This window comes from Malus sylvestris, chromosome 17, assembly GCF_916048215.2.
Source record: "Malus sylvestris chromosome 17, drMalSylv7.2, whole genome shotgun sequence".
In the NCBI taxonomy this organism is placed as follows: Eukaryota; Viridiplantae; Streptophyta; class Magnoliopsida; order Rosales; family Rosaceae; genus Malus; species Malus sylvestris.
In genome coordinates this window covers 5,249,771-5,388,337 of record NC_062276.1, presented here as the reverse complement: position 1 = coordinate 5,388,337, position 138,567 = coordinate 5,249,771, and the positions used below count along the sequence as shown (strand labels likewise).

Sequence of the window (138,567 nt, the reverse complement as noted above, 5' to 3'; positions counted from 1 at the left end):
TACATGTGGTAAACAACAATGCATCCGTTTGGTGCATTGTGCAGATTAAAGCTTCGTCAACCACCAGAAACATGAGTGGAGCCCATGGAGACAAAAGTACCAGGTGGACCCCAATAATCTAATAGCAATAGGCTAAAGAGGTAAGTTTATTTTTTAGAGCAAAGTTTTACTACTTATCTGCTATGTACACAATCACACCCACCCCCCCAATCATTGCCGTCCATTTTGTCTGATAGGTCCCAGCCAAACAATGTTATCAACTAAAGCAGAAAAATAAACAACTTCTTCTCTAACGTGGCACCCTCTGATGGCCATAGGCATCAACATCATGCAGAAATATTTATAGGGATTCTTCTTTGTCCATTTTGTCAAATAGTGACAAAGTAAATCAAACACAAATGTAAAAAGAAATAGCCTTGATATTAGGACCCCCAGGGCCTTTCCCCTAATTTCTATGCCTGAATTTACTCATCTGTGCTCCTCCAACAAGCTGTTTCCTTCACCAGGCAGAAGCCATGGAAGATTTCTGAATCCTGGAGGACACTCATCTCAAATCACAAGGTGAAAAGCTTGAATTTTGTGCTGGTAATTGATCTTTGCTCAAAAAGTTTCCATTTTTCACTTGACTCATCTTACAATCTGCAAGATTATGAATTTTGGATCTGAGTAAAGATTAGGGCTTTTTCGTTTAATCTCAATTATAATGCTGGTCTAATGCTGTGATTGTTAAAGGCCATACTTTTTGAATTCTGGGTTTTGTTGTTTGGTGATGAAAGTTGATTGACATTGAAATTTTTGGTCTTTTGGGAGGAATTGGGTACTAGGGTTGAAACGCCGGAGTAAAATTTTGGTTAGTTGGGGTTTTATCACCATGGATGGTTCTGAGGAATCTTCTGAACCTAGGTCTGCTGTAACTAGTTCGAAATCTATGGGAAATGGGGTTTCAAGTGAAGATGATAGGTGCCCAAAGCAAGTGTCGCCGCTTAGAGGTGGTGGGTCGAGGAACACGAGTCCGTTGGGTTGTGTAAGATCAAGGAATACAAGCCCTTCGAGGCAAAAGGTGGTTAAGACAAAGCCGCGAGGACTGGATGAAGAAACGGCTTCTACATTTGGGAAACCAGTTCATCCTGAAGTTCAAATGGAGGATAATATATGGGCAATGTTGCCCGAGGATTTGTTGAATGAGATATTAGCTAGAATTCCGCCGTTCATGATATTTAGGCTCCGCTGTGTATGTAAACGGTGGAATACAATTCTACAAGATAGAAGCTTTCTTAAGTTTCACTCACAAGTACCGTCTCATGGGCCTTGTCTTCTCACATTTTGGAAGAACTCTCAGACCCCACAATGCTCAGTCTTCAGCTTGCCATTAAAAACATGGTATAGGATTCCGTTCACATTTTTGCCACAGTGGGCATTCTGGTTGGTTGGTTCTTCTGCTGGTTTAGTTTGCTTTTCTGGGCTTGATGACTTAAATTTTAGAGCCTTGGTTTGTAACCCTCTTACACAAACTTGGAGGACATTGCCAAGTATGCATTATAATCAGCAAAGGCAGCTGATAATGGTTGTTGACAGGAAGGACCGGTCGTTTAAAGTTATAGCTACTAGTGATATTTATGGTGACAAATCACTGCCCACTGAAGTATATGATTCGAAGCTCAATACGTGGTCAATTCACCAGATAATGCCTGCAGTTAATCTTTGCTCCTCAAAGATGGCATATTGTGACTCCAGATTATATTTGGAAACCCTTTCTCCACTTGGCCTGATGATGTATCGACTGGACACAGGGTACTGGGAACACATTCCAGCTAAGTTCCCGCGGTCTCTATTGGATGGTTATTTGGTTGCTGGCACCCAGAAGCGTCTGTTTCTAGTTGGAAGGATTGGTCTTTATAGTACTCTTCAGAGTATGAGAATTTGGGAACTGGATCATGCTAAATTTTTATGGGTAGAGATTAGCAGGATGCCTCCGAAGTATTTCAGATCTCTGTTAAGGTTATCAGCCGAGAGGTTCGAGTGCTCTGGACAGGATAACTTGATCTGCTTCACATCTTGGAACCAAGGAAAGGGTCTTCTTTACGACGTTGATAAGAAGGTGTGGTCATGGATTGCTGGCTGTGCACTGCAGTCATACAACAGCCAGGTTTGTTTCTATGAGCCGAGATTTGATGCTTCTGTATACTAAGCAGAAAATTTTGCTCTCCAGTTTTTGCAATTACGAGTCAGAGAATTATTAGCGGATACCATCTCCAGTTGGCGTTGTTCTCTTGATCTATTCTTTTGCTACTTAAAAAAAAATTGATGCTCGATGGATTCAAGGTATTTGACACTGGACTTGTTGGCTAATCTTTTGAGTTGAACAGCCTCGTGTATTGGCAATGTGAGTGCATCCCAGAAAAACTAGTTTTGTAAATGAGATGCTATCGACTGCACTTGTGATATTACCCAATACAAGGGCTTTGTGATGTCTGTTGTCTAGTGATTGAGCAAGGCTTTAGTTTTGAGACAAAGGCTGGGCTTGGTAGAGAAAGAACATGGTCGATCGGAGTAAAAACTGTAAGAAGGCAACTTTTCCAATTCTTGTAAACATTTTGAACTATTAACATACCAACCCGTATATTTTGAAGTGTTACTGTGCCTTGCTCATTTCAGTTAAATTCCTTTTCTGTCTTTTGGTTGGTGATATAGGTCTGTTTTCTCTAAGAGCAGTTCCATTTCCCAGGCAAAAATGATGATAATTTTCTTCATTTCACAATTTTGGACTTGTGACCTGAAGCTTTTGGTTATGTAATGAATGCAAGTGGTGGTAGAAGCCAACCTAGTAAAATTGACCTCTGGCTTTCAAATGGTTAAAGCGCCCATTGGGTTTTGGTTCCTCCCCCATCAACATGGGCCTCTCCATCTCTCACCTCTGCATTATCGGCCTTTGCTTCCACAAACAAGTAACAAATGATAAAAGTTGGGAGTTTTAACAAAACACTCCTGATACTGTTTACTTTTAACGAAAAATTACATTTTTACCTTTAACTGGCACTATTCACTATACCTTTAAAAATGGCTTTTCGTTAAAAGAGAAGTTTTTTTTGACTTTTTGTTAGTTTTCCTAAAAGTTAAGATTGCAATCTAAAGGGAGTCTTTGATCTTGTATTAAAAAAAAAGGGAATTTTTGTTCTTGGGTTCTCAAATGGATCCCTTTACAAGTTCGCATATTGTAAATTGATCATGTTTCTTGTTGATAGTATCCCACACCGAAGATAGTCTTGCACAAACTTCAACACGCATTGTCAAGTGTTTTTGAGTAACATCGTATTAAAGCTTCCTCGTCACACAATAAAATTTGAGTACTTCCTTAAAGTGCTTAAAATAATTTGATAGTATCTCATATTAGAGATGAAAGGTTTGCTTAAAGTGCTAAAAAGTTTATGTGCCTCTAATTGATTTCAAATTGAATGCTCACGTTCTAACATTTTTAATCACATTATCATGACATTGAGTGCTCACAATTTAACATGTATATTTCGCAACAAAAAAAAAAAACATGTATAATCACATTATTGTGAAAGTTAATGGATTTCAATGATCCAACCATTTATATTTTAGATCTTTCCTCAAAGATGAAATTCACCAAAAATAATCCAAGTTCGAAACCATATGACCGTCGGATCAAATGATAGTTATTTTAGTTATTTTTTTTTTTTTTAGCAAAACCGTATTCGTAAATTTTTTTTTTCACTATAAATGAACATCTTAATAGTTTTGGATTTGTCTAACATTTTGCAAAGATAATCTATTAATGATGAATTGAAATATAAACCGTTCAGATCATTGAAAAAAGTTACAATGTGGACCCCATAAAATATGTGTCAAAAAATAGGCCCTCCAATCCTAACCCACATATATAGATATATACACACAAGCATGCATGTGCTGTGTGTCCTTTTTGAGACCAATTAATCAGCTTCTGATTTTAGTGTTGATCAATCCCATGCCTTGATGGTAACTGTGGTAAGACATATACAACTTCCTAAATCTCAAAAGCTTAACCTGGTACAGAAATTAAGACTTGTGCATGAGATGAGATGCATGTCTCTGATCCAATTTTGTATTGATTTATGTCTATAACTTTAAGTGCAGGTAGCTCGGAACTAGCATAAAGGTTCATTCTGGTTTGTGCTCCTCAGCAATTTTCTGTGGTATAGACTGCCACTATCTGGATAACTCTATCAAAATATCTTCCTAAACAACTCTGGAGACGGACAATATTGGTAACGTACAGGAGCCGACTTTCTCCATGCCAATGTATCCATTTCCATTAGTTAGCTGCAGAATTTTTTTCCCTGTAAACTTCTGGGATGCTCTGTCCGTTTTATTAGTTATCAGTGCAGAATGCATTCAAAGCAAGCCAAGAAACTTGCATGATATTTTCTGAGCAAGATGTTTGTTTTTGTTAAAAGTCTTTGTTACACAATAAATTTTGCAGACAATGTTGATAATGTGCCGATAACATGTCAAAATGTTATACTATTGGAATGTTATCTACCAATGCTATCGACATTTTATCAATACGATCATTTAATTAATTAAAAAGGATATAAGTTCTAAATATGGTTCCATTTTAGATTTTGATTTTCAAGTAAGCCAATACTTTGTACGAGAGTTACTTATAGTTTAAGAAGGTGGTGTTAATAAAGCAATATTTGTTGTGTAGGTATGCCGGCCAATATGTCTCGAACCAACTTACTTGGAAACCACACAGTATGCAATGCACTGTTGTCAAGATGAAAGCACTATCATAGAGTTGGAGGTCACGCCCTCGTGTTCTAAAATTGCAACACACCACATATAGGAAGTAGAAACCCTAATTTGTTTAAGGGGAAGTGTTTTGAGCAATTCTATGCGAAATCACTTGTCAATGTTTCTGCAGACTCTTCGGGAACTATGACAGCTTGCCTTCCATCACGGGAAATTTTTAGTTGTGAAGGGAACACATATTTCTCTTAACTCTTAAGCACCCTATTTTTATTTTTCATTCTTATTTATTTCTGTTAAGAGGTCGCACTTGGTGCGATGGCAAGTGCCTTCGCCCATAAGCAGTAGGTCTCGGGTTCGAGACTTGGGAGCTGCCTCTCCATAAATGGGGGTAAGGCTAGCCGACATTCACCTCTCCCAGACCCTGCGTAAAGCGAGAGCCTTGTGCACTGGGTACGACCTTTTTATTCTTATTTATTTCTGTTGTGTGATTTACATTTAATTTCGTCAATTTCAAAATATAATTTTAAGCAAATGATGAGGAAGAAGTGATTCAGTTGATCTGATCACGCTGAAGCATGTGATGTGTTGTGAACAAAATGAATATTCTCCGCTGTAGAAAGACAAAGAAATTAACTTTTGGCAGAAGTCTTGATAGCTTTGTTTAAAAATCTCATGCTTCTACTTGTTTGTAATTTATATTGAAAGGTGACCGAATCTCCGACTGACCTGATCCTTGCAGCTACGATATATTGACCCGATTATAATTATCTAATCATATTTTTACTGTTGGTTGGTTTAGTAATTAATTAAATGAAAAATAAAAGCTGGTATCTGATGACTATATTTAATTAACTTGATCTTTTTTTTTTTACTTTTCAACTTGGTTTTATATAATTAAGCTTACAAAAGTAAGATTTCCATGAAGATTACACTAATACCAACATGCTTACCTTGCAAAATGCCTAATAAAGCTAGTATAATTTTAATTAGTTTACATTTAATTTTTGTAGTGCTGAATATAATGTCTGATATTTTGACCTTCCTCAAATAAGCTAATGCAATTTTCAATTTAACTTGGATGAGTACTGTCCATAGGTTTTTCTCTACCCTGATCATATCAGCATATACTACAAGGGGTTGTTAGTGACACATTTTTTAACAACTAAAATTCTGTATAATTAACTTGTGAAACCACATTTAAAGTTTTGGAAATTGAAAACGTTGTTTTCCTTTCACTGTTTTCTGGTTGCACATGAGGGTTTCGAATACTTTATAGATTTGATTAATTAGTTTCGAGTTCTTCCAAGTCATGTCTGTACCCTTGAGAATTATATTTTATGGGAAAGGGATCCTCTTCGGATCCTTTCCTCTTAATCTACCAAATCAGGGAATCCGTATCATTGAAAATTGATCAAACGGTTGAAGTTATTATAACTTTTGAAGTGAGCCCCTGTTTGTAAAGGTTGGATCAAATTTCAATAACACGGATTTCCTGATTTGGTGGATTAGGAGGAAGGGATCCAGAGAGGATCTATTTCCTATTTTATGGAGGCGAAGTACATGCCTAAACCCTAGCTTGTACTTGGGTTTGAACTTTCTCTATAAAACCCACATCAGTCTGTACAAGTTTCCTCTCTTCTTGTTGTCAATCTAAGATCACTACCCTTTTGCTAGAAAGTTAAGGCTAAGAAGAAACTATAAACACAATGATGCTACAGCTTACAAGCTTGGTAGTAGGGCTTCTTTTTGGTATGCATGCCCTAGGCCAGTTTAGCACTGCACATGCTCATCAAGGTAGATATATACTAGATATGTATAGCTTTTTCTCTTCAATATATTCGGCTGGGGATTTCTCATAAAAAATTTGGAGTATTTTTCTCTTATAACACTCTTGTTTAATTTGTAGGTAAAGAAGATATTTCAATGACTGGGAAACGTGCAGTATTGCCTGATCAAAAGGTAAAGCATACTTTGAACTTGAACTCTCCTCAGAGAGCTTCTTGCACTCTCCTTAGAGAGCTTCTTACACTCCTCAAATAGCACCACTATAATACATGGTGTTATTTGAACTGTGTTTCAGAAGTGCAAGAAGCTTTCTGGGGAATATGACTTAAACCTTTGATTTATAAGCTAATCCATAAAATATGCAGGAGCCAAATTTTGATGGAATTTCAATAGCTGGGTCAAGGATGATAGGGCTTGGAGGAAGGAAAATGGTGGCACACAGAGTGTTAAGGAAATCAGAGCCAGTAAGACCAGATGAGCAGCAAAATGAAGAGGCTAGTACCACTTCCAAGAATCCAGGTGCAAACCGTAGTACTTCTGATGGAAATTGTAACTTTGAAGGAAGGGAAGATCTAAATGTAAAATGTAAACTTGGAGATCGTGATAAAAGTAATACTAGTACTGCTAGTTCTAAGAAGTACTCCAAAGTCTCTCATCATGATTTTGTAGCTTTTGGTGCTGATTATCACGGGCCTGCACGCCATCCTCCCAAACACAATTGAGAAAATTATTTCGAACGTTCTGAGGTTATCTGTCTTCCCCGGCTCGTGTTGTCAGATGCTCTAGTGAAAACATATGTGTGATAGTTATATCACGTAGTAGCTATATTTAGCTAGCTAGCTAGTGTGGTTGTATATATGTATTAGTATTCAAAGAAGATATATGTGTTGGAGGGAATTTTCTTTGCTTAATTTGATGCTTAAGCCTCCTTGCAATGCATGTGAGTAATGGATGGAAAATTATGAGATTACAATTTTGTTTTGTAATGGTTGTGGAACCAATTTTGAGATGATGATTTTGAGGAAAGGTGGCAAATAATACATGATTTATGTTGTATACTTGTTCTCTAATTGCAGGTAAGGATAATCCTAAAGCTTCAAGCAATTTCAGTGGAAAACGTCAAAACCAAATGAACCAACAGGTCTCTCTCTCTCTCTCTCTCTCTCACACACACAAACTTTCGTAATTACTTTCAAATTTTGGCTTTTTTAATTTCTAACATTGGAGGGTTTCAAACCCTGTAACTAGCCAATTCCAATAGCTTAACTTTTGACTTTAATTTGATTCTAACTTGGTTATATGTTTACACATGAACCAGGATGATGTGAAGATACTGGAGCTAACAACATTGAAAAGTACTTCTGCCGGTAGTTTGGAAATTCCCAGGGATCTTATACCAAATCACTCCGAAGATTTCAAGACAAAGCACCCAACAACCGAAGCTCAAATGACTAAAAGTTATGATGAAAAAGACGATCATAAGTTGACAGATAATGAAGCAAGAAGCCTTCTTAAGGCGACAAGAGAGATAGCAAACCTGATGCGTAAAGATTACCACCATCAAATGGGCCGCCGCAAGCCGCCAGTACACAATCTTCAGCCACGGCCTTGAGATTGAGTAGTACTCAGTCTTTTTCAAACTGACGGGTTTAGCTAGCTAGGCTCACAATTTTGCCCACCTAGGAATAATTATTTTCTTTTTTTTTATCAGGCATAGGATACTATAACAAATAGTGCTGTGGAATTAAGTTTGTGCCTTCGTAATCCTGCTAAGTAACTCTTGTGGTCTTTTCTCCCTTTATATAATTCAATTCATGGGATTCTCTTCACGAAGGATAATGCTAGGGAAATTAAATTTGTAGATTAAATTTTGTAAACTAAATGACATGGAAGTTGATGATTTAGTAAACGTGCTCATTCCTATTGATGATAAATTATTTAATTTGCAAATTTTGTCTCCCTAGCACCACCCTCATGAAAAACTTGGTAAAAGGTAAGCGTGCCCTAGCCTTAAAACTTACAAAGAAACTTGGTAATTGTTAGTGTTTAAGTGTTTTAGCTGAAATAAATCAATTCATTTTACTTGTTTTAATTAGAGCCATTGGATTACATTCCAAAACGAATGCTCTAGATTGAATGAGAGTTAACAATGTAGAGTGACAGCTATAGCTATCTCATAGGATAGATGAAATGAATGATTGTGATGTATACTTTCTGTTATGAGAGAGAAAGTGTGATAGTGCTCTGTATTAATTTGCAATCGGTTACATTCCGATTAGAAATGAAGAAGAAATGAAATCAGTTCACTCTTCTTTGTGAATCCTCTCTGAAATTCTCATTTTCTTCCAGAAACACATAATCATCACTCTTCTCTGTAATCTAACAGTAATTGTGTGTTTGGATACTTAGTTGAGACATCTCTCAGAGTAGTCCTGATCTTAATCACTATACTACACTACACCTGTAGCCTGTCTGGGTTAATGTTAGTGACTCATCTAGCTTAGAGCGTGCATGGCAGGAGAGACACGCTAAAACATTAGAAACCCTATTTCATGCTTCATATTTCATATTACCTACTTTCATTAATTATTTAATTAATATGTATCATCATACGTTTAATAACCTGCTAGCCTCTGCAGGTTCCAACTAATTAACTCGTGAGACTGAGACTGACGGTGAAACCACATTCAAAGTTTTGAAAACCGAAAACACTGTTTTCCTTTGAATATTTTATACATTAGATTATTTAGGTTTGCGTTCTTCCCAAGTTCCTGTCTGTGCGCATGAGAACTAATATTTTATGCAGGCGACTGAAGCCCTAGCTTTGACTCGCGGGTCTCTATAATACCCACATTAGTCTCTCCAAATTAGTTTCCCTTCTTTTGTTGTTAATCAACGACTAATTAAGGAAGAAATCACAAAGATATGCAACAGTTTGCAAGCTTCGTAGTTGGGCTTCTTTTTGTTATGCATGCCCTAGGCGAGTTTACTACACATGCTCATCAAGGTATATAGGTTAATCTTCTCCTATTAGTCCATTAATTTGATTTAGAGTATTTCTCGTAGATTTGTATCTGAGAGGTTCTTATGTATACTTTTTGTAGGTAAAAAGGAGTTTTCAGTGACCGGAAATGGACCATCTGATCAACAGGTGCTTGTTATTTCATGATCCTCGTACGTAGGGCAATACTATATATTTGCACTCTTTAGAGAGCTTCTTGCACTCTTATGGTGAAGTGCGCAAAATGACATTCTCGTAATAATTGCACAATTTCAGACGAGTGCAAGAAGCTCTTTGAGGGGTGCAAGCACTTCTCTTGTTTCATGTGCCATTACCAATTATTCATTTGTAAGCTAACCATATAAGTGTATGTGCGGGAAATAATCGATCATGGAATTTCAACAGCTGGGTCAAGGATGACAGGGCTTGGAGGAAGAAAAATGGTGGCACACAAAGTGTTTAGGAAGTTAGAGCCTGTAAGTGCAGTTGGGCCAAATGGAGATACCCGTAGCTCTACTACATCAACGAATTCAGGTACAACCATAGTTTTGATGAAAATTGTGACTTCGTAGGAAATGGAGATCTAAATGTAAAATTTTAAGTTTGGATTGATTATGAGAAAAGTTATACTAGTACTACTACTCCTTATAATAATTGAGAAATTCATTGAAAAACCAAGTTCAATTTTAGATCAGTTTATGTACCCTCGCCGTCTTCTTGTTATAAGATGCGTGCTGTAGTAAAAATATGCGTATGATAGATATATCATGCGTAGCTAGGCTAGTTTGTTTGTATCATTGTATGTATTAATTAGTATTCCAAATTAAAGATATATGCATATTGGAGGGAATTTCTTGCTTTGATGCTTAAGAAGATTGCAATATATGTGTTTATTTGGATGCAAATGAAACTTACCGTACTGCTTTAAGGGTTGATATATTGAGGAAGAAGGTGAATAATACAAAGTTCATGTTAAGATTTTTTGTTATCTGATTGCAGGTAAGGACAGTACTTATCCATTGAAAGAGACTACTAAGTATGATGAAACTGATGATCATTAGTTGACAGAGGAAACAAGAAGGCTTCTTAAGGCAACAAGAGAAACATTAAGCCTGATGAATAAAGATTATAAGGGAAGAGATTGGCGCTGCAAACCGCCCATAAACAATCATGAGCCACAGCATTGAGATTGCCTCAATCTCTAAACCAGTTTAATAATACAGTGATCAGGCCCCTATAGTTAGCTAGTCTGTGTAGAATTGTGGCGTGTACTGCTTTAAGTGTGCCTTCATACAGCTAGCATCTCTGCTAATAATCTGTAGTTAGACTTGTTCTCTGATGTAACTACATCATAGTGCTGATAATTAAGTTAATTATTCTTTATGCAAACATGTAGTTACAACAGTTTATCCATGATTCCATAAAATCAAGAGTCTTGAGCTAGCTAGGTCGATAAATAATCTTAATCACTGATTCGTACAAACATGTTATTACATTTCCACGAGTTGCTTAATGTTTAATGGGATGCAAACAGTTGAACCATTGAAGCAGCTTGTTGCTATAACTGAATATGCAGATTCAGTAAGATGATAAGCATCCCAAAAGAAGTGATTATTTGGTTCGGAACACGGTGTAAGAAATGGAATGCACCCTGAAGTCCCATTTGCCCAAGTAGTGCAGCATGGACTGCTTCCATCCATTAGCCCTGTTCGATCAAAACATATAAATCATTAACAAAATCGAATAAATTAAATGGGAGAGGATAACATAGTTTTTGAATTTACCATATTTAATAGGATTTGTAATTGCATCATAACCAATCCTATTAGCTCGACCAAGAACAAAGAAAGAGCCTTGGAAAATGGTGGTTAAATTTGCAAGCGTTGCGCGAAGCTCATCATTAAAAACTGAGGCTATCATTTGTATCTTCCACACAGTTCACTGTGATTCTGTGCTTTTGAAATTGACGGGATGCATCCAAGCGGACCAATTTCAAACATGACTGTTTTCCTGACTCCTAAATTGTATAGCGTCTGAAACATTTTCACCAAGAACACTAATCATTATTTTACTTAGATACTGAATGACAAGAGAGAAAGAGATCAGATATTGGTACCTCCATATGGCGAGCAATTGCATCCATTAAGACTTGTACAAATTGTTGACGAGAGTAGCGCTTGCTTGTATCGAAGACCGCAGGTTCGAGGTAGTTGTTGATGAAATCATTGCTGCCAACAGAAAACAGAAATATAGATTTGAACAAGTGCTGCAAAAGATCGTTTTGATTTTTTATTTGTCCTGGCAAGTCTGACTTCACTGTTCGTTGAAACAAATCTATCTGGTCTTTTAGATCTAAGCATTTACCCTGCAAAAGTAGAAAAAGATGAAAGAAAACTCATACCAAGTATATATAGCAATTCCTTGCCTGCCAAGCATGTTGGCTGCGATTAATTGGATTTGAATGGTTCTAAAATTAATGATCTCATTAGCAAAACATGATGAAAAGATGGATGTTAATTAAAGAGCACCAGTTAACTAAACCAACTTCATCTAATAATTAATTAACTTGACTGACTCATGCCTAAGCTTACACAATTGGCTTCCAGTTTCTGGTAGAATGCCACAAGAGTCAAATGCATAATTTAGGCCTTTAAGCGCTGTCACCGATCCACGTATGCTCATGTATGGGGGAGGATATGGTAGGCCAAGAAACTCGAGCTAAAAAAAGAAGAGAGAGAGAGAGAGGGAGAGCGAGATTTCAACAGAAAGTTAGAAACTACAGTACAAAGAGTTAGAGCCAATAAAAGATATGAACCGAAAATAAACCAAAAAATTTAGGGAGTTTTAACGAAAAACCCACGGCATTGTTCACTTTAACGAAAAACCACATTTTTATACTAAAAAGTCAAACATGGTACTATTCATTTTACCCTTTATTTTGTCCTTATCGTTAAATCTCAAAGTTTTCAAGCCATTTTTATTAGTTTTCCTAAAAATTTACCTATAAAATCTGCTACTGTTCTGCCATTGGTAAATCTTCCAGTGGCTCCCTTGACAAAATTCACCCCATAAGGCAGATAGTCTGCCTTACAAATAGTTGGCAAAACATTATTGTTACCACTGTCAAACAGTGAATCCTCAAACACATACAGCGCTGGTGCAATTGGCAAACTATGCATCTGCAGTGAGTGAAGATGCAACAAAATAACTGTGAACAAGAATATTAGTGGCATGGGTTTCATTCTCATTTTCTGCCTTAATTTGCTGCTAGAACACCGATATAATATAGGTGTGTGTGTGTGTGTGTGTGTGTGTACATGTATATATTGATGTGATTGGTCAGTTCACGTGGAAGACCAATTGGTGTGAGCTTTTGCCTCGTTTGGCAGCTCGGACTGTACTGACTATTTCTGTCGGATAGGATAAATAGCCACCGGATAGTACTGACTAAATTAGTCGGGCGTTTGGTGCAGTATCGGATTAATGACCGTATTATTTATATTGTGTTTGGTACTGAACCGGATAGGACAAGAAAAAAAAAATTAACAAATCCTTCTTTGTTTGTTGAACTTTTCTCATATTTATACCTATTGAAAACCACACAAATTTTCAAATAACAAAGAAACATAGTAAATTCTTAACAACCGCATCCTCAAGTATGGACAGCAATGCATCTTCTTCATATTGTTTCCAAACCCTTCTACTTCCTTTTGGTTGACTACTTTGTTCACTTTCCATTCCTATAATTACATACACAATAAGATAGCATATAATCAACAGTGCATATAATTAATAGTAAGTGAAAAACCATAAGCAAGTCATCACACTTTTTAAATAAATACATAACCAGTATCATAACCGAATACATAAGAAATCACTATTTGTTCAAATAACAAACCATAACCAAATGACAACATGCATATGTAAGAAAATTTAATCAAATCACACTTGTGCACGCCACTCATTGTACATATTCATGGCCAAAGTGTTTCTCCATGCAGTCCATTCTTGTGTAGGTTGAACACTCTCAATCATATCTTCATCATCATCACTACTTTCAGATTCGTCCAATTTTCAGATTCGTCCAACAAAAATTGTAATATTTTGTTTTAAATGCACTGTATAATCATCCCCATCCCAACAACAAAAAATAAAGGAAAAGCTATGTTAAGTACAAAAATCTCAATCTTTCAACCATAAACATACATATGCAAATGTTAAATACAAAAAGCTATGATACTAAAGCATGTATAAATAAAGCGTTCATCATGCATGGAAGATATTTCCTTCATGCCCGTAGTTCCCTCCATCAGTCCAATCAATTTGGCAAAGAAAAGTATAAACTTCTTTGTATAGAGGAGTATGTAAAATGAACTTAAGCAACTTATACAAATATGTTTGTATAGAACCAATTATCCTATCAACATACACCAACCAATTATCCTATCAACATAATTGAAAAATGTACGCATTCTTCTTTCGTGGCAGTATTTATATATGTATATCCCAAACAGGTAGGTATATATAAAAAAAGGTCGTACCCAGTGCACAAGGCTCCCGCTTTACGCAGGGTCTGGGAGAGGTGAATGTCGGCTAGCCTTACCCCTATTTATGGAGAGGCTGCTCCCAAAGGTAGGTATATATATATATATATATATATATATATGTCCTTTTTTTTAGATACTCTACTTTAAACTATACTAAAGAGAAGGAGAGTTTCATCCTCAAGATGCAATGGATTGAAGAAGAATGTCCTAATCACCAAGCAATCTATCACTTGCAAGTATATGCCTTTTTAGATCAACAGGATCCCAAATATTCAATCCCTACTTAATAACCATTAATTGAATGCAGATTACTATATACTCCACAACCGAATGACCAGTTCTTCAAAATAAAACATTTTTGCTTATTGAATATATTGACTACTATGCAGTAAACCAGAACTTGGGATAGATAATAACCTTGCTTTCAGTCTGGTCTTGCTTCTCTGCAAACTCTTCCCTCTGCTTTGCTTTCTCCTTAAACACCAACAAACACAGGGAGCATCAACAAAACAAATATTTCCTGCAATCATAAAGGCCAGATGCATTAATGTCGCAAACACTATGCCCAAACAATCAATAAGAGAAATTGAACCAACAAAACCAAGACAACCCCTCTAAAAATCTGATAAATACAATGAATAAAATAACTAAAAAAGCTTAAAAGGAACAAGATTTGAAAGCCTAACAATAAAATACCTATATATATATATATAGGTATATATATATATATATGTTTATATGCAGGTGGAGCGAAGGTGAAAGCTGACGAAAATGTTCCACAGAGAGGTAAGTTCTTTATCTATTTTCAATATATTGTTCTTAATTAGCTCATCGTGTTTTCTTTCGAATATGTCCTGTAAAAGCTTTATTTTTCAATTCATAAAAAGTTGTGGGACTCAAAAGTTATAGGCAAGAAGGGAATGTGGTCCAACGCCTGCGAGTAATTCATTGAGTTTCTTGGTAGTAATGCATTTTTTATGTTTTGGCCTCCCTGAAGGGGAAAAACATGCAGAGTCTGTCCTCTTTCTCTTCCACTCGGTGGGTTGGGATCGAAATTCCAGAAAAGGGTTCGAAGGTTTTGGATCAGAGAATCGCAGGAATTCAAGAAAAAAGGAAATGGCTTTGACAGCTTCGAGTCTCAGGTATTCAACCCAACAACAAACCCTAATTCGACCCCAACAACAAACCCTAAAATTCGAACATTCTAATTAAAACACAAAATTACATAATCAATTGCAAAATTACAGAGATAACAATAACTAGATTCAAACAATTGAAAGAAAATTGCAAGAAAATTAGAAAGAGGGGGAAGAACAGAGGGAGAGGCGGAACCTGGGAAGAAGAAGAAGAAGAATGAGAAGAAAACCTGTGAGCGGTGCTTCTGGAGGGGAAGGACAGAGCGAGAGAGCGTTCTCAGGAAGGAGCCGACTAAATTGTCCCGTGGTTTTAGGGGGGACAAGGAAACGGGTGTTTACCGTATAAAATAGGTGGGCCGGATTATTTAATCCGGTGCTTATTTAATCCAAACAGACACCAAACACCGTACTCCGTATTATTAGTACTATCCGATGCCTTATACGGTGTGCCAAACAGGGCCAGTGAGGCGGGAACAGCAGTTTTGGTGACATGTAATGGTAACTGATATGTGATGGTTTGTTTAACTCTCATGGAAATTGAAGTGAAGTGAATTCAAGCAAATTCGTGATCGTTGTTTTGAGAAGTGGCCTAACTCACATCTCATGTGACCACAGCGGCTCCAAAAACTAACTGATGCTGCTAGTTTTGGGTCATGGATTGTGCTTGCTGAGTGTTTGATTATTGATTCAAAAGGGGAAACTCGAAATGTGAAATGATACACTCAACAGATAAAATGAACTAAGCAATCAAAGAAATGAACCAAACGAAGAACAAAATTAAATACACAGACATGAACATAGCAACTTCAGCTAAGATCCATCTCCTATGCACTCAAGTTCGCGTCTTTCTTCTACACTTTAGATTGGTAAGTAGAATTTCGCATGTATCAAAAGAATTAAAGTTATATCAATAGTTAAAACAGTACGATAATCCTTGCTCGAAAAAAAAAAAAAAAAGACATGTGATGAATGGTTGAAATATCCTAATCGTTAATGAAGATACGGCCTGTTTGTATCTATTTGAAAAAATTTATCATTTTTCAAAACATTTCTTAAAAACATTTCTTGAAAACAATTTACTTTAAGACTCAAAAACTTGATTAGTTTGCGATTTAAAAATTTTAAATCTTACGACTCAAGCAAAAAGATCTAAAAAGAAGGGGTCGCATGAGAGAGGATGAAAGAAAGTAAAAGATGATTGAAGGAAAAAGAAAGAAGATAGAGGATCGGACGAGACAGAGAGGAAGAGGAGTAGGAGAAAAAATCGAGAGAATGAAAAGAATGGATTGGAGGAGAGACAAAAAAGATTATAAAAAGAAAAGAAAAAAGAAAAGAGAGAGATATAGATTTGAAGTGAGAGGGGAAGAGTGAGAGAAAAGAAATAAGTGAGTTTAAGTTTAAAAACTCTAAAAACTCACTTTTTATGTTTTTAAATAATAGACTATATTTTTTAGTTAGTCTTGAGTTTTGTTTTTGAAAATAGTTCTACCAAACAAGTTTTTAAGATCTAAAACTTAAAAATTATTTTTGAGTTAAAAAATTAGATTCAAGTAAAGTACCAAACGAGCCTTAAACTTCGCCAAAAACTTGAAACTCAAAAACATTCCTTGTTGAAACGCACCTGGAGTAACTCGAAACACCGAAAGTACACCCTTTTACCTCTAAGTACATTTGACTAAACCCTAAACCCTAAACTTTTCTGGTTGCCCTCGAAGCTTCTCTATGTAACTTCAGACATCTGGCCGGAAAAGGTAGACTAAAATATTACCAGAAACACTGGACTTCGGATAACTGACCAATAAAAAAATTAGGGTAAATTACATAAAATTACCTTAACTATTGGGTCAGTCACAGTTTCATACCTCGTCTTTAAAAAATTTCAATGTCATACCTTATCTTTGAATTTATTGTAATGTCATATCTTCTGTCAATTGTCTGTCAATTTCTCCGTTAAATGTTGACGTGGCTTAAGACGAGACCCACTTTTTATTAAAATTTTAAAAATTTAAATAAATAAATAAACCAAAAAACCAAACCCACAAGCAGATCCCCTCCCCTGGGAAACTTCCCATCACCCTCATACCTTCTCTCCACCGCATCCCACCCAACCATCTCTTCTCCAATCCTACACCCAGATCTGCACCCATGGATTCCCCCTCCCCTCCCCGTTGGGGAAACTTCCCAACACCCTCGTACCTTCTCTCTACCGCGTCCCACCCAACCCTTTCTCCTCCGATCCTACACCCAAATCTTCAAGTTGGTATGCACCCATGGATTTCTTCAAGTCGGTTTTCTCCGACGACCCCCTTCCCTCTGACAATCTGCACCCGAACGCCCAAAACGATGGCGTTGACCCGAACTCAGGAGGTGGCTTCGCGCGCTATCAAGGATCTTCCTAGTTCACTCGAGGTCAGCGCGTCGGTGGCTCACGAGTAGAGATTAAGTAGCAGTGGGGTGGAGAAGATGGAGGAAGAGAGGCGACGGTGGGGTGGTGAATGAAGGTTTTTAGGGGTAGGGGGGCACAGGTTGATGGGGAAGATCTGTGGGTTTGGTTTTTTTTTATTTAATTTTTTTAATATTTAGTTAATATTTAATTAATTTTTTAATACAAAGTGGGTCCCGTCTCAAGCCAAGTCAGCATTTAACGGAGGAATTGACAAACAACTGACGAAAGGTATAACATTGCAACAAATTCGAAGATAAGGTATGACATTGAAATTTTTTAAAGATGAGGTATGAAATTGTGACTGGCCTATTAGTTGAGGTAGTTTTATGTAATTTATCCAAAAAATTAATATGAATAAAAGAATAAATAACGAGAATATTAGAATATTTAGTTTCCGGCAGAGACAGATGAGAAATGTAGGAAAATTTGGTGGTGTTACGATTATTAAAATGTTGTTCGATATTGGCCGAGAATTGAGGGTTGAGAAAGGGTGCCGGCACGGCATCGCTGAGCGAGGGATATGGAGACTGAGACACAGTGGACTTTTAGACGTTGCATACTATACACCGAAACATCGTAGAATTTTCGAATTGTTAAATGTTAAGCAAGGAGAATCAATGGAGACTGAACCACGTCAAAATGCATGCATCATTGCTTTCAAACGCCATCTGCATAATTTTCTCATGTATTTGCATATATATGCTTGAAACAACATTTATTCACTCTCTAGTCTCTACAAAGTCAACACGACTTCGAAGTTGTAAATCAGACACCGGAAGCAGTTCTTCCCACACAAAAACCTTCTGAAAAGAAGGGGAAAAAAAAACACCACCACCAAGCACCGTACCTTACAAGTACTCGGTTTATTTATCCAACAAAATATTGCCTCAAAACTGGCATGAAGTCCCTAGCCTCTGTCTCTGCCTCTGACCTGGATTCCCTGCTTTGCGATTAGCGAAAGCAGGACGGAGCAATCTCTGGAAATTCTCAAGAAACTGCATCCATTCCTCTTTGTTCATATCCGCCAGCTTCACGAAACTGCTGCTCACAGGTAGCTGCTCATTCACACTCCTGTTTCCAGACGATGAGCCAGCCCAACAACCGTTCTTTTGCTTCAAACCTAGGTGTCGCCAACTCTTCTCACCAATGCTGATGTTTCTCAATGATGCTGACAGCTTGGAAACATTTGGAATCCGATCCTGCACCACACCCGCACATTCATCCAACCTCGAAGGTAATTCATTACCGTTGAGCCCATCCATGTCCTCCTCCACACTCTCCTCTAATTTGGAAAGTGCATATCTTCCGTTTCCACCTTTTGATCCACAATGGAAATTCCTCTTCTCAGTTTCCATTTTCACTTCCGTGATTGGACTCAAATCTGACTCCTCCCCACAGTCTAGATCAAATTGAACCACCTCCTTGATTGCTTTTGGCACACAATATATATTCTCCTCTAACAGTTTCTTTGCTTCAATGCATATTACCTCAAGTTCACTCGGCTCCTCCTCGTGCCCACAAAATTCCCTACTCATCATCTCACCAATCTCGGAAAGACAGAGGCCAAAAGCTGCAGCTCCCTTGAGGAAAATCGTGCAAAGAACCAAGACTCGTAGGCATGCCTCTCGAATCATGGGCAGCTCCATCCTAAGCATATCAGAGTCTTTGAAAGGGTCAAGTTTATCGATATATGCAAGCTCATCATCAGAGAAAGGAATTGATGCCTGAGGCCAGTGTATCCACTCAAAGTATGGATCCTCCAAGCTTTCGGGCAGACAAAAGCCATGATCAATGGGTACAAGCTCCACCTGACCAAACTTCCCAGGACCATCAAGCTTCCTAACAAGAAGGTTCCCGGCATGCCTGTCTGTGTTAAGAATCCGGATATCTAGGATACCTATTCTGTGCACAGCAGCAACAGGGAAGCTAGAAGTCCCGTGATCACTGGCATCAAAATCATGAGGAACGAATTGCTGCAATGATGCAATCTTACTTGCTTGCTTCCCATTTTGATGCATATTAACCTTCACTCCATCATTAACATTAAAAACTGAATGCGTAATTTTCACAAGAGCAGTGGCAGGGACGTTAGCAAAATTGTTGTAATCAAGAAGGAATGCTGCAACTTCTCTAAAACCTGTCTCCCCAACGCGCACAGAACGTTTGAGACCTGGTTGTCCAAGAGCTTTCCCAACAAAACCTTTTGGGTTGTTTGGAGCATACGGTTCCTCATCCGTCGGTTTCACAATGGCAATATTTTCACCATCGCAATTTCTAAAGAAATATCCACCTCCAAGACCACTGTGAACAGGAACGGGATCAATGTCATTTCGTATAGCCTTCACAATATCACGAACCAGTTTTTTTGTTTTGGCAAACTGATCTGAGTATCCCAGTACCTCAATTGGACCACTCTGATCCCTCTGCTGAAGATCCTTCCCAGTAGGTGAGAGACAAGGGGTAGATGAGCTTCTGTGCATAAAGTTCTTGGTGAGAAGAAGCGGAGAATCATTTCTAACAATGCTGAGATCATTCTTCAACACCATGTCACCACATACCAATGAACTCTCATCAGTTGGGACATTTAGTGCAAGCCGCAATTTCCTCTTCACCGTGTGAGCATTGTCACTACTATCTAGCTCTATACCCAAAACAGAACCGGCTTCAGTCTGCACAAATACACGTCTCTTGCCAGAATTTTTCCTCTCAAACCTCTTATCCCCATGGTACTCACCATTAAGAGGTCCTTTGAAGGTTGCAACTGCCATCTGGTTATGTACAGGTTTATGCAATTCAGGAGACATGAAGGGAAGCAAAGAAGTGGCAATGGCAAGTTCCAATGCCGGCTGTAGAGGCAGCGGCAGCGGCAGCAGAAGAGAGCTTCTCTTTCAAGAAGATGCCAAACTCAAATGCCGGCACCAATTTACAGAGAATGTTTGCACCGTAAATAATCATAATCAAACCAAGTAGAAGACAACTGCGAGTTTCACATTGGAAAACGCTACATCGAAGAAGCCACCTACTTTTGCAAATTTTTCTACATTGGAGATAATGCTGGCCATTCCAACAGAACATATTCGTTAAAATAATTTTACGAATATATAAAAACTTCACAAAAGAAACCAAATTCTAAGTCCTTCTTTAAAACATAATACTCTCCCGAAATAATTCAATCATTATATATAAGCGAAAAACAACGAAACTCTCTTTCTCCGAATATATCCCCAACAGCAGTCTGCATCATGAAATTTCAATCCAAAAATGCAATACCAAGAATCGAATTTCAATTTCTTGTCCATTCAATTCCCGTATCCAAAAATTCTCATTTTCTATTTTACTTTTTTTTTAAATTTCTCCTCCAAAATCAGTAATTTTAGAAATTTCCAGCAATCGTTGAACTTCTCTAATGTACAAAAAGCTACGGAAATTACAAAAACACACAGATTGAGTGAATTTATTCTTTAAAAATTGTGGATTATTAGTATTTTGCAAGTACGAAATTCATAAGAAATTGATCACAGAATCTTCCGTACCAGCACAAACACAAGATCAAATGCTGATCGCGATATTTAAATTGCAAAAATTTGCTAAATAATTGTGTCTCCTGATGCTGAACGGAGAAAAAAAGCGAACGATGAGACTCACCGGAGGCTGCGAGATTGGGAACCGGACGGCGGAGCCTTACCGAAGATCCACCGCCGCTGAGACGAGAGGGAAGCAGAGACCGACGGACGGCGGAGATTGGATGCCGAAAAATATCGACTGGCGCGATCGATCGGACCTCGAATCTGTGACAGTTCGCTGTCTCTCTCCCGCGTTCGGAGTTCGTATCATTCCCTCTCGCCAGAACCAGAAAAGGGGTTTAACGCAGTGAGTGAACTCGCTTTTTAAATTACGGGCAGGGACACTATGCGCGCGGTGATAGCGCCACGTGGGAGCACGTGGTTCGGATGTGATGGCTACGCGCCCTGATAACCAATGGCAGTGAAGGATGCGAGTTGGCGAATAGCTTCCGCGGGGCGGTTGTGTTTACGGCAGTGGGTTCCGAGAAAGATCTAGAAACTGAAATTAAACAATTTGTTACTCTTTTTTTTATTTCTGGTAAGAAGAAGACGATTTATTTTTCTAATTAATGGAATTAACAGTTTAACACTCACAGTCACATATATTGTTTGAAACATAGTGTCTCACACCAGAAATATAACCAAATAATATATATATATATATTATACGTATAATGTTCACTTCTAACATTACGGAGGTCTTTTGTGTAAAATACAACCTAGTTATAGATGGTTAAATTGTAATAATAGCAGTAAAGTTGGTGATGGATCATTCAAGACTTAAAAGAGTATTTTTCATTCTAAATATAAAAAGTAAATAATAAGAACTTTAGAGCCTGTTTAGTGTTTTTACTAATAAAAAATTTATAATTTTTAAAAACCACTTGGATGAACTTCTCTCAAGAACAATTTTTTTACAACCCAAAAACTTGTTTGGTATCGAACTTGGAAACTGTTTCAAATCTTAAAGGATTTAGGCTATATAACGCAAAAACTTGCCCTGTACAAAATCATTAGGTGGTGGTGGTGGTTGAGGGAGGATACTAAGGTCGGGTCGAGATCCAAGAAACAACCTTGAAAGTACTCACCAATACCCAATATCTTGACGACTTGATTTGGAACTCTCAATTTCACATTTTATACTATGAAATCATGTTGTCTTTAGGTGGGTTTTGTTCACATATATGGTGGTGGGTTGCAAATTTCAAATGTTGCCATTCAAATTTGGGTGATTAGAGTGAGAGGACGGTGGGTTGGGGATGGTGTGAAAAAAATATCTCTGCTGCCAAAAAGAATCTATGTCACACTCGTCGGAACATTTCTCTTAGTCGTCGGAAATATATCTTTTATCACCACGCAGTTACTCTCAGTTGATGTTTGGTGTTGCTAGCCTCGACGCCAAGGTCCTACAGATGTCACGAGGAAGGAAAAAAAACAATAAAAACAGACTTTTGTTGTTCTCAAATTTTAGGCTAGATTTTTAGTTATTTTTTAGTTCACGTTTCGCAAAACAAGCTCATCAACAAGTTTTTGAGTTGTGAATTGAGAAACAATTTTTAAGTTAAAAATTTTAAACTCGAATAGAATACGAAATAGGTCCTTAGAGTGACAATAACAACACTCGGAAAATAACTCTTCTTCTTATGTTCTAAATCAAAACAAAAAGGCAGTCAAAGCCTTGATATGCTTCGCACCGTGCGTCGATGAAAACACAATTGCAACTTGCAAATCAGAGTGATTAGTATTTCAAGTCCCAATGGAAGAAATAATTTAACATGATAAAGTCGGAAATATGTACGTTAAATTTAAGGGATTAAATGAAATTAAATTAAATAAAAGGACAATTTTTTTTTTTAAATTATGGGAAAAGGACATAACTTTGAATAATCCATTTTATTAATCGATTAATTAATGTCTTCGTTTCAATTGTCTTTTTCCCTATTTCGTTTCTTTGACGAAACTACTAGATCTTTCATTTTCAGAGGTACCATTTCCACAACTTAATTTGTATTTATAAAACTCTTTTTTTCTTTTTCCTTTTTTTTTTCAAATTGAGTATGATATTTTAGTACCATATGTAAACTTTCTATCTACAATAATTAGAGGTGGATTGTCTGCCCTCCCATTTTCATACTCTTCCTATCCCTTCATGTTTGTGTGGTAATGGTTAAGACACGTCAACATTTTATATTGATTTTTTTATAAAAATAATAAAACAAAAAGTAATAGGAATATAAAATGTTGATGTGGCTTAACCGTGACCACACAAAACAGGAGGGGATGAGAAAAGTATAGAAATGGGAGGGCAAACAATCCACCTCCACAATAATTGTGGTAATAAATTTTCGCAATTTTCAGTATTGACGAAATTGTACCTACAAAACAAATAATACTTTTTAATCAAGACCAAAGCGACACATGTGCTCACAAGGTGAGTGGAGGGGTTGGCTAAATTTCTGATGCTCAAGTCAGTTACTCTAAAAAGAGAGACGAAGTTTAAGTTTTAAGTGCATAGCAAAAGTTTACCAAAAATTAGCATAGATAAAATATTTATAAAGAGATGGCTGGCCTAGGCATTGCACATCCTCATGCCACTCCTACTTGTTTTGATGTGTAACTGATTAGCTATACACTCGTTATGTGACGAAAGATACAAATACAATCGAAGAATCTCTACCATTTATCTACATCATTGCATTATCAGTTTCTTCTTCCCCATTGAAATTTCAAAATGAAGCAAAAATCTATGGTGACCTAATCGCTAAACTTTTCCTTGTGCCCACCTTATCCTTCCACCCAAAAGCTCCTTTCTTTCCTTTTCACACAAACACCCTTTTGTCTATATTCTACCACACACACACAACCACAACTTCTACAAAAACCCTACAAACGAGAATAACTTACATATATTGAAGGGGTGTGCTATTCACACACCTCATTTTACTTCTTACATACTCCTTGATAATTTTTATCCGTTGATCTTCTTCAATTCATCTGATCCGACGGTCGAAAACTAAAAATGTGTGTGATAAGTAAAATGGAATGTGTGGATATCACACCCCATAATGAATTATATCACTGCGACATCTCGGTTCAATAATACATTGTTATATGAAAAAAAACGTACACATCAATGTACTGTTAAAGCAAAATATAAACGATGAACACATACTATATAAGTCATTTTCTCTGTAAACCCAAAGACATAAAGACACAACCTTTACATCACGTGACTAAACTCCAACACCATCTTTCCCACCTCGCTTTTCCAATCATACAGCATCACCAGATACATTCAACACTTCGCCATCGCTTATCCTACACCCTCCAGCCCTCATTTCCCAATTGGGTCTGACGATGATATACACGCGCTGCAGCAGAAAGTGGGGTGCCATCAGACAGCTATTTATTAAAAACGTCAAATATTTAATGTAATAAATTGCCATGCCTGGTCTCATTCAACTCAAACACTCAAATGTGGTGGTGTGTATGTGCATCTCACTCGCACGTGCCGCATCATCTCCCTCTCTGTGACTTTTCCTTCTACTCAAACAAAACCACTTCTCTCTCTCTCTCTCTCTCTCTCTCTCTCTCTCCCTGCTTCTGCAAAAACCGGTTGCAGTTGGAGTTCTGATCCTGAAGTGGGGTTTCAATGAAAGGGGAGGGGAAGATGGTGTTGAGGTCAAAGATGAAATGGGTTGGACTGGTTGGTCTGTTTCTTTCAGCTATCTCTCTCTTTGTGCACTTTCTGCTGGCCAGATTCACAGAAGGGGCTGCTGCTTCAGAGTTCCACTCCTCCATCACAATCTTCCCCAGAAGAGCCATTGGTGAAAGCTTGAATTTTTCCAAGACTGTACGTTTCACTTAACCCCCCCCCCCCTCAAAGATCTCATCTTTCTCAAGTTCATCTGCTCTGCTTAACTGCTCTCTCTCTCTCTCTCTCTCTCTCTCTCTCACTCATATTTTTGTGGAGTTTGAGTCCTGAGTGCGTTTCTGTTTCTGGGTTATGTTTGTTTTGTTGTTTTCTTCTGGTAAAGTATTGTTCTTGCTCTGAAAGTGGCAATCATTGTTGTTTTTGTGACATTGATTTTTTCGGGGATTTTTGTCTTCGATATTAAGGGAAATTCAGACAGAAAATGTTTTGTTGGTTTTCTGAAATGGGTTTGGTTTGAGTGTGTGAATTTAGTGTGGATCCGTTTTTTTTGTTTTTTATATCAATTATGTTTTTCATATCAATTTTGTTGGTTTTCTGAAATCAGTTTTACTAATCCTTCTACTTTGGTGTGCAGAGTCCAATGTATAGAAGGCTATGGGGTCCGGTTCGGCATCTCGAATCTTTGCAGCCGAATGCAAATCCCAGAGGACATTATGCCGGTTAGCCTACTTTTCATCTTGCTATAGTGATTTCGATATCGGTTTAATGCTTTCTGGAGTGGAGGCATATGTTAGACAGTTATTTCGGTTTAAGGATTTTCTCTGCAGAATCAATGCTACCAAAAAGGTTGATGATAACACTTCTTTCTCTTAAGAAAAAACAAAAGTTTAAAATCTTACTTTATGTCGGATTATAGGTTTAACACAATCGGTGGGGTCCTTGGTTTAACTTGATCAGTGTTATTATAATCGTGATTAGCGCAGAAGGATATGCTTTATGTTTAAAATTTTGTGTATGGAAACCTTGAAATTTGTGTTCAGGATGTTTATTTATCTATTTGAATTGCGAACAAATATGGAATCATTCTAAAGTGAAATGTGTTTGTGTGTCACAGAACCCGATTCAGATACCAGCAGGTTTATCTTTGTCAGGATACAAGGCGGATTTCATGAGATCAGGAATTCGGTAAGGGGTTCATGGTTTAATAGCCTGTTCTCGATTGTATTCAATTGTCTTAAAAGTTTACAGCTGCAGCATTTTATTGGTTTTTCAGATATGTGATGTAGTTGTGGTTTCTCGGTTTCTGAATGCAACGTTAGTGATTCCTGAGATCCAATCAACCACAAGCAGCAAGGGCATAAGGTTTACCTTTTTGGACAATCATTACAATCTCGGCTTTGTTTGTTCGTGCCCTAAATTGATGTATTCAGTACTTATTGTTTGTGTCTTATGGTTTTACGTAGCTCTCAGTTTAAAAGTTTTGCCTATCTCTACAATGAGGACCAATTCATGGCAGCCTTGTCAAAAGACGTCAAAGTTGTGAAGACGCTTCCCAATAATCTTAAAGGGCAAAGGAGGAAAAAGAACATTCCGGTGTTTAAAGTGCCTTACTCTGCTTCACCATATTACTACAAGAACAATGTTCTTCCAATTTTGAAGAAGCATTTAGTAGTTGAACTAGTTGTGTCTGAAGGTGGATGCTTGCAGGTAACAGTGTCTGCTTTCTCTATTGCACTGTACTCATAACTTGAGTCTGTGGAAGTGAGTATTATATTTCTTTGTTTAATGATATAACTGTTACTACCTTGTTTTGGACGTAATGTAGGCTATCCTGCCACCTGATCTTGAAGAGTATCAGAGGCTGAGATGTAGGGTTGCTTTTCACGCCCTTAGGTTCCGGCAGGAGGTCCAGGAACTTGCCACCGAAATTTTACAAAGGTCAACTACCAGCATCCGTTTACTCTCTTCTCTCTCTTTCTCAATGTGTGGTATCTAATTTTTTCTCATCAGCATGGCTATTAACACATAATATTTACTACCTCTTTAGATTAAAGGCTCCTGGACAGCCATTCATAGCATTTGACCCTGGCATGACCCGGGAGACTTTGGCATATCATGGTTGTGCTGAACTCTTCCAGGTATTTGCTTTGAACTATTCATAGCATTTGACCCTGGACTGCATGATATATTATTCTTTTGGAACTCTTTCATAGCGTTTGATTTTCATATGTTTGTCTTCCCAAGGATGTACACACGGAACTCATTCAACACAAAAGGCAATGGATGAGAAAACGTGGAATTGTCAAGGGAAAGCTTTCGGTGAATTCTGCAAAACAACGCCTTAAAGGTTCTTGCCCCCTAATGCCAGAAGAGGTAAGATACAATATGGCTACAAAACAAAAATAATGGTCACAATGGAGATGAAGTGAATATTATAAAGTTAGTTGTAATATATACTGCCAGTCTATTTAGCATAGAATTAACTCGCCAAAAATATCGTCTACATCGTTTAATAAGAAATGACTTCTTATTGAACCTTTTGTCTATATTACTTGGATCTGTACAGATTGGTATTATTCTTCGTGCATATGGGTACTTGTGGGACACAATAATATATGTTTCGGGGGGAGAAATCTTTGGTGGCCAAAGGACGTTGATCCCTCTTCGTGCAATGTTTGAAAATGTCGTTGATAGGACTTCCCTCAGCATGCCTTGGGAACTTAGTAGGATGTATGGTCGCGAAGCTAACCTAGTCGATCGCAATCCCGGGAGTCCACCAATGATTGAGGAAGAGATGAAAATTGAAGCATGGAAAAATGCAGGTCCTCGTCCTCGCCCACTTCCACCACCCCCGGCCAGGCCCAAATCCTATAACATTGAAGGTTGGTGGGGTTGGGTAGCGGAGAGTGATAACGAGCCTGATAGTACAGTTATTGAATTGAGGACCAATGCTCATAAACTTCTGTGGGAAGCAATTGATTATGTGATATGCGTTGAAGCTGATGTGTTTATCCCTGGATTTGATTTTGATGGTAAGGGACACCCAAATTTTGCGAGCTTGGTAATGGGACAGCGACTCTATCAATCAGCTGATTCAAAGACATACAGACCAGACAGGTACGCAGCTTATCTAGACATACGCGTTTGCTCATTTGCATGATTAATAAATGGAGGGTCTTTCACTGTTTGTTGTTATTTTATGACATAAACTATGCATGTAAAATTTTCTCGTAGCGGGATCAGGATGTGAGATTTGAAACATTTGAGCTGTTAGATTAAATGCATTGTAGTTTATTTTTCATTTTTCTTTCAAAGCTTGATGTGTTTATGGACACATACTGACAAGCGGCTAGTGAGCACAATTTGGTCAATACACAGCTCTTTGTGATCATTAACCGCAAACTAAAAGTACTATGTGTATCTAAATATTGAGAAATTGCTATATTCGGTTGCCCCCTTGATGACGAATGTCTGTTTTCTCAAAAATTCATTGTGTTTTTCCGAATGTAGAAAAGAAGTCGCCAAGCTTTTAGATGAAATTCATGACCACCTATACCACGCAAACCATACTTGGCTGATGTCAGTACGCAAGCATTTGAGAAAGAGATTAGTTGATGGATTAATAGAAGCTTCCGCAAGATCAAAGCCGCTGTCTTTTATTTCTCATCCAATCCCGGAATGTTCTTGCTTAAGGCAAGATCCTGCTGGAAAATCAATCAATGCCACGTCATCACCTCATGCTTCAACTCCTAGTCATTCTCAAGTTCTTTCTGCTCTTGGAGTCGTGCACTATTGCCCTGCTTGGATGGAGAATGACTTGACATTGCAGTCGAAATCAAAAGACAAGGAAAATGAAGAAACTCTAGATGAAGACGACTCCACCTCATCGGGGTTGTTCTTCCGTAAAAATAATGGAGATCATGATGGTGGTAATGGAGACATAAGCAACAAAGAAGAAACTCAGTTGGAGGATCAAGAAGAGCTCGAGGGTGGAGAAAGGTAGCGGGCTGATTGAGTCGCATCAATGGTCTGCAGTTCTGTACATAAAATATATCTTCATTAGTATGATCCAAGCAAGTTTGGAATCATCTCCGACTCCAGTTTCAAACGGGAAATGCAAGTTTTCTAACTGGGGTTCAAGAACACGAGTGACCGCGCTAATTTGGCCGTCTTTGAAGCACTCACTCAACTCTATTGGATTGTTTAAGCCTCTTTTAGGTAAAATATAGTCATTATTTAACCACACAGCCAATTTTGATGTAAGCTGATACGTTCTGCATGAAATTCCAGCTTTAGTTTTTGTCTCTTTCAGGAAATCTCTAATGTTTCTATGAGATTTTTTACTCTGCTTCAAACTGATACAAATATTGAAGTTTGTCAAGAGCAGAAGCGGAAATGTCTTTCTTAGACTTGAATTAATTCTTAGGAAAACTAATGAAAATGGCTTGAAAACTTTGAGTTTTAACGATAAGAACAAATAAAGGGTAAAGTGAATAGTATCAAAATTGACTTTTTAATGTAAAAATATGGTTTTTTTATTAAAGTGAACAGTATCGGGAGTTTGTTGTTAAAGTTTTCTTTCCATATCTTTGTCAGAAAGTGTTCACCACTACCTACTCTACTCATTCAAGAGAAAAAACTTGTGTAGGGACAACCAGGTGAAATCAATGTGTAGTCGGGTGAGATTAAAATACAGAAGATCTTATGTTCTTACACAAGCTAGGTTGCATGGACACTCTGAAACCCCAAAGTATCAAGAGTGTCGGACACTCTGACATGCCAACACACCCCTTTGGACACGGCATGAGCTTTTTGGTAAATTTCAAAAAACATTGTGAGGCAGTTTTGGAAATATAAAGACATTTTCGGGGGCAGTTTTGTAAATATCAAAACTGTTGGACTCCATTCCATATTTTGGTTAAGTATTTTGAATTTTTGATTGACTATTGTCTATTGCAAAAAGGTAGAGGTTGATTAATTTGATTGGGTGTGAATAATTTGAATTAGATGTTGATTGGATGTGTAATGTTTTTAATAAATGTAATATTCATTATAAATTTATTATATTTGATCGCTATGTTATTTTCTTTATTTTTTTTAATTTACGATATCATCATGTCTGCATGTTGTATGTTGTCATATTCGTGTCCGCAAGACAGTACCGGAGTTCTTTACCTCGTTCAGATATGAATTCCACGTATTGGTCAAATTTTTTGCATGGTCAAAGTTGACGTGAGGCCTCAGAAAGATGCATAAGTGGGGTTTAAAGCTCATGTTGGTTAATCTTTGTTTGCCTCTCAAGAAAATATGTGGGTTCCCAGAACGTGCTCAGAAATATGGGAGAGACATGGGTCAAAACTTGAGCTCCAAGAATACTAAGCTATATATAAGCAAAGACAGAAGTCCAAGTAGCAGCAAAAAAACCGGGAAAAACAACAATCTCATCAGCTCCTTGCCTTCCTTGTTGAATACTATTCACTTGTTTCTACTTCTCCAATTTGAAAGCTTCTTTTCAAACCAAGTTAAGATCAGAATCATGAGTAAGAATACCGCGAGTTGGTTCATGTCCTTGTTGGGGTTGTTTTCCCGTTGCTTCCGTGGAGAGACGAAGCGTTCGAGGAGCGGAAGGCGGGAGGATGGACCGGAGACGTGGAATGTAGCCGCTGCTAAGCACTTTTCATCTGCCCAGAAAGTAAGAATGGGCTAGTTTGGACTTGAACTTGTGGCATGCCAAAGACTCAACCATATGAATCTCAACCTGTTACAAACATTGCCAAGGAAGAAGGGTACTATGGATCTCTCACTTGAATCCTAAGAGATCTATAGGAAGTTAATTGTTATGTGAAGGGATAACAACACACTCTTTTTTCCTCTTACACACTCATCTTTACTTCTGGTCATCTAATTAAATAGATCAAACGGAAGCAAATGGGCAAGATTAAACAAGGGTGTGTAAGGAGAGAAAAAAGGTGCATGACTATTATTTCCCGTTATTATGATCCAATGCTAGAGGAATTATGTAAGACATGTAATAAGCCGCATTAATTGTCACACTATTGATGTAGGAAGAATAAAACTAATGTAAAATATTATCTCAAATGAAAACCTTTTAGTTATATGAAAACATGGTAAAGTAGTTGACGCTCTGCTGGTTAATAACATTCATTTTTGTGCTCGAATAGTCATTTCTCCACTCCCCCTTCCCAACATCACTTGTATCATTAAAAAAAAAATCGTGTGCTTAACTTAGGGATGGCAACGGTTCGATTTGGGGACGGAAATGCTATATACATCCCCATGACCACGAAAATTAACCATATCCATAACCGCAAATTAACCATTGGGGATTATCCATAACCATATCCACCGGTTAACAAATTTTCAATCGGTTATTGGTTATATCCATCTTCGTCAAAAAATTTTAAAAAAATTATATTCATTCAATTGATGCACTATAAATTTTAGTAGATACTAATTCCATCATTAAATAGCAACATCCAATTACAAAAAACATAATAATAAATTTGAAGCTGTTTATGATAAGCCAATATGATAAATTGGTCCAATAAAAAAAAGGACAAAAGCAAATATGAAATGAAGACAAAACAAATTGATTCAATGAATTAATTTCTTGACAATGAGACTTTTGAAGAGAGATGAATCTGATAAACTTGGAACATTTGATAATTGATATATAAAATGATTCAATGAATTAATTTGGTTGAGTATAACAATAAGAGTATTGAATTGATGAGGTTGTTGGTATGCCCCCCATGCATGATGTTTGGTGCATAATAAAGATAGTATAGGGTTTGATGCATGCATAATGAATTAGTATAGGGAGGGTTCGGTAAATTGAATAAAATTATATTATATATCAAATACACACACACACACAATATATTCGGGTCGGATTCGGGGACGGATATGGATTGGGAACCCCTATAACCATATTCAAAATCATAACCGAATAAAGTTCACGGTTTTTCCCCATATCCATACCATACCCGAATTTTCATATCCAAATCCAATCCATTCGAACGGTTATCGGGTTTAACGGTTAGAATTGTCATCCCTAGCTTAACTACAATGAGCATTCAGAATTCAAGGACATTGTTTGGTAAAAAATATGGGTTATGTTGGCTAGTCAGGACGATCTTTCTGCTTCATTGCATCGATGACTCTTGCACTCGAATTTGAGTCCCTTTCTCGTAAATTGGAATAGGCGGTAAAGTTTGTAGTGAACCGTGGGCTAATAAAGTCGAGTCTAAGCCCAATCACTATGGTGTAAAGATTTAATAGTTTTGGGTTTGTCTAACTTTACTGCTTCGTGCAAAAAGCAAGAAGCATTTAATTTCTTATGAAATCTAAAAGTATTTAAAAAAAAAACGTTTTTCAGTCATTTGAATACAATTACAAACTCATTATCACATGTGCAACATAAAACAAATTAGGACCAATTAGGCGTGGTGGCGGGCGGGTCACATTATAAATAGTGGCGGCCACTATGAGAATGAATTTAATGAATAAATTAATATTAATTGTCAGAATAATTATGATTAAAACATTTAATAATTTAATTAATAATAAGGTCTCTTTTTTTTAAAAAAAAAAATTAGTGATTTAGGAATAGAAACAGTGGGAGCCGCCACCTAGGGCTCCAAATTTTGGAAAGGAATCATTTTCGGATCATTTTCATCAAATTCCCCTAATTATCTAATTTGGATTATTAAAATTTGATTTAACTGTTAAAGTTATTATAATTTTTAAAGAGATCTCGTGTTTGTAACAGTCTAATCAAATTTCAAAATACTCGGATTAATTAATTTTGTGGATTTGGTGGAAGGGTTCTGATCCCCAAATTTCCATGGTTGTCTTACTGTAACGTTTAAAACCCCAAAACGACAACGCATCAACACAAAACAGCACAAAAGGCTCCACCAACACCAGACCCTTTTTCCGCTATTTCCAGCTCTGTCGGACCCAATTCGGGCGCCCACCTTGGTCCCGGACCTCCGCATTTCCACCATCGCCACCGCCACCTCTCACTCTCTCACTGCGCCCTCCTCCGAGTCCTCAGTACTCTCTCTCTCCGTAAAATTGGCTTCGTTTTTTGTTTATTTATTTATTTATGTAATTTTTGGAAATTTATTTATTATTTGGCAGCCGGAGATGGCGAAGGCTTCGAAGGGCCACCACGATGAATTTGAAGACGACGATGAGGTGTCTCATGGAGGTCTCTCTCTCTCTCTCTCTCTCTATGAGCTAGGCTAGTAGTGACTGACTTGGCTTTTATTTTATTTTTGAAAAAAATGAAGAACTTTTATTTTATTGAAAAAATAATAGTAATTGGGGAGTGGATGAAGCTAACGAGGAGTTGATAGGGGAATTTGCAGTGAAGGTAGAAGGGCAAGGCAGGGAGAAGAACCGCTCCAAGCATTCCGAAACCGAGCAGCGTAGGAGGAGCAAGATTAATGAGAGGCAAGCTCTCCAAGCTCAAAGCTTTACCCTTTTTTTATTTATTCAAACACTCCTTTAATTGTTCCTTTTCAATTTTGGTTTATAGTATTCGATTTTCCATGTTGCCTGAACTCGAAAAATTTCTGATTCGAATAAGTAGAGGGAAATTGCCACAATGTATGTATCTTCTGGAAAAGTTTGAGAGTATATTTCTGTTGATGTTATACTCAAATTATGAGTTATTGAATTAAAGTGAAGTGAATTTGTTTTCTTAAAAATCGAAACTTTACGATTACCAAATTCTTCAAAATGTTGGAGCTTCTAGGCAAACAATTTCCATGCCCCTCTGGCTATCTGAAACTGAATTTGCGAATGATTCATGCGAGTTAGCAAATTTGAGTATCGAGTACCAAGTGCTTATTCATTTTGTGTTGAATTTTACTTGTAGTCTTCCCTTCCTTCTTGTTCTCATGTTCGGTTAGATTGTTAGTCGTGTGGAAGTTTTGTCCTTTAAATACTTTTGTATCTTTCTTTGCTGCTGTTTATGCCATGCGGGTGTTTTTGTTCTAGTAGCATCGGCATAAACTCTTCACTCACCTGGGAAATATGTATTTCTGAGGCAGATTTCAGTTGTTGAGAGATATCATTCCCCAAAATGATCAGAAAAGAGATAAGGCTTCATTGTTGTTGGAGGTAAGCATTCCAATCATGTTCTTAATATTTTATCCTCATTGTCATTTTATTTTGAACTCCGCCTATGTCTTACATGGCCGGTCCCAAGCCCGGATAAAGGAGGAGGGGGAGGGCGTCAGGTAGTCGACAGCCGGCACTCCATGATCACGTCGAATCCTTATGAAAATGAATCCAGAACAAACCCACTTAGTGGGAAAAGGCTTTGTTGTATTGTCATTTTATTTTGGTTGAATGTGTTCAGCACCATGTTGAAATATTACTGTATCTATTTGCAGGTTATAGAGTATATACAATTTTTACAGGAGAAGGTAAATTTGTATGAGGGGTCGTACCAAGGATGGAGTCCAGAGCCGACAAAACTGGTGCCATGGGTAAAATTCTAATGCTTCATATCCGTGTCTTTGTGTGCGGTAGTGTTTGCTTGCATGTGTTATGGTGTTGGACCCATAACTCTTTATCACTTTTGTATTGCATTGTCAATTTCTATTGGTTTTACTTCGATGCCTGAAAAAAGTGAAAGTACTTGTTTTGGACGCTAGAGGGCATGAGTACGTGCATTGGATATCTGCTGTACCCTTAAATAATGATGTATATGGTGCATGAGACCAACACCACACACAACAATTGCAACATGCACCCAAATCCAGGCAGAGAGGCTCTTTTACTGTTACTGGGAGAACAAAATCTTACCAGAGATAACTCCGACCCTATATATTTTTGGGCTTATTTAGGAATTTTAAAGGTTACTTCTGACTTTAAGAAATAGCATGGGTAGCAACTGTCACGGTGTCACCAAATATATATGGATTTGCCAAGTGTATGGATTAACTGCCCTGCAGAGACTTACTGACCTCCCATTTATTTGTTTGCCACAGAAAAGTCATAACAGGTCTGGAGAAAATTTTGCAGATCAGTCTCAAGTTATGAACGATGGTTCGGGTCATGAGAATAATGTGGTTGTCTCACCAGCAATGATTCCAAACTCTCAAAATTCAGTGGAATCTAACTTGGGCTCTGCTGTTGCTTACAAAGCACTGGATCACATTGCTGGGCTAGCTACTCAATCAGTTCCTAATGTGCAACAACAAAGCATCTTTGACTCTGTTGGGAGTGGAGTACCCACACAGCCCTTGCAGGAATCTATTACTGATGCTCAGAACATGGCTTGTCGACCCCAATTCCCATCGTGGGCGGGTATAACATCTTCAACCGTATCAGATGGTAAACTGAACAAACATGATGAACATAGTGGATCTGGTAGCATCTCAAGTGCTTACTCTCAAGGGTGAGTTCCCACGAAGATCTCTTGTTAACTTTATTGTACAGCTGCCAAGTTTTTGTTAACATGCTTACCAGCCATGTTTTATTGTCAAGCTTGTTTTCTGAGCTGTTGTCTTCGATTCAGTGGTTTTAATAAACTACATGCATGCTGCATAGCCATTATTGATTAATTATGCACATATTGTCGTTGTAAGTTTCCCCGATTGTTTTCTATGGCAAGCTTGCTTTTTCTAGGTAGATATTTTTTAAATTTGAAAGTGTTGCCATTAGAGACATGAAAATATAGTTGATTGGCATATAACGAAATTGTTATAACAAATTTCCTTATGGAAATGTATCACTGCGCTGTTTCTGAGTTGGGTTTGTGTTGCGCAGGGTTTTGAACAATCTGACGCAGGCACTGCAATCTGCTGGTCTGGACTTGTCCCTGGCCAGTATCTCTGTTCAAATGGATGTTGTGAATCGAGCAGACAGTGGGCTGACATCTGTAGCATCTAGTTCGAAGGTTCGTTTAGGATCTTCATCCGTCATATTAAACCCCATTGTTACTTTGGCTGCTACATCTGTTACCGATAGGTATTTACAATCTTTCCCTCACTTTATATTTGTTTGCACAGGCACATGTGAACCAATCCATGAACAATCAAATGATGACACAGGCTCAAGTAAGTAGCTGTGATGGGGGACTTGAACTGGCGCATAAGCGGTTCAGAACAAGAGAAAGCTAGACTAGATAGTTTATAGCTTTTCTTAAATCTTCTTATTTTTGGTTTTCGTGGTTTTATTGGGGGTGAGGGTACTCAGGCGGGTGACATTTTGTTTCAAAAATTACATGGTCAACAGAACAACTAGGTTCAGGTCAGTCATTTGTATATGGTTTGTGTCCCCCTGTGCATGGAGTTTCATAGGTAGATATGTCAGATGTTCTTTTGTTGATACCTTGAAGTTTCAGATGGATGATTCCATGCATATAGCGAGGAGCGTGTTTCTGTTCTAGTCTGTGTTTTAAAGAACTCTTTACATATATGAATTTTATCGTTAATCCTTGATGTTTCGTTGATTTGTTTGTGTGATGCCGCTCGTTTACCATATCTTGGTCGGTTTAAGAAAGGGTGAAAGTGCTTTCTGGTAAACCGGAAGCCATTCTCATGCCTGGAAGCCATTTTGTGAGGGTTTGAAAGAAAAACTTAAAAGACTATCAAAACACTTGGGTTTTTAATAAAAGTTGTGTTGTACTTGCTTCTAACAAAAGCCCATTTGAGAGCTTTCAAACAACTAAAGCACTTCTGTGTGTGTGCATAGAAAATTAGAAATGCAAAGGAACCACTTCAAAAATATTTTCACAAGAAACACAGATTAATTAAATAAATTTGATATATTTATGAACTTGTTTGGAAGTGCTTTTGGTGAAATATTTTTTGAACCAATTCTTAGTAAAAGTACAAATAAATCTTAGAAAAACACTTGAATTGCTTCCTGCAAGAACCACATAATTAATGCTGCAAGCAGAAAGCACTTCAAATGCTTTTGGAACTCAAAATAATTTTCTCTAAAACCCCTTTCTGTCATACAAAAGTATTAATCTGATTGAAATTTTATTTTATTTGACTACAATACTTATATGTATTCAATAAAATCATATTCTCAACGGTATGTATATTGACACAAATTATATTTGACCGTCAAATAATGATTGTATTAAATACATATAAATATTCTACATGTTTTTGAAATTTTGTATCTCCAATCCCCAATACTCAAAATTAGTTAATTAAATCTGCAACCTAATCAATAGGTGAAGTAATCAAAGAGTGGATTCATGTGACAAATGGTTCCTTGTAGTTTAAATGGGTCCATAAACCATTGACGAGTTGAACGACTTTAAAGTTTGAGTCGTTTTTTGTCGTTGGAAGTGGTTGTGTCTGTGTGCATTGAAAGCTACGTTTAACTTAAGTGCTTGAATTACTCCCTTGTCAGTGGGAAGACCACAAGTAGAAAAACAACGCCAAGTTTTCTTGGATCACTCATTGCAACCAACATTGTTTCTTTATTCTTCACTTTCTTTCTCTAAATCCAAATTAAAAGAAGACTTTAGAATAGACTGGATCATACCATATATTGAGATTCATAATCGTTGAATTCTTAGTTACGAATTCAACGACTAAACATCCAACAATCTTTGATCTCGGTTCATGCTATGAGGCAGTTCTGACTAAAACCCCCAAAACGATGTTTTAAAAAGAACATTTGTTTAGAGAAAACTTACACTGAGATGCTTTGTAATAATATTTCAAGCTAATCATGCACTCTCATGTTTTTAGCAGTATCGTAAGATAATCATACGGTATCATATTTTAACTAGTCTATAATTATCTTAAGATACAGCTACAATGACGTTCCGTTACATAAAAGTTATTCATATTTGTTTATATGATAGAAGCATGGAGTTGGTGCACTCTAACTTCTACAATAATGAATATATTTTATTTGATGGCAACTAAACAACCAAATGCATAACCGAAAAACTAGACAATGAAGGAGGAAACAAGGTTCGGTGCCAACTCCTTAACTAATTAGTAATTAAAGACATGAAATGATGCGGATTATTTGCCCAAACCCCACACCTTAAATATCAGCTTTCCAGATGCCATGCTGCTGTATTCATTTGAGACTTTAGGCCCCACCAATCTTACTTGTTTAGGCATGCCTAATTCATCAAGTTAACTTTTTTTGTATTTTATCCCAAAAGTAATTGAAGTTTTTGTTAATTATTTTCTTTATGGAATTAACATCATTCAGATGATATGATCATTGGTTAGTTCATCAACACGAATTGAGACCCTCTTCGGATTTCAGGTACGAAGTTCACGTGCTCAAAAATTTGGGCCGTTAAAAGAGGAGAGAAATTTGGATTCTTATTTATGAGATGAGTTAGCGGGATGAACAAATTGAGGCTATAAGATTTTAAATGAGTGGTCCGGATCTCTTGGTCCGCGGACTTCGGACAAAGATTAGGAGAGATCTCAATTTCATCAACCCTAGATTAATTTAGAGAGAGAAAGATAGGTGAATATTTGTTGAAAAAAGAATGATGCTCACACAAGTATGAGGGAGAGATTTTGAGGAAAATACACTATATTCCCCCTTGTTTAATTACAATGATCTTATTTGGAGTTCTCTCCATAAAACTTAATTTATTAATGAAAATTCTATATATCTTCCCAAATGCTTTTGATCAAGAGCTCTCGACGCAGGAGAGAGACTTACATGCACTCTAAAAACGTCAAACAAGTGTTCTAAGCCCTTCCCCAAAGCAGAGCCTCCAAGATCAACCTCCCAACCCTATTTTATGTAAATTAAACCTATCCCCTTCTGTATTAACTTAGACCACAATCATAAAGTAAACCAGTGCCTAACAAAATTCTCAATGCCACAAATGCATATAATTTTGGAGACAAAAAACCCATATTTTTGGCATGCCTTGATCATGTGGTTCTCAAGGGTCCATCTAACAGTTGCAAACATTCATGTGGATTTGAGTAGAAGTAATCTTCCTCCTTCGGTTTATCTGGGACTGAAACTCGCTCCTTCGGGCTCCCCATTCGGTTGGCGTGAGCTTCCTTCACAATGTAGGAGAACTCATCCCAGCTCAATGAGCCAGTGCTGAATTGTTCTATTAATCCAATCAGTAGCCTTCTGTCCAATAAAACTGTCTTTTTGAAACCTAAGAATCTGAAACAAGAAAAATCCGAGGAGAAACGTACGTCTCAGATCAGAATATCATCTGAAATTAACAACAGATCTTACCTTATCTTCCTAAAAACCGAAGAGCACTAGGTTTGACGATGTTCTGAACTATTGTAATCTACGGAGATGGGGATTTGAAAAAAGCACTAGGTTATTCAAAAGATTGAACATGCATTTACCTGCGATGGCCTTCGACAACTTTAGCCATGTTTCCATCGTATGTAGGAATAAATATGTCACTCTCTAGGGAGACTAGATAGTCCAATGCTGCCATTTGGGAAGAGTGGTTCGGGAAGAACCTCAAATCCGAAGGCTCCAGCAGCGTCTCTTTTCTGACCTGTTGCACAAAAGTTCAACTGTTATGTCAGTCCTATGATGTATAATTGTTGAAAAGGTTTGCTTCTTCTCCCTTCTACTTACCAAATTCGGAAAAGCAGCTTTCAAACCTTCCATCCTTCTGTTTCCACCATACATTTCTCCAGCGGCAATATAAATCTGGACATTGTGATCAACACCGAGTGCAACCAATACTAGAGCAGTTTCCTCTGGTGTTAGTGGGCACAAACCTTCTAGCCTCTTTGTTTCAGAATTTATGTCCTTTATCTTCCACAAGGGATTAGCATATCTAACAACGTGTAATAATCCCATAATTAGAAGATGTTTCTAAGCGAAAAACTAGTAAATATCGATGTGCGAAAAGAAACAAAATGAAAAAGGACTATTACCTCATTCTTGTGAGTTCTTCTACCTCATCATTGCTGCACCCATGACTGCAGCCAGAGAATGCTAACATATCCATTTCGTATCGGAGATGAAGAGCCAGAAAAGGGCCTTTTTCTCTCAAAATTCCGACAAGCTTTCTACCGACTTCCTCTATCTGGGAAGTGAATCTCAGAGCATGGAAATTAACTCTGCAGCGCAGCTTCTGGAACTCCAGAGGTAGCCCATTGTTAGCTACTCGAGCATCGGTTTTATTCAAATGTACTACTTTATACTTCTGCACCAGAGGCAGGATCTGTAGGAAAACACTTCCAGAAGTTAGTTCAACTGCTGAGAATGATCATATAAACTGAAAAGGAAAGAGAATGATGCTCGAATTCGAACCAACCTGATGAAGGTAGTAGGACATGTTAGACCAACTAACTGGTGGCAACGAGTATGCAGGTCTTTTCTTCAGCTTTGGTGGCAATATCCTCAATATCCGAACCTCGTCTCTCAACGATGCAATGAAATGATCAACATCGAAAACGTCCTGAAACTCACTGCCAACACAAGGGGACATGCTTAGAACTGAGAATTTTCCTTATTCAGATTAAGGAATTTACAATGAGAACATCGATTCCTCATAATTTTACTCGAAAACAAATTGACCTACCTCGCAGCCCAAAAGGAGTTTTTATCCAGCTCAGGAACTATAAGGGTGACATTCAAGTATCTGGCAACTGCAACCATATCACAGATCTGCGTAAAATCGAGCAGTGAGTAAAATAACATGGTGGTGGGAGACAACCCCAATAAAACATCAAAACTGAAGGTAAGAATGTCCAGAATTGTGATGAAGTGGCTAGAACTCACTGCCGCTCGCATTTGATTCAGTCCTCCATTGCAAGAAACCATGAGATAGCCATTATTTTTGTAAACCCCTGGAATTAAAGTGATTCAGAACTAACAAACAATATTGAAAAATCTCAAATTTTATTGAACCAAGCAAATTAGCATGCACAGCAGCTGATTAAAATGATACCAAAGAATGACAATTCGAACTCCCTCAAACATCAGCTCTCTAAGGGGAAACAATTTCCGCACACATTTTTTCTCGCCCCGCACAACCTGTTTACTTCTTATCTTTGGATTGAATGAATCAAAGGAGAAATAAACATGTGTGCGCGGAAATATTAACTACAAAAGCGATCAAGATCTACATAAACAAGATCAGAAACTTACTTTTTGGAGGGAGAGCAATTGGCATTGGAAGCTTATTAGTCAATTCTACAGCATGAGCAGGCAATTCCAAGTGAGTGCAAGGAGGCCAAACATTGAACAAACTAGGCCCCCTAATCAACCAAATCCCAACCAGCTGCACTGCCGACGCCCACACCAACGCCGTCACGATCGCCCGGATGATCAGCAGCCATGAGTTCACCTTCAACACTGAGCTTTTCAACCTTTCAACTCTCCCCATCAACTTAAATCCCACCTTCATTGTTTCTCTGTAATCACACTTCTCAAAGTCCTCACCTTTGCACATTTTAACGGTCTAAAAAACTCGTGCAATTTTTCAACTGATCATTCAACCAGTCAAGCACCAGAGTTGTTGCAATTCAACACAGAATCTTTCACAGATAAATGTCAATGGAAGATCCAATAGTTATTGACATATCCGAAACACCTCGAAATAATTATAAAAAAAAAAAAAAGAAGATTAAAACTTTCTTGTTTCTGTGTTTCTGGTGAAGTCCGGCACTAAAATAATCAAAACCCAACTCTCAGATTTTTACTTCGAACCACCCCAAAAACCCTATTCACCCCGTACAGCTATGAAGTTTCCGCCATTGTTGAAAAGCTTCACCAATCAAAACCCAGAAAGGAAAAACCGTAAAATTCTCGAAAGAGTTCAAAGAATGCAACTTTATGATCAATCTCCACAAACCCAATACTCACTTCGTGTTGCTCTTTGCTTTTCCGGTGATATTTCGGCCAAGAATCCGGCGAGGGCCGCCGGAAATTATGAAGAATGTGGGTGTCGGAAAGAGAGTCGTAGAAGGTTCAATGAGAAACTGAAACAGAAAAAAAGGCAACAATCGAGGCTGGAGAGAAAGCGTTCATAGCAGACAAAGCAAAAGTAGAACACTAAATGGAAATATAATTCTGCTCAGCTTTTTATCCCCATTGCATTTATTTATTTGCTGTCTTTATTTACATAATTATGATTTATTTGAAAGACTGAGACTACAATCTTTTATTTTTATTTTTTTAGATTGTAGTAGTTGGTTGGGAAGTGGATTTTATAACCAGAATCTAGTTACAAGTCATCTTATTTTGTTTCATTTTTTGCGCTACAATTAATGGATAATCTACTCACTTGCAGACTTGCAGTTGTATTGCCGTATGACCAAAGTAATTTGGTTGTTTTTTTTGTTTTTTTCAAAACAAAATTAAATAGTTTCTAGTGGTACACATCTTTTAAGTGTGAGTGAGAATTCTTAGAATTGACTCTTATGGATAACTAGTTCAGCGCTAAATTATTATATTTTGTCTATTGTGTGATTTAGTCGAAAATTTCTCATATTTTAGCGTTAAAAATATATTTATATCAAAAAATAAAAACTTTTTTTTTTATCCCTAGTTAATTTAGAGAAAACCAACTTTATGTCAGAGCTCATACATTCAATGACACTCAAAAAACATCTATCCGTAATTTGGTTGGGTTAGGTAGGTGTAGTTTCCATTGTCGTAAAATGGATGCATTGAGGATATATCCTTTTTGCTCTTTCTTTCATTTCATTGGTTTTTTGACATTTAACTCACAAGAGCTTTCCCGTACACATTAGCAACTGCTAAGTAAGAAATATACCCGGTTTGGGATTGTTTAAATTATTTTAAAAGCAGTTTATAAAAAAAAGTCTGGGATATCAAATGTGTTTGGTTTAAAAAAAAGTTTTTTTTTTTATCTGCTGTCAATTACAGCATAAAAACATAGAAAAGCAGAAGCAAAACTTTTCATGCTTTTCAAAATAGTTTTTGTTTTTTTTCAAAGGGATGATGCTCTTTAATAAAATTTTCAAATGACAAGCATACTCCTGCATATTTTACAAAATTACAACTTTTGCCCTACTTTACTCTATTCGGCGTCTTCGTTTAATTTCACATCCAACATCATACTCATTTTAGTAATTTAACATAGTCACAACAGTTTTATATAAAAATTCATCAAACACTCGAACACTGCTTTATTTTACAACTATTTATTCTCATAGTACAGCAGAAGTATTCTTTTACAGTAATACCAAACAAGACTTAAGGGAAACTCAACTACATACCATAACCATATGGCTTCATGGAAACATATTCAAAGACAATTATTGTGAGTTAAAAGGTACAGTCTTCTATTGATTTCGGACCTTTTTGTTTGCTCATGTATTTGTGGTAATGTAATAGGTACACATAATTTAATAGGGCAATGCTATCCGTGCATCTCTTTTTATTTTTTTTTTATACATTTTTGTTAATTTTTATCATTTGCTTCAACATTTCAATTCAACGGTAAAAAATTAAGAAGAGTGAGTAAAAATAAAAGTGGCATGGGAATAGCACCACCGAATCTAACATTAATTAGTTTTTACAAGTTTGAAATAAAAACTTATAATATATAAAAAATAAAAATAAAAATAAAAAAACCAGAAAGTTCAATTGAGTGGTTAGAGTTGTATTTTGTTGCTCAGCATTACGTTAGTGATGGGCAAAGGAAGGTTTAACCTAGTGGTTGCAACCTGCAAACAGTGATGGGGCAATCTGCAGGGTTGCAGTACTTTATTTAGTGATTGCAGTGCCTGACCACTGCCCTGTCACTACATATATTATACATGGATATTAGGATTTGGATCCTCTCATGAGCTAATGGAGAGGATCATCTTGACCAACTATTGTAAGCCGTTAAATTTTTATTTAACGGCTACAAACAGAATGATTATTTTAAAGTTATAATAATTATAACCGTTTGATGAAAATCCAACGACCCATAATGATTGGTCAGGAGAATCCTCTCCATTGGCTCAGGAGAGGATCCAAATCCTGGATATTAAATGGGGGAATTGGATCCTCTTCGAGGTCCTCCTAATCCACTACACGGACCGTTAGATTTTGATCTAACGATTACAATTATTATAATTTTTAGAGGGATCCTCATGTTTGTAGCCGTTTAATCAAAATTCAACGACCCGTGTTATTGAGTCAGGAGGATCCCAAGGTTTTGCCTCGGAGAGGATCCAATTTCTTAAATGAGAACAAGTTTTTGTATAACAATTTTTAGGTTTTTGGCTTAAAAAGGTTATCGGGAATGTTACTGTGTCGGTAATTCGAATATGTCAGATATATGAGCTTTTATGACATAATTAAGAGTGTGCGATTGACTTGCTATAAAATGTTGTGGTGACTTCTTTCTGGTATAAAATTTCTTTCTTTTTATTTTGTTCATGTCAAAGAAGAATAATACATGGCTCCTCAAATTTGAAGAGAAGTTTCTCCAAAACACTTTGTGTTCGATTCATAGAACTTCGTGGTTATTATCGAAACAATTCATATAAACATCATCTATGAAAAAGAAAAAAAACTAATTAAAATTAAAGTTGTTTAGTTAATCAACTATAGTAAATAGATCAACGGTCATAATGCTTTAGTCAAATTTGTCCATTTGTTTTTAAACAATTCGATGGCCAAATGATTTCATATTTTTTTATTATTTTTTTTAAGAATCTTTATAAAATAATTTATAATATATATAATTTCGATCAAAAATATGCAATTTCGTGAATCAGTCTCAAAGTACCGTTGAGGATAAACTCAGCCTCATCAATTGATTTAATTAAAAAAAAAAGCCTCATCAATTGAGGAGAAGTGGTTAATTTCGTCAAAGAAAGTAGCCAATTGCCTTGTTATTTCTTTCTTTTAAGTCAGTGGGAGTCCTGTGACTGTTTGTGCTCATGTTTTGCTTAGAGAGAGAAGTTTTGGCGTTTGCAATTGTGACAAATCCCCGTGATATCTATCAGTCTTTTGACAGACCAATTTGGTTTTTCAATGTCAATTGGTCTGAAAAATGCAACAAATATTCAATAATTTATGAGAAAGGGATATTCTAACTCATTATAACAACCGAAAATGCGATTTGAACACGGGTGCAATGAAAGGGGCACGACGTTGATTAATTGATATAACTGATGTATAAAGTATTTTTAGAAAAAATATTTTTGGGTTTTAAAAGCGTTTAAAGTGAAGAAAGAATATAACTAATGCTTATTTCAAGAAGTATTTTAAATGTTTTTTTTTTGAGAATTTACTTGCATTTTTTTATTAAGAATTAATTTTAAAAGCATTTTTATTTGAAACGTTTTCAATTAGTTAAAAAGTACTTCCAAATAAACTTTAAGCAGTTGTGCAATGTTGTTCCGCACTCATCTGAGTGTTAGGCAAACAATGAACTATCCACAACACATGATGCATTATCACTTGCTCAGTTGCTCATCCCTTTTTCTTGAGAGCAATTTTTATGGCACCAAACGTTACAGTTATGATTTATTGTTTCGATAATGTTTTTGTTTTTCTCCTTAATATGGCACATATGAATTTTTTTTTGTCAAACGATAAATTTTGTTAGATTAGATGTTAAATTAGCTACTGACGGAATTTGAACCCACGTCGTCATATAAGAGCTCAACACTTTTCAACTACTGTGGTAAATGAGGACCACTTGCGGCATGTACGAATCCAAGGAAACTTCTTGTGCTGGAAATGTCGTGTAATAAGTAGGCTTTATGATGGTTTTTAAATAAAAAAAATTATGAAAAAAATTAGAAATTGTGAATTACGTGATTGTTAAGTTTTCGCATGATCTTTTGCAAGTGAAGTAAAAAAAAATATTAAAAAAAAACTTTGTCGTGAATTAAGTCATTGGAGGCAGTTTTATCATTTATTGAGTACCAAAAGCACTTTCTTGAGCTTGAAGCTAAAAAAAATTTCAATAAATAAGACTAATTAAGTAAAATTAATGAAAATGATTTTAAAACTTTGAGTTTTAACGAAAATGATAAAAAAGTGTTGTAAGTGAATAGTATCAGAAGTGACTTTTTAAAGTAAAAATATTCTTAACGTTAAAAATGAACAGTACCAAAAGTATTTCGTTAAGATTCCCTAATTTTAACTTTTTATCATAAGCATAAATGTACAAGGGCTTTCGACCAAAAAAAGGCTTGAGTTATTTGGGCTTTTAAGGCCCAATACAAATATTCAAACGGGCGAGCGAAACGGTACGTTTTGTTCCAATCTAGGGCTTTTGCAACACTTCTTCCCCTTTTTTCCTCCACCTAGGGTTTTAGCTCTTTCATCTCCCTCTGCGGAAAAGCAACCATGAGAGAGCTCAAGTTTCATGAGAAGAAGCTGCTGAAGAAAGTGAACTTCTTGGAATGGAAGAGAGAAGAAGGTCACAGAGAAACTCAGGTTCTGCAGCGTTACCATGTCACCGGTCGCGACGACTACAAAAAGTAAAATTACATTTTTTTTCCCTTAATTTCATGTTACTTTTCAGGTTTTATCTGTCGATTAACTGGGATTTGTTCCTTTCCAATTAAAATTTTGAAAAATTGGAAAATAGGTACTCGGGTTTGTGCCGGATGGTGCACAAGCTGGTGAACATATTGAAGCAGTTGAACCCGAACGATCCGTATCGGATCGAAATGACCGATATGCTCTTGGAAAAACTGTGAGTTATATTTTGTTTCTTCATGTGCTTCTCAAATTGTTGTGTTGTAGGAATTTGCAGTAATTTTTTTTGTTTTTTTGATGCTCATGTAGTTCAATTGATATGTCAGTTGAAAGTATTAATATTTCAAAGCTGCATAAGAAACCCATATGAAGTTATCAAATTTCGGTCAATTTGGTCCTAAATGGCATTTTGTGTTGCTCTATGGGTTATCGAGAAAAAAAAAGTAGTGATGATATCAATATTTAGAAATTTTAACTCCTCAAGTGTGGTCATTACTGTGAGACTTAAAGAGAAATGTTTGGGATGTATTGGTGATTCCGAAATTTAGAAATTTTAACCCCGAAGTGTGTTCATTATTGTGTTACATAAAGAGAGAAGTGTTGGGGATCTATTTAATGAGGATCTGGTTATAGATGACCTGAGTATTGTATGATCCGAACTCAATAGGTTTTTGCTTGTTTTCAATTGTGTTGTACAAGAATATGGTGATTTTAGGTCTAGCATCGTCTTATGTGCAAGGGAACCAATATATCTGTGGTTTTTACTTGTGATGAAGGGATCCAATATTTCTGTGGTTTTTAGTTGTGATTAATACTTAAAAAGGGTTTATGTTGACGACAGGTATAATATCGGTGTTATACCATCCAAGCAAAGCTTAGCATTATGTGAGCGCTTATCGGTGTCATCCCTTTGCAGGTAATTGCACTAGTTTATTGGAGTTTATCATGAGTGATGGTGGCTTACTGTCCACGAGGACAGTTAGGGAACAGAACACTTCCAAATATGTGTATGCATCTCGTCTTGTTTGTTACTTTACTGACAATGTCTGTGTTTGCAGACGTAGGCTTGCAACTGTGTTGGTTCGTCTGAAGTTTGCTGAGCACCTGAAAGAAGCTGTCACGTACATCGAGCAAGGGCACATTCGAGTTGGTCCGGAGACTGTTACCGACCCAGCATTCCTTGTGACAAGGAATATGGAAGATTTCATTACGTGGGTTGATTCATCGAAGATTAGGAGAAAGGTGTTGCAGTACAATGACAAGCTGGACGATTATGATGCGATGAACTAAGGTGTATGAACTTAGAGCTTCTTTCGCCCCCTTTTTGTTGATGGCCGGAAAAGGAGAAACCAATTCGTAATTTGCCTGGTTCATCATGTATTAAACACCTCAGCGAGAGGGTTCTTCTTTTGTGCGCCCAATGTGGCATTTTTGTCTGAATTTTGGCAACGTTTTATCTTCGTGTTCAATATATACATATTTTTCGAGAAGAATTTCTGATTGAAATGGGTTGTAACTTGTAATTTTTGGCTATCGAGCTTCATCAATTATAACGGTTGAAAATTCAAAGGGGTGTGAAAAGTAAAAATAAGTGTCGATATTGGATAGCACTATCCAATTATGTATTTTTTCGATCTGCAAGAAAGTAACTTCACACACGAAACTCGAAATTTGAAGAGAAACTTGCACTTGAGGTAAAATTGTTGCAGAACTGTAGAATTGTAGGGAGAAACATAAATTTAATAAAATCAGTAAATTGCAGATTTTAAGGAGAAAAATTGACTTTACTACCAAGAAGCCATACGTGTACAACAAACTCAGAAGAGACAGATATGTACGGAGTCTGAAGATTCCGAACCCCATTTTCATGGGGTACGTAATTTTACAAGTAATACTAATTGCCTAAATTAAAAGAAAATCCCGCAGCCAACAACAGCAACACATTCGACGCCGGTAGTTAACCGAATCTTCAGCCTCGCCCCGCATCGATTGCTGCACGTACAAAGTCCTCACAGTTGGTAATGGCACCAGACAGCACATCCGCTAAAACACCGATTATGTCAAATGCCTCCTGCAAATCGCTCGCGGAACTCATCTCGTCAAGCCATGATAGCATTTCCTTCGAGAAATCCACCATCTCCTTTACGTTCGAAAGCCGCTCTTTCATCACTACCTCCCAAACTTCCAAGTCATCCCCTTCAGATACTCTCGATGTACCTTCTGTTGGGGCTGGTGCCGCATTTGGTGGTTTTTTGACCTTGAAGAAACGTTGCAACTGCTCAATCAAGCCAGTGTAGACAAGCATTGGTCGAATAACGGACAGAAGCTCATCGGCACCCCCAATCTCTGCACTAGGACTTTGGCTTGTATTACCAGACTCTATATTGACTATAGGAGATGAACTGGATGATGTGCGACCTGCCGACCGACCATGAGTGTGCTGCATGTAGGCATGGTATATTCCACGCTGCAAGAAGGCACGGCGGTGTTGCAACCAGGATTCATGAGACTCTGAAAGAAGTGAAGTCACCATCATAAACTGGACAGTTTCTTCAGATCCCATAGACGGTTGTTTCTCAGGAGTAGAAGTCCTAGAATCTGATGCAGACGATGACAAATATGCTGTCAGAGACTTGGCCATTGTATGACGCTGGGATGGGCTTCCCTGATCGAGAAGGTGACGTGCCATTTGGATCATGAAAGGTAGAAATCTGGAGTTGCTTTCCCTTCCACCACCTCTGCATTCTGCACTAAATGATGCCCCGGTCGCAAATCGAGCTAGCATCTACGTAACAGAACACCCATAATTATAAGGTGCAAATTCAAGATAATGCACAACCGAAAGGCTAAATAACAAGATAGAAGAAAAATGTGAAGAAAATATGGTACCAGAACAATGTCATAAGTCAACAGCCGAAGGCGGCTTCCATCAGCACGTCCAAGAGCATTGAGGTTGTCCCAGTACTGGTCAACATAGCGAACATACTGCGCTAAAGGAACAGACGGACCTCTCACAGGGAACAAAGAATTGCAAAGAGATTCATTATTTCTGAGAGTAGCTCCTTCCCACTCCTTCTTTGGATTTTTCAGAGCAGCGTCTGCTCTCTTGGCTTCCTGATGGCACTGGAAATGAATAATGTTGAAATAACTAACAGTTGTATAAACACACTCCCCACGTGCACTTCCAGAAGTCCCTGCACCTAAATTCACTCGCTTGCTATAAGAGTAAACACCAAGTAGGTCAGTAGGCCTCAGACTGTAACCCTCTCGGCAAACCATGCATGCTAAGCCATCCTCCTCTTCCTCCACGTCTTCTAAACCTTCAAGTAATGGTCGTGAAACAACAATACGCTCACCGCCATCTGAAGCTAGCTCTTGTCGCATTCCAAGACCCTGAGTTTAGGGATAAGAAAGGAACCATCAGTTTCACCACTAGTAATTAGTTATACTCATTTTCTCGATACTAATTACAGGAACGTCAAATAAGAAAATAAATGCAATAAGAACTAAATTATATCCTAATTCAACCATGAGAATCCTCTCTTACAATCTAGTAAATTTATATTGCTTTCACTCGCTGACCCTAAGGAAACCTGAACTCCTGTATAACTATTAGGTACCCTTATTTTCCATATCGATTTCTGTAACATGATAACAATCTACTTCAGTGGGCACCTGCTTTCATATAATTCAAATATAAACTATAAAAAGAATTCTCAATAAAAGGTCGTACCCAGTGCACAAGGCTCCCGCTTTACGCAGGGTCTGGGAGAGGTGAATGTCGGCTAACCTTACCCCCATTTATGGAGAGGCTGCTCCCAAGTCTCGAACCCGAGACCTACCGCTCATGGGCGAAGGCACTTGCCATCGCACCAAGTGCGACCTCTGATAAAAAGAATTCTCAATAACTATATATAAAAAAAAATGCTCAAAGAATTACCTGAAGCAGTTCCTCTCTTTTCCTTAGAGCTCTACGCCTCATTTCATCCCTGGTGGCATGTCTCAACCTCCGCACCTTCTCCTCCAAAAAGCCATCTCCTTTTCCCTCCTTATTTGAAAGGGTGTCCAATAAGTTTTCAGCCCTCGCGCCTATCTCGTTTTCCCCCGCGACCCCTTCCAAAGCATGAAGTAAAGGTAAAATCCCTCCCTCATCAATACACTTTTGAGTGGCCAAATGTCCTGTCGACAAGCCTCTCAGCATAGACAATATCAGTGGGACAGATGGCAGTGTCAAGCCCATTGCCCATTCTGCACTAGATTTAAAGCCAGCCTGTCCCGCAGCTGAAAAACTATCCCTCAGATGTCTAACTGCAACGCCAGTAATGCCCCTCTCAAGAATAATGTCTTTCAGTCTATCTCCGCAGGAACTTGTTTTAAGAGACTCAGATACCCTTACAAAATTTTCCAACGTAAACCTTTGCTTGGCAGCTTGCTGGGCAATGCTTTCATCTTTTGGGTCATCTTCATGTTCTCTTTGCAGCCGATCATATTCCTTCCAGTCCTGCAAGGGTGGGCTGAAGTGCTGGATAAGCACTTCCATTGCAGCAGGTTCACCATATGTCAAGTAGGGCAAGATTCTTGCAACCATCTCATTGTTCCTCTGCTGTTTGTTTGATTTCTTAAGGCCCAAAGGATGAGATAATCTCTCCAGAAACATGAGGACTATTTTCTTGGCCTGTTCACCGGTCTCTTCACTAGTGACAGTAAGAGCACTTTGTGTGATGCTAATGTTATCACTTTCATTAGCTTCCATAGTCAGACTCTCAACAATGAGAAGTATGCCTTCAGCTGGCTCCATGGCATCAACAGAAAAGGCATGTCTTGCCGTTTCAAGGAGTAGACCTAAAGCTCCTAACCTCAGCAAAGCTCGTCTGTTCTCTCTTATTTTACAACAATGCATGAGGAGATTTAGAACAGCTACCAACTGCTCTTGGTTGGACTTGAAATCATCTCGCAGATGCTGTAAATCATATTATAAGTCAGATAATTCAATAATAGGCAGCAAAAGGTTTCACTTCAAAAGTAAAGAAGGAATAATGAAATATGAAACACACCTGGATCATGCTCAATATAATTTCCAGCCCACCATACTCACGAACAGCACCTGCAATGGCAAACTCAACCTCTGGATCTTGTGACTCCTCTCTATCTTCTTCCAATTCTTTAATCATAGGCTCAGTTGCTTCACCATCTAAGCCCTGAAAATTGTATCCAAAAAGAGAATATATATGATCAAATGAATATCAAGGTAAAGAGTCGTAAGACGACAAAAAATAATAGAAAACGTCAATATTCATCCATTAGGAATAAATGATGTCAGGTTACATTTGGATGAACGCTTTTGAAATATGAGATTATTATTTCAATATCAATATTAAGTTGGCTGAAAGGTTATAATGAGTATCTATCTTTAGATTTTAGCAAAATTCATGGATGGATTCAAAGCTACAAAATGAATTTAAAATGACTGGGTGAAGCATAACATCTCAAATCTATGATTTACATGATCTGTTAGAAACTATACATGATTTGATAGAGAAATAAATTTGCTTTCCTATGCAATTTAAATATCAGTTTTGTTTGAACTTCATTTATGCAATGATGGAAGTGTAACCAAACATCATATATTGGTACGGAAATGGAGAGTCTAGCTGTACATGGGAAAGTTAGATGAGAACAGCTATAACAAACCTGAAGCCGATAGGTCACTATCATAGGTGGAGAGTCTCTAGCTGATGGAACAGCATTGGGAGATAACAATGTTGTATTGGCCATGGCATTGGAAGACTGACTTGACTTCTTCCAGACTTGCTCATAGACTTGAGCTATGCTCAAATCAAGAGAGATAATGTTCCCAGCAACTAGCAATTCCATCCCATAGTCATCTTCAAGAAGACCTAGCAGATCCAACTGATGGCAAATTTTGTTCTTGACATCACGCATCAGAGGACCAATCTCAGAACTAGAATAGGGATTCTTCGTCATAGATCCCCTAATGAACTCTTCTTGTGTATGTGCCTTGTTTAGAACCAGCAGATACACTGGCTCTGGTTTTGATGGGCATATCAGATTGCAGAGCTGCTCCAGGATAAACTGTTCATATAGTTGAATGTTAGTGCTGGGACCTAAGTCAGTGAAAGCAAAACAAAGGAACCCCGTGCATACGCATGCAAAAACAAAAACAAAAACAAAAGAGTATGTGAAGAACACAAGCAAATATGAGAAGATGAGCCTTGTACAAACTATAAAGAACCCAAGAAACAGTGACTTTTATCTAGACACAGCAAAAGTTTTACCATACTACAAACGTATAATTAGGTATCAGTATATTAGCATTTTGATGAGTTATTTTGATTAACCAGTCTAAAAGCATCATTTACAAAGCAGAGAATGCACGAAAGTAAGTTTATCACCCATACCAGACAAGTTCGTCCTTTTCTCTCCTCCACGTGGTTTTGCAAACCACAGATGCAGGCTCTAATGAACTGCCGTTTATTTTCGCTGCTTTCAAGCAGAAGGCTATCTAAAAGGTCTTTCAGAAGCCGATTGCAATCACTGATTAACTTTGTCTTCTGCACTACCAAGCCGTGAATAACAATAAGAGCCTCAAGAACTTCCGACAGCAAATTGTCTCGCATGAATCTGACATCAAGATGAACAAAATTTGTTAAGCTTAAGCATGAAAGTTTTTTCAAAGAATGGAATCAGTTAAGCACAAAATTTGAAATTAGTAAAGAAACCAGTCATACCTGGATCGAATATTCGGAACCTCCAAAAATTTACCAAGCAGCTCTATAAGCTTGTGAAGTATGAATCCTTGAGAAATGTCGATACGCATGCTCCTTTCTAGAGATTCAACATTGCCAACTTCTTGAGTAATTAGTTTACAAATTGTACCAAGACATCCACGCACAGTCAAAAACAGGCGAGCATCTTCTGAATCTATCATCTTGAACAGAGACTCAAAATATTCCGCAGCACTTTCACCAGCAGAAAGAGTTGCTGGTAGCAAGGACACTAGTAAGTTCAATAACCGAAATCGTCTTGATGCACTCTGAGCACAGAGCAGACTTATCAACATGCACATCTCCGACCTTATAGATTGAGAACAAGCACTAAGAGCAAGTTCTGTAACCCATGCCCCCAGCTCAAATGCTGACAAGTCATTCTTGGCTGTCTTACTAGTACGCCTCTTCCACCTGAGTGCATATTTAAGAGCCAGGAATTCTTGTCTCTGAGGTCGAGTCTTCTGGCTACCACCTTTAACAGACTGCGACACTTTGTACTGCCTTCTAACAAAATCAAGATATGATGCTCCCTTCTCCCATTCTGCATAGCTTAATAATTGAATGTCCTGAGTCTTTTGAGATGCGTCCCAGTTCTTATCTAGTGGTTCTGCTGACTTGGTACCATCACCATGTCCACCCAAAGATCCAGACATATTTGAATTACTTTCATCATTGCTCTGCAAACCAGTAGTAGCTTTTCCTGTATTAGGCTCTTTATCTGGTACATCAGGTTTTGGAGGAGTACATGCCTGAGATATAATCCTCAGACAAGGAAGAATGACATGCTCAGAAATGGCAGGATGCTTAGCACCCAATTTAATAGAAGAAAATAGCAGCTGAAAAACAACACGCAATCTTGATTCCCAAAATTCATCAGTGAGAGAACATACTTCTGACAGCAATGACAACTCTTCACGAGTGGCCAGAGCAATGTCCATGGAGCGATGATGTTCAAGGCAATACATAACCTTTTTCTGAATTAAGCTGTTCAACTCAGTCACTGCATTTATATCACCCTCAGAGAATGCACAAAGAACGGCCCTAGCTTGGACACGAGCTGTTTTAGGACCTTGATGAATGTTATTTTCAAATAGTTCCGTTAAAATGCCAGCCGCAACAAGTTGTCTCTTGGAGTTTGGATGCTTTGATAGGACCTGTAAGACTTCAAGACACTGCGTCACAAATGTAGAAGCACAGCCATAGCAATTATTTGGAGACCTAGAAACCACAAATCTGGAAGCAGCCACTCCGTTAACAGACTGTTTCTGGTGCAAATAATTCATCAAAACCCGGCGTAACCCTTGCAGTGTCTGGACACTCTTGCTGACGGAATCAAAAGCTGTTTTGCACTTCTCACCATACAGGACACCAAGAAGAGCTATTTTACGATTAATCTTGCATGCAGGCCCAGGTAAGGAGACCATCATTTGCTGCACTGAATCCTTCTGTTGTGAGTCTATTTCAATCTCACCGACACTCGACACAATCTTAAGCAGGGGCTTCTTGAATCCTAGAAGTTGCTGATATCTCCTATGAGCATTTTCTGATTCAGCTTCTATAGCAGCCAACCCTCTCTTCATATCTTCATCATTCTCCATGTCATCAAAAGTAAAACTTGGCTTTGCCATGAAATTGAACTCAAATCTACCATATTTACTATAGCCACACTCGTTGCATAGAAAGGAATCCAGATTTTCATAATTAATGTTGCGGCACTGCCTGCACTGATAAGCATTCTCATGGCAATTGCTACAAATACCATGCTTATCAGTGACAGGTCGACTGCAACGTGGGCATTGCAATGGTTCAAGAGACAAAGCCTGGAGATTTTCGTAGAAGGAATCCAGCTCAATCATGAAGTTACAAGCTGTTATTGGAATGGGAAAGTCCACTTTCAGTTCAGTCTGATTGAAAGTGAGATGGCAACTCTTGGCACGTTTCCACAGAGACCAATTATTTTTCAACTCTGACAAGTCAGCCACTGGTCGATTATTGTAATACAGGTTCAAGACTTTCACTGATTTAGACTTTCGCGCATCATGGACATTCATGGTCACTGTCTGGATGGTGTAACTCCCAGTGCATTTCACTATGATGCGATTATCCGTGAACTTTGTTTCAGATTTCAGACTTTCAAGCTTCATCCTGCTGTATGGCACCTCTGGAGAGCTGCAGGCAACACAAGGCTCACTCTCAAGATAGTACCCATCAAATTCGACTAATCCACTTAAAGTGTTGTATATGCGGGAATTTGGATGATTAGCTAAAAGCTCATTTTGTGAATGAAGTGTCTCAAAGATGCATTTGACTACATCAGGGGTTAAGCATCGATCCACAAGCTCACTGCTCTGTTGCTTTGAGCTGACATCTGGAACTTTACCCAGCAACCATGTGATAAGTTCAGTATACTCAACAATATTTTGACCATACATTGGTAGACATTTTACTTTCTCCAAGAGAGTCACCACCATAGTTTCCTTGACTGATGGCTTAGCATGATGCCACACACCATAAAGAACGCACTTGGCCTCTGCACGCACAGACCTAGAATTCCATTCAAGCAAAAAGCAATCAATGAATTGCTTCAAGACATCTCCACCCTTGTCAGTGAAGATATATATCAGAGACTCCATATCCACATAAGACTTTTCCGAACCAGATTCTGTTCCTTCTTCACCTTTCTTCTTCTTTTTGGGATCCTGAGATTGTGTCCCTGATTTGTTTGAATTAATACCTGAATCCACAGCTTCAGTTTTCTGTAATAAATGACCAACATCCTTTCCCGTGTAAAAGGAAAGATTCAACAGCTTCAAAATCTGAATAACTGACTCTTCTGCAAGATAGAACACTCCATTAATCAAGAATGGTAGGAAATCTGTATGTTTCAAACAGTACTTCTGCCAGTTACGAGGTCGTGCTGCAGCTACTTCAGCCATTGTAGAGAGACACTTAACTATCTTAACACTTCTCTCATATGACAAATGATTTTGAAACCCACCCGACTTGTTTACATGTTTGTAAAGTTTTTTCATCTCACTTGAGAATTGCCAGGAGTCTCGCACAGTGTAATAGTGAGTTTTGCTTCCACAGAGATGGAGGAAAAGCCTCCTTGCATATCTTCTCACGAAAGTTGTGTGAGGATTGTTAATGTAACTGCAGAGAACATCTTGATATCCATCTAGCTTCAAATCCTTGCCAGAGGAGATCTTTGAAACCTTCTCTTTCTCCGCCGTCTTGTCTTGCTTTTCAGGTCTAACCAAGGTGTATACCAGCCGGAAGGTATTCTCCAACAGCAACCTATGGTAGTCCACAAATATATCTGTACGGTGGGCTTTTGCATATGAGTCTGAAAAGAAAGGAGAAAAATTGCCAGCTGCTACATCCCTTCGAACTGTTAATAGAGCACCGCATCCAGAACCAGGTCCTGCGTTTTCATAATTAACAGAAGGGGACTTAAAAACATGCACCAACTGTTGCAGTATATCCATCAGGTAACTGACAACAGACTGTTGCCTAAGAGAATTGCATGCTTGGAGCAGCTGCGATGCAAAGTCATTTTTCTTTTGATCATCAAAAGAAGATGAAGCAGCAACTGAGATGGAGGGTGAAATCTGGATGATGCTTTTATCATGTGTATCTGTTGTCCCACTAGGTTTTGGCATGGAACTATCACTGCCAGGCTGGTGCCAGTTTCGTAGCATTAAGGTAAAGAACATGAATACAAGTATTGCAACTTCCCCAAATGAAGAGCGGGATTTGGCAACAAAAGGTTGGTTAAGACTAAGCTCATCCAAAAACCATCTAATCAATTTCTCCAGATTTAAGCTTTCAGGCTTCGAGGTGTCTGTGAAAGGTCCACCAACAGCAGATGATAATCTGTAGAAGAGCTGCATAACAGGGATTGCCCGGACCCCCGACATCAAGTGCATCCACCCTTTTAATTGTTCAAGAAGTTCAGAGAGAAGTAAAGAATTTAAAGCCCGTGTCGAAGCAGAAATTGAAACAGAGTCATTCACTGAACCAGAAAACTCCCCAGACTCGTTGGGTTCCAGGACATGAATTGTTGGGGCAGAATTCTGAGTCCTGGCATCTGCAGATGCTGGCAATATGCTTGAATCACTTGCATCATCCGGTGTGAAGTGAAACTCACTGCCATCTCCGCCTAATGATTCCACTTCAATAGGTATTGCTGTCATAGGATGATCTTTGGAGTGCAGTGGAGGGAGACGATCTGCATCCTGTACTTCATAGCATGCCTCACAAAGATCAAAATCAGGACAAATAGTACAATGCCATCGCCTTCTGAGTATAGGAACAGTGGAGCAACCATCACAACAGTATTGAACGGATGAAGTGATAGAATCTTCTTCAATCATGACTTGGGCATTTCCACCAGTTGTGTCAGCATGCACAGGTGCAGATACTACATTTTCTACAGCATCATCGGTGGCCAACATAGTTTGCTTTGGAAATGGAACCTGAAGCAACCTTGAAGATATAGCCAAGCTGAAACAGAAATGGTAGTCCAAGTGAATAATAGAATAAACTAAAAACAAGTTGAAGATATTAAACAAATAATAATAAGAATTTACTACCTTGTTGATGTTTGAACAGCCTCATTGGACGAAAAGAGAAGCTTTTTGAATAATACAGCAGCAGGTCCAACAGAGTGTAACCCTGTACCCTTTCCATGTAAAGCCAGGCATTCAGCATAACAATAAATCAGATCTACCGAAGATACAACAATGTTGTTCATTGTTTGTGTGTCAAGCTGCTCCAAGTCCAAAATTCCCCAAAAAACTTGAAAAAGCCCATCAATAACTTCAGAACCTGGATGAGGGATTGGAATCACAGATCCGTTAGTTTCAAATGAAATATATCACAGATGCAGGATGAATGCAGTAACTGTGATAACAAAACTTATGCATAAACTTGTAACACCACCTAAAGTTTAGGTGTACAAAAATTAACAAAGCTAACACCACGAAAATTCCAACATAACAGTTTAGCAAAACATAATTGTGTAGGAAACAATGAAAATATTAGTCACATGGAACTAAAAAGTGCTGCCAATCAGAATGCCCGAAAATTAAAAATCTACAGAGTGTAGACCAATATAGATTTACAGGAGAAATAACATAGAAGTAAGTAAACTATCTATATAATTAATGTACAAGAATCATATCAACTTTACCAGAGACTACAAGGGAAGTAATGCAACAAGCACTTGATTAAATCTTATGGAAAGTAATCTACCATGAATCAGACACAACTTACTTAACAATTAACTATATTGATTGGACATTTGCGATATGTATTTGTATGAAGATCTGGTTCTTGCTTAAGGTTCATATACTACATTCAACACGAGATTGAATTCTTAAACATGTAAGCAATTCAGTGCACTGGTTAATGTGAAACTACCATGTATCTCCAAGAAAGTTGCCAGATTCGAGCAACGGTGCAATGCAATCTTAGATACTGCACGCATCTGGGCTGTAAACTCTTCAATTATCCATGGCCCTGCAGTACCACCAACCCCAAGCCTTGAAGAGAGTACAGAGGTTGATTTCACCACTCCAAGAAGCCGCATCGTGTCCTTAACCTGAAGATGTCAGTTGATAATTAAACAACACATTTTTTCATTCCTTATGCATAAACAAGGACACTGATAAAATTGCTAATGTATCTACTGACAGTGGGTACTTTATTAATTGCTAATTCACATACTTGATAGTAAGTGTCTTTTTTGGGGAACACAGCCTGCAAGACATGGCAAGCAGCAGCCTGCAACAAGGGCTCTCGATCACTCTCATATATTTTTTCCAATAACTGCTTGCACCTGAGTTTGCTCAGCTCCGGACTAAATTCCTCAACTTTTGAGCTACCACGAGATCTACATGAGTAAATCCTGGATAGAAGCTTAAGACCATCAGCTATGACCTGCTCCTGCATAGGAGCAGACTGCATTGACCGGCGTTTTTTCCCAGATTCTGAAAGCAATGAATTACAACCAAGCACACGAGCCTCCATATCAAGTACAGCATCCATTTTCTCTTTCCAGCCAAATTCATCTTTAGCTCTACCGTATACTTCAAGACAGTCAATTCTAGGCAAAGCAGATCCATTAAATGTGGGTCCAACAGTGATTGTAAATTCTTCGTCAGCAAGGAGTGACTCAGCAACTGTAAATGGTATATCATACCAAGACCGCATGCCCTCATCTAATTTGATCACCCTATGGAAAATACTTATATCAGAAGGTATATGGTTCGCTGATGTATTACCCACATGCACACGAAACCCAACCATGATGATATCAGGGTTCGAATTGGAGACAGATATCTGAGGGAAAAAAACAGTAATGTTAGAACCATAAACTATAGAAGAAAGGAGATAAAAACCCAAAAAATTAGACTCTAAACCATGCCATGAGTGTCAGGTCACTAGACCCTTACAACAATTACCTTACATCCTGCAGGGCTCGGACTTTCTAGAAAGCCATCCTCAGATGCCAAGCTCTGCTTAGCCCCTTCAGAATCACCATTTCTGATGGCATCACCACCCAATTTCACATCTGCTGTTATGCACACTGTTTTCTCGAAAAAATCAAGTGGGAATTCTGGGTTAATGCCAGCATAAGCCTTGTTGCTGAGAATTCCAGAACCCAATTTTTTTACTTTCTCTGCTGTTGCACTAGCACTGGCATCGACTCCCATTGGTGTATGTGAGTATATCTGAAGGCTACCATCATCGTGTAAAACAAGACAGTGAATCTTATCTTTGGATAAAGGCTTATAAGCAGTTACTCCAACTAGAGGTGAAGTCGAACCCACTGCATGTCGCAAGTTCTGTGCAAATAACTCATGCGATCCCATAGATACAGCAATGGCAGAGTTTGATTTTATACTTGAGAAGCAAACAAATAAACCACTGTCAGCCAGCAATTCCTTCCAACGATGAAGTCCAGCAGACCGCTGTTTACCATCTTGTTCCTCCTCATATATGGTAGATATCTCACTTAGAGATGAGGCATTGGGGCTTAGCCGGCCTACCAAGGTAGTGCCATCTTGATAAGATAGGAAAAGTAATTTGTATGCTGAAGAAAAGTACAACGATGAGCCCTTCGCGTCTATTACTTTATCTTGTATCTGGATTACTTCCTTCAAAGGTGTAGCCCCAACATTACCTTCCACTGACAATTCTAGCCTAAACAGCCTTCCATGTTCTGAGAGAACAATAAGAAACATCCTCCCCTGAGAAGCCACAACAAGTGTTGCATCCACAATCATATCATCTGGCAGTGTAAAGTAGTGTATAGGACTGATGTTGTCCTGAGATAGATCATATATTTTGACAAATCTGTTGGTAACGACCATCAATTGAACCTGAGAACCTGGAACCCAGTCAACCCGTTTAATATATGCACCTTGCAGTGCCAGTTCAATGGCAAGACGGTCAGTCACTTCACCACGAGGATTAACAGTGAGGACCTGGCAATCTTCATAGCCTGCTACTGCAAGATAATTCTCTACCACTGGATTGAAAGTAAGATGCACGATTTCAAACCGAACAACATTCTTAGAGAGAGGCTTAACATTGGTCTTGTCTGCTGTCACTGGTGCAATGGTGGCCTGTCCAATCAACTGCCCAACATCAAATATAGCAACTTTATCACCTTCTCCAGCAGCAAGTCGCCCTCGAATACTGACACTGAGCAAGGATTTCACAAGAGACCCACTAGCTAAATGTGATTTAAGTTCTTTGGCATTTGAATAGTCGGCCTTTACCTTCAGGTCTAAGGATCCACTTTTATATGCCTTCTTCAATTGCAAGAGATCAACACCAAAAGACAGCACTTTGTCTTTACCAAGAGCAATTTTATTATCTTTTGACAAGTTCGAGTCTCTTTTACTAGTTACATATGGGAACAATGAAGAGCAAAGTTCAAGCACCTGACCTTCAACATCAAGTTCTTCAAGCAATGGTGTGATTGCATCTTGAAGCTCTTTCGGGATGGATAGTCTGAGAGAGTTATCTACATCAGTACTAGCATCCTCATCAAAATCTGAATCAGTTTCAGGCAGCTGCTCTCCATCCTCCGTGAAGGGTAAAAGGGCCTGGAAATTACTAGCACTACGGACTGGAGTGCTACTACTTCCAGTGAACTTGCGTGGCTTTAAGCACTGACAGTTGCTTCCTCTAACACCCCCAGCTCCACAGTCACAAAAGAAACGACTAGAGCGAGAATAAACAACACGATGACCTCGATGACAAACTTTTGCACACACAGAGCAACAGCCTTTTGACACTGTCAGATCACATGTATAACAGAAGTACCAGTGTTGTTCCATGAAATTGCTACCGCTAGAAGTAAAAGTGCAAACTTTAGAAGCAAGGGCCCTTTCACTGTTAGTATCCTCTTCATCATCCTTGTCCAGGCTGGCAACCTCACCATCAGAAGTTCCATCATCCTCATCCTCGTCTACAGAAGTTGCATCACATTCAAGAGCAATGGAACCACCTTCTTGATTAGAAGAAAGGACCAATGCCTCGGAGTCTTTCCTTGATCCTACTGGGCTTGAAGCCATAGGTCCCACACAACCAAGAGCATTTACAGGCAGAGGCTTCCCAGACGACCTTTCTAAGGTATTCTTGCCAGACCCACAATCACTTAAGACACTCCCGAAAAAGCCAAAAAGAAACTTCAGGCCTGGTAGCAGGCAATCATTGCCAGATAACTTTTCCATCAGCATTATGGTCTTCTTTAAAAGCAATCTCACTGAAGCATCCCCCTTAGACAGTTGAACAACAAATTGGAAAAATGATTTGGCAACATGAATATCAAATTGCAAAAATGCAGGTCTAAGGGAAACCAGAACAGCTTCAAAAATATGACTCTGCAGTTCTGTTGATTTCAAATTAGGAGGTGACGATACAATGCATAAAATAAAGTTCATGGTTGACTCTCTGAGAAAGACGGAACTTCCTTTTGCACTATTAACTCCACCTGAAGCTTCTGTTACACAACCTAACAGCCTCTTCTCCAACCATTTGGAAAGCAAAAGCAAGTCCATGCCAAGAAACTTGTTTTGGATCTTCTGTTTAAGATCAGGAAACTGCTCTCCAGTTAACAGATCAACAAAAAAGTTAAGAACCTTTATGTTAACTGTTTCAGAGTAACAATTATGTAGAGAGTCAATTAGAACCAGCAGATTGCTACGCTGCACACCAAATAGCTCCTTCACCTGCTCGGGGACATCTTCTATACCAAGATAGAATTTAAAATAATCAACCTTAGCAGGGTCTTTCCTTAGGCTATCCATTGTATCAATAGCTTTGGTAATTATGCACTCATGGATAGTGCTATCACTTACTCCTCTGGCATTGATATCCCTTAAAAATCCTTCTAGGTGCTCTAATAGAATTAAATTGGCACAGTCTGATCCCCCCAAACCTACACTCAAGCTATCATATATGGTTTCACATTTCCCATGAATGCTTTCAAAAATCCTATCAGACTTGATTGTCACTGCCATATCAAGAATTTGATGGAGCACTTCATTCTCCAAGCAGACATTTCCTATCATATCTTTCATTTTAAGCAGACCAACCAGAATGGAAATGATCCCTCTAATGTTAAGAATGCAAGAAAGGAGAACACCACTGGAAGTCCGAAGATTCAGTGGGAAACCATGCAGCATACATTGCCAGGAGGCCCTACACAAAATTCCTGAAGCTCCTTTGTCAATAATAGCATCAAACTTAGTCAAGGGGTCAATAACAGACTCCAGATGGAACGAATAAGTTCCAGTCTTTCCTAGCTCATCCTGAAGGCATTTGTCAAATCCTGAATGCTTAAAAAGCAACAATGGTGAAAACCCATCAGCATCCTCCTGGCTATTACCAAAGGTAGCCACAAAAGCTTTCTGATAAGCCAGTAAATAACTGTTCAGCAAAGAAGAAAATGTCTTCAACAAAATTGAAACTTGATCAGTGTTCATTAAAGAGGCAATCAGACCTTCAGCAACAGCAATATACTCATTGTCCTTGGACGTGTTCTCTATCCAGTCTGAACCCACTCCTGGGACTTTATTCTTCATGCCATACCTCGAGATCCCAACATCAAGCAAGGTGAGTGCCAAAGACAGCCATCTTGCATTTCTCAAGAAACCCCAGCCTACTTCCTCAGTGTGCTCAGATAAGTGCTGAAGCAGCTGAACTACAACTTGAGAATTAGTTTTCACATCAACAGCAGCCTGATGACCTAGAATTGAATGGCTGAAGAAAAAGAAGTTTTCCATGTCAGAAACGTCAAAAGTCTGTGCATTGCTACTCGAAGGAAGCTGATGTTCCTTTGAAGTACTGAGAGTTGGAAAATCCCAACAAAGTATGAAAATGTATCTTTCAACAATAAGATCCTCCACCACTGCAGCCTGTTTGCCTTTCCACAACCCCAGAATTGACGAAATGGTTGAACAGATCTCGTACCAGTTCAAGCATAAGGAGTCAACATCCACACGATCTAGGGACTGCGAAGCAGGGAAGGCAGATGTATCAATCAGTTGATGAATCAAGGGACTGATGTCAGACTCTTCTTCAAATGATGCACTCATTACATTCTTAAATACCACTGAGACCCAAGATGACAAATGATCGTTCACCCCAAGCTGTGAACTGGAGCACGGAGCCTCCCTCAACTTGGACCGCAGATGTACAAGCAAGGACGAAGGACAAGTCTGTGGGTAAAATATCATATGGCGAAGCACTAAAATCAACCTTGAAACCAGTAGAGCCCAGCAAGACATATGCATACTGTTAAAACCCGAAGTTGGAGCACCAACTGCTCTAAGAGCAGAAAATATTAATTTCGCCTGTGATTTTTTTTCCTCCTCGGACGATAAGTGAAATGCCATAAGGAGAATCTCAATATGAAAAGCACATGGAAGGGCGTCAAGAAGTTCCTTCAAGGTAGGAGATTTTAAAGAAACAGTTTTGGTCTTCTCAACAATAATATCAACAAACCCCCTAAAAATTTGGGTTCTCAACCGGCTACCAGACAAACCCACCCTACAGAAAAGGGTGTGAGCTAGCAGGGTAAGGGTCTGATTATTGTAAACAAAAATATCATTCTCAACATTCAAAATCTTCTCAACAAAGTACTCTTCCAGTGAATCGGGTAATGCATGGTGTGAGATCAGGTCTTGCAACAAATCAAAACAAAGTTCATGGGTATGCCCAATCTTTTTCTCTTCATGTGAAAGGGAATAGCACTCAGGACTCCTATCCTCAGGATATCCCTGGCCGTGGAGTAAGGACAGAAAAATATCAATATGGCTTCTGCTAAGCTTCACACAGCCATCCTCAAAAACAGACGGATGCCATTCAGGAGAGAAGACAAACCCTTTAAGAAACCTCAACAGCTCCGTAGCAGCTTCCATTGGCATATTACTCTGGCTAGAGCTAGAATTAAGAACCACTGGTGGCTGATCATAACCGTCTGTAGATCCACGACCACTCTCAGAGAAAAGGTCTCCAAAAAGGGCTTCATCTTCATGGCAAACCACATTTTCTAATTCGGAGCTGCAAGTAGTTTTTGCACAACTAGAATATGACCTCTCCACTTTTGGTCTCAGTTTTACTCCCTCAGAATGAAGGAAAAATAGAAGATGCATCAGATCGTCCATCCACTGCTTTGAGGAAGGGAATATTATTTGCACCAGATGTTCAAATGTGTAACTTTGGAGTAAAGGAATTTTCTCAGAATGAACAAGGCATGACGGAGAATCAAGAAAATTGACGCTACTTCCAGTAAGCTCTGTGTCTAACTTCTTCCAATTGATAGCCCGACTGGTCTGCCTCTTAAGGTCATGAATGAGCATCAATATGTGGACAACAACACGAGGAAAATAAGCTAGTGGGGGCTTCAGGTTAGCAGCAGTCTTGTTATATCTCCATACAGAAGCATCTAAATTGTCTAGTATGGAAGCTACCACACAGACTTGGACATTCAAGAAAACACTGCTGTTGCAGAAAGTAACCCGGACAAGTTCAAGAAAGTCTTCCAATATCAACAGATTGAGGCTCTCAAAACTACCTTCGACTGCAACATGGCTATTTACAAACTCAAAGCAAGGTCTAAACAACCCAGGCACTGCATCAGCAAAAGAAGCAACTGCTTGCAACAATGACACATCATGTTCAATATAAGGGATGTCCTTTGTGAGACTTCTAAGTAGCTTTATAATCCTCAAACTGAAAGACAGCCTCTTACAGATGCATGGCCCAGCAATCTTCTCATCAAACGTATCTGGGAGCATAATGTGCTCCTTGCAGAGCAAAATCAAACGTTGAATGCACCCTGCGTGAACAGCTGCCCAATGCTGGGATAGAAAAACTAATTTGTTGAAATCCTGGTGGAAAGCAGGGCCACCAAACCCAGTGGTCTGCTTATCTGATTGTATGCACTCAGAAGCTAAAGACATAAACAGGCGATCCACTGGTTTCTCTGCCCTTGAGCAATTGACACCTTCTCAGACACATAAAAAGCTATTATAAGTACGAAGCAAACCATGAGGGAACAACAGTAGAAGATATCAATTCTTATGAGCAAAACTATTACCTTGAGGACCACACTTAATGTAGTTGTCAAGATCATTACCACAAGAACTACGGGTAACAGTTGGCAACAAGTCCACCAGGCTATCTACCGAACAAGGTCGCAGCTCATCAGGCGTTTTATCCATTCTATTAATCAATGCCATCTCCAAAAGCTGCACCATATTATTCTGCAAAACCAAACAAAGGTTGTGTCACATCCCAATCCACATAGTAAGATATTGTCCGCTTTGGGCCACGCCCTCACGGATTTGTTCTTGGGCTTCCACCCAATACGCGTCTTACTATAGGGAGGAGGGCATGTACATATAAGGCTCATCACCTCCTCTCCCCCAGGCGATGTGGGATCTTACAATCCACCCCCTTAGGGACCCGACGTCCTCGTCGGCACACTTCTGGCCGGGGAGTGGCTCTAATACCAAATTGTCACATCCCAGTAGGCATAGTAAGATATTGTCCGCTTTGGGCCACGCCCTCACGGATTTGTTCTTGGGCATCCACCCAAAATGCGTCTTACTATAGGGAGGAGAGCATGTACATATAAGGCACATCACCTCCTCTCCCCTAGGCGATGTGGGATCTTACAGGTTGAATTATAAACAAAAATTTGAGCCATTATTCATTCCCTCCCCAAAAGTGCATAAACACTAATACCTTGAGGACCACACTTGTGGAAACACACAGAAACCAACACAACAAAAATGTAACGCATACATAAATTCACAAGGATCAGGATAGAGGACCCAGAAAAAAAATAAAAAAGTCACTCCCTCTCTCTCCTCCGTTCATACAAGACACAGTCAGTGTTAATGTTATTGATTTTCATCTATTAGACAAGATAGTTGTAGGCCTCTAAGCACATGACAGCAAAAGCAAACAATATTAGAGCCACAGAGTGCCTAGACACTGGAATGGTTAATAATTAGAATAGACTGTGTCAAGGGGTAAAGGAGGTGCCTGACTTGAATACTTAATATTTTTGGAGAAAGGACCCAAAATATTTATCTTAAATTTTTTTAAAATGAGGCAGAGTGCCCACGCAAGAAGCAGTTATATATATATATATATATATTGTACGTCTTTCATTGTGTCGTCGCTGTAATACATTTATTTGTTTGCAACTTTGCATAAAATAAAAAAACAGCATACATCACATCTGAAATTACTTGCAAATTCCAGTTGATGGTAAAAGCAATATCCAATTACTAGTACTGTGCCTAAAAGAAAAAACATGGAGCTCAACACTCATAAAATGTACCAACCAATTAGAAAAGACACAATGAATTCAATAACTATACTGCGCTATTAAAAAGGTTGATCCCCACCGTCAGAGTTCATTTAACAACTACGAAAACCAAGTAGAGTGTTTTCCATCACCGACAATCATACAAACTGTTATTAGAGAATAATAGCAAAATGTGCATAACTAATTCATAGGTCTTCAAAACAATAACCGTAAACAAATATACAAAACAGTCGCCTTTCAAATGATTAACGCAGGTGCGCAAAAATAATAACATTCAAAACTAAACGAGTCATCCGAACTTGATATGAAAGTAGAACTAACTAACCTGAATGCTCATATCTTCGCTGCTAAATTCTGATCTTTCCAAATAACATACAGCAAATTCCAACGACTGTTGCACAATAGCAACAATTACCGCATCCGCTTGCTCCACTGTACACGCAATCACAACCAAATTAAGTACATTTATTACCTCAACACTCCATTAACGCTTCAAAATTGCAATCTTTAAGATTTAGAAGCAATAAAAACTACAAATACATATAAAATTAGCTGCAACTTAGAATTAAGTACTTGAATTCGATATCGTCTACTTCTATATTAACAAGAAAGCATCAATATTCAAAAAACAAACAAAAGGCAACTAATTTCACGTAGAAGAAGATGAAAGGAAGCTCATGTACCGGACAGAGATCGAGAGGAGGAAGCGACGGCGTAGGAAATCGAATACACGGCTTGAATTTGAGAATCGGTCCATGATTGGAGCCCTAGCTTGCCGTCTCCGGCGGCCTCAACGCCACGTTTTAGAATCGGGAGAAGGTTCTCGAGTCCCGGTCTGATCGAGTCGGGGGAGGAGCGCAGCCTCTGCAGGAGATCAGTGGACGAGATGGGCTTGCCGTCGGAGTAGATAGACTCGGCGAGTCTGGCGAAGGTCTCGGCCATGGCGAGCGAGACAATCGAGTGCGAGGTTCAGTGCATCGGAGAGAGAGAGAGAGAGAGAGAGAGAGAGGAAGGAGGAGGAGGAGGAAGAGTGCTTGGGGTCGGTCGGAAGTACAGAGAGGTAAGCAAAATGAAATGGGTTTAGGGGAAAGATAATAATGTTTATAAGGCGGTGTAGAGGAATCAAAAACTTTATTCATACCATATTTTTATACTGCATTTCTATACTACATTTTTATACCAATAGCATCTGACATGACAATCACATCATTTGAAAATTTTACAAAATCCAAGAAAACGAAGGAGAAAGATTCCTCATATTCGTATAATACAATCATCATTTAATTAACTAATTTTTTAATTATTAGTTTATTAAATAATAAATTAAATTTAAAATTTTGATTAATTCAAATGATATGACTATCTACATTAAATGCTACCTAAGATGGTATAAAATATAGTACAAAAACATGATATGAATAACAAATTAACTTGCTTTTTACTATTTAGAACAAACGACGACAAAAGAACTAAAGCTTTGCTTTATTCCCAAGCAAAAGTGATCCTACGGATGTTTTATTATTTCTCTTTTTCAAAAGAACACCAGCCGGTGGCTTCGTCATGCTAATTTACACTTTTTAAGGTTAAGAAAACTCACAGAGTCATTTGAGCCTTTCTTTTATTACCATTGTGCGATTCACTAGAGCTAAGAATTGAATTCATGACTTATTGTGTAAAATACGAGTTTGAAATTCATCACAGATGTATTTATTTTCTTTATCTTTTGAGTAGGGAATTGGAATTTCACACATAAAGAAAGTAGCACTGTGCTAAAAGTTGTTAATACTTCTTAATTTTCTTTAAACTTTGTGAGTGGTGCACTTTGCGTGTGCAATATAATGATTGTCGTGTTAAAAAGAGAGTATAAATGAACGAAGAGAGCAAAGCATATGAAATAAGTTGTAGCCCATAATACAAAGCTAATCTTGTTTTTGAAGTTTGTTATGAAATTGTGTTATGTATATTTTAAGAAGTATTATTTAATTGTTGAATAGTTTTTGTTTGTATGTATGCAAGTATTGTATAACACTACCATAATATAATGAAGGGGGAATTTGTAATTTGACAGAAGAATAACCAATTACCTAGAATTCAACATATTATTTGTTAGGAAAGGGTCCCCTCCGGATTTATACATCTGGAGCCTAGGGATCAAATGATCCGACACTTTAAAATTTGATCTAACGGCTAAAAGCAGAGAAATTAGTAAAAAAATTTAAAAACTACAATAATTTTTTGCCGGATAATCAAATTTTAAAGGCCCAAATCATTTGATCCCTGAGCTCCGGATGCATAGATCCGGAGAGGATCTCTTTCCCATTTGTGATTCATTGTCTATCCACGGCAGACGCCCCGTAGGCCCAGAGTCACGCTTAATTTATCTAATAATGCATTATTTTAAAATTTGGCTTAGTTATAAGCTCACACAGTATACATTATTGTTTTGGTTTCAATCTTTATAGAGTTTTGTACATATTTATAACAGTTATTCAGAACTGTGGATTATGGTTCTCATATTAATTGCTGGATATGTATTGGTAAATTAGCGCCTTGATTCAATGCCATTTCTTTTCTTATAGTTTCGAATTTCCCTAAATCATATTGACAGAAAGAAAAAAAAAGATTATTGAATATATTCATGTTGATTTTGATTAGTACTTTTTATTATAAAAACATTATTTTTATCACATGTTTGTATTGGTGGACTATAATACCTCATCCCTAAAAGTTATGGTTTTTATAATTTTAATACGTGAAATTACGGAAATGCCCTAAGGGGCAAAGCGTGATTTTTCGAGGACATATGTTATTCTCTTATATTTGTCATGTTTCTTGACATATTTGGATAGAGTTTGACCTCACGGACGCATAACCATTCGTGATTTGGAGTTATAATGAATAAGATATTAACGTTTAAAGTTAGGGGTTTTTTTGTAAACTAGCTCTCATCTAGAAGGCTCCAGCAATTTTGAAGCAGTGGGAACTTGCCATGTGGGTGGCCAGGATAGTGCGTTGAGGAGAGAAAATGAGAGATGGGGGAACGGATGGGCCAATGAGGGAATGAGGTGACCAATCAGAAACAGAAGAAATGAGAGAAAGGAGGGGGAACTAGACCAAGGAGAAAGAAGAGAAAGAGAGAGTGACCAATGGGAAGAGAGAGAAAGGAGGGGAATGAGGGAATGTGAGAAGGAGGGGGAAATCGAGTTCCCCTTGACCCGCGCCATCCAACCCGTTTCTTTATATTTTCCGGTGGTTTTCCATCGGATTTCCAGCTAATTGGTCCAAATTATCAAGCCCAATCACCCACAATTAGGAAGAAATTGGTGGTATTTTGGGGGGAAAAACGGACGGTGGTCCGTGTGAGTGAATGGCGGCGAACCGTAAATCGTGAAGTTAACTCAGCAAATTACCACCACCACTAGGCTCCCCTCAACCCCAGGAACAAAGCCTAAGCAATGTTTAAAGCGTTGGAGTGAGTTTGGAGGTCAAAACAAACACACCCAAGTTTAGGGTTTCGTACGGTTCAAGCTAAATTGGGGCTTTTCTCAGCCAAATTGGCCTTAGTCACAGGTATGGAATTTGTTCTACTCATTGAGATCTTCATTTAGGTGAAATTTGAGAATTTTTTGAAATAGTTGAATTTTTCGGCAAGTTGGAGTGGCCGACCGCTGGCGCGTGGCTAGTGGACCGCCAATGCTATTTTACGTTAAATCGATATCTTGATCTTAGATTTGTTATTCGTATGATGTGGTTTTATTATTATGAACCTAGTTTGATTAAGATACGTTACTCGGTAAAAATATGAATCAACGATCCGAACGTTGGATCCTCACCAGACTTTAATACGTTATAGTACGTAATATTTGAGGATCATAGGAACTTACGATCGAGAATCCGACATACGGATCTTCCCGAATTGGATTTGTAAGTTCATAAATAAAATGTTGACCGTCACTTGAATTTGCAATTGGCGAAGATCCAACCATTGGATCATAATGAAATTTTAGGATGATGTTTTAGAAGTATAATGTGTATCTTTGGAAGTGACTGATCGGAAATCTGAGTTGCGGATTTTCTAAATCGAGTTGCGTAGGGTTGTAGACCCTACCGTAGATCAAATATCGATGGTTGACTTTTGGTCAATGGGTCTCAAGTCATTTAAGAACGTCCTTAGGGATGTGTTTTACACAAGTTACACATTCTATTAATAAGAATTCTGAGATATGCTTTGATAATTGTTCTAGGCGCCGATTGTTCGTGACGCCTCGATGTTCGTGCTAGGGAATTTTAGGGCGGACTCTAGGTGCATGGGCCTTTGGTTTTCTATATATACGTATATATGCTCTACATTTTCCAAAAATTGCTTTAAAAGTATTTACATTTTTAAATGCCATGTCAATTGCATTGTGCTTTGGTATATGCATTAATATATATATGCATGTTATTGCATGATGCTACGAACGCAAATGTAAGCTTCGGGTGAGTACATATTGATGATAGTGATTGCATTAAGAATGGTTATGATTACATGCATTTAGTGCTCATTATCTTGCACCCCCAGTGTTAGTGCTCCACCCGAGGCCAAGACCTAGCCTTCACATGATCGTTCACCTCATGCACCACACGCTCACTTTGGATCCAAGGCAGGTGCCAACTTGTTGTACATACCACATTAGGTGGTTCCGACTCGTAGGTGACTTGTGATACTTCGCACAACCTTCACGTGATCGTAGCACTTGAGTGTATTTATTTACACCCATCCTATCGTACAGACCACTTTAGGTGGTTCCAACTCGTGTGCAGGAATTGATTTGTGAGATATAGTATCAGCTGTAGAGGTCACATTAGGTGGCTTCGGCTGACACATCATTTTACATTGATTTATTCTACTTGGCTTACCTATTGCATTTCTGAGATACTTAACATGGCATACACTTGATTTTCATTACTCTCGAGCATGATCTCTATATACGTATGTATTATTATTTTCTGGGAAACTATACGGGTTTAACGGTAAGGGGTTATTATTTTTGGAAAGAGAAATGGTTTTTGAAAAGCTTTGTTTTTTGCCACTCACATTTTCTGTTTTGCGCCCCTCCAGGTTCTAGCAACAAAGTTTCTGTATCGACGAGGATTCGTGGCATATCCCAGTACAAGTGGCTTCCTATGATGGTATAATCCTTATCTTACCTTATTGTACTTTACTTATGCTTTGTAATCACATGTGAAATGGGTCCATACCCGCTCATCGCGCACTCGTGTACTTAGGCACTTTTAGGATTAAATGTATTCACATTTTATACATCATCACACTTTATGGCTTCGTCACCTTCCAAGTGTCGGCCATCATAGCTCGATTCGAAGTCCTAGTGGACATTCCAGATCGGGGTGTGTCATGGACCTCAGTCTGTTACACAAATGTCCTATATAAAATATGACAAGTGTAGCATTACTCTTTTCACTAAGTTTTTCAGGCTAACAAAATACACTTATGATAAGGGTAGTGATCTTGCACTCCCTTTTTTTGTCTATACACTCTTCACAATTTTTTGTTTCTAACTTTTGAATTGCCACTTAGTACTATGGTTTAGTGAGATTCCTCTTCACTTGTAAGTGAGAGGTCTTAGGTTTGATTCTCGTCAAAGACGAAATCAAACCACATTATTATGACAAACCTATTGTAAGGCTTAGCCCACTCTCCACTCCTTAGTGTAGATACTATCATTTTGTCAAACAATAATACTTTTGAATTGAATAAATGAAAGGAAAACTAAGGAGAGAAAAGAAGAAAAGTACAAAGGATAAAATAAGCTAGTCTATATAAGAGAAAAACTTATGTAAGGGCACTCAAACCACACCCTCCATAGAACAACTCTCACAAACAAAGTAAAACCCATTATATTTTAATTCCACCCAAACGCACATTGATCTTACCTAGTATGAAAGTTGCTCTTGTTTGGCATCATGTGAAGTTTCCCTCCTTTTCATTAAAGAGTCTTCTTAAGAAAGTGCAAGTCGGATAAGGATGACAACTCACGCATAGCAACGCATTATAAGAGATACTCAACGTGGATGAATATTATTGTGGAAAGAAAAAAGTGCTTCCCTTCATATGCATTCATTGTGCATCCATTGTTTTGTGCATCCTATACTAGGGATCGAGAATTGAACTCAGGACGTCATAGCAATGGTAAATAGTTCAAATACTATTTCAATGTTTCAATACTAATGACACTATATTTTCAAATTTTTTACACCAACTTGCTCCTATTTTGGGAAATACCATGTGATTAGGAAAATATTTTTTTATATATGGACATGAATATTCTTTTGGAGAAAAATGTATATATGGTGTAAGTTGCAACCGTTTCTAAATTAGAATTTTTACCAAGTCACTTCCTCATTCCATACACAAACAAACAGATTAATTGTTTGGAATTTATCAATTAATTGGTTTGGAATATATAAAACTACTTTTTTTCCTTTCTAGTTTATACTTATAGTTTATTTTGTAATTCTACAAGACAGAATTTAGTTTTCAAAATCTAAAAGAGTGTATGGGAGAATCTGTAATTTAAGTAAACCTATTCTCTCGTTGGGATTTCCGAATGCACTTTTTGTTAAAGCAAATGGCATCAATTGAATTCTGTGGATCTATTCTTTTACTTTTCACTCCTTCCTATACTCTCACTCTCTTTATATATACCAACTCTCTCTGTCCTCTAGTCTTCACCACCAACCAATATTTGTGTGAGAGAGGGACATACCTAGGTAGCAAGATCGGCCTCTAAAAGATAGAGTAAAAAAAATGGATTCTTCGAATCATCTTGAGCTTACATTGAGTCTTAAGTTGGCAAAAATTGAAAATGTTTCACAAAAATTGTCTGTTCTAAATGAGCATCTTCAAAAACATCAAGAAGAGCTTCGTAAATTAGAAGCGTTTAGAACTGAGATGCCTCACTCTGTGCTCCTCTTGTCGGATGGTGAGTGCGTTATTGTTTCCAAATTTACACATCCGGGCGGCCCTAATTTATTTATTTTCCTATTTATCTTTAAGAATATAGTTGAACGGTTTGATATTTGTTAAATTGATTACCTCTTATGGGTTTATTTGATAGATTTTCTTTGCCTCATCGGCTGCTTCTAATGTCGGTTTGTGAGCTTGTTAACTGTTTATTCCACACCTGACCGGACCCTTCTTTTATCTTTTACCCTTTTTCTCTTTAAGAAAATAGTTAAATGGTTTGATATATGTGAAGTTACCTCTCCTGTGGTTATTTTGTTTTGATTTATTTATTTATTTTTGCTTCCTTGTGTGCTCCTGTTACCGGACGGTGAGCGAGCGCGTTATCTGGTTTTCCTTAAATTTACACATCCAACTGACCCTTACTTTATTTTATTTTCCCTATTTCTGTTTTAATTAAATAGTTGAACGGTTTTTTACATGTAAAGTTACCTCTCATAGATTTATTTTGATTTATTTGTTTATTTGTTTTTGCCTCAGTGTATCATACTGTGAGAGTGTTACTTATAATTTGTACTGAATTTTACACATGCAGCCGGGCCCTTATTTCATTTTTTCCCTATTTATCTTTAAGGAATTAGTTGAAAGGTTTGACATAAGTAAAGTTACCTCTAACGGGTTTACTTGATTTTTTTTATTGATTTTTGTTGTTGTTGCGATCATATAGCTGTACAAGTCCTCAAGAATGAGATTTCAGAACTCTCCGATCATCAATCTGAACGACGTAGTGCGTTCAGAAAATACAAGAGCTCGTCTCCTCCGTTCAACCCTAAGCCATTTGGCATCGATACCACTGATCACAAGCAGGTAAACAATGTGATATAGACATGCAAAAGTTCATCAATAACTTCATTTTTATCTGGTCGTGTGATTTTTGATAGATTACAATGTATCTAACAATTTAACTCATTTTAATTGTTTTGTAAAAGGTGATGACTTCCCAATGTTCCCAATCATCTAGTCGGATGGGAATGATGGTGAACAAAGAGCCGACAAGCCCTACGCCGTTCCCATGCGATTTGAACATGGCGGCCGACGATTTTGAGCTAGAGTCAAAACCACAGGCACAACCGGAGTCCCAGCCACAGCCACAGCTTCCACTGCCACTACCGCTGCCAAACTTGAAGAACAAAAGGAGGAGCTGGTCGCCGGAGCTCCACACAAGGTTTCTGAAGGCCATGAGTTTACTTGGAGGTCCTCAAGGTGAGGCAAATGAGTTGTGACGATATATTCATAGAATTAGTTGAGTCATTTTTATGGTGGGATATGATATCTAGGACTGCAGGTTTTTGGCTTGATGCTAATATTTAGTTTGTTATGTGCTTATTGTTGAGCAGAGGCTACTCCAAAGCAGATACAAGCTGTCATGCAGGTCGATGGGCTAACCCACGACCAAGTCAAGAGTCATCTGCAGGTTGGTTTGAAACCTTGAATACATACATACTCTTGTTTTTGTTTTAATGCAAGCCGTATTTAGGAGATGGAGCTTCGAACACAAGACTTCGAATGTAAGATAAGCGGTAGTTCTTAACCACCAGAGTGTTGGATTCCAATTGTCATTCTCCTTAACTAATTTTCTTAGTAATTTTAGTGCAATTTATTAATAAACTTATTCCTATATATTGCATAGAAATACAAGCCATAAAATGGTATGTGATAATTTGTTCGAAGTGCTATATACGTGATAGGAATAATGAATTGAAGCGAAGCTTAATTGGTGTAATTTATTAATAAACTTTTAGGTTTCATATGATCCGCTATTAACATCATTAATATTTCTTTCAACTTAACCACTTATTATTAAAAGTTTCGGTGATATTATGAATGAAATCTTCCATAAATAAATGGTATATTTTGTTACGTGGGACTAATTCTCCATCATTTATGTAAGTGTATAAGCTCAAGAAACTCGTTAGAACTACAAAAAAATCCATATCGGTTTTGGTTGTACGTACGTTACACGTATATGATATGACGTCAAATATATTTGCAGCAGCACCCAATACCTTTGAGTTATTACAAAAGAGACCCAGATAAAACTTTAACTTGCCGGATGAAACAATGCCAGTGCAAACAAAACCAAACTAGGCCATTACGCCTATGGTCCCCAAATCACATGAAGTTTGTCGTCTACCTATTTTATATCAGGTGGATTAGTACCATTACGTCGCCCATAAAAATTTCTCCTAATTTTATGAGTATTGCTCGACTTTGATCTCCTTGACGTGGTGCTGAATCTGATGGAAAATATATATCCTCTTTGTGGGTTTTGCAGAAGTACAGACTTAACAACCGAGGAGTCCAACCGGCCTCTACCGCGAGTGGCCAAAGAGCACCCCATTTCTACAGGGACTATTGGCAGCAGCAACAGCAGCTCGAAGGTGCAAGAAATGGTGGAGTAAGAGTTGGAGTTGGGTCTTCAAACGGTGGCGGTAGAAGCAGGGATATTTCGAACAAGAAAGCAAAGACAAGTCGGTAATTATGTGGTTATAGATGATCTGCCGGCACATTTATATTTTGTTGGTGTGCCCAAATATGGGCATGCCCTATAAGGTCATTCTATTTTGGTCAGTTGTACTCTTTATTTGGGAAGTGATGTAGTACTTAAAATGCAAACAGTTCAACATTTATATACTTTTGTTATGCATGAGACGGTGATTTGTAGTTAAGGATGAGAATGTCATGTTTATTTGTTTGTTTATCTTTATTTTTTACAAATTCATATAGTTGTCATGTTAGAAATTGCATTTAAAAAAAATGGTAATTAAAGGTAGAGCCATGGCGGGAATACATAGCCACGTTTCGTTTATCATCTTTCAGACTTACTTACTCTCACGTCTAGTAAAGATGAAATAGGTAGCATATGAATTAAGAACAAGAAACACAAAGAACTTATTATATTGAGATAAGTTTCATATTGGAATCATCAGTACACGTATGAAACATTTTACATCAGAAAAAGAAAAACAGAAATTGGCTGAAAGTGCTAAACGGTAGAAAAAAGCCAAACAAAACTAACCTCGATTTGTGTTAGAGTGCTAAACGCTCAATCCTATCTCTCTTCATAAGTATACATGCTTCCAAATTGTCTTGATCATATAGTCTACCATGGCAATGGCATATAAAATAATTCTACACGAGAAGATGACAAGTTCTCAGCATACTGAAGATATATTGTTTTTGAGACCTAGGAAAAACTATATCGTATAATTAATCTTGGCAACGGCATTCAGTGAATGCTAATGTAGGCTACCCATAAATTTCATTTCATAAGTACAAAGAAGTGAAAGCTATTATAATGACGTCCTATCTAAAGAAAGGAAGACAAAAATGAAGTGACCAGCAGCAAAGAGTGTTTTTTGTTGCCCACAAGCAGATGGAGTGTTAAGAGGTAATCTATACTGATTCAACCACTTGTGTGTGAAGTTTCCTAGATTTCGTGTCTGCAAACCTGGATTTAGCGAAGTAGGTTAAGGCAGTGTACTTCACCATCTGTTAGAGTTAGTGTCTTAATTATTGTAACAAATTAATATGTGTATAAACCTCTAAATAAATGAGAATCGGTGAGTGTGATAGCCCAGTAAAATAAAGCACCAGCAGACTTTGAGAGAAAAAAAAATCCCGAGCAATTCACCCAGCTAAAAGCAGAGCATTTTGCTTTGCTCAATCTTCCTCTATCAGACCAGTTCACCGTCTGGTTGGACATCCCCAGTTTTTCAGATTTTGTTCTCTCATTTTCATTCCATGAATCAATCAATATAACCAATCAAAAGCTAATAGTTTAACACCATATGCACCCAAGTTTGAATCCCCTCTCCGAATTTGTTTTAAAAACAAAAGTGTCCAGAAAATTAAGAGCAATCGTACCAAGGCAATTAGGAACATATATAAAGCTTGTGATGAAAAAAGCAGCAAAACCGAAAATAAAATAATTGTCATGCGATTCTTACGATTTGATCTTGTGTGGCAATTGCATTCTATTTTGGAAGTAAAAAAAAGGACTCTCCAAATCCTCATCTGAAATTTTTGAACTTCGACTATTTTCTTCACTCCCTTGGTCACCACCACCACCATCAGAGGCTTTTAAGTGTTGCCAAACAAGCTTGAAGAACCTCATCAACTTATTCTTCTCCATAAGGGTTAGCCTCCTGATTTTAAATATTACTAGTCGAGAGTCTGAAAAATTTCACAACTCCCCGACTTCATGGTCAAAAATGGAGTTTACTTCAATGCTTGTGAAATCCAAATAGTTTGATATACCTAATTTCGTCAGAAGGTCTATGGCTTTGTCTGCACGAAACAAAACCCTAGGGCCGCAAAGGTAATGCGGAGTCTTTTGGCGTCATGTTGTGCAAGGACTTGAGGCATAGGTGACGGGGTCTCAATGTTGGGTCGTCGTCGTTAAGGAGTTTATTCGTAGCTTTTGGGGAAGGGTTGCAAGAATCCGTTAAGATTTCCTTCCTTTGCAAGGAAGGTTCCAGATAGAGAGAACCGACTTGCAGGCTACAAATTTGCTTGAAGTTGGACTAACAAGTGTGTCTGAGCACGCTAATTTTCATCATACAAACCAAACCAGCGACAAAAAATTCATACAAGAATTAAAACTAATGTTAAACATAGAAATTTAGAATTTTCGCATGAAAAAGTCAGAATTTATAAATTGACATGCACCAATTCCCTTATTTGGATTTATAAACATAAAAATTTAGAATTTCTGCGTGTAAAAAAAACTTGGAATTTGGGGCCTCCAATTCCCAAGTTTAAATTCCATGTAAATAGGTGTCATTTCCTAATTTCTATGATTGAGAGTTTAAAATTAACAAATTACAATCTCAATTCCATTGTTCTTTTAGGTTAACCAAACAAGAAAATTCACAAATTCTGGAAAATAAAATCCCGTCATTTTAAAATTCCTTAGTAATCTTAAATTTCTTCATCCAAACATATATTTGCGAAAGTATAAGAATAAAATGTACTGATTAAGTTAAAATCATAGAAGGTGGCTTAGATTATGCTGATTTTTCTCACCATAGTGGAGAATGATTTTGTGCAAGCAATCCAAAACCCTAAACCCTAGTTACAAAATCATTCTCCGAAACCCTAAGCTTTTATCACCTACTTGGTCGAAATAGGAGTTGAAGTCGATCGAACTCGAATGAAACAGAAAAGTATGGGATACTGCTCATCGTGCTCGACATCAACCTCTATGTCTATGACTGTGACTTGCAGAAGCAACGAGTTAACTCGCTACGAGCCCGAAGAAGATAACCTAATTCTGACGTCGTCGTTCCATACAGATATTTGCCTTCTTTTAATTTGCTGAAATGGTTCATTTCACTGGTCTTTGAACAGCTGCAGATCTGATGTCCCCTTTTACATGGCTCATTTGTGTCTCATTTACTAATATTTCGACACATATTCTTTAACTTAACTAAGAAATAACTCTGTTAAGTTATTTATTTATTTTTTATTTAATATTCAATGCACCCAATTGAGCACAAGGCGAAAGCAACCCAACAATTGTAAACCCACCAAGACCCATTATATATCTTCAATGACTCGCGGTGAAAACCCTTTTGAGAGTAACACCAGATCATAGAATTACAAGACCAAGTCTCTCTCGGTCATATTATCAAACACCTTCTGCACTCTCAATCAACCCATCTCCCCCATCAAAAATCAATTGCATTTCTCTTCCTCTTTCTTTCCGTTTCTGCTTCAACCGAATTCGATTTGTCGCCGTCTTCGTTTTCACTCTCATTAACTCGGCCTATCAGGGTTTGAGAAGAAAAATATGAGTTTCGCAGATGGCATCCAAGCGTATCTTCGTTTTCTCTCTCTCAATAACTCGGCCTATCATCGTCTTCGTTGTGTCGTATGGGTTTTGGTTATGGATTTTGATCAGGGGGTTTGGTTAGGGATTTTGATATGTGGGTGTTGATCTATGGATTTTGATCTGAAGGAACTAAAAAATTTGCAAAAGGATCCTCCTGTGTTTGATTTTGTTTTTAATTTTTAAATGTCAAATAAAAACTTAACGGTGTTATTTCTTAGATACGAGGCCCATATAGAAAAGTATGACCGACGCGCTTCAGTTTTCTCTAGGGGGACCCATATAATATTCAATAATAATTGATATAATAATATTTTAATCTCTAAATCCATGATTCTCCCCTTTCTTGAATTTTTGAATTTCTGCACTACACTTATTATCTCTTTAATAGAAGTAGAACTTGTCAATACATGTGGATTCATCTCTATTAGAGAGATGATACAAATAATTGTATAAATATTTGGTACAAATAACATTTTTTACAAATTAATCATATGTTATTAACTAATGGGTGATGCTATCTACAAATCCCTGTACTTTTCACATACCCTCTTAATTTTTGACAGTTGGATCAAATGAATTGAAGAAGATCAAAAGACAAAAATCAACAAGAAGTGTGTGGGAGGTAGAAATGGGTGTTTAGAATAATCAAATCGTATTGTATCGTTGTACTCATATTTGTCTATGAACTATACGAATTAATCACTTCACAAGCAATACCTTAAGCTTCCTTGTTTTATGAATGAAACGACTGCTATGTATATGCAGTTATGCACCCTACTTTTGCTTGCTGAAAGCTTTCTTTCATTTGTTTTCCTTATCCTTAGTTTGTTTTGAAGAAGCTCAGGCAACCTCAAATGGATCGATTTTTATTCTTCGTTTGGAGAGTAGTTGAAATGCATACAATTCAAAATTTAAGATATTTTTTTTTCTCTCAAAATTTGGGATATTTTTGTGTATGTTTGGGGCTATGATTTTCAGTTAAATTCTTTTTACATATAAGGAGTCGAATAATATCATAAAAATAGTAGAGCAAAATCACATTACAAATAGGGATTCTTTTCAAAGTAAATAAAAGTCTGTCAGTTGAAGGGAACCCATAACCTTATTCCAAGTACAATAATTTTGTGCCCACCACATGCTCCTTAGAAAAGCACAAACATACAATGATACAAACCCTACTAATATAAAGCATATATCCATCTGATAATTGCACAACCAACCATACAGTATTTTTTTACATAATAAAAACCTTAAACCAACATGTAAAACACATTATTTGGAAAAATAATTATACATGATTCATAGTTAAATATATTAATTAGTTTAAATCAAGGTGAACTACTTTGTTTTGAAGAAGCTGCTGGGGGAATTCCGGGGATCCGAGGCACAGGTGGGAGTGGGAAGGGGAGTGGAGGGAGGAATGGGAGGATTGGTGGTGGTGGTGACGGCGATGGAGTCAAACCAGGTATAGGTGGCAGATTGGGAATTGGCAGGTTGGGAATCAATGGTGCTGGACCTGCTGGTGGAGAACCAGGAAGAGGGGGCAAATTAGGGATTAATGGAGCTGGTGGGGGCTGAAATGGATTAGGGATAAGTGGTGGGGGCTGAAGTGGATTAGGGATAAGTGGAGGGGGCTGAAATGGATTAGGGATAAGTGGAGGGGGCTGAAATGGATTAGGGATAATTGGTGGAAATAAAGGTGGAAATATAGCATCTGGATGCGCTACTTCTTTATTATCACCTAGTTGCTCATTCTTTGAAGTTTTGGAGTTGGAGGACACAGATGAAGTTTTTACAGCAACAGGGGGCGAACCTGGAATTCCAGGAAGTCCTGGGAGTCCTGGGACACCAATTGGGATGGGAGGGAGAGGAGGGAGTTGTGGCAGTGGTGGAAGATAAGGGATCCTAGGGACGGGAGGTAGATCAGGAATTGTGGGGTCCACTTGAGAGGGTGATGGGAATTCCAGCTCATCAGTACGAGGGAATGAGAACTTCTGGGAATTTGATTTCTTGGAATTCTGAATGCTGGGTTTGTGGTTGCATAAGGTGGGTTGTTTGAGAGGCTTGAAGGTGAAGAAACCAGCAGAGAATATGTGAGTCCCTTGCTTTCTTGCCTTGAGGTGTAAGGAAGAGGAGGTGGCTGATGAGGCCACAGCACAGTAGGGTTCACTGCTGCTGATTAGTTTCACTGAGCATCCTTCAATTTTCTTGACATGTTTGCTCACCGAGAATGGCAGAAGGACTTTGAATTGTCCATGGCTATTTGTTTTCACTTGTGCCTTGAAACTTTGTTCTGTTGAACTCCCATCTTTGCATTCCACACCAACAGAAGCCCCTGCACAAGAACCCAACAAGGTTATTGATATTTTCAAAAATGCATCCACAACATGTTTGTACGTTTTGTTGGACTCACAATGAAATCGCCACGTTATTGATGACTTATTTACTAGAAGACAATGATATCGACATATACAAATTAATGAAATATCCTCTATTTTTCTTTAAGAGAAATAATAAATGTTGGAAAGAAATTGTGATTGAAAGAAGAATCCTACCGCCAAGGAGAGATTTTGTTGTAATTGATTTATGTTATTTACTTTTCCTAGTTGTATGGTTGACTAATAGGAAATATCTGTATAAAGGTTTTACAATCAGAAGTAATGAAATTATTCTGGCCAATTCTATTTCTCAGTCAATTTACCAGATTTTACATTTCTCCTTTTGTACACCTTTGTTTATTTTTTTCATTTGATTTTTCTTTGATTTATTCAAATTTAAAGATCAAAAATAAAAATGAGAGTATGCACGAGCAGAGAAGGGCCGGACTACAATACAAAAAGAAATTTGATTATGAACTTGTTGAAACTTGAAAATTTGAGATGAATTTTACCTGAAATGAAATGGCTGGTATGTGAGAAATCCTCTTGGAAACATGTGTTACAGTAGACAGTGCCTACAACAACTGCGGAAAGATGGTTCTTCTCATGGCTAGCCTCTGAAGGAGTATGAAATGTGAGAGTAGCAACCAGAAAGATAACTGTAAGAAACTGAGACATGGTTTTAGAGTCTATCTATCCCCCCCCCCCCCCTCTGAGAAGTTCTGATATTCTCGACTCTAAAAATAGGTTGATATAGGCTGCCTTTGATATCAATCGCCGAGGGCTTTTAACTAATATAAATATTCTGCAGAATTATACACTTTATTAGGCATAAAAAGGGATATGCTCGGTTGTTTATTACAATTCACGACACGTACGTAAAATTAACTGTGATTGGAAGATAAAAAAGAAACGACTATTTTCGAATTTTATAGCCCGGGATCCATCGAGCTTCATTATTTCACTCATGAAAAACAGTCAACTGCAAACTAGAAGAAGTAAATGTAACTAGGTTTCGTTTCCTACCACCGAACCATACAAGAAAAAAAGGTAATAATTGTGATGGTGGGGAAGTAGATAGAAAAGATGCCCCTAATTTTTGTTTTGCTGGTGTTTTGTTTATTTTATATTTTATTGAGGTTGTTTCTTTGTGGTGTACGAATGCCAAACAGAATAGTTGGGTCCCTGTTGGTTCACGAGACAAGTGGAGTGGCCACAAATTTCACGAGTCTAAAGCTGTACACTACCAAGTCAAGAGTCATCTGCAGGTTGGTTTGAAACCTTGAATACATATATACTCTTGTTTTTGTTTTAATGCAAGCCGTATTTAGGACATGGAGTTTCGAACACAAAATATATATATACTCTTGTTTTTGTTTTAATGCAAGCCGTATTTAGGACATGGAGTTTCGAACACAAAACTTCGAATGTAAGATAAACGGTAGTTCTTAACCACCAGAGTGTTGGATTCCAATTGTCATTCTCCTTAACTCATGTTCTTAGTAATTTTAGTGCAATTTATTAATAAACTTATTCCTATATATTGCATAGAAATACAAGCGATAAAATGGTATGTGATAATTTGTTCGAAGTGCTATATACGTGATAGGAATAACGAATTGAAGCGAAGCTTAATTGGTGTAATTTATTAATAAACTTTTAGGTTTAATATGACTCACTATTAACATCACCAATGTTGCTCAACTTAACCACTTATTATTAAAAGCTTCGGTGATATTATGAATGAAATCTTTCATAAATAAATGGTATATTTTGTTACATGGGACTAATTCTCCATCATTTATGTTACCTTTGCAGCCTTTGCTAAGTGTATAAGCTCAAGAAACTCGTTAAAACTACAAAAAATCCAAATTGGTTATGGTTGTACGTACGTTACACGTATATGAAAGGACGTCAAATATATTTGCAGCAGCACCCAATACCTTTGAGTTATTACAAAGGAGACCCAGATAAAACTTTAACTTGCCGGATGAAACAATGCCAGTGCAAACAAAACCAAACTAGGCCATTTACGCCTATGGTCCCCAAATCATATGAAGTTTGTCGTCTACCTATATTATATCAGGTGGATTAGTAACATTACGTTGCCCATAAAAATTTATCCTAATTTATTTGTATTGACTTTGATCTCCTTGATGTGGTGCCGAATCTGATGGAAAATATATATCCTCTTTGTGGGTTTTGCAGAAGTACAGACTTAACAACCGAGGAGTCCAACCGGCCTCTGCCGGGAGTGGCCAAAGGGCACCCCATTTCTACAGGGACTATTGGCAGCAACAACAGCAGCTCGAAGGTGCAAGCAATGGTGGAGTAAGAGTTGGAGTTGGGTCTTCAAACGGTGGCGGTAGAAGCAGGGACATTTCGAACAAGAAAGCAAAGACAAGTCGGTAATTATGTGGTGATAGATGATCTGCCGGCATATTTATATTTTGTTGGTGTGCCCAAATATGGGCATGGCCTATAAGGTCTTTCTATTTTGGTCAGTTGTACTCTTTATTTGGGAAGTGATGTAGTACTTAAAATGCAAACAGTTCAACATTTATATACTTTTGTTATGCATGAGACGGTGATTTGTAGTTAAGGATGAGAATGTCATGTTTATTGATTTGTTTATCTTTATTTTTTTACAAATTCATATAGCTGTCATGTTAGAAATTGCATTTTAAAAAAAATGATAATTAAAGGTTGAGCCATGGCGGGAATACATAGCCACGTTTCGTTTATTATCTTTCAGACTTACTCTCACGTCTGGTAAAGATGAAATAGGTAGCATATGAATTAAGAACAAGAAACACAAAGAACTTATTATATTGAGATAAGTTTCATATTGGAATCATCAGTACACGTATGAAACAGTTTACATCAGAAAAAGAAAAACAAAAATTGGCTGAAAGTGCTAAACGGTAGAAAGGAGCAAAACAAAACTAACCTCGATTTGTGTTATAGTGCTAAACGCTCAATCCCATCCCTCTTCATAAGTATACTTTTACATGCTTCCAAATTGTCTTGATCATAGTCTACCATGGCAATGGCATATAAAATAATTATACTCGAGAAGATGACATAAGTTCTCAGCATACTGAAGATATATTGTTTTTGAGACCTAGGAAAAACTACATCGTATAATTAATCTTGGCAACAGCATTCAGTGAATGCTAATGTAGGCTACCCGTAAATTTCATTTCATAAGCACAAAGAAGTGAAAGCTATTATAATGACGTCCTATCTAAAGAAAGGAAGACAAAAATGAAGTGACCAGCAGCAAAGAGTGCTTTTTGTTGCCCACAAGCAGATGGAGTGTTAAGAGGTATTCTATACTGATTCAACCACTGGTGTGTGAAGTTTCCTAGATTTCACGTCTGCAAACCTGGATTTAGCGAAGTAGGTTAAGGCAGTGTACTTCACCATCTGTTAGAGTTAGTGTCTTAATTATTGTAACAAATTAATATATGTGTATAAACCTCTAAATAAATGAGAATCGGTGAGTGTGATAGCCCAGTAAAATAAAGCACCAGCCAACTTGGAGAGAGAAAAAAAAATCCCGAGCAATTCACCCAGCCAAAAGCAGAGCATGCACTTTGCTTTGCTCGCTCTTCCTCTATCAGACCAGTTCACCGACTGGTTGGACATCCCCAGTTTTTCAGATTTTGTTCTTTCATTTTCATTCCATGAATCAATCAATATCACCAATCAAAAGCTAATAGTTTAACACCATATGCACCCAAGTTTGAATCCCTCTCCGAATTTGTTGTAAAACAAAAGTTTCCAGAAAATTAAGAGCAATCATACCAAGGCAATTAGGAACATATATAAAGCTTGTGATGAAAAAAGCAGCAAAACCAAACATAAAATAATTGTCATGCGATTCTTACGATTTGATCTTGTGTGGCAATTGCATTATGTTTTGGAAGTCAACAAAAGGACTCTCCAAATCCTCATCTGAAATTTTTGAACTTCGACTAGTTTCTTCACTCCCCTGGTCACCACCACCATCATCAGAGGTTTCCAAGTGTTGCCAAACAAGCTTGAAGAACCTCATCAACTTATTCTTCTCCATAAGGGTTAGCGTCCTGACTTTAAATATCGCTAGTCAAGAGTCTGGAAAATTCCACAACTCCCCGACATCATCGTTGTGAAGTTTCAGATTCTCATTCACTTTCAAGTATACTTTACAAGGGATTTTATATACTAAGGGGTCTACAGGGTAAAGAGAGTTGGTAGCAGCTATACAGTATAATAAAATACAAAACCCTAAACCCCCTAAACCCTAACTGTCTACACTCCCCCGCAAACTTGGCGCCGGAGAGGAGACAAGTTTGGAACACAAGGACTGGAAACGCGTCTTCGACAGGCCTTTTGTAAAGAGATCAGCCAGTTGCGAAATAGAAGGAAGAAAGTGAACACGGTGAGTCCCTGAAGCAACACGTTCCCGGACGAAATGATAATCTAAAGCGATGTGTTTTGTGCGGGCATGAAAGACCGGATTAGCAGCCATATATGTGGCACTCAAATTGTCACAATGCATCACTGTGGGCTCAGAGACGGAAACACAGAGGTCACGCAAAAGACCCATTATCCAAATAGAATCAGCGCATGCAAAGGCAAGTGCCCGATACTCCGCTTCGGCACTAGATCGAGATACCGTCCATTGTTTCTTTGCACACCAAGAAATCAGATTGTCACCAAGAAAAATACAAAAGCCAGTGGTGGAACGACGTGTGTCAGGGCACCCTGCCCAGTCTGCATCTGAATAGGTGATGAGACGAAACGGTTGTGAAGAGGAAGTCAACCGAAGTCCCATACCCAAGCTGCCTTTAAGGTAACGCAATATACGTTTAACAACCTCTAAGTGAGCAGTAGTGGGACGACCCATAAACTGAGAGACATGCTGCACGGCAAAGGAAATATCTGGCCAAGTTAGGGTAAGATACTGCAAAGAACCCACAAGCTGCCTATAAATAGAAGGATCCGTAAGGGCAGTACCAGTGTGTGCAGAGAGATGAATCTTGGCTGCTATGGGTGTGGAACAAGGTTTACACCCTAATAAGTCACCACGTTGTAATAACTCCAAAGTATATTTGTTTTGAGACAAGTGAATACCATTGGATAAATAAGAGACCTCTATGCCAAGGAAATAGTGCAGTTTGCCGAGATCCTTGAGCTCAAACTCAGTGCTCAGAGTTTGAATAAATGATTGAATCAACGGAGGGGAGTTACCCGTCAAAACGATGTCATCCACATATAGAAGAAAAACAAGGATAGTGGAGCCACGATGATATGTAAACATTGAGCTATCTGCCCGACTTTGGATAAAACCTGTCTGAATGAGAAAGGTGTTGAGGCGTTGAAACCAAGCTCGAGGAGCTTGTTTAAGACTGTAGATGGCTTTCCGAAGCTTACAGACATAGTTGGGACGATTGGGATCAACAAAGCCAGGTGGTTGGGTCATATAAACCTCTTCCATAAGTGAACCATGGAGAAAGGCGTTCTTGACGTTGAGTTGACGTATCGACCAACCGAGAGACACGGCAAGGCTGAGCACGGTTTGAATGGTGGTAGGCTTCACAACGGGACTGAAGGTCTCTGTGAAATCAACCCCAGGCTGTTGATGGAAGCCTTTGGCGACAAGACGTGCCTTGTGACGCTCGATCGAGCCATCAGAATGGCGCTTGATTTTGAACACCCATTTACAGCCGACAACGTTAGCATGAGGAACATGAGGGGTTAAGGTCCATGTGCCTTGTTTAAGCAGTGCATTGAACTCATCCAACATAGCCTGGCGCCACTGAGGGGATCAGGATGCCTGTGTAAAACAAGTGGGCTCCGCATCTTGTTCAACGAGGGTGGTCATCGCAGATGGAAGAGGATGACGACTAGCAAAGTAGGCCTTCGTTTTAGGTTTGAAAATCCCTGACTTAGATCGTGTGTGAGGTCCTGAGGAAGGAGGAGGAGCCACGCCACTAGCTGGCAACTGAGAGACATGTGGATATGAGTGGGGTGGTTGAGATGTAGTAGGGATAGACGCAGGAATAGGTGCAAGCAGGTTGACAGGTGGGAGTTCCAGATTTTGAGGGATAGTCACGGGGGTTGCAGGCAGCATGGGTGCCAGGTTATGAGCTGGCAAGGAAGGTTCACGTGAAGGGCAGGGTTGTTGCGGGATTGTAGGGGAGACTGACACAGGAACAGTGGCAGAAGTGGTGGTATGGGTGAGATCCTGATTTTGAGGCATAGGCACGGGTGGTTGGTGGAGAAGAGGGGTAGGTACGGGGTGAATGGGAACAAATACCAAGTCTGATTCAGGCGCAGAAGGTGATGCCATAGAGGAGTGGAAAGGAAAATCATGCTCATTGAATTTAACATGACGAGACAGATATACACGTCCAGTTGAGGGATGAAGACAACGATAGCCTTTATATTGGTCACTGTAGCCAAGGAAAACACATGACAAGGATCGGGGTTGGAGTTTGTAAGTTGCATAATCACCAAGGTATGGAAAGCAAGCACACCCAAACGTGCGCAAAGCCATGTAATCAGGATCCCGGCCAAACAAAGAGTGAAACAGAGAGGTCTACTTGAGAATAGGAGTGGGTAGCCGATTAATTATATAAACAGCAGTGCAGAGTGCCTCAGCCCAAAATTTATGTGGAAGATTGGCAGCAAGTAACAGGGTGCGTCCCATTTCTGAGATATAACGATGCTTGCGTTCTGCAAGTCCATTTTGCTGTGGGGTATGAGGACAGGAGAATCTATGGTGAATCCCTTTTCGCGCACACAATTGACGAAAGGACAAATTATCATATTCTTTACCCCCATCACTTTGGAGTATTTTAACCATTGTTGAAAACTGATTAGAGATGAGAGTTATAAAATTGGAAAAATGAAGAAAGACCTCAGATTTCTTACGCATGGGATAAATCCATGTGTACCGTGTGTAATCATCTGTAAACAAAACATAATAACGAAAGCCCGACACCGACAGAATAGGAGACATCCAAACATCAGTATGTATTAATTCAAAAGGAGACAGTGAATAATGTTCTGAAGGTGTAAATGCGAGGCGATGGGATTTGGCCAACGCACAGTGATTACAAAAATCTTTGGGGGAGACAGCAAAGGACGAGCCTAATACATTACTAGAGGCTAATACATTAAGAACTTGACGGGAGGGATGCCCAAGACGACTATGCCAGAGGGAGGGTGAAGCAAAAGTGGAAACAAAGGCATGTTTGGTAGTAGAACCAGTGCTAGGAGCAAGACCAAGCTTGAGGGGATAAAGAACATCCTCACATGGGCCCTGAAAAAGAACAACACCCGTTTTTAAGTCACGGACAACAAAACCCCACGGAAAGAACAAGAGACTAACAAGATTATCACGTGTAAACTTAGCAACCGACAATAAATTTTTCCGAATTGCTGGAACATGCAAAACTTAGGATAACCGAAAAATGAAGGGCCCGGACTTAAAAGAAAGATTACCAGTGTGCGCAATAGGGAGGGTCTCACCATTACCCACAGTAACTTTGTCATTAGAAGCATACCGAGTAAGCGAAGAGAGGAATTGAGGGTCACTGGTCATATGGTGAGTGGCACCAGTATCCGGATACCATGTAGGATCGGAGGGAGAAGCAACATGCATGCCAGCAAAAGCTCGAGAGATATCATCATCGGAGCGAGTCACGCGGGGGCACAAGGCAGCTATGTGACCAAACTGATTGCATGCCCAACACTGAGGACCACGAGGAGTAGGTCTTGGACCAAGGATACCAGGCCGGTGTTGAGCAGTATGTGGACCATATCGGCCAGCACCGCCATGCACGGTAAAACGGCCACCTCCATGATTACGGGGATGCCGATTGCCATTGGAAGTGCCATTATGGCGAGAAGGCAGACTAGCACGCCCCTGAGAGGGAGAACCACCAGAGCTACGGGCGGAGTAGAGAGCGGAGGGAGCTAAAGTAGCTTGAGTCATGGCATGCTTGGATTCATAAACCAGAAGACGAGCACGCGAGTCGTTAAAGGACGGTAGAGGAGGAAAGTTGGTCAGTGCCAAGACAAGAATCTCATATTCAGACCCCAAGCCATTAAGTACATAAGTCACCAAATCATCATTCTGAACTGGTTGGCCAATAGAAGCCAATTGATCTGCCAAATGTTTGGCAAGACCCAGATATTCGGAGATCGTCTTGGTACCTTTTTGAAGAGACAGCAGCTGAAACTGAGTATGAGTAGAGTTGGCAAGAGATTGTTGAGAAAAATTTTGACGAAGATGTTCCCAGATCTCACGAGAAGTAGATAGCCCGACGGTCAACGAGAGAACAGGCTCAGTAAGGGTAGCACGTAACATGCTGACAAGGGTCTGATCAGTCTGGTACCATACCAGGTAATCGGGGTTAGGGACGCTAGTAGTGATAGGAGGCACCACTGTGGAGGAGGCGGAATCAGCAGAGGTATTTGGGGAAGGTGCTTGAGTTGTGGTGGTGATAAAGAGAGGAGAGCAAGGGTGGGATCCATCTACAAAATGCCAAAAGTTTTAGCCAATCAAGAATGGTTTAACTTGGCTTTCCCATGGTAAGTAATTAGATTCAGAAAGTTTGACAGAAACGAGAGTAGAGATATTAGGAATGGAAGAGGGAGGAAAGGAAGTAGCAGAAGCCATGGAAAAGAAAAAGGAGGGATCATAGGCTCTATACCATGTGAAGTTTCAGATTCTCATTCACTTTCAAGTATACTTTACAAGGGATTTTATATACTAAGGGGTCTACATGGTAAAGAGAGTTGGTAGCAGCTATACAGTATAATAAAATACAAAACCCTAAACCCCATAAACCCTAATTGTCTACAATCATCAAAAATGGAGTTTACTTCAATGCATGTGAAATCCACATAGTTTGATATACCTGATTTCGTCAGAAGGTCTATGGCTTTGTCTGCACGAAACAAAACCCTAGGGCCGCTAAGGTAATGCGGAGTCTTTTGGCGTCATGTTGTGCAAGGACTTGAGGGGCATAGGTGACGGCGTCTCAATGTTGAACCGTCGTCGTTAAGGAGTTTATTCGTAGCTTTTGGGGAAGGGTTGCAAGAATCCGTTAAGATTTCCTTCCTTTGCAAGGAAGGTTCCAGATAGAGAGAACGGACTTGCAGACTACAAATTTGCTTGAAGTTGGACTAACAAGTATGTCTGAGCACGCTAATTTTCATCATACAAACCAAACCAACGACAAAAAATTTATACGAGAATTAATAGAGGTGTATTCAATTGGGAATTTGAGAGATTTTAATGGATTTTTACGGAGTTTAACTGATTTGTAGAGATTCTATTTAAAATTTTAATTCATTTCTCTCAAAATCTTATGGGAAGAGATGAGATTTATGGATGCTTAAAATACACTACAAAATCTCTCCAATTCCCTCTAATTCCTCAACTTTTCCAAATTCTCTAAATTCTACTTCTAATTGAATATACCTAGAATATTATAAACTTCTTTAAAATTCTAATTGAATACATCCGGATTTTTAAAGATTTTAATAAACTATCCTAAAACCCTGATTGAATACACATTGAATTTCAGATAATCACTTAAAATCCTGATTAAATACCCTTAGATTCATTAAAATAATTAAAATCCCTCAAAATTCCAATTGAATACACCCCTTAAAACTTAATGTTAAACATAGAAATTTAGAATTTTCGCATGAAAAAAGTAAGAATTTATAAATTGACATGCACCAATTCCCTTATTTGGATTTATAAACATAAAAATTTAGAATTTCTGTGTGAAAAAAAAAAACTTGGAATTTGGGGCCTCCAATTCCCAAGTTTAAATTCCATGTAAATAGGTGTCATTTCCCAATTTCTATAATTGAGAGTTTAAAATTAACAAATTTCATTCTCAATTCCATTGTTCTTTTAGGTTAACGAAACAAGAAAATTCACAAATTCTAGTAAATAAAATCCCGTCATTTCAATTTGCGTCATTTTAAAATTTCTTAGTAATCTTAAATTTCTTCATCCAAACATATATTTGCGAAAATATAAGAATAAAATGTACTGATTAAGTTAAAATCATAGAAGGTGGCTCAGATTATGGTGATTTTTCTCCCCATAGTGGAGAATGATTTTGTGCAAGCAGTCCAAAAACCTAAACCCTAGTTACAAAATCATTCTCCGAAACCCAAAACACTAAACCCTAAGCTTTTATCACCTACTTGGTCGAAATAAGAGTTGAAGTCGATCGAACTTGAATGAAACAGAAAGGTATGTGATACGGCTCGTCATGCTCGACATCAACCTTTATGTCTATGACTGTGACTTGCAGAAGTAGCGAGTTAACTCGCTACGAGCCCGAAGAAGATAACCTAATTCTGACGTTGTCGTTACGTACAGATATTTGCCTTCTTTTAATTTGTTGAAATGGTTCATTTCATTGGTCTTTTAACAGCTGCAGATCTGCTGTTCAGTTTTACATGTCTTATTTGTGTCTTGTTTACTAATATTTCGACACATATTCTTTAACTTAACTAAGAAATAACTCTGTTAAGTTATTTATTTATTTTTATTTAATATTCAATGCGCCCAATTGAGCACAAGGCGAAAGCAACCCAACAATTGTAAACTCATCAAGACCCATTATACATCTTCAATGACTCACGGTGAAGACCCTTTTGAGAGTAACACCAGATCATAGAATTACAAGACCAAGTCTCTCTCAGTCATATTATCAAACACCTTCTGCACTCTCAATCAACCCATCTCCCCCATCAAAAATCAATTGCATTTCCCTTCCTCTTTCTTTCCGTTTCCGCTTCAACCGAATTCGATTTGTCGCCGTCTTCGTTTTCACTCTCATTAACTCGGCCTATTAGGGTTTGAGAAGAAAAATATGAGTTTCGCAGATGGCATCCAAGCGTATCTTCGTTTTCTCTCTCAGTAACTCGGCCTATCGTCGTCTTCGTTGTGTCGCATGGGTTTTGGTTATGGATTTTGATCTGGGGGTTTTGGTTAGGGATTTTGATATGTGGGTGTTGATCTAAGGATTTTGATACGAAGGAACTCAAAAATTTGCAGAAGGATCCTCCTGTGTTTGATTTTGTTTTTAATTTTTAAATGTCAAATAAAAAATTAACGGTGTTATTTCTCATATAAGTTAGAGGATATGTGTCAAAATATTAGTAAACTAGACACAAAGGAGACACGTAAAAGGGGACAGCGAATCTGCATATTCTCTCTAAGGGGCCCATATAGAAAAGCATGACCGACGCGCTTCAGTTTTCTCTAGGGGACCGATATAATATTCAATAATAATTGATATAATAATATTTTAATCTCTAAATCCATGATTCTCCTTTTTCTTGAAATTTTGAATTTTTGCGCTACACTTATTATCTCTTTAATAGAAGTAGAACATGTCAATAAATGTGGATTCGTCTCTATTAGAGAGATGATACAAAATAATTGTATAAATATTTGGAAAAAATAACATTTTTCACAAATTAATCATATGCTATTAACTAATGGGTGATGCTATCTACAAATCCCTGTACTTTTCACATACCCTCTTAATTTTTGACAGTTGGATCAAATGAATTGAAGAAAATCAAAAGACAAAAATCAACAAAAAGTGTATGGGAGGTAAAAATGGGTGTTTAGAATAATCAAATCGTATTGTATCGTTGTACTCATATTTGTCTATGAACTATACGAATTAATCACTTCACAGGCAATACCTTAAGCTTCCCTGTTTTATGAATGAAACGACTGCTATGTATATGCAGTTATGCACCCTACTCTTGCTTGCTGAAAGCTTTCTTTCATTTGTTTTCCTTATCCTTAGTTTGTTTTGAAGAAGCTCAGGCAACCTCAAATGGATCGATTTTTATTCTTCATTTGGAGAGTGGTTGAAATGCATACAATTCAAAATTTAAGATATTTTTTTTCTCTCAAAATTTGTGATATTTTTGTGTATGTATGGGGCTATAATTTTCAATTAAATTCTTTTTACAATAAGGAGTCGAATAATATCATAAAAATAGTATAGCAAAATCACATTATAATTGGGATTCTTTTCAAAGTAAATAAAAGTCTGTCAGATGAAGGGAACCCATAGCCTTATTCCAAGTACAATAATTTTGTGTCCACCACATGCTCCTTACAAAAGCACAAACATACAATGATACAAACCCTACTAATATAAAGCGTATATCCTTCTGATAATTGCACAACCAACCATACAGTATCTTTTACATAATAAAAACCTTAAACCAACATGTAAAACACATTATTTGGAAAAATAATTATACATGATTCATAGTTAAATATATTATAGTTTAAATCAAGGTGAAGTACTTTGTTTTGAAGAAGCTGCTGGGGGAATTCCGGGGATCCGAGGCACAGGTGGGAGTGGGACGGGGAGTGGAGGGAGGAATGGGATGATTGGTGGTGGTGGTGACGGCGATGGAGTCAAACCAGATATAGGTGGCAGGTTGGGAATTGGCAGGTTGGGAATCAATGGTGCTGGACCTGCTGGTGGAGAACCAGGAAGAGGGGGCAAATTAGGGATTAATGGAGCTGGTGGGGGCTGAAGTGGATTAGGGATAATTGGTGGAAATAAAGGTGGAAATATATCATCTGGATGCGCTACTTCTTTATTATCACCTAGTTGCTCATTCTTTGAAGTTTTGGAGTTGGAGGACACAGATGAAGTTTTTACAGCAACAGGGGGCGAACCTGGAATTCCAGGAAGTCCTGGGAGTCCTGGGACACCAATTGGGATGGGAGGGAGAGGAGGGAGTTGTGGCAGTGGTGGAAGATAAGGGATCTTAGGGACGGGAGGTAGATCAGGAATTGTGGGGTCCACTTGAGAGGGTGATGGGAATTCCAGCTCATCAGTACGAGGGAATGAGAACTTCTGGGAATTTAATTTCTTGGAATTCTGAATGCTGGGTTTCTGGTTGCATAAGGTGGGTTGTTTGAGAGGCTTGAAGGTGAAGAAACCAGCAGAGAATATGTGAGTCCCTTGCTTTCTTGCCTTGAGGTGTAAGGAAGAGGAGGTGGCTGATGAGGCCACAGCACAGTAGGGTTCACTGCTGCTGATTAGTTTCACTGAGCATCCTTCAATTTTCTTGACATGTTTGCTCACCGAGAATGGCAGAAGGACTTTGAATTGTCCATGGCTATTTGTTTTCACTTGTGCCTTGAAACTTTGTTCTGTTGAACTCCCATCTTTGCATTCCACACCAACAGAAGCCCCTGCACAAGAACCCAACAAGGTTATTGATATTTTCGAAAATGCATCCACAACATGTCTGTACGTTTTGTTGGACTCACAATGAAATAGCCACGTTATTGATGACATATTTACTGGACGACAATGATATCGACATATACAAATTAATGAAATATCCTCCATTTTTCTTTAAGAGAAATAATAAATGTTGGAAAGAAATTGTGATTGAATGCAGAATCCTACCGCCAAGGAGAGATTTTGCTGTAATTGATTTATGTTATTTACTTTTCCTAGTTGTATAGTTGACTCATAGGAAATATCTGTATAAAGGTTTTACAATCAGAAGTAATGAAATTATTCTGGCCAATTCTATTTCTTAGTCACCTCTCCCAGACCCTGCTTAAAGCGGGAGCCTTGTGCACTGGGTACGAACTTTTTTTAATTCTATTTCTTAGTCAATTTACCAGATTTTACATTTCTCCTTTTGTACACCTTTGTTTATTTTTGTTCTTTTGATTTTTCTTTGATTTATTCAAATTTAAAGATCAAAAATAGAAATGAGAGTATGCAAGAGGAGAGAAGGGCTGGACTACAATACAAAAAGAAATTTGATTATGAACTTGTTGAAACTTGAAAATTTGAGATGAAGTTTACCTGAAATGAAATGGCTGGTATGTGAGAAATCCTCTTGGAAACATGTGTCACAGTAGACAGTGCCTACAACAACTGCAGAAGGATGGTTCTTCTCATGGCTAGCCTCTGAAGGAGTATGAAATGTGAGAGTAGCAACCAGAAATATAACTGTAAGAAACCAATACATGGTTTTAGAGCCTATCTATCCCCCCTCTGTGAAGTTCTGATATTCTCGACTCTAAAAATAAGTTGATATAGGCTGCGTTTTATATCAATCGCTGAGAGCTTATAACTAATATAAATATTCTGTAGGATTATACACTTTATTAGGCATAAAAATGGATATGCTCGGCTCTTTATTACAATTCACGACACGTACGCAAAATTAACTCATCAAATTAACTGTGATTGGAAGATAAAAAAGAAACGACTATTTTCGAATTTTATATCCCCGGTTCCATCGAGCTTCATTATTTCACTCATGGAAAAACAGTCAACTGCAAACTAGAAGAAGTAAATGTAGCTAGGTTTCGTTTCCTGCTCCCGAACCATACAAGAAAAAAAGGTAATAATTGTGATGGTGGGGAAGTAGATAGAAAAGATGCCCCTAATTTTTGTTTTGCTGGTGTTTTGTTTATTTTATATTTATTGAGGTTGTTTCTTTGTGGTGTACGAATGCCAAACAGAATAGTTGGGTCCCCGTTGGTTCACGAGATAAGTGGAGTGGCCACAAATTTCATGAGTCAAAAGCTGTACACTATCAACAACAACAACAACTGCAGGTTGCTGCATGTATTCATTCATGTTTTATCTTCACACAGAAACAAATGATGCATGGGCGCCTACTATATTGGTTAGAAACAGGTAGATAAGTCGGTATATATGACATTCTTGTGAGATTATATATAATCCGTGTAGTAGAGGATGTCTCTCTTTGTATCTATCACGTACACACAAATGAATAGCATCTACTGTATTGGCTAGAAACATTCCGATATATATGATGTGGTCGAAAGATCTATAAGTAACTAGAAATATCTTAACTCTAACTCTTAGACTTGATAAGAGTTGTAGATACAAAGAGATATATTCACAGTTGTCTCACGTAACATCATTAATACATGTAAAAAAAAACTGTAGCTCACCAAAAAAAAAACGGCAACTTTCCATGGTGTCAGAATATGGTATTTGAGCAGGGCATAAGATCTTATCATGACAATTTTTTGGAAGTTCATGTTTGTCATCTTTTCTTTCTTCTCTTGGTTTGTACTACATCTGTGTATTACTATTTTGTTTTTTGGGATTCATCTTTAACGATAAGAAAAACTGAATCATTAGCATCATTATTTGAATTTGATTTAAATTGTCACCAGCAATTGATAAAGCAATAGCAAAAAGGCAGAAACTTCGACTAACATGATGATGTGTATAACATCGAAATCAGGGTTTCTCTGTGCACTCATGTGTTGGTGTTGCACCCAGATTCCTCTTGCATCAACGCATTCTTTTCCTTCCCACAGTCTGTTTATTTTGTCCTTAATTCAGTTTCCTGCTTTGTGAGGAAACCTAGGGCTACTTCCACGATTCTCATTTTCCAATAACTGCTTGGAAGTTTGGTGAAAAACATCGGTGTCACCGGAAATATATCCTCGTTTTGAAATATATTACTCATTACGTGCTAACTACAGTTGTACGTGTCACACTCGAAACGTAAATGATATACGTTGTGACATGCAAGAATTTCAGGCACAAACTCCACAATAGTACTGTTAAATGGACCCTGCATTGGAATTGACAAATTGTCTCGCAGAGTTTTGCATTGAGCTGCTAACAAACCCCCAAACTTTCACCGTTTCGTTCTTTGTCCGTCCTACAATTTTTGACAATGTAAGGCGGTTATTGAAGGTCCCAGGTATATCTATGACAACCACAAGCCTCTCCGTCCCCACTGCTATCTTGTGATAAAAATGTTTTTCTTTTAGACAGTGAAAAATCAGTGGCAATTCAGTCGTGTTCGTGTCAATTCACAAATTGATCAAGTCGATATAAAAAACAATAATATAATAACACAATCATTCTTAATATTCATAGAATGAAAATAGAAGTTTTCATTTTATATAATAGAATATAAATATTTATCTATGAATGTGTTGTGTTCGAAATTGTAACGAAAGAGAATGCATGTTGAAGTTACAGAAAACGATGGTTCTGTCGCATTCCCCGTCATTCACGGGTTCCAAAAGACATGTCATGTGGTCTCCTCACGGGCGAGTTTAAGCCTTGTGGGGGAATGAGGTGGGCTGAGGTTTAAGGACTTTTTCATATATTATTGTCTCCAATTTCCAAATGGTGTCAAACTTGAAACATATAAGATAAGACTGATTATTATGTTTTACTTATCTGTGCACTGGGTGGTCTATTATTATTGGAACCATCACCAATATGTCACACTTTGACATGGCATTTTCTCATTCTATACCGCTTGATTCGACCTACCACGAACAAAAAACGAGAGCTGTTATTAACACTTTTTATTATAATTATCATGGACTATTTATAATAACGACGAGAAGTGCATGACGGGCTATTTCAGTGTTGATAACAAATCACCTGAAAAATATTATTCATAATAACGACGAGAAGTGCATGACGAGCTATTTCAGAGTGCTGATAACAAATCACCTGAAAAATATTAGACACAGTACCCGTAGCTTTAAGTGCATCGAAGTAGTAATCAAGTAGATGAAAGTATAGAATATGTTTCTTTAAACCAAACCTCGATATAACATTCATCAAAGAGATACAGCCATCTCTCTAGCTCGCTCACCCCTTTCACGATCATTGTATTCGTGCTTGAAAAACGACCGCATTGAATTTGGCATTCCAACATACAGTGTATGGCAGCAATTTTCATCCGTACAATAATGTAACATCTACATGTGATGTTTCATCATATGGAGTTGTCAATTTCTGAAACAGGAAGACAATTTGACTGAAGTGATATTATGCCAAGCGGAAGCCTGCCCCTTCATTCAATAGAGGACCAAGTCATACATTCAATTTCATACTGCAAATTTAACCTCTACAATTTAAATCACTCTCCTCTCCCCAAAAAAAAAGAAAAGAAAAACCAAGCTATAAAGTTTATGATACAACACATCCTTGTCTTTCTATACAAAACTTAATCAGGAAAAAAAAAAGAGACAAAAAATTCTGGTCTGCCGGTATAACAAACTTCAAATCGACTAAGATCAGGACCTGTTCCTCCCGCCGGCTACCCTCCTCCGCTTTTCTCTCAAATCGAAATGTAGAAGTGATATGACATCCGAAGTATAAGACTCCACTTGCTAACTGTACCCCGTACACGTATTGCCTCAGGCAGGGATGCAGGTTGGTTGTGTGAGTATTTTGTACGGTCATTGAAGTGGCAAATTTGATCTGGGAAGACCAGGAAGATCCTGAGAAAATCTTGCTTGCTGAGTACTCAAATTATATTCACAAGTGCTCCTGATCATAAAATGCAAGGAGCTGCTTCACATGATTATGCCAAGCAGCAACATTTAATCCATCGACTAGGACCCAGTCAACAACAGTTGCTGCTGGTTGCTCCCACCATTCGTCAAGCTGCAAAAACATATTGCGGTTGACAATTAAAGAGGGCAAAATAAACTTATACTCATATGGTAGAAAGATACTCTCTATACAACTACACAAATGCAGACTAACTCCACTTAAGCTCCATTTCCGTTATTTACCCCAAATTTGGGACTCGTGTAAAAGAAGATAAATTAATTCCAGTAGCATGTGTGCACAGTCACATGCATGCAGGTAAACAGGCAATGTAATGGCAGATGATTCAGTTTACGGTGGTCACTCACCAACCCCCTAACATAGTTGCAATCTTCCAAGCACTTCTGAGCACTCAAAATTGCAGATTTAAGTTCAGGCAACCATTTCTCCATGACAGTTTTCTCTTGCTCAGCAGCCACATTTAAGCAATAACTCGTTGTCCTGCAGAGTAGTTGACAAGAATTAAGTGCATGTTAATCTGAAAATTGAGTCAGAGATCTACAATGCATATTAATAAACATCACATATTAATATGTAGAACGAACTTAACATAGCATCAGAATTATACATCCTGAGTTTTGGCAAAAGATTAGAACAAATAGCAATCTATAATGTATTTAGAATCTGGATGAAAAAAAGTCATAACATCTAGTGCAGCGAATCCTGTAAATCTCAAAAGAAGCAGTTTCTGGTATTTTTCCTCATTTCACAATCCTCAAAATGGAATTCAAGTCTATATTATTTGACCGAGGTCTGCTTACTGAAACTTTGGGATTTGGAAGATTACATAACCTAGATTCCTGTAAAAACAAGGCAACATGAAGTTTTACCTTTCATATTCTTGTTGAGCTCTATAGGCATGGTTCAACAACACATGACCACTTTCAACAAGATCCTGTCTTGTATGAACCAAATTGATTGCCTTTGCCAAGTCCTCCAACACACTAGCCTCGGAACCACGAAGTTTCAAACAGAATTCCAGGGACTCTAGGATTGATGCTAAGGCAGCATCTGAACCCTCCAAACCTGTTTACCCGGTAAACGTAAGTTTGTATTTATACAAGATTAAAAAATAAAAAGAACTGAAAGCACCTATCAAGCAGACACACAAACAATAAGATAAAACAAAATACCACACGAGAACATGCATATGGTAGCATTTGTGAAACTCAGGCTAGGCATCCTTAAGCTTAAGGAGCAAATTCACAAGCCAAAATGATTATATTTATTTTACTATAGGTACAAGTGACATGTGTAGATATTGAGAGAGCACGGAATCAACAGAGCACCATTTAATCAGAGTTCTATTTTCATGTTCCAAACAAAACTCCTTCGTACCTAGGTTCAGGAAAGAATAGCAACTGAAGATTATTTCTTATTCATAGTGTCCTGCCTACTGGGGCTTAAGATTATTCAAAACAAGATCCTTGCAGGCTGTCATGTAACAGCACCTCCATACTCACCAGCACAAAATCTAACCGTCCAGTGAGTTTTACCAATTTATTGAAAGGCTGATGCATTTTGTTTTTCTGTGTAAGTGCGATTGAGAAACCATAACACACTCAACTCAAAAAAGAAGGCAAAAGAGACCTTCTGCTGCCAAGCCTTGGATAAATGGAGAGGAAGTATTCTTCCAAAACCAAGCCTAAAACGAATGCAGTGGCCTCTAATCTTAGGCCTTCCTATACTGTCGTAGCAGACGAATGAAGACTCACCACCAGGATATTGAAGGGCAGCAGATATGCGACATATGGATGGTATTGCTGATGGATCCCTAGCACCTGCTTTTGCAGTTAATATAGCAGCATTTTTTTCTGCAGCAGCAACAGCTTCAGGTCCAGTAGACCCATTTGTACCCATGGACTCCAATAGTGCCTGATACAAAAGTAATTAGTGGTTACATCGTTACATACACAGATTATAGAAGGTGGACAACAAAAGATAGATTTGTATTTACTAGCCAAACAACAATAGAAAATTTTCAAGATAATCATAATATTACACAAACTATAGAAGTCATAAAATTTGAAATCATACAGAGATTACAGACCGATTATGATTAGTCCCTAATAATTCTGATAATGGTCATATGAAACAGATTTATTGATTTTTACCATTTCTATAAGTAACAGACAGATTCAGCAATAAAACAATCATTCGCCAATTTAAAAATAAAGAGTTATAATTAGAAGTATAACAATTCTTTAATAATGATAAAACCACAAATTTACACAACAAACCTGTGGAGTTGCTGGAAGCATGTAGAGGCTATTATCAGGACTTTGGTCAAAAGCAGAAACTTCTCTTTCAATAAGATCTTTTGCACTATTTGAAAGATCCATAACTATTGTGCATGCTGGAATAATAGTGCTTGATGCATACTCCCGCGCGGATAATGGCTGCTGATTCCAGAACGCAGCGGCATCCTACCAAGTACCAAGTTGACAAAAATAACATTAGAATATATTCCTGACTGAGAACAAAAAGAGATAGAGAAGTATTATCCTAGCTGCCTCTATTGAAATATTCTACCATATGATACGAATAACATATGAAAACTATGCAATTGGTGATATATGAAGTGGCTAGCAAATTGGCACTAACAAAGCTGAGATACTTACCATGTTAACTTTTAGTAATGAAGTATATATGATTTCAAGTTCTGATCTGCGGGAGTCAAATTCTTCAATCTTCTTCCACTTCTTTTTCAAAGAATCTTCAGCTTCTTTCCTTTCCGCGCATAATTTATTTAAGCGTTGTATTTCAGACATCAGCGTATTCAAGCTAGCCCTCAAGCCAGCAACTTCTCTTTCTTTGGTCCAAACCTCCAGCTACACAAAGAAAAGGGAAGACTGTAAAAACAACAGATGATAACAAAGTGCAGACTAAAAGTAAGCTGGTATAGAGTATACAACTATCAAAAGGATCAAAAGACTGAAGCTATTCAAACCTGTCACCCATGGTGCTATTTCCACACAAACTATCGGTAATTAATACATTTAATATGCAAGGAAGATTTACCTCAAGTTGCCTAAGACTGCCCACATTTTGTGATGTTCCTGAAGAAATTACATCACTATCGCCATGCAAGCGTTTTATAAGTTTTTGACACAGATCCCTAGCTTCTGCAGCTTTGTTCAGTGCATCTTCAGTAGCCAAAAATTGTTGAACATGTGCTTTCTGTGAACAATATATTCCAAATATCAAGTTAAACTCTTGAAACAATGCACAATTCAGAAAACAAAACAAAAGCAGAAATGTAAGGGTAAAATAGAACCAAACAATTCTTTCGTTTAAACAATATGGTTGTTTATGAAATTAGGGATTAGGCCAACTATTCTTTGTAGGGGGAAAGCATTTAAAGCAAGAGTAGGAGCAATGTATCCATGTTGTGGAAATAAGAATGTTAAGATGGATGATACAAGTGAAAAGAAGAAAATATAATTAAATATTAATGTAAAGGCTACCATCTAGTAAAAGAATATAACCTGTCTTTCAAGAAGTTGAGTTCCTCTAGAAGGTGCATCAACTCCTATCTTTCCATTACCATAAAGTTGATAGTGTAATGGTGAACTCACATCAGGAGAAGAAACATCGATAACTCGGTTGTTCTCATACTTGTACCTGATTAAGGAATTTATGAGACATTAGCCAAGAATATGGAGAAGAAATGAGAATTCAGACACAGAAATGATCAAATTTGAAAAAGGTACACAATTATTATTTAAATCAAGCAGCTGGATGTTGTAGACTTTTAAACACCTAAAAATAGAGATTCAAAAGACCCAAATTAAGTTACTCACAAGCACGCAAATCAATAATAGTATAGATATGCAAGCATGCGACTGTATCCACAAGGACTACTTTAAAACCAATTTACTAGTTAATTACGCCACACTTAATTTAAGAACAAAAGTTGATTGATTTGAAAGAATAGATTAAAGAAAACTTCTTTTAATTGAATATCCTTGCAAAGACTAAGGATAAATGTCATAAAAATATGACAAATAATGGACCTATCACTGCAAGTATTAACAAAAAGAGGGGGGAGGACGGGGAGACCATATTATCACCAATCTTTGGCTCAGTGACTATTAAAAAAATACAAAGAAGGTATATTGTAGTTGAACAGCCTTGTCTGTAGAAGCTAAGGCAAAGAGAAAAGTAAATAAACTCCTCATTTCCAACAGGACTGACAAGGAAGTGTTTACCTTAAAGTTTCTGCATCAGCTCTAACATCAATTTTCTCTATCTCTCTGGAAATGAGAGATTTCAACCGTGACGTGTATGAAGTAATTGCCTGAAGCAATTGAGGAGGATTCTTCAACCCATTCACTATTGCAGCTCTAACCTCATCAGGTAATTCCCCATCAAAATCAAAACCTAACTTGGCTGCTTCTAACTGAGGATTCAAATGAATACCACTTCCTTCATATGCGGGAAAAGAACTGCGAATTTTTTCAATCATATGTGCTGCAAGAGATTCACAGGCCTTTCGGATGTTTCTTTCCCGAGTGGTTTCGATAAGAAGCACATCATCTGCTGCTTTACTGCCCTTAAGAGTTGAATAAACAGCTTCCTTTTCACTGTTTGGACCAAAGCTGTTGACCAATTCAAAAGATGAATCAACACCTGACCTTTGAGCATCCCTTGCTTGATTAACATAATAACGAAGACGTTTATGATACTCCGCAAATATCTTTTCCGCTTCATCACACTGTTGATAGTAAGCCTCCAACATTACTTGCTTATGCCTGCATCAAGATCAAGGATATATCAACATAGCCCGCAATCTGCATTGAATAACTTGAAATACCATCCTGTGGCTGTGAATATCATTTGAATTTACACAGCCTTCCAAAAAAGGGGTTATTTTTTGTTGTGTGGATCAATGAACTAAACACAAATTTTCAAATAATAAGACTATTCTCAAATAAACCTTGCAAAGAGGAATAGCATCGTGTTTCCTCTCTAAATAATCTACATAGCTCATTTCATTCTTAAATATGATGATAATGAAATACCATGATAAATTTAACGTTACAAAACAAGTTTTCAACCCAACCAAATCATGTACTGGAGTATGCAAATCTTTAAAAAAAGCTCAAACCTTTTTTTAGAGCGTTCATCAAGCATCCTCTTCCGTTCAGCCTCAGCCCTCGAAACCTCCAACATTCTGGCCTTCAAATCCTTCCTCTGTCTCTTCACAATGTTCCTCAATTTCTCCACCTCCTTTACCGCCAAGTCCCTCTCTTGCAGCGCGGCCTCCCTGGTCTCTGCCGCACTCGCAGCCTCCCCAAGTTTCTCCTTTCTCCTACCCCCTTTACTCCTCGTGCCCTCCTCCTTCCCCGCCTTTGCCAATGCGCCACCGTCCCCTCCACCGCCGCCACCACCATGAACCGTTATATTCCTCCGAATATTCTTCACCGTATTCTCAGACTTCACGCGGGTAATCAAGAAATTCCAAATGGGTATCATATTCCCACGGCAAATCTTCCTCAGCGAGTCGATTGAGGGCAACTGCGATTTACTAGAAGCAGCATTGTACGGACCCAAAGGCCGGTACCCCATTTCCTTCTGAAGCCATTGCAATATCGCCTCCGGCTGAGCCGCAGAGCTCTGCGCCGATCCCTGCATCCTTCCGTACAAAACCTAGACTCTCACGTCTCCACAAAGAACAAACGTTTCGAGAACTAAATCACCATCTGCAGCGAACATTCAAAACCCTAATTCGTGCAGTGGTGAACTGAAATTGGAGCTAAATCACTTCAAACGCCTCACACTGACACCGCTATGAGCGTCGGGAGAGTGCGAAACGGAGCGGCTTGAGGGCAATGGAGGTCTCCGCGATGGTTTTTGAGAATTAGGGTTTGGAATTTGGGGGAAAATGTTGGAGAGGGAGAAGTAGATCTGAGACGTCGCCGGCGAAGAGCTATCGGTTCAACGGCAATTTGATGTATTTAAACAACCGAAACGAGTAGTGTAAATTTTGTTTGATTCAAATTAAAATTTACGACAAGGCGTTTGGTGGCCCTCCCAATTTTTTAACCTTTTTAATTTAATTATTCAATTTAATGCTTCACACGACATATGGTGATGTGTGATTTTGACTTTCATCGCTATTTCTTACTTTTTCATACATTTTATGTTAATTTTTGTTATTTTTTAATTTATTTAATTCGTTTTTTTATTTTTTCAATTTATTTGATTCGATAGTCAAAATTGAGAGAAGTGTTTAGAAAAAGAAAAAAATTTGTGTGAATAGCACCATCTTTTTAAATACACACTTTTTCCTTTTGTTTTGGACTATGCTATTGGTGTTTTAGCGTTAAATTTAATTTCCACAATTATTTATTTATTTTGTTTTTAATATTAGCTATTCATTTTCTATACCACTTAACGCAATGTAATACATCTTATCGAAGAAAAATTATGCATTTTAATCATTGAATTTGAAATTTTTATCTCTCAAAATAACCAATTTCTTTATTTTATAGAAGATGGAACTTAAACTTAAAACCTCAACGGCAAAAGTAAATATTCTCAACAAAAAATTTCTTACTACTAAACTGGAAAACAAACAAAAGTATGAAAATCACTGCAATTAAGTGACAAGAGATAAATATGAGTATGCACGGAATTCTCAAATGCGTAAGTGAGGAATTCTCAACCAAAAGCTCCTTACTACTAACCCCAAAAAATAATAAAAAATTTGAATTTGGTGAGTGGTGTTTGTCAAGATAAATATGATATAATACTAAGATACTAATTGTAGGAAGAATGGCATAGAGTGCCGACACTTTGATGAGGAGCAAATTGCTAATCTCTTTATTATATTTTTCATATGATAATGAAAACAGAAGGTCGAACTCAATACCTCGAGTGCAAGGCGTGTTTATACTATATTTAGGGTCTCCGTATTTAGATCTCGTACAAATACTCGAGGGACTTAAATGTAATTATGTAATGAAGGAAGGAGCAAATATGTAATACGTGAGGAGCCCTTATTCTATAAAAGAACTCCTCACCCTCACAATTATGGAAGGCCATTGCTTAAGCCTTCTCACCCCTCTCACATCCCCTCTCATATTCAGAGGTTCTCTCCCTCACCTCTAAGATAAATACAATAATCAGTGTAGACGTAGCCCAAACATTGGGGTGAACCACGATACATCTTGTGTTATTTACTTTCTTACAGATTCACGGTCGGGTTTACGTTGTTCCAAGACCTCCGGTTTTGTACATCAACATTTGACACCGTCTGTGGGAATCGACACAAAAAACTATGTCGGTTCTTTTTCATTTTTTTCACCTCCACCGTGAATCTGCAAAATCACAAAAACCCAGAAACAAAAAAAAAATCCAAATCTCAAACACTGAAAAAAGCTTTACAATGAGAAACCTATCGATCCTAAGGGTTCTCTCTCAGCTGACGCTTTCTGGGGAGATCATCCATGGAGCTTTTAAACGCTCACTAGCATGTTCGGCCTGAACTTCGTGAAGGGCATACTCCAGTTTCTATTCTTCGTGCATTACATCATAATGATCCAGACACATTTTGAGTGCGTCATCTGCTGCAGCCTGCTCCTCGACTTTACTCTTATCGGGTTCTTGCTAGTCCTTGATTTCGTTCTACATCAACTTCACAGACAAACGAAATTGATGAGGGAACTGCACTATACTCTCATTGGGTTCTCTCTCTAAAACTCTCTGGGACTCTCTCTCTCTTTCTCTCTAAATCCTCACGAGTTATGGCTCTTCCCCATATGCTGACCGAGACAGCGACAATCAAGATGAGGCTGGAGGTCGACACCGATGACGCGATAGAGAGCCTAGCGGGGAGGTTGACGGAGTGCGGGTCTGAGAATGAGTTCTGGGATTTCTAGAAAGAGATCTGATAAAAAGTGTTTTATGGTGTGAGGATACAAATCGAACAATTCAGATCAACCCCAACCTTCTTCCCCACTTTATTTTGTCTGGGCGATCCTTTCATGGACATGAACTTTGTCGGAATGGTCTGCTTGAAGTCGAAAAAGACGGAGATTGTGGCGCAGGGCGAGTCGACGCACGAGGGTTGCGTCGAGTACGAGGAGTTCAGGACTCAGATCACTGACTTGTTCCTCGCCGCTCACTCTCGGAATTTGGCGCTCGTTAAGAAGCTCCTGAGTTATGGAGCAAATATGAATCAAAACATGTTTCGAGGCTATGCAATAGCGACAGCAGTGAGGAATGGACATTTAGATATGGGATGGCACAACTCATATCTTGTGGTGGAGCTGGAATACACCAACTGGTGTTCAGGCAGTAGAAAAAGAGAAATGGCAGAGAGCGAAAAGAAGAAAACAAAAGCGGAGATAAGATTATTTTCTTATTATTAAATCTATTATCATTCATTGTCTACCATATTCATCAGGGTCAAGAAAACAGAAAGAAAATCAGAAAGCAGAAAAGAAAAAGCCGAAAAGAAGATGCTCCACTATTCCACTATTCCACTATCCCACAGGATAACATGATGAAAGATAAGAAGATGCCCATCAACATGCTGAAAAAGATGAAACTTTCATCATGAAGGGAAGTGTAGTCCCCCAACGACTGCTTTATTTATTTTTTAATGATGTAATTTATTTTTCTCATCTTTCGAAGACATCTGTGTAACCCCATCAGAAGGTAATAAAAAAAAAGGCAAAGCCCAAAATAAATGGGTTGGAATGTTGTATGGAGAACGAAGGCCCATAAGCCCAAAATAACACCAACCAGGTGATCAAAAGTACGCCCAATACTCCAAAATTATTCAGCAACCTACCGCTATTACCACAAACCAGGTAATCAAAAGTACGCCCAGTACTCCAAAATTATTTGGCAACATGCCGCTATTACCACCAACCAGGTGATCAAAAGTACGTCCAGTACTCCAAAATTATTTGGCAACCCGTCGCTATTATCACCAACTAGGTGATCAAAAGTACGTCCAGTACTCCAAAATTATTTGGCAACCCGTCGCTATTATCACCAACCAGGTGATCAAAAGTACACCAAGTACTTCAAATTATACATGAGCATTACTCATGTCAATCATACATAAACATTCATGAGCATTACTCATGTCAATCATACATAAACATTCATGAACATCACTCATGTCAACATTTATGAGCATCACTCATGTCAACATCCATGAGCATCACTCATGTCCATCAACATAAACATTCATGAGCATCACTCATGTCAATCAGTTTCAAAAGCTTCACCTACAAAGCTTCATTGCAGGGTATACAAATACCGCCTCCAAACAACCGCCATTTCGACCCATACATGGATTCAATTTGAAGTCTCTAGCCAACAGACTCTATTGACCGAAGACTTGGAAAATGAGAGCTTTCTACAGAGAGATAGAGTGGTGTTCTTGTGTTATTTACATTACTTGCAGATTCACGGTCGGATTTATATTGTTCCAAGATCTCCGGTTTTGTGCATCAACATTTGGCGCTGTCTGTGGGAATTGACACAAAAAACTATGTAGCCCATTATTCATGTACTGAGGAGTGAGCCCTTATTTTATAAAAGGGACTCCTTCACTTTCATTAGCGAGTATCGCCGCCTACTGAGCAACCGCCTCGCCGCGAGCATCAACTCTAGCCCATCACTTATGTATTGAGGAACGAGCCCTTATCTTAAAAAAGGGACTCCCTCACCTTCATTAGAGAGCATCAACTCTAGCCCATTATTCATGTACTAAGGAGCGAGCCCTTATTTTATAAAAGGGACTCTCTCACTTTCATTAGAGAGCATCACCGCCTACTGAGCAACCGCCTCGTCGCGAGCATCAACTCTAGCCCATCATTCATGTATTGAAGAGCGAGCCCTTATTCTATAAAAGGGACTCCCTCACCTTCAACGCCATAAGCCGAGCCAACCAAGGCAACATAAGCCACGAGCTAAGCAGCCTCGCAGCATGTGCTACTTCTAGTTGAGCATCATTTCAGATTGATCACCGCCTTATATCGAACATCAGTTCAAGACAACATCTAGTTACTTCGGCCCACACATGGACTGAATTTCAAGTCTCCAACCAAAAGACTCTCTTGACTGAAGACTTGGGGGACTATTGTTTATACCATATTTAAGGCCTTCGTATTTAGATCTCGTACAAATACTCGGGGACTTAAGCCTTCTCACCCCTCTCATATTTAGAGGTTCTTTCCCTCACCTCTCAGATAAATACAATAATCAGTGTGGACGTAGCCCAAACCTTGGGGTGAACCACGATACATCTTGTGTTATTTACTTTCTTGCAGATTCACGGTCGGGTTTACGTTGTTCCAAAACCTCCGGTTTTGTGCATCAACAAGGTGCATGTTTCTTATTTGGAATGGAAAATTCGTGAATTAGAAAATAAAAAATAACGAATATAGTGTGAGAATGAGATCAACTATTTTTTATGTTCAAACCTATTTCCTAATTTTTCAGGTATTAGGTTGCAAATGGTAGTGTGAGAAATACGTATTTTGAGATTTCATATGTCTCATGTGTGAGAAATTAGGAATCAGAATAATTTCAATCATTTACTTATAAAGAATGAGTATGAGAGAGAAAAGAATGATTCTAACTCTTAACTTCTCACGTTTACTAGCATATAAGAAAGAAAAAAAAAGCAAGTCTTAATGCCTTCAAAAAACAAGAATTGAACAACAAAGGAAGTGGTTAATCCAATTTTCATTTTGTACTTCATCGTTTTTAAGTTCCCTTGGTATTTTTTGGGTGAAGAATTTTCAAATTCTTAGGGCCTTATATATAGTGAGGAAGAAATAAACCACAAAAAGTTTGATAGGAAAGATTATAAATGGCCACAGAACATTACAAAATGTAAGATATACGGATTTGCAAATGACTACTTGAAATAAATCATTTACAAATCTCTATCAAAATTTTCCTATTTCAGTGATCAATTTTGTTCCAAATTCTCTTATCTAACCTTTTGTGATCAATTTTTCTTAATTTGACCTAAAGACCTTGTAATTTGGTGCTCCTTACCCAGACAAACCCTATGTTCTTACCTTGTCAACTTTTTTTTGTAAACGATAACTTTTTTTGTAAATGATAAGTAAACATGCCATTGGTAAATAAAAAAAATAAAAAAGATAAATAAGCAAGGATAATGCTATTCAGTATTCACACACTTAATTTTACTTTTTATACGCTCATGCTACTTTGTCACAACAATTGATATTTTTTATGTTATTTGATTTAATAGCTGAAAATTAATAAAAGGGTAAATTAAATAGTAGCCCCTCAGGTTTGAGGTCTATTGCAATCTTATACAACATCTTTAAAACATTTCACTTTCATACCTCAAGTACTATTTTATTTCAATTTCATACAACCGTTACATTTTCCATCCATGGATCTGTTAAATGCTGACGTGGCTGCCACATATATACCACGTGGCTGCCAAATGGCTGCCACGTGGCAAATAAATTAATTTTTTAATTTAAAAAAAAAAAACCTGTCTGCCACATATCTTTTTTTTTTGTCTCTTTCTTATTCTCTTCTTCTTCTTCCTCCTTTTTCTTATGGGTTGTAGGGGGTTCGGTCTTTTTTTTTTTTTTTTTTTTCTTCTTCTTCTTCGTCTTCCTCCTCCTCCTCCTCTTTCTTCTTCTCTTCTTCTTCTTCCTCCTTCTTCTTCTGGGTTCGGTCCCTTTCTTTTTTTCTTCTTCTACTTTTGGGTTGCAGGGGGTTTGATCATTTTTTTTTTCTTCTTCTTCTTCTTCCTCCTCCTCTTTCTTCTTCTCTTCTTCTTCTTCCTCCTTCTTCTTCTGGGTTGCAGGGGGTTCGGTCCTTTTTTTTTTCTTCTTCTTCTTCTTCCTCCTCCTTCTTTTGGGTTGCAGGGGTTCGGTCCCTTTTTTTTCTTCTTCTTCTTCCAATTTCAGGTTTTTAAAAAAAAATTAAAAAATTATTTTATTTGCCACGTGGCAGACATTTGGCAGCCACATGACATATATGTGGCAGCCACGTTAGCATTTAACAGATCCATGGATGGAAAATGTAACGGTTGTATGAAATTGAAATAAAATAGTACTTGAGGTATGAAAGTGAAAAGTTTTAAAGATGTTGTATAATATTGCAATAGACCTCAAACCTGAGGAGGGCTAGTATGTAATTTACCCTTAATAAAAATATAGAAGAAATAAAAATGAATGTGGATAGTGACGTTGGTAATTAAGGTTCTATCAATACGTATATTTTTAACCATTTATTTTATATTTAGTTTAGGAAGGGGACATCATCATTAAAGTTAAAAGAGGAAAGATTAAAGGGGGTGACTTTAAAATTCCGCGCATTCATAGCTCCCATCACCAGAAAATCCAAAATCCAAGTACAAATCCAACACAATTTTGACAAATTCGAAAACCCAATTTCTTAACCCACTCACCCAAATTTAGCACCCGGTTTTCGAATTTTCTTATTTATCCAATCATCCAATTCCTAATTCTACTGAATTTTCCGATTCCTTGGTGCACCTGTCTCTGTCCACCCACCAAGATCAATTTCCATCTCTCTCCTTCCACTTCCTTCCCACCTCTCTCAGGTACTTTTTAATTTGAAAATCTATGTATCTGTAATTTTGTTTCTGAAATTTATTTGCTTTCTGCAGTGTTTTTGAATCTTCTGATTGCTTCAGGATTGAATTGTATCTGCAAAAGGAGTTTTATTTTTTATTTATTTGCTTTTTTTTTTCTTTCTGGTGATGGGTTTTATTCCATGAACATTCTGATTGCTGCAAATTTGAATTTTGCAATTGGGTTTTGTTTTTTGAACCTTTTGGATGTTCCAAGATTTGATTTTTGCAAAAGGGTCTGTCTAATTATATTGGTTTATGTGTTTTCCAGGTTGATCTTCCTATTAATCCTTTTATTTTTGAAAAATTAGGATAGCTGCGTATTTTCCTTACCCAAATTATGGTGTTTTAGTTTTTAAAATGTTTTGGATTAACTGACTTGACCTTCACTTTTCTGTGAATTTTTCTGTTGGTTGATATGCCTTTCTTCCTCACCATACTAGAGAAAGGGTGAGGAACAAAAAAGATGGTTGCTTTCTTAATATATGTGGGGGATTTGTATCTAAAAATATCTCTTTGGTGTGACTTTATAATCTTCAGTACCTTCTGAAATTTTCTATGTTTCCTTATTTTTCAAGTCATGGGATTATATAGCTGCATTTGATTAGGTGCTACGATCTTTCGCAGGAAACATGACGGTGACTTAATTGATTTACTTTAAATGTATGAACTCTCTGTACCACTAAACTGATCAACATGGAATGCTTATGTTTTGCGCTTTAGTTAATTTGGCTAGTGAATTTGTTTAGATAGCTCTCTTCAGTTGTAGCGTTTTCTCTTGTCGATATTGTTGTTCAAAACTTGAACATTATTGTATTCTATTTCGCAGGTGAAGAATATAACCGTAAGTTAAACCAAAACCAGAAAAGGCATCCGACATTGTTAAATAGAAGAGGGAGGGTACCAGTCCGCAGAGGCAGTGGGACTTCTGCGAGCTTTGTGTCCTCTCTTGTACTTGTCAAAGTACAGTTATTGCTCCTAGCGTTCTATTGATTAATGCACAAGTGGAACTTGATTGGTTTCGGTTGATGAGAGTGTGGAATTGTTGCGGAGACTTATTTTGAAGCTGGCACAATGGGTTCTGTATGTTGTTGTTTGAATTCTGAGGATTTTGAAGATTATGTGAATCCGAACAGTTCTGCATATAGGGACTGTGCCTGTCTTAATTGCTTTCTTCAGAACTTTCTAAATGTGGTATGCCTTTGTCATCCTCATTACTGAACTAATTCTTCTTCTTTTTTGTCCTTATGTGTTTTCCAAGTTCCATATGTTTAGAATGCATAATACATTCAACATTAGTATTTTTGTTTATCTGTAATTATGCTGGAGACAGTGCTGCTTTTGTGCCCTCACTTATCTGCTATTGCATTGGCAACCCTGTGAATATTTTGCTGGATCAAACGAAAAACCGTTTTTCTAATTTACTTTTGATTTTCAATTAGGCAGTTGCTCACTGTTAGAAGTTTTGAAGCTTATAAAAACTAAAATGGATGATTATTAAGATATTTATATTGATGATAAAAACTTTCTTCAAGATGGAAGTATAACCCGTTATCTTCCCATATTTTGCAGTATACATCACTATTCAGAAGAGGGGAAGTGCATTCGATCCCCTCATCCATTCAGGGGGCTGCATCAATGAATTCCTCAGCATCACTTGACAACTCCTTATCTGACATGTATCGTTCGCCTCCAAGGCCCTTGCCTTATGATGCTGACCCCAGATACATTCGCTTGCAGCGCGATGGGTTGATTTCTAGGCGGGAGAAGGGCTCAAGTCACTCTCATGAGGAGGCTGAACCTCTAAGAAGTGATACCGATGCAGATTCTGAAAGTTTGAGTACAGGAGAAAAATGGAATGGCTCTACTTGTGAAGATGGGTCAAAAGAACATCGTTCCAAGTCCTCAATGAAATTCTCATCGGCCAAAGCTACAACTGGAATTGGGAACTTCTATTCATCATCAGAGGACGAGGATGTTTGTCCAACATGTCTTGAAGGTAATTTTTCTTTGACCGGTGTTTGTCCTTCTTCCTCAATCTGTAGTAGCAGAGTTTCTTCATGTTGATTTTTGTGTGGATCTGATGGTCATTTCCACTTGAAAGTACACAAACATGAATGATGACAGTCCTATTTGGACTCTGTTAATTGCACGTGTTTGCTTACCAAATTGAATCAACTCAATTACATAAGTAAATGGTACATTTTCATGTTGCCTTTGCTCTGCTCCCCTAGAAATTGCGCTCCAATAATTTGGCATGAAGATTGGAAAGAGACTTAAACACACTTAAGTGGATTTGCAATATTTGTTGCAATGTTGATTGGTTTATGACTCTGGAAAGTGTACCCTTATGGTATATAACTTCTGATATCTAAATTCTCATGTTTTTTCTGTTGCCATTTATGCAGAATACACACACGAAAACCCAAAAATAATAACAAAATGCTCTCATCATTTTCACCTTGGTTGTATATATGAATGGATGGAGAGAAGTGAAAGCTGTCCTGTTTGTGGCAAGGTAACATTTTCTTTCATAATGATGATAATCTGTAGGTAGCGACGGCTTTTAGTTTTCAACTCCAGTCAAGTATTTGTGTTACTTATGTTATAGGAAAATTCCACCATCGCCGATATATTGCTATGCATGTTTTAACTATTTATTTTTGGTCCTGAAGTTCTCGAATATCCTTCTCCCTCACCAACACACATGGACTCGAGCTGCTCGATCAAGCAATTTGGTTTTGTACTGTCGATTATATGCTGCATATTCATACCGTCAATTAAAAAATTAGAAGTCCACCCGAAAGTTATTCCTCTAAGCTTTTCATCCGATATGACAAATAGTAATAAAGCAGATTGCTTTTCTCCTGCAACCTGTATTTTGACTCTGGATTTATATGTTTCGCTTTGTAGGTGATGGTATTCGATGAAACGACTTAATCGCGATCGAAAAGATTTGCGTCGTTGATGAATCCAACAACTTCGGAAGAGAGAGAACACTAAGGAAGTGATTTTCATTGTGAATACCACATGTCGAAAAGTGTCAATTGATGGTACATATAAACTTGATTTCTGAGAACTTGTGAGTAAATATTCATTCCATATGAGTTCTTGCATTACTGTGGTCATTGAGCAGTAATTGTCTTCTGTGGAGTAGAAGGTTAAATTATGATTTAACTTTTCACTTCTTTCTCCCTTAATGGCATCTCTTAAATCTCACATCAGATTAGAAAGACTGAACAACATTAGCCTAATTATATATCGGGAATTGTTACTAGCGCTCCAAAATACTTAATGCAGATGAATGTTTTCATATCGGATAAAATTAAAAGCGGGATAAATAAGGATACATATTGGGATAGTTATATGCAGAAATATTTGACATGTTATTAGACTGTAAATCAAGATCGCACATTCACATGTGATTTCGCTTGATTAGCAATTGTCATTAACACCACTAATACAACATACAAAATTGTTGAACAAAAGAAAATTGATCAGCATTTAAAACATGTTTCCAAGGTTGCGTATTCTTGTTGGAGCTACATAGTGAATGCTTCGAGATGTGAAGTTGTATCATTTTGTGGCTGATTCGAAAGCAGCCAGAAAGACCTTAGTTGGCGGAGCAACACTCAACTCTTCCTTTCCAATAATCTGCCCCAAAAAATTACCGAAATGGTTATCAAACGAGTTATACATTTTTATGGGATGTGAAGTTTTCATCACCCACGACAAAATATGGGATTCCTTTTACTCCAAGTACTTCTTGAGCTCTTCCTTTACCTTCATTTTATCATAACAAGCAAGGTCAGCATTAAATCACAATCGTCTATTTCTCTCTCATGACGCAATGGTTTTGTGACGAGAGATATAGGAAGGAAATGATATATCTCTGGTCGTATGACAAAATATCTCGAAGAACAGACCTCGTTGAGCACATTGCAGAAAAAAATCCTTGCAATCAAATTGCAAATACCTTTTACCTCCTAAGTCATAAAAAATAAAAATAAAAGGGTCTCAAAACTAAGTTTCTACCTCTCCCCAATGTGTTCCCCCTCTGTGAAGTATCCAAGACAAATCTCATCGACAAGATCATGTTGCTTATCATGATCTTGTTGCCCACCAAAATATATAAGCTTGTGACTCTCTAAAGTATTTTCTCTACACTTATTTTAGACGATTCATATCACTGAAATACAATTTATAGGGTGCCCTTTGAGGGTGTACTTCAAATAAACTAGGGTTTCCCTCCTCCCTCTTTTTATATATTTATGCATTGAGATTTCTCGGTGCTTGACTTCTTACATTTGAGACGTGACTTGAACACTTCGGACACATCTTTGCCGAGCTTTTTCGCATAATACTCTTGTGAGTGCCTATTTAAGGCGCATCGCGATCGAGTTGATACCGACGCCACCGGAGCTCGAACTCGTATCGATCGTTACCTGCCACCAGAGGTCCAGAGCTTTGTCCAGATTTCTTTTAGCCACAAAGCACCACGGACACAGAGTGTCTGCAACTACATCAATTTCAACAGGCTTTTTCCTTCTAGCCATGTTTAATATTGATTGAAACGTGCATGCAAAAGATGGATGAAACAAATGAATCAAAGGGTACGGGGATTTGATGATGTTTTTGTTTCAAAGTTGTTCATGAAAACTGCCACGTGGCGTAGTGGGTTTCGTACAACCTTGTGGACTTTCGCACGTTTGAGAGTTTTACAACCTACCACGTAGCTCACATGCCTTTTTAAGTTTGAGTTTTCATGTAAACAAAATTTTGACCTAGCTAGTATATTTTGGCATGATTAGTAGTTCTCATCTGATGAAATGGAAATATAACTCCACAAGCGACTTGTAGCTCAAGCGTTTAAAACATGTAATCTTTTGGCCGAGTATTTGTTTCGATTCCTCTTCCTTGATATCATCTGTATGAAGAAAAAAAGGCCCAAATAATGTTTTTCAAACGACTTTCAAAGTTTGTCTATTGATATAGATGTGGGCGTTGCAGACTTGCAGTTGTTGTAATTTTTCTAACAAAAAAAATTGTCAAAATTCAAGCATTTTAATCTTACTAGCGACATGATTCGTGAAAACACCGCGATCTGTAACCAAGAACAAAATAAAGGAAAAAGAGAAAACCGGGTGTCACATGGATAGACATATATAAACAAACCATTGCCACCATTGGCATTATTACATCATGTGAGAAATAAGGTTCATGATTCACACTCAAACATGATGAAAATTACTCATATGTATTGAAAATATATTTCCAAGGTTGGATTCTTATTGGAGATGGAGAGCGAAAGCTCGTATATGTAAGGTTCCATCACTTCGTGGCTGCTTCAAAAGCTCTCAAGAACACCTCGGGCGGTTGACCGCCACTTAACGCAAGCTTTCCATTGTTAAACTGTCGAAAGAACCAAAGGATTCATAAGTATAGCATCTATTAAGCTAATCCAACAAGAGTTCCATATTCATTTATGTGAGTTTTCATCACTCACCAAAAAATGTGGGACTCCATTGATGTTTCTTGTGTACTTCTCGAGCTCTTCATTGACCTTCATTTTATCATAACGAGCAACATCAGATATATCGAAAATACAGAAGGTTGTTTCTAATTCTAGTCAGATTTACTCTCCAGGTACATAAAAACAGAATCTTGTAAGTTGAATCAGTCGATCTTCGAATCTACATTCTGTTCTCATTTGTTAACTTGGCAAATAATACCAACACGAAGGAATCAGTAGACAAACCTCATTGAGCCCATTGTTGGGGTCTTCAAGAAACTCTGCTGCCCCTTCTACTCCAACCTTTTGAGCACTTTCCAGAAGAAATTCCCTGTATCCAAATTGCAAATATTTGAATTGTGCCTCTTAAATTCAGATTTAAGGATGTAAAAGCATTTACTTCTACATCGTTTGTTCTCCCATAAAAACTGCTTATCTTGTTCATCTTAGAATGAAAGGGGTTCACAACATTTAACGCGTATCACAAAGTATACAAGAGAAGAAATCACTAAATACAACCCTTAAGGCATACAGATGTGAAGTCATGAAAAACGGGTCCGAAACTTTGCTCAATTACCTGTCCCCGATGTATTTTGCCTGTGTGAAGTATCCAAGAAATAGTTCAGCCACAAGAGCGTGTTGCTTATCATGCCCTTGAAGCCCAGCAAAATAGATAAGCCTGTGGCTATCTAGAGTACTTCCACTGTACAATTTCGACACAATGTTAATAACATAATACCTAAACTGCAATCCAAGTTCTAACAAAAGCTTTTCCGGGCTTTCCCTCCATTACGAATTTGGAATCAGCGAAACAATGGAAAAGGACAAAAAAGAAGTATCCTTTACACTTACGTGAGCCCGGACAGGTTATATTCCAGGCCGTGGCTTCGGAAAATCTGCAATTGTCAAAGGGGACAGTGAGTGACTGGATTGACTAAACATGTATTTCAGTGTTCTGTATGTACAGGTGATTCATAGAATAGAATTGCAGCGATACCTCTGCCATCCGAGCCTCCATTTGTTTCGACCTATTAGTCCCAAATTTTTCCTCATAATAACTTCTCTTATCAACGCCTTCTTTAGGCGCATTGGGATTAAGTTGGAATGGATGCCATCTAACCTGAAAAGTTCATATACAGTGACAACAATTTAGGATGGAATCATGGCACAGCACAAAGCCAACAACTTATATACACTTAGGGTCCGTTTGGTACTTCTTTTGCAGGATGCGCTTATGCTCATAAGCGCTTTCACTATAAGTGGTTTTACTAGAAACACAAACACGCTAAAATTTTTATCAAAAATATCAAGTGCGTCTGCTAGAAAGCGCTCCTACGACCTAGAAATACTTTTATGTTTTCCTACCAAACGTAGTTAGAAGCGCTTATGGTTGTCAAAAACAGCTTTTAAACAAAAGCATCAACATCAACAACAACAACAAACAACACAAGGAAAAACAGAGAACCTCAAAGTCGAATCGATCACGAGATGCCTCAAAAGCTTTTTCAAGATTTCTCTTGCCCACAAAGCACCACGGGCACACCGTATCCGACACGATGTCAATTTGAATGAGCTTCTTCCCAGCCGACACACCAGCCATGTTTCTATTTCTGCCACGAAATCAAACACAAACAACACAAAATTAACGGCAGTAACCAGTAAGAACAATTCCCGCCGGCAATTTTGACATCAAAAGTCACCCAATTAACTCAGATTTCATATCATTTTTAACAGTTTTAACATCAACCAACACATCCATACAAATTAAAATACAACGATTGACGAAACATATGAATCTAATAAATTAGAACGATTTGATGCCTTCATTCGAAGTTGCGAAGTACTTACGTTACCTGTCTGCCTGTAAAGACTGTAATTTTATCAAAAGCTTGCGTCTTTGGAGAAGGAGAAGGCAATTGCACTCGCACGTCGGGGCTTTATGGATGCCCTGCCGACGTTTTCAACTTCTTCCACCGCCTTTTTTCTTCAGGCTTCACCAACCGCACCCACGCCACGCACCTTAAAAGTCAAGGAGAGCTAATCTCGATTCTCGAGTGGCACATTTGACCAAAAAATTAGAAGGGAAAATGCATAATAGGAATACTTATTTTCCCCCTCTAAAGTCTTTTCCAGTAAAAACTTATACGAAACGAGTACATAGTATTGTGGCCATAAAATAAATGTGTAAGTTTTTTATTCAAATGTCTTTGTTTTATTGGCAAAAGACTTTACATGATGATTCTAGGTGGAAATGCCACATACGTATTTGACATCAAAAACTTTTCTAACCGAAGTGTTGTTTACTGACTGAATTTGAAACCTTTGTGATTAGATGTCAAATTTGACAATAGCGTCAAATTTATTTTTTATTAGCTTAATGGTGTGTCCCTTATTACACTAACATTTCAACAATTTTTTTTTAATAAATACAACCATTTAAAGCTATATATTAATAAGAAAATAATATTTGACAATTTGGTTAGAGAAACACAAAATTTGACATAAGGTTCCAAATTACCATATCAGCCATCCATTATAATCTGACTATAATAATTTTGACATTTCCATTGAAGATAGTCGTCTAAGTTGTTTTTCTCAAATAAACGACACATGACAAAAAGGGACGAAACTTTAAAGTGAAATTTCAAAAATTACTAATTGTTGAGATGATAATTGTACTAAACATAAGTGAGTTTGGTAGTAAAAACACATCCTAAACAAAAATAGAGATACATAAATTTTTGGTGGAAAAGGAGGGGGGGGGGTTTGAAATTTTCATTGATTTAGAAGGCAGCTGCGTGCGTGTGACACGCATGAGGGCCTCAGCCACTCGACCCGACCCGACTCCGCCTCCGGAGTTCTCGGAACACAATATATTTACCTCTTTACATTTCTCCAACGACTAACGGCAACCATTTTTCAGTTTCTCCCTTCTTTCTTCCTCTTCCCACTTTGACTCTTCTAGGTATCTCTCTCTCTCTCTCTCTCTCTCTCTCTCTCTCTCTCTCTCTCTGTTTGGATGCCGAGAAAATCCCAATTCTCCACTTTCTCCTTCAATTGGATTAAAATTTGTTAACTTTTTGTTAAATTCGTTGGCTTGTAAGTTGTAACTTTGTGGTTCAATTTGTGAAGGGCATTCATGGAAATGGAAATTGATGATCTTCTGGGTCGCAACCGGCCGGTGAGTATTCCGACGAAGAGTGCGATTTACGTGTGGGGTTACAACCAGTCCGGGCAGACGGGTCGGAACGGGAAGGAGGGGCAGTTGAGGATTCCGAAACAGCTCTCGCCGGAGCTTTTTGGATGCACGGCTGGGGCTAATTCGCGGTGGCTGGACATTGCTTGCGGCCGCGAGCACACCGCCGCTGTTGCCTCCGATGGGTCGCTTTTCACTTGGGGTAATTAAGCTTTCATCTTTTTGTTTTATTGTCTTAATTTTTTTTTAAAATTTCCATTTTTGAATTGTTTGGTATGGTTTTTTGTGATAACGATCTTTCCATTTATGAGTTCAATCATTTCCTTTGTGGGAAGGGACGATTTCCTGTCTTAAATCGCCATCTTTTGGTTTGGAAAATGGTTGGTTACAAAGATGGGGACTAGCCATTTGTTTGCGGTAGCTGATAGAGTAAATATGTATTATATTTGGTTTATGTGCACTTTGGATAACCTGGATGTGTAAGCAATTGACCAGGAGCTAATGACTTCGGCCAATTGGGAGATGGAACGGAGGAGCGAAGAAAAAATCCGAAGAAAGTGAAGCAATTACAGACAGAGTTTGTGAAATCTGTGTCTTGTGGAGCACATTGTACCGCAGCTATTGCAGAACCTCGTGAAAATGATGGAACCGTCTCAACAAGAAGGCTTTGGGTGTGGGGGCAAAATCAGGTCCTACTATGAATTTCTGTAGCTTCATTCCTACTTCATTCCCTTTTGGCAGATATAATAATTTGTTTAACCTTTTCCCCTACTTCTCATACAGGGATCGAATTCTCCACGTTTGTTTTGGGGAGTCTTTACTCCAAACACGGTATGCTACACTTCCTATTCATTATGCTTTTCTTTTTAGGTTGGAATTGTTCGGTATTAGAATTACTATTTTGTTTGGATAGTCGATTTACAAATGACTCGGTATGAGCTCATCAACTTTCAGTTGTGGCTAAAATCATTTTCTTTTATCAGGTAAATTAGTTCTATTAAGAAAAAGTTGGGGCATTAATTTTAATAACCTTGATTTTTGGCATTACCTGGGTTGGTTGATGAACAACTACTAGGGTTTTTTGCCACTGCAGGCAATGCATTTAAAAGTGAGACCTAGTCTTAGATCACAACTCGAAAACCTGCAAGAAGATAGATATGAATACCTGTCGTATCAAATGCTTAACTAAAGGAACACTATATAATGGAATCGGAATTCTTTTATTAGAGTAGAGTGGATGGTTATCAAATTTAATACCTTCTACTTACTAAAAAGTCTTTCACAGATTATCCGTCAAGTGTCTTGTGGGGCAGTTCATGTGATCGCTTTATCAGAGGATGGCATGCTACAAGCGTGGGGTAAATGCATATTCCACTCTTTAGTTTCTGATAATGTCTTACTGTTTTTTTTAAAGCAGCTTCAAGGTACATATGTTAGAGCTGAATCTTATTCTAGCGAAATTTTGCTAGAGTTACATATCCCATAGAAACTGAAAGAAACCTTAAATTCATCTTCTCCCACCTCTAATTAATCAAACTTTAATACTGTGATGATACACCAGGATATAATGAATATGGTCAGCTTGGCAGAGGATTTACATGTGACGGATTACAGGGGGCTCGTATAATAAATGCATATGCGAAGTTCCTAGATGAAGCCCCTGAGCTTGTGAAGATTACCCAAGTGTCATGCGGGGAGTACCACTCAGCAGCTATATCTGAAAAAGGCGAGGTGTAAGTGATCTGAGGAATTCTTAGATGGAGATTAGGTTCTATAGTTAAGCTAAAGCATTGTGGTTATCCGCATGGCACATTTAACTCAGAAGGTTTGCGAAAATCTTCGTATAGGAATCTCACATTTGAAAGGAGACAGGATGCCTAGAATACTGGATTACATTTATATTTGTGTTTTAATCTGTGATTGGAGTTGTGTCTTCAGAAATTTTTTTACCTCAGTTGTTTTACTAACCAAGGTTCTAGATAAAGAGGTTACTCTGCAATTGATACATGTCATGAACTGATATTTCAATTATACTCATGTACTCTTTATCTGTTATGTAGTCTTCCCATCGAGTAAGTCATTTTCTGTTCATTTGTTTGTTTAACTTTGGTTTCTTTGCGGAATTCTTCTTCACAATAATTTTATTTGGCACTCGTAGGTATACTTGGGGGCTAGGAAACATGGGTCAACTTGGGCATTCTTCCCTTCAATCTGGGGAGAAAGAGTTATTGCCTAGGCGAGTGGTCGCACTTGATGGAATAGTCATAAAGGATGTTGCATGTGGTGGCGTACATACATGTGCTGTGACTCAGAAGGGAGCTCTTTATGCTTGGGGTGGTGGTCAAGCAGGGCAGTTAGGCCTTGGCCCTGAAACGGGATTATTTTCATGCAACCCTAATGAATCTCAGTCTTTTTTCCGTAACATTCCTGCATTGGTTGTTCCAACTAGTGTGCAACTCATTGCATGCGGACACTCCCACACACTTATCTCTACAAGGGATGGAAGAATCCATGGATGGGGCTACAATAGCTATGGTCAGGCATCTAACGAGAAATCAACTTATGCTTGGTATCCATCCCCGGTTGATTGGTACGGTACAGATAAATTGTTCATGATCAGGTTTTTCGTGGCTTTCTTGATTGATACATTGATTGAAGTTTGCATCACACAGGTGCGTTGGGGAAGTGCGAAAACTTGCAGCTGGTGGTGGCCATTCAGCCGTGTTGACTGATGCATGTTCCTTGAAGGAATTGTGTGAATTTAATCTTGCAGATGGTGTTAATCTAAAGAATGCTTCTACAATTGAAGACATTGCGTCTAGAACAGGTTCAGATGCTTTGGCACGGCTTTGTGAAAGATTAAGGTATGGATTTCTTTTCATGGCTGGTCCAAAGGTCAACAAATTTAACCTTCTTCCACGATCTGATTCCATAATTATATATTGATCGTTTATCTGCCTTGGTAAAAATAGGATAAAATATTTTAGAACTCTGTTTGAATCGCCTTGAAAATGTTAAGAAATAATGGTAAATTTGTTACAATTAGAATTACAGGGACAAGATTGGAATCAGGTTTAGACTATGGTAACAAAAACTGTAATTTAGCTTCTTTTTTTATGGAGTTATTTTAATAAAAGGGAAGAGTGGAGAGAGGTCAGAACATATGTCATACAGTCAATAGGAAATAGAAACACAGGAACTGAAACTACCTCGTAAGAGTTCTCTAGTTCATAGAGGCGTGCGTTTCCTCCTTAGAGCGTTCTATTTGTTGATCACATAATATTCCATTAACTGGTAATGTACTTGGAGCTTTGCACCATTGGTTTAGAAATGCTTCTTTTCTCGTGTTCTTTATTTTTATCTATGATGAAGATGCCAATATATTCGTTTCTTTTTTCTGCAGGCAGCATGTCCTCGAGGGTGGCGACTGTGAATTTGAAGACAATTAGGCCAGCGGTTATACCAAGTGAAGAAACAATTGGATTAGATTTAAAACTGACATCCATTATGTCAATTTGTGTCAATGTAATCACTTTATTTCCAATCTGGTTATGAATTAGGTATTCGGAGTTGTCGTAATCAGATTGTGAAGGGGTTAAACCCTTTGAATTTATGTCAAACTGCTATAATTTGTAACCACAACTAAGAAGTACGGAGTTAGTTGTGTCAAGAACCATCATATTGAGATGTTGAATTTGTTTATGTAACTGTTCACTATTAGTTGTATAAAAAACATGAAATAGACTTGATTAATGACCATACGGGAAGATTTCTCACTATAAGCTACTAAATAATCTTATGTTCATGCTGGAAATTACGTTTTAACTTCTGTCTGTATCGACATCAACGACATGCTAATAATATGGCACATATGATTGTTAGGTTTTCGATGTGGGACTTTACATACTTGTATCGTATGTGAACCTCAAAATTCCTTTCAAGATGATTAGAATAGTACAAGACTGAAGAAACATTGTTTTTCTTATTCTTTAATTATAATAACAAAAAGCACATTAACAGTAGATGTAAATTAAATGTTTGATTAGTGGTATGCATCTTGGAACATTCCCACAACCCAAAACATTGGAATTTTATTTGACTAGTAGGCACGGCAAAGCTTATATTTCATCCAAATGGCGAAAGCATCCACAGTGGCATGTGTGTGTTTTTAGCAGCAGGTGGCCGAGGTCTTCCCTCGTAATCACCGTCCGTTGCTCCTCTTGCCTGGAATCCCCCACTGCATGGTTTTCTATGTAGATATTATTAGTTTTTCCATGCAACCCTAATGTCATTCCACTTCTAAAACTTTATATAGTTTTAAGAAGGCTTTTTTAACCAAAATGATCTTTTAAGATTGGCATAATTCCTCATTTTAGTCATTGAGATTGAAATTCGATAAAAATGGTCCTTAAGTTTGTCTACCGTCAATCATTTTGGTCATTTCGCGAAATCTTCGTTAAATTGAGGGTATTTTTGTTCAATCAATCCCTCTAATTACTTTTCCATTTAACGAAGATTTTTCATAGAATGACCAAATAATTGACTGTGGACAAATTCAGAGACTACTTCTATCGATTTTCAAAGGGACCAGTTATGCTAATCTCAAAAACCATTTTGGCTAAAAAGCCTTCTAAGAATACTAATTAATTATGCATGAGCATATGATCTTATGGAAACATTGCTGGAGAGAGAGAGAGAGACCTGGTGCTTCGAGAAGTAGGTAGTGATGGTGTCGATGGGGGTTGGGGTGGCGGCATTAGCATGAGGGTGGATGAGTTGTGGCGGCCTTGGTTAGTTTGCTGCTGCCGCCCTACTACCTGCACCTGATCATGCTCTTCCTCAAGCATCTTTCCATTCTCCTTGACCTTGAATCAATTAATATTTGCGGTTAATCCAAGATTTAATTTTATTATTATTCTAAGAAAATATTTCTCATAAATAAACATATAAGAGCGCTTTTGAAATTTTTAATACCTGCTTTGCTAGCGAGTTGTTTAGTTCCCGTAGTGCCTTTTGCTGTTACAAGTCACAGTGTGAGATGTACGACATATGCATGCATAAACACCAGTTTCATTCATCTTGAATATGATGCTAATCCAACTAAACAAACCTAAAATATGATGCTAAAAACAACCTGAATGAAGGTATATACGTAATTAAGGTTACAATTAAGCTAATCAACCAGAAACATACAGATTAATGTCCACACAGATGCATGTAGGAATAACTTTATACCTTCTTGTGCATCTCTGAAATGGATTCATGCATGAGTTGGTTCTGAAAATGCCAGAATTATATATGGAATTAGTAGTAATTAAAAATCGTTTATTAATTAGTTGCCCAGAGCATACCTGTAAACTATACATGACAGATTTCATATTAATTGAGGTAACTTCATTACCTTTCTTGTTCTTATGCGCTTAAGAGCTGTATCAAGCTGTTGCTCCAAATTTTGAAGCTCTCTCAAGCTTAAGGGTCCTAAATCTTCTCCCGTAAAATTCCTAGATCGACATTAAACACAACCCATGAACATTTTATCATAACATTTACAATAGCTTAAATAATTTACCTCAGCTTCCTTTGTATGACTTCAATCCTTGCCGCAAGTTTGGGGTATTCCACACACCAGTTTTCCTATAAGAAGTATACAAGCTTTATCAACGCAATCTAAAATTAAGAAGTTATTGCAAGTGACCTTTTACCACAATGGTGGAAATGAGTGTTGCCCTTACACCACGGTGTGGGTTCGAACCTGTCGGCTCTCTTTTCTAACATTTAATCTAACAAATTTATTGTTTGACAAAACAAAAAATTCAGAAGTTATTACAAGGGTTTTCAAATGCAAGAACATATCCATAGTATTACAAAAATTGGTTAGGCGGCGCCTCACATTATTTCTTTGACAAGGTTTTAACGAGGCTACATTATGCACCCTTGCTTTTGTACGGTTCTTGAATATTAAAGATTATCGTACTTATCTAAAAAACAATGAGGTGAATATATAATGAAACATATAAATAACAGAAAACTATGGATTCCGCAGGATCTCAATGAGGTGAATATATATGAAACGTATAAATAACAGAAAACTATGGATTCTGCAGTATCTTTATAAATGGCTTAACCTAATCCAATCTTATTAGAAAGACAAGTTTAGCAATCAGTTAACAACCCTAAATCAATCTCCGGCCGATCAGTAATGCACTGAAGGACACACATTCATATAAATCGGATACAGAACATGAAAGGAGAAAAGTGCTCTCAATTTGTAACCAATTCTCAACTCTAAAAGCATATATACAAGAAAGAAACCTAACTGATGCAACTTGTTATCTTCTTCTACATATTAGTACTAGTCTAGGATGCATATATAAAATACCTGTGATTCAGAATTAGTTCCGTTTAGTTGCCGTTCTGCAACGGTATATTGTTCGTATCGATCCAGAATCCTCTCCATGCTTCACAAAAATGAAATCTTTCAGAATGACAAGCCAATGAAGCTTATAAATATGAAATAAGCGCACATCATACATGATTGTCCAAGAATGCATATCAGATTCATAAAAGCAGATGAATTGTTGAAAAGCGAAATTCAGAAAAAGATCACCAAAGCACAAAACTTTTGTTGTGTATAGCTTTGGATACTTATCATCTGGAAATTAAGAAAGAACCCCTAACTTGAACAATCGGCGCATATATGCATGCAACCTTCCATATTTTGGCCATATAAACTTGCTTTAAACCTAATATGCTGGTAGAGAAAGAAATACATAAGTTCCGTTTAGTGTAGAGTTCTCCAACTATATGTGCAGCAACTTACGTATTTCTTTCTCTGCCAGCAACACTCACTATGAAAAACCGCAGATCCAGTTCAACATTTGCAGTTGTAATCTAGTGTAATGGCTTAGACTTCTGTAGTGATTACATTATAGTATTGTGCAAGTAATTAATTAACCGTGTGTGTTATTTCTAATACGAGAAATGGATGAGTTCACCATGCCAAGCACATGAACGTAAATGTTTGGTTTATAATTGCAAACCCTGCAACTTAATAAGCATAGGAAACACAAGGCATATATACATTAGGTTGAGAATCTTACAACAAATTTATTGCAACAGGAAATGACCCTAGAATGAACCATTCAAATTAGGAAAATGTAAGGAAGACTACATTTTTGTACCACATTGGTGAATCATTTCATGTGGCAAGTGATGTGTACATGTCATGTCAATTAATGAATTTATGTCATTGGACGTTGGCTGTATGCATTACTTGCTACATGAGATGGTACACTAATGTGGTATAAAAATGTGGTCTCTCTAGTATTACTCTTTGGAGATTAAACATTTAAAATGTAAAATATAAGATATAATTGTTGGCGTATATTCAGCAGAAACTTGTTTTTAAGAATAAAAATATTATTCTTACTATCTATTTGTACTCATTCTCACGTGCATTGGCGGACCCTATCTTTAATGTTCTAAAAATCCCCACCTAGCGCTGCCTAGGCCCGCCTAGGCGCTAGACGCCCGATTAATGTCAAGGCGTTTGAAAACTAAGAAAGGGCACCTAGACTAGTTGAGGCGCCTACCTAGCCCGCCTGAACCTGCCTAGGCACCCGCCTAAGTCGCGACTCACTTAGATAGAAAATAGATAACTTTATTTTATATTTTATTTTTTTCAATAACTTGTAAGAGACTTGTTGAATACTTAAATGAACACACATTATATGCTTGTTCCCCAGGTTTTCATTATATATGTCATTTTATTTTTGTAGTTAACGCCTAACATCTTTTAGGACGTTGCCTCTATTAAAGAGATGGTACAACTGATGGTACAAGTAGATAGTAAGTGTAGCACTACTCTTTTAAGAATAATGTGTAGTAGACCAATAAAATCTGTCATATACACATAATTCGCCCCTCCCTGCTTAATTTCTCGTTATATATTTTGAGCGTCGCCAATGAGAAGGAGATGTAGGTATATACGTTAGAAATATATATTAAAGCATAATGTAATTGTTGACTCATGAGCTCACATCTTAATATATAGCTTGAACTGAAGTTAGGAACAGAAGTTCAACTCATAGATTCTAACATACTTAGCTTGACGGTTTTAGGTAAAACTCTTGAGTCCTATTTTCTTGGTTAAACATTAAGGCAAAAGGGTGGCTACAGCTCTTTAGCTTGCAGAAACCCTAGACTCAGGAGATAAAATTGTACGGTTGGAGGGCGAATAAATACAAGTGTAGAAAAGATATCAACTTTTTGGGATCCAAAAGGCCAATATTTTGAAGAAAAAGTTATTAAAAGTGTTTTTGGATTGTAAAAACGCTTGAAATGCTTTTTTGTTGCTTACTTTCATGTTCTTTTTCAGAGTGCCTCTAACACAAAATACCTTTAGCAAAAATGCTTACAAGTGAAAGTGATTTCGAGAGAAGTATTTCTAAATGGGCCAATAAACTTCAACTTTATGAGTAATGCTTTCTTGTCATCAAGTTTAGCTCGTTATATTGTTGCATGCAAGTGAAATCATTTTTGCTGTGTTTCGATGAGGGATTTCCAAGTACTAATGAGTTTAGCCTAAATTAGTTAGAAACACACAACATGACATTAGATAGAGGGATTGAAATAACACTAATTAAAGTCACTAAACAATGGTTTCAAATAACTCATTTTAAATAGTAGTTTTAAATCATTTGGTACTAATTAACAAATTCCACTAAGTGCATTACATAGTCTTCCTAATCTCCATATATCTTATATTTTTTAGGACATTTCTTGCCATTATAGCCTAAAGCACTTAGTACTTGGTAATCACTCGTCCAAACACAACATACATGATTTCACTTGTTGGGAAAAATGCAAAAGTTATACTTGATGATTATATTGAGTAACTTATTTCCTTAAAACCTATTTATAACTTTTTTAATTTTGATTTTAGTTTTCGTAGTTTTGAAACACCAAAAAAATATACGGAAATGAAGGGTAAAGGAGGATGGAGTGAGAATGAAGAAATGAAGGATAATAAATGAAACAAAACTTTAAAGTAGTGTTAGTTTTTAATTAGTTTTCATCTTATATAGTATTCTTCAAACATTTCTACCACCTCCCTCCTACCACTTTTCCCCCACCATTCTTTGCCACTCTTTTCTTTTGTATACCTCCTCTCAATCTTAAACAAAGAGAGAAATTTAAAACCAAGAAGGAAAATGTTACACAACAGGCTCTTAGATTCACATAATCTCATAGATATAAGTTTCCTAATAATATCCACACTTACATTCTATTATGTCCAATGGTATATCATGCATTTTATAAAACTAATCCAAAATGAAAAGAAAGAGAATTTTTTTTTATACAATGAAATATTTACATTAAAGGGTGGGAGGAATAAATTAGTATCAAATTTGCCATTCACGAGATTCGATCCTTAGACTTCTCACTGATAAGTAAACGCTAGACCGTAGTACTAATTAAGTGGCAAAAAAAGAAGAAGAAGTAGTTAATAATATAAATTTTGAAATGAGCAAATATTCATTTATGAAATCTATTAGGTAATTTCAGGCTAGTTTAAAATGATTTCCAAACTTTTGAAAGTTCTCATCCTCCATTTGGTAAGTGTATGAATTACAGCATACACAAGTTCGGGAAATTTACCTAGCTAACAATCATTATAAAATACTTGGATTCTGCTTAATTACAGATGTCCCTAATTCTTGTTGTCTGTCTAAATGGTTAATCACACCAAAATGAAAAATCCTTTTGGGAATCATAATTTTTGTATTACAAGTGATTGATATTCTACTCTAATTTACTTTAAAGATGAGGCAGGGAGAGTTTAAGCCCGAAACGCAATGAGTTGGACTCGAAAACTCTAACTACCAAGCAACTCACCACTAGCCCTTGCAGAATCAAATATAGTAACGAATCAACATACTTTTTCTCTCTTTCCCTTATGCAACTTTTCCACAATTTACTGTATGATTGGAGGAGTGCTTTCTCCTAAGTCCTGGGTGCACAACCAGCATTATATGGGATATGCTACATTTACAAGATGCTCAAACATATACCCTAGGTAACAAAACCTAGGAAAACACCACCCCGATCATGACACATTGCTCAATAACCCTCACCCGGGTCCAACACCTGTAAACAAATTATTATAAAAGATAACTGCTAATTTGAAAAGTACAAGCAAGAGCATCCCCCATGGTACTGCGCTTTCTTTTGGTTCTACATGAGAGACATAACCCTTTACTCAGACAGTACTCAGTAGTGGTGGTATATATTGCCTTGTAACCAGTGTCTTATATAATCTTCATACATAAAGACCACCGGATTACAGGAATGGATTAAATGTCCCTTTTAAGTACACAGATATTCATATAAAATTAGCACTTGAAAGTTAATTAATTAATTAATTCTCCTGATTTGACCAGTAAGTACTTATTCCGACAATATTTTTTATTTTAGAGTTTTACTATTATTAAGGGATGAAGAGAGTTTGAACCTATTACAATAACTTAGGAGAGCAAGGGGTTTTTAATCTAAGATGTATGGGTAAAACTTCAAAACTCTATCTACTTATTCTGACAATAATCTAATTAGAAAAGATCAAAATAAACTAAAGATAAAACAAATAAAAAAACAAGAAGTTTTGTATGCTAGTAATTTCTAGCAAGTCAAAGGGAGAAAATTTATATAAAAAAAAAAAAAACAGAAGTACTAATTATTTCTGTTCATAACTTTGTCATGTATATATGTAGACCCCTTAGATATGGTACCAAAAATAGATAAAAAGGCCGATCCAGAAAAAACTAGAGGGAGAGAGAGCTCAAGTGTGTATGTTGTTTAATTAAGCTTAGCTTTGTTTTCGTATTTAAGATTTCTGGAGTAACACAAGCAAAAAACACCAACAAGAAGCAGGAAAAAAAATAGACATAAATATATACCCAGATAAATATATGAGCTTAAAAAGCTTAAGTAAACGTAAGGACCTGGAATCAGTAGAATACTCAAAGAGCTTCCCTTTGGTGGAGAAGACAATAAGTGCCACATCAGCATCACACAGAACAGAGATCTCATGAGCTTTTTTGAGCAATCCGGTCCTCCTCTTTGAGAATGTCACTTGCCTGCTTATCGTGTTCTCGATTCGTTTCAGCTGAACCTTACCTCTTCCCATTTTTTTCCTTTTTATTTTCCCTTTCTTTTTTTTTTCTTATATATTGCTAAATATAGAAAGGAGGGAGAAGAAGAAGTAACACTTGCTTTTTTGGTGCTTAGAAACCCAAGAGATTGAAAATATACCCAATTTGAGAGAAAACCCTAAATTTGGTTCATACAAGAAAGGAAAGGAAGCCGCTGGATGATGATAAAAAGCAAAAGCATGATAAGGAAGAAAGAAGGGGTTTTTTTGTAGTGTCTTTCTATTTTTGTATTGGGGAGTGTTCTGGTTTAGTTTTGTGGAAGCAAAGGCGCTGTGCATAAATATGGAAACAGAGAGAGAGAGAGAGAGAGAGAGAGAGAGAGAGAGAGAATGGTGGTTTTGGGAAACCTGGTGGTATTGGGGTAATGCGTTGTCGAATTGGTAGTGGTCCAAAAGGCCAATTCAGCTGCTTAGTGTCTCAGTTTAGTCACAGGATTGCAGACAGTCCGTACAAATATCATGTCAAGTTAAGCCCTGCGGGACCAAACAGAAGGCATCATGGCAGCATGGTATGCATTTGCCGTCGCTGACGGCGGTTCTAAGCTTTATTAATTATTCCAACAAAAGATTAATTAACTATGAATTATAACATTATATTTCTAACCATCCAAATTTATATGGCCTATCTCTCGATGAAAAAAATATACTGGTAGAATGTTAAATTCGTGTTGCCCTCCTAAACACTTCGTGCTTTTCCACTTTCGTCTTCAACTTAATTTCCTCTCCAAGTTTGTCCTTTATGTGTTAAAGTGTATTTATTAACAAAAAAGTTACATTCAATAAAAGAAATTAATGAAACAGCATGTGACCACTTTTTAAACGGATTTCAATAACTCATTTTGTTAACAAAAGGCGAATTCGATAACTCATCTATATGTCTAGGACGCCCTTTCATTTGGTGGCACTTGGCATGCAACCATTTTTCTTTAGGAGTACTATAGGCCTTTGTTCTAAAAAAAAATTGAATGAAAGCACCAAACCCAAATTGATCAGTTTAATTTGGAGCTTTTTTTTTAATCACCACTAAAACTAAATGAACAAAAAAAAATTGTTTGTACTTTAAAAAAAATCAGTTGTGTAGTAGAATAACCGAATAATATGTTTTAATTATTATCCTTTTGTTACATACGCTCTCAATATGAGTGTTTTTAGTGTTATATTGGTTAATGGAAAACTTTATATCAACTTAATTCGGTGTTGATCGAACATCTCTCGAGCTAACATAGTTGACCCTACGGTATGTTTTAACAAACAAAAAATTAACCGAATCAAACGCTTCAACTTTTGTAAATGAAGTCATTGTTGTCTCATTTAATACATATCTTTAAAACTTTAGAGACTACCCAAGGACGATAAAAATGTTTGAGAACAGAAGTGGAACAACCACTAGAAATAGGGGGAAGTTTGTAATTACTCAAAATTATATTTAATATAATTGGTAGATTCATGTTGTACTAAATTTGTAACAATGATAGTGTTGTCAAATTTAACAAGATTTTTTTTTTCTCTATGCACAGCACCAATTTGTATCTAATCAAATCATGATAGGTTAGCCAGCCTCCACCAAGCTTTATTTATGTGGAATATAAAAATCTCTACCATTTTTAGTGTATTAAGAATGGCTTTTTAGCCAAAATGGTCCATGAGATCGGCATAACTCCTCAATTTGGTCTCTGAGATTTAAATAGATAGAAGTGGTCCTCGATTTTGTCCACCATCAATCATTTTGATCATTTTGTGAAAAATTTCCATTAAATAAGACCAAAATGACAAAAATATCCTTAATTTTGTTAAGAAAGCTCCTAATCATTTTGTTTAATCATTTGAGCTTTTCTTCTCTAGATCAAAATGATTAATAATTAGGAGCTTTTCTTCTCTAGACCATTTGGCTAGAAAAGCTCCTAATTATTAATCTATACCCAAAAGTCAAACAGCACACTAGATCAACACTTAGCAATTCAGTTTACCATTAAAGGAAAATTAGTATACTAGGATTGAACTTCTTCTTTAACATGATCCAGTCAGATCAACATCACCAGCAGTTGAATTTCATACGCGAAAAATATATGACGAAGCTCAAATGTATTCCTCATGGGAAAGAGGAGTGAAACACAAGCATCTTCAACTTAAATTTAGACGTTTATACACATGGATTTAGTCAAATTAATTAGAACAATGTGCTTACTCTACATCCAAGTTTGAATTCTCATCTCAACATTTTAGATGACTTTAATTTAATTATTTTATCGGTAACAAAATAAAAATAAAAACTTGAATTTTACTTTCTTTTTTTTTTTTTGAACAAAAAAAGATTAAAAGATCCTTCTATCCATTTCACTCTTTTAATCTCAAGTGGCTTGTCACGTTTGCCCTTGCATCCGATGTCCCACACTTCTTCGAAATCCTTCTGCGTAATTTAATGTATATAATCTTATCACCTGTCAAAAAAAAAAAAAAAAAAAAAACAAAATCCCTTTAATCTTTTGTCTCAAACTTAAAAGATTTATTTATTCTTTTTCTTTTCCGGAAAAGATTTTATTTAATTTTATAAAAAACAGAAAATATAAGATACGAACTGCTGATAATTTGTGACGCCTATCTAGCGCCAGGGTGCTCATCTAGTATGGCTGCTTCCAGGCCACACCACCCACACCGTTAAGGGAAAAGGGAAGAGTCTTCTTTTACATTTTTCTTGAAGGGCTTTATAACTAGTGAACTATTTATATGGGATTTCATTTTAATTAGCCAACATGTACAATTGCATGCTTATTTATCTGAAATGTTGATTATTTTGATTTATGATTTTTGTTTATTTACTAACACATACGAAATAAAAATTATGTAATTAAGTTTCATATTATAATTCGTAATCCAATACCTGAAGAAACAAAATGCATTAGAAGGTAGTTGATTTCATACTCATTTATTTTCTCCTACATTATTAACGTTCTCGTTCATGACTTCCCTTATCCATAATAACCACATAGGAAAAATACTATTAGGCCTCGTATGGCACACCGTATAAAGCATCAGATAGTACTAATAATATGGAGTACGGTGTTTGGTGTCCGTTTGTATTAAATAGTCACCGGATTAAATAATCCGACCCACCTATTTCATCCGGTGAATACCCGCTTCCTTATACTCTCCAAAAGCATGGGACAATTTAGTCGGCGCTCTCTCCCTCCCTCTGTTATTTCCCTCTCTCTGTTCTTCTTCTTCGTTTCCCTCCCTCTCTTATTCTTCCCAGCCGCTCTCTCTGCTTACAAAAACCAACCACACTCCCTCCATTTTCCCAATCAAAACTCTCCAAAATTCCAAGCAGCTTCCAAGAAACCAAAGAATCCCACAAATCCCAAAACCCAATTCCTTCGTCGGCCACCATGAACCACCACCACCAGCAGGTTCCATCCAACCACCCAGAACAAGACTCTTCTCTCCCTACATCTTCTTCTGGCTACCGCAGGATCTCCCTCCCTTTTCTCCGTCGCTGCATCTCTCTCTCTTTGCTTCCTCCACCGCAGACTCTTCGGTTCTCTCCCTGCATATTCTTCTGGCTACCGCAGGATCTCCCTCCCTCTTCTCCATCGTTGCATCTCTCTCTCTCTGCTTCCTCCACCGCAGACTCTTCGGTTCTCTCCCTGCATATTCTTCTGGCTACCGCAGGATCTCCCTCCCTCTTCTCCGCCTCTACATCTCTCTCAGCTTCCTCCACTGCAAACTCTTTGGGGCTACATTTTGGATCTCAACAAACAAAGAAACAAAGATTTGTCAAAATTTTCCTTCCTTTTTCTTATCCGGTTCAGTACCAAACACAGTATAAATAATACGGTCATTAGTCCAATACTGCACTAAACGTCCGACTAATTTAGTCAGTACTATCCAGTGACTATTTATCTTATCCGACAACAATAGTCAGTACAGTTCGAGCTGCCAAACGAGACCTTAGTAGCTGCATTAAAGCCACCTTCAATTATATCGGCATATATATTTTTACTTTCTTTACTAGATTTATGCACAATAAATCTAGAAAATAAATATGTACATCTAAGGATGGAATCTTAGGTCGAGCTCTTTGAGCACTGCATATATTCAACCACCTATATATCAACAACTATTAAGTGTTGTTCATATTATTAACTATCCATATATTTTAATTACATAATTATCAATATCGTGGTGATATGTTTGTTTAAGAAAATTTACGTCAAAAAAAACAAATTTTGATGTAACATCATCGTATTAGACACAATGTCCCAAGTTTTTCTAATTAATAACATAAGCGTCAAAATCATTTTGTAATGTTGAAAACTGCGGATTAGTCAAACTCAATCAATTGAAAGGGGAATTATGAGGTAACTGTGGAACGTGGGTGCTGCCCCAACTATATTTGGGAAAGTAGTTTGGTAACTATATATTTTTTTAGTTAAATAAAAAAAACAACTATATATTTGCCAAAACAAAACGGAGGGATCATTATTTCTCTTTTCTAATTGTTACCAGCTGCTGGTGGGTTGGTCTCTCTTGTCAAATTAATTAAATTGGTTTTGTTTTTTTGTTCGTGAGGTGGCTTCTTGTGTTTGTATTTGCCTTTCGGCCTTTCGAAAAAGGAAGAACTTACATGCACTCTTCGAATTTGGTCTCTTTCTTTCGTTTGGGAAGTCATGTGCCACAATAACGTTTCGAACCCATATGTAGAATTTTTTTTTAATACATCGATATTTTTACACTAAGGGGAGAGGGAGTTCGATTAAGCCACACAATGGGCAACCTAATTTGGTATTGAATTCGTCAAACATGGGATTCGAACATAAGACCTCTCACTTCCAAATGAAGAGGAATACCACTAGACCGTAGTATTGAGTGACTAACCCATATGTAGAATTGAATAGTTGTGTCTCGTGTGTTCCCTCATTCGGAAGGATCTCCTAGAATTGAATAGTTTTTTTTTTTTTTGGGTAATTAATTTGTTTACTTTTATGTTCCCTTTTGTGGTGGTTTGTGGCCGCAGTTGGCCACTAACTTAACTTCTTCATGCATCATGTAGACCTTGTTCACTAATTTTATATTGGGTTAAACTCACTTTACACCACAAAGTTTGAGGATCATTTGTAAAATGAGCCACCAGATTTTAATTTTCGCATATTACATTACATGATTTCTGAGTTGCACTAATTTAACGCTTTTGTTAATTTCACCGTCTAATTAGACATTAAATGCTCACGTAGCAAAGACCGGCCCCACATTTGAATCATATGTTGACCTTCAATTTCATAAAATTATTGAAAGAGTGAAGTACTAAACAATGAAATTATGGTCAATGTTGCTTTAAATGCCAGCGTAGTCTATGTCACGCAACACTAAATGTTTAACTAGACGGTAAAATCCTGAAACTAATGGAGATGTTAAATTTGTGCAATTCAAAAATTACGTGGTATAATATGTGGCTAAGTTAATTCTTTTTTTTATTATTATTATTAAAGAGACGAATCTTGACAATTCCTATTTTAAGGAAAGATAACAAAATAAAAAACTTTAAAATGATAGTAAAGCATGATTTTCATTTTGTGGTCCAGGCTTAGGATAAGTAATGAGAGTTTTCGTTGGTTTCAAAACTCAGACGGAATCTATATTAGGGTCAATATCTATTTTTTTTCGAGTGTTGCTTTCGGTCTTAGTGTCACGAGATGGCTTGAGAGAAAAATAAAATAGGCGTGCGATTGTTGGAGGCTGCCAACAAACATTGTTTGTGTTTGACTGTGTGTGAAGTTGCACTTTAATATGACTTCTTAACCAAATGATTGTGCAACGAGTGAGACGCTGGTTCAGTTAAGTTCTTTTACGTGCCTCAAGCGAACGAGGACTTAAGGTTTAGTATGGTTTCGTGTATGCTTGCCTAAAAAAGTAAATAAAAGCGAAATAGAAACTAAAACGAGAAACACAACGTAATCATTCCATGATGGAGTCAAGTTTACAAAACGTTCACAAAAGTAAAATATAGGCAGATGAGTCGAGCTACATAACTTGAAATGTAAATTGACAGAAAATATAAAGAAAGCAGAAAAAATCTAGCAAGATTCAGGCTATGAAGAGCAAGATAATGCTAGAGGAGTCCAACGATATCACTGGTGTCAGGTTGGATTTAGTACAAAGCATGCACCTCAGAGAGAAAATCAGGGTGGTTGAATTTGCACATCAAGCAAATCATACCACAGAGTGGCAGAGCTATCAAGTTTTAGATATCAGGTATCATAGGCAATGTTTGCTTTGAAGGAAGCCTATGAAATTGTAGCTGAAAAGCTACAAGAGTTTTGCTGAAGAGCAATTGAGTTTGTGCTAAAAAGTAGTTGGATTGATTGAAGAATCACTCAATC

The 138,567-nt window shown here is 37.6% G+C and overlaps 17 protein-coding genes and 4 long non-coding RNA genes across 27 annotated transcripts; 8 read left to right on the top strand and 13 right to left on the bottom strand.

Annotated features, from left to right (window-relative positions):
• The first annotated feature begins 366 nt into the window (after window positions 1–366).
• On the top strand, window positions 367–2,629 carry LOC126612411 (F-box/kelch-repeat protein At5g15710-like). Of its 2 annotated transcripts, none has more exons than XM_050280810.1 (2): window positions 367–561; window positions 811–2,629. In XM_050280810.1, the coding sequence occupies exons 1-2, from the start codon at window positions 455–457 to the stop codon at window positions 2,186–2,188; spliced, it is 1,485 nt and encodes a 494-aa protein (XP_050136767.1). In that variant the 5' UTR covers window positions 367–454; the 3' UTR covers window positions 2,189–2,629. The 2 variants fall into 2 exon arrangements, with proteins under 2 accessions (XP_050136767.1, XP_050136768.1); XM_050280811.1 differs by having other exon boundaries at window positions 411–585.
• A 3,725-nt stretch (window positions 2,630–6,354) lies between these two features.
• LOC126612412 (uncharacterized) lies at window positions 6,355–8,336 on the top strand. The gene is made up of 5 exons (XM_050280812.1): window positions 6,355–6,549; window positions 6,662–6,714; window positions 6,906–7,059; window positions 7,617–7,681; window positions 7,859–8,336. The coding sequence occupies exons 1-5, from the start codon at window positions 6,462–6,464 to the stop codon at window positions 8,150–8,152; spliced, it is 654 nt and encodes a 217-aa protein (XP_050136769.1). The 5' UTR covers window positions 6,355–6,461; the 3' UTR covers window positions 8,153–8,336.
• A 2,569-nt stretch (window positions 8,337–10,905) lies between these two features.
• On the bottom strand, window positions 10,906–12,678 carry LOC126610872 (GDSL esterase/lipase 7-like). The gene is given in 6 exon segments (XM_050279017.1): window positions 10,906–11,246; window positions 11,326–11,459; window positions 11,461–11,481; window positions 11,483–11,574; window positions 11,658–11,906; window positions 12,133–12,678. Coding segments are annotated over 6 exon segments (759 nt in total). The 5' UTR covers window positions 12,181–12,678; the 3' UTR covers window positions 10,906–11,031.
• Window positions 12,679–13,353: 675 nt separating this feature from the next.
• On the bottom strand, window positions 13,354–15,600 carry LOC126610874 (uncharacterized). Its single transcript, XR_007618635.1, has 3 exons — window positions 15,455–15,600; window positions 14,506–14,608; window positions 13,354–13,659 (listed from the first exon to the last, which is right to left on the bottom strand). It is a non-coding gene; the product is annotated as an uncharacterized LOC126610874 (long non-coding RNA).
• Window positions 15,601–18,295: 2,695 nt separating this feature from the next.
• LOC126610871 (phosphatidylinositol 4-kinase gamma 7-like) lies at window positions 18,296–21,637 on the bottom strand. Its single transcript, XM_050279016.1, has 2 exons — window positions 21,316–21,637; window positions 18,296–20,724 (listed from the first exon to the last, which is right to left on the bottom strand). The coding sequence occupies exon 2, from the start codon at window positions 20,472–20,474 to the stop codon at window positions 18,558–18,560; it is 1,917 nt and encodes a 638-aa protein (XP_050134973.1). The 5' UTR covers window positions 20,475–20,724; window positions 21,316–21,637; the 3' UTR covers window positions 18,296–18,557.
• Window positions 21,638–24,693: 3,056 nt separating this feature from the next.
• Window positions 24,694–29,204, top strand: LOC126611713 (O-fucosyltransferase 27-like). The gene is made up of 10 exons (XM_050280094.1): window positions 24,694–25,086; window positions 25,523–25,607; window positions 26,003–26,073; window positions 26,162–26,250; window positions 26,352–26,595; window positions 26,714–26,826; window positions 26,936–27,026; window positions 27,133–27,261; window positions 27,455–28,005; window positions 28,399–29,204. Exons 1-10 carry the CDS (start codon window positions 24,886–24,888, stop codon window positions 28,889–28,891), a joined length of 2,067 nt encoding a protein of 688 aa, XP_050136051.1. The 5' UTR covers window positions 24,694–24,885; the 3' UTR covers window positions 28,892–29,204.
• Window positions 29,205–32,799: 3,595 nt separating this feature from the next.
• On the top strand, window positions 32,800–36,371 carry LOC126612599 (transcription factor BIM2-like). The gene is made up of 8 exons (XM_050281059.1): window positions 32,800–32,967; window positions 33,055–33,124; window positions 33,273–33,369; window positions 33,972–34,041; window positions 34,317–34,412; window positions 34,917–35,326; window positions 35,698–35,827; window positions 35,940–36,371. Exons 2-8 carry the CDS (start codon window positions 33,061–33,063, stop codon window positions 36,048–36,050), a joined length of 978 nt encoding a protein of 325 aa, XP_050137016.1. The 5' UTR covers window positions 32,800–32,967; window positions 33,055–33,060; the 3' UTR covers window positions 36,051–36,371.
• Window positions 36,372–38,439: 2,068 nt separating this feature from the next.
• LOC126612627 (rhamnogalacturonan I rhamnosyltransferase 1-like) lies at window positions 38,440–42,005 on the bottom strand. The gene is made up of 8 exons (XM_050281091.1): window positions 41,014–42,005; window positions 40,645–40,712; window positions 40,445–40,530; window positions 40,178–40,331; window positions 39,795–40,084; window positions 39,490–39,694; window positions 39,249–39,406; window positions 38,440–39,054 (listed from the first exon to the last, which is right to left on the bottom strand). Exons 1-8 carry the CDS (start codon window positions 41,315–41,317, stop codon window positions 38,808–38,810), a joined length of 1,512 nt encoding a protein of 503 aa, XP_050137048.1. The 5' UTR covers window positions 41,318–42,005; the 3' UTR covers window positions 38,440–38,807.
• Window positions 42,006–46,121: 4,116 nt separating this feature from the next.
• LOC126612477 (U3 small nucleolar ribonucleoprotein protein IMP3-like) lies at window positions 46,122–47,892 on the top strand. The gene is made up of 4 exons (XM_050280899.1): window positions 46,122–46,322; window positions 46,433–46,540; window positions 47,165–47,239; window positions 47,382–47,892. Exons 1-4 carry the CDS (start codon window positions 46,189–46,191, stop codon window positions 47,611–47,613), a joined length of 549 nt encoding a protein of 182 aa, XP_050136856.1. The 5' UTR covers window positions 46,122–46,188; the 3' UTR covers window positions 47,614–47,892.
• A 194-nt stretch (window positions 47,893–48,086) lies between these two features.
• On the bottom strand, window positions 48,087–68,050 carry LOC126612476 (auxin transport protein BIG-like). Of its 2 annotated transcripts, XM_050280897.1 has the most exons (14): window positions 67,659–68,050; window positions 67,301–67,407; window positions 65,734–65,899; window positions 59,579–65,640; window positions 58,842–59,456; window positions 58,536–58,716; window positions 57,707–57,941; window positions 53,073–57,617; window positions 52,743–52,965; window positions 52,015–52,416; window positions 51,378–51,521; window positions 50,264–51,283; window positions 49,213–49,716; window positions 48,087–49,108 (listed from the first exon to the last, which is right to left on the bottom strand). In XM_050280897.1, exons 1-14 carry the CDS (start codon window positions 67,915–67,917, stop codon window positions 48,293–48,295), a joined length of 15,279 nt encoding a protein of 5,092 aa, XP_050136854.1. In that variant the 5' UTR covers window positions 67,918–68,050; the 3' UTR covers window positions 48,087–48,292. The 2 variants fall into 2 exon arrangements, with proteins under 2 accessions (XP_050136854.1, XP_050136855.1); XM_050280898.1 differs by lacking the exons at window positions 65,734–65,899; window positions 67,301–67,407; window positions 67,659–68,050 and adding an exon at window positions 66,384–66,456.
• Window positions 68,051–75,166: 7,116 nt separating this feature from the next.
• Window positions 75,167–84,796, top strand: LOC126610345 (myb family transcription factor EFM-like). Of its 2 annotated transcripts, XM_050278394.1 has the most exons (3): window positions 75,167–75,202; window positions 75,337–75,413; window positions 84,422–84,796. In XM_050278394.1, the coding sequence occupies exons 1-3, from the start codon at window positions 75,178–75,180 to the stop codon at window positions 84,623–84,625; spliced, it is 306 nt and encodes a 101-aa protein (XP_050134351.1). In that variant the 5' UTR covers window positions 75,167–75,177; the 3' UTR covers window positions 84,626–84,796. The 2 variants fall into 2 exon arrangements, 1 of the variants encoding a protein (XP_050134351.1); XR_007618490.1 differs by lacking the exons at window positions 75,167–75,202; window positions 75,337–75,413 and adding an exon at window positions 84,231–84,299.
• On the bottom strand, window positions 77,840–91,354 carry LOC126610348 (uncharacterized). The gene is made up of 2 exons (XR_007618492.1): window positions 91,132–91,354; window positions 77,840–78,259 (listed from the first exon to the last, which is right to left on the bottom strand). It is a non-coding gene; the product is annotated as an uncharacterized LOC126610348 (long non-coding RNA).
• On the bottom strand, window positions 80,849–82,973 carry LOC126610343 (uncharacterized). The gene is made up of 2 exons (XM_050278392.1): window positions 82,726–82,973; window positions 80,849–82,170 (listed from the first exon to the last, which is right to left on the bottom strand). Exons 1-2 carry the CDS (start codon window positions 82,889–82,891, stop codon window positions 81,164–81,166), a joined length of 1,173 nt encoding a protein of 390 aa, XP_050134349.1. The 5' UTR covers window positions 82,892–82,973; the 3' UTR covers window positions 80,849–81,163.
• On the bottom strand, window positions 85,013–86,377 carry LOC126610347 (uncharacterized). Its single transcript, XR_007618491.1, has 2 exons — window positions 86,107–86,377; window positions 85,013–85,601 (listed from the first exon to the last, which is right to left on the bottom strand). It is a non-coding gene; the product is annotated as an uncharacterized LOC126610347 (long non-coding RNA).
• A 2,968-nt stretch (window positions 91,355–94,322) lies between the features above and the next one.
• LOC126610344 (uncharacterized) lies at window positions 94,323–96,414 on the bottom strand. The gene is made up of 2 exons (XM_050278393.1): window positions 96,112–96,414; window positions 94,323–95,480 (listed from the first exon to the last, which is right to left on the bottom strand). The coding sequence occupies exons 1-2, from the start codon at window positions 96,275–96,277 to the stop codon at window positions 94,564–94,566; spliced, it is 1,083 nt and encodes a 360-aa protein (XP_050134350.1). The 5' UTR covers window positions 96,278–96,414; the 3' UTR covers window positions 94,323–94,563.
• Window positions 96,415–99,093: 2,679 nt separating this feature from the next.
• Window positions 99,094–105,628, bottom strand: LOC126611674 (AUGMIN subunit 5-like). Its single transcript, XM_050280049.1, has 10 exons — window positions 104,771–105,628; window positions 103,872–104,414; window positions 103,149–103,284; window positions 102,682–102,840; window positions 102,282–102,491; window positions 101,901–102,086; window positions 101,376–101,535; window positions 100,491–100,686; window positions 99,969–100,101; window positions 99,094–99,714 (listed from the first exon to the last, which is right to left on the bottom strand). Exons 1-10 carry the CDS (start codon window positions 105,295–105,297, stop codon window positions 99,586–99,588), a joined length of 2,379 nt encoding a protein of 792 aa, XP_050136006.1. The 5' UTR covers window positions 105,298–105,628; the 3' UTR covers window positions 99,094–99,585.
• Window positions 105,629–111,947: 6,319 nt separating this feature from the next.
• On the top strand, window positions 111,948–115,383 carry LOC126612416 (E3 ubiquitin-protein ligase At3g02290-like). Of its 2 annotated transcripts, none has more exons than XM_050280817.1 (5): window positions 111,948–112,246; window positions 113,106–113,470; window positions 113,849–114,275; window positions 114,685–114,794; window positions 115,190–115,383. In XM_050280817.1, the coding sequence occupies exons 2-5, from the start codon at window positions 113,351–113,353 to the stop codon at window positions 115,214–115,216; spliced, it is 684 nt and encodes a 227-aa protein (XP_050136774.1). In that variant the 5' UTR covers window positions 111,948–112,246; window positions 113,106–113,350; the 3' UTR covers window positions 115,217–115,383. The 2 variants fall into 2 exon arrangements, with proteins under 2 accessions (XP_050136774.1, XP_050136775.1); XM_050280818.1 differs by lacking the exon at window positions 111,948–112,246 and adding an exon at window positions 112,804–112,939.
• On the bottom strand, window positions 112,177–113,004 carry LOC126612417 (uncharacterized). Its single transcript, XR_007619060.1, has 2 exons — window positions 112,973–113,004; window positions 112,177–112,918 (listed from the first exon to the last, which is right to left on the bottom strand). It is a non-coding gene; the product is annotated as an uncharacterized LOC126612417 (long non-coding RNA).
• A 2,038-nt stretch (window positions 115,384–117,421) lies between the features above and the next one.
• LOC126612197 (uncharacterized) lies at window positions 117,422–119,861 on the bottom strand. 2 transcript variants are annotated; one of them, XM_050280549.1, is made up of 8 exons: window positions 119,637–119,861; window positions 119,254–119,398; window positions 118,786–118,908; window positions 118,641–118,684; window positions 118,366–118,491; window positions 118,035–118,119; window positions 117,783–117,839; window positions 117,422–117,688 (listed from the first exon to the last, which is right to left on the bottom strand). In XM_050280549.1, exons 2-8 carry the CDS (start codon window positions 119,386–119,388, stop codon window positions 117,608–117,610), a joined length of 651 nt encoding a protein of 216 aa, XP_050136506.1. In that variant the 5' UTR covers window positions 119,389–119,398; window positions 119,637–119,861; the 3' UTR covers window positions 117,422–117,607. The 2 variants fall into 2 exon arrangements, with proteins under 2 accessions (XP_050136506.1, XP_050136507.1); XM_050280550.1 differs by having other exon boundaries at window positions 119,642–119,861.
• A 730-nt stretch (window positions 119,862–120,591) lies between these two features.
• LOC126612009 (ultraviolet-B receptor UVR8-like) lies at window positions 120,592–124,766 on the top strand. The gene is made up of 9 exons (XM_050280296.1): window positions 120,592–120,753; window positions 120,921–121,186; window positions 121,480–121,673; window positions 121,768–121,815; window positions 122,270–122,342; window positions 122,546–122,717; window positions 123,143–123,574; window positions 123,657–123,848; window positions 124,388–124,766. Exons 2-9 carry the CDS (start codon window positions 120,928–120,930, stop codon window positions 124,431–124,433), a joined length of 1,416 nt encoding a protein of 471 aa, XP_050136253.1. The 5' UTR covers window positions 120,592–120,753; window positions 120,921–120,927; the 3' UTR covers window positions 124,434–124,766.
• A 133-nt stretch (window positions 124,767–124,899) lies between these two features.
• On the bottom strand, window positions 124,900–132,456 carry LOC126612010 (truncated transcription factor CAULIFLOWER A-like). Of its 2 annotated transcripts, none has more exons than XM_050280297.1 (8): window positions 131,985–132,456; window positions 127,364–127,442; window positions 126,554–126,618; window positions 126,386–126,485; window positions 126,220–126,261; window positions 125,959–126,000; window positions 125,686–125,849; window positions 124,900–125,233 (listed from the first exon to the last, which is right to left on the bottom strand). In XM_050280297.1, exons 1-8 carry the CDS (start codon window positions 132,167–132,169, stop codon window positions 125,110–125,112), a joined length of 801 nt encoding a protein of 266 aa, XP_050136254.1. In that variant the 5' UTR covers window positions 132,170–132,456; the 3' UTR covers window positions 124,900–125,109. The 2 variants fall into 2 exon arrangements, with proteins under 2 accessions (XP_050136254.1, XP_050136255.1); XM_050280298.1 differs by having other exon boundaries at window positions 124,900–125,221.
• Window positions 132,457–138,567: the final 6,111 nt, after the last annotated feature.

Bases quoted from the DNA above. Each gene is read 5' to 3' on its own strand.
- LOC126612411 (XM_050280810.1), top strand. From the start codon at position 455: ATGCCTGAATTTACTCATCTGTGCTCCTCCAACAAGCTGTTTCCTTCA. The intron at 562-810 runs GTGAAAAGCTTG...GTCTTTTGGGAG, and splicing joins CACTCATCTCAAATCACAAG to GAATTGGGTACTAGGGTTGA.
- LOC126612412 (XM_050280812.1), top strand. From the start codon at position 6,462: ATGATGCTACAGCTTACAAGCTTGGTAGTAGGGCTTCTTTTTGGTATG. The intron at 6,550-6,661 runs GTAGATATATAC...TTTAATTTGTAG, and splicing joins CACTGCACATGCTCATCAAG to GTAAAGAAGATATTTCAATG. The intron at 7,060-7,616 runs GTGCAAACCGTA...CTCTAATTGCAG, and splicing joins TACCACTTCCAAGAATCCAG to GTAAGGATAATCCTAAAGCT.
- LOC126610871 (XM_050279016.1), bottom strand. From the start codon at position 20,474: ATGTCTCCTGAATTGCATAAACCTGTACATAACCAGATGGCAGTTGCA.
- LOC126611713 (XM_050280094.1), top strand. From the start codon at position 24,886: ATGAAAGGGGAGGGGAAGATGGTGTTGAGGTCAAAGATGAAATGGGTT. The intron at 26,251-26,351 runs GTTTACCTTTTT...GGTTTTACGTAG, and splicing joins ACAAGCAGCAAGGGCATAAG to CTCTCAGTTTAAAAGTTTTG. The intron at 27,027-27,132 runs GTATTTGCTTTG...TGTCTTCCCAAG, and splicing joins GTTGTGCTGAACTCTTCCAG to GATGTACACACGGAACTCAT.
- LOC126612599 (XM_050281059.1), top strand. From the start codon at position 33,061: ATGGCGAAGGCTTCGAAGGGCCACCACGATGAATTTGAAGACGACGAT. The intron at 34,042-34,316 runs GTAAGCATTCCA...ATCTATTTGCAG, and splicing joins AGGCTTCATTGTTGTTGGAG to GTTATAGAGTATATACAATT. The intron at 34,413-34,916 runs GTAAAATTCTAA...TGTTTGCCACAG, and splicing joins CGACAAAACTGGTGCCATGG to AAAAGTCATAACAGGTCTGG.
- LOC126612627 (XM_050281091.1), bottom strand. From the start codon at position 41,317: ATGTGCAAAGGTGAGGACTTTGAGAAGTGTGATTACAGAGAAACAATG. The intron at 40,713-41,013 runs GTAAGTTTCTGA...CTTTAATTCCAG, and splicing joins AATTGCTCTCCCTCCAAAAA to GGGTTTACAAAAATAATGGC. The intron at 39,695-39,794 runs GTAATAGTCCTT...ACACGTTGTTAG, and splicing joins GAAGAACTCACAAGAATGAG to ATATGCTAATCCCTTGTGGA.
- LOC126612477 (XM_050280899.1), top strand. From the start codon at position 46,189: ATGAGAGAGCTCAAGTTTCATGAGAAGAAGCTGCTGAAGAAAGTGAAC. The intron at 46,323-46,432 runs GTAAAATTACAT...ATTGGAAAATAG, and splicing joins GGTCGCGACGACTACAAAAA to GTACTCGGGTTTGTGCCGGA. The intron at 46,541-47,164 runs GTGAGTTATATT...TGTTGACGACAG, and splicing joins GATATGCTCTTGGAAAAACT to GTATAATATCGGTGTTATAC.
- LOC126612476 (XM_050280897.1), bottom strand. From the start codon at position 67,917: ATGGCCGAGACCTTCGCCAGACTCGCCGAGTCTATCTACTCCGACGGC. The intron at 65,641-65,733 runs GTAATAGTTTTG...GTGTCTGAGAAG, and splicing joins CATTAAGTGTGGTCCTCAAG to GTGTCAATTGCTCAAGGGCA. The intron at 49,717-50,263 runs GTAATTCTTTGA...CCCTAAACTCAG, and splicing joins AAAGAGAGGAACTGCTTCAG to GGTCTTGGAATGCGACAAGA.
- LOC126610345 (XM_050278394.1), top strand. From the start codon at position 75,178: ATGAGTTTACTTGGAGGTCCTCAAG. The intron at 75,203-75,336 runs GTGAGGCAAATG...ATTGTTGAGCAG, and splicing joins TTTACTTGGAGGTCCTCAAG to AGGCTACTCCAAAGCAGATA. The intron at 75,414-84,421 runs GTTGGTTTGAAA...TGGGTTTTGCAG, and splicing joins AAGTCAAGAGTCATCTGCAG to AAGTACAGACTTAACAACCG.
- LOC126610343 (XM_050278392.1), bottom strand. From the start codon at position 82,891: ATGTCTCAGTTTCTTACAGTTATCTTTCTGGTTGCTACTCTCACATTT. The intron at 82,171-82,725 runs GTAAAATTCATC...GTTCTTGTGCAG, and splicing joins TACCAGCCATTTCATTTCAG to GGGCTTCTGTTGGTGTGGAA.
- LOC126610344 (XM_050278393.1), bottom strand. From the start codon at position 96,277: ATGTATTGGTTTCTTACAGTTATATTTCTGGTTGCTACTCTCACATTT. The intron at 95,481-96,111 runs GTAAACTTCATC...GTTCTTGTGCAG, and splicing joins TACCAGCCATTTCATTTCAG to GGGCTTCTGTTGGTGTGGAA.
- LOC126611674 (XM_050280049.1), bottom strand. From the start codon at position 105,297: ATGCAGGGATCGGCGCAGAGCTCTGCGGCTCAGCCGGAGGCGATATTG. The intron at 102,492-102,681 runs GTAAATCTTCCT...TTCTTTGTGTAG, and splicing joins GCAGTCTTAGGCAACTTGAG to CTGGAGGTTTGGACCAAAGA. The intron at 102,087-102,281 runs GTAAGTATCTCA...GGTACTTGGTAG, and splicing joins CATTACTAAAAGTTAACATG to GATGCCGCTGCGTTCTGGAA.
- LOC126612416 (XM_050280817.1), top strand. From the start codon at position 113,351: ATGGGTTCTGTATGTTGTTGTTTGAATTCTGAGGATTTTGAAGATTAT. The intron at 113,471-113,848 runs GTATGCCTTTGT...CATATTTTGCAG, and splicing joins TTCAGAACTTTCTAAATGTG to TATACATCACTATTCAGAAG. The intron at 114,795-115,189 runs GTAACATTTTCT...TTCGCTTTGTAG, and splicing joins GCTGTCCTGTTTGTGGCAAG to GTGATGGTATTCGATGAAAC.
- LOC126612197 (XM_050280549.1), bottom strand. From the start codon at position 119,388: ATGGCTGGTGTGTCGGCTGGGAAGAAGCTCATTCAAATTGACATCGTG. The intron at 118,492-118,640 runs GTAAGTGTAAAG...GAAATTGTACAG, and splicing joins TATAACCTGTCCGGGCTCAC to TGGAAGTACTCTAGATAGCC. The intron at 117,840-118,034 runs GTTTGTCTACTG...GATAAAATGAAG, and splicing joins CCAACAATGGGCTCAATGAG to GTCAATGAAGAGCTCGAGAA.
- LOC126612009 (XM_050280296.1), top strand. From the start codon at position 120,928: ATGGAAATGGAAATTGATGATCTTCTGGGTCGCAACCGGCCGGTGAGT. The intron at 121,674-121,767 runs GTCCTACTATGA...CTTCTCATACAG, and splicing joins GGGTGTGGGGGCAAAATCAG to GGATCGAATTCTCCACGTTT. The intron at 123,575-123,656 runs GTACGGTACAGA...TGCATCACACAG, and splicing joins TATCCATCCCCGGTTGATTG to GTGCGTTGGGGAAGTGCGAA.
- LOC126612010 (XM_050280297.1), bottom strand. From the start codon at position 132,169: ATGGGAAGAGGTAAGGTTCAGCTGAAACGAATCGAGAACACGATAAGC. The intron at 125,850-125,958 runs GTATTAAAAATT...AATTGATTCAAG, and splicing joins ACAACTCGCTAGCAAAGCAG to GTCAAGGAGAATGGAAAGAT. The intron at 125,234-125,685 runs GTCTCTCTCTCT...ATATCTACATAG, and splicing joins CCTACTTCTCGAAGCACCAG to AAAACCATGCAGTGGGGGAT.